Source organism: Leptodactylus fuscus, chromosome 5 (genome assembly GCF_031893055.1).
Source record: "Leptodactylus fuscus isolate aLepFus1 chromosome 5, aLepFus1.hap2, whole genome shotgun sequence".
NCBI lineage: Eukaryota > Metazoa > Chordata > Amphibia > Anura > Leptodactylidae > Leptodactylus > Leptodactylus fuscus.
Genome location: NC_134269.1, coordinates 171,057,589 through 171,181,336, shown reverse-complemented (window position 1 = coordinate 171,181,336; position 123,748 = coordinate 171,057,589). Strand labels below are relative to the sequence as shown.

At 41.6% G+C, this 123,748-nt stretch overlaps 3 protein-coding genes across 6 annotated transcripts in view; 1 reads left to right on the top strand and 2 right to left on the bottom strand.

The window, feature by feature from the left end:
• Nucleotides 1–2,236: 2,236 nt before the first annotated feature.
• TCERG1 (transcription elongation regulator 1) lies at nt 2,237–40,329 on the top strand. Of its 3 annotated transcripts, none has more exons than XM_075274743.1 (21): nt 2,237–2,325; nt 5,962–6,196; nt 7,224–7,412; nt 7,648–7,978; nt 8,383–8,619; nt 10,334–10,396; nt 12,468–12,668; nt 14,071–14,189; nt 17,466–17,554; nt 19,751–19,911; nt 20,368–20,434; nt 22,350–22,476; nt 25,986–26,075; nt 27,253–27,371; nt 29,136–29,286; nt 31,654–31,818; nt 33,470–33,652; nt 34,595–34,774; nt 35,026–35,109; nt 37,949–38,049; nt 39,401–40,329. In XM_075274743.1, exons 1-21 carry the CDS (start codon nt 2,276–2,278, stop codon nt 39,600–39,602), a joined length of 3,144 nt encoding a protein of 1,047 aa, XP_075130844.1. In that variant the 5' UTR covers nt 2,237–2,275; the 3' UTR covers nt 39,603–40,329. The 3 variants fall into 3 exon arrangements, with proteins under 3 accessions (XP_075130844.1, XP_075130845.1, XP_075130846.1); XM_075274745.1 differs by having other exon boundaries at nt 2,274–2,332; nt 5,972–6,196; XM_075274744.1 differs by lacking the exon at nt 10,334–10,396.
• Nucleotides 40,330–44,990: 4,661 nt separating this feature from the next.
• GPR151 (G protein-coupled receptor 151) lies at nt 44,991–46,291 on the bottom strand. Its single transcript, XM_075275888.1, has one exon. The coding sequence runs from the start codon at nt 46,251–46,253 to the stop codon at nt 44,991–44,993; it is 1,263 nt and encodes a 420-aa protein (XP_075131989.1). The 5' UTR covers nt 46,254–46,291.
• A 76,393-nt stretch (nt 46,292–122,684) lies between these two features.
• Nucleotides 122,685–123,748, bottom strand: part of PPP2R2B (protein phosphatase 2 regulatory subunit Bbeta) — a 270,379-nt gene continuing 269,315 nt past the window's right edge. For both annotated transcript variants that reach the window (XM_075274753.1, XM_075274754.1), the window contains exon 9: nt 122,685–123,371. In XM_075274753.1, the coding sequence (XP_075130854.1) occupies nt 123,092–123,371 (280 nt within the window). In that variant the 3' untranslated portion in view covers nt 122,685–123,091. The remainder of the gene's footprint in view (nt 123,372–123,748) is intronic.

The window sequence follows — 123,748 nt, the reverse complement described above, 5'->3', positions numbered from 1 at the left end:
GTGGAATGTATTCTCTAACCTGTTATATACATCAATGTGTAGTTGGCTGATTAGGGTCTAGTGTGTTAGCACATTGTATGCAAATACCTCTAACTAGTGAGGACAATGGGTGGAGATAATCTGATCGGTGTCTCCAAGAAGATGTTGGACTGTGCATTGTTCAAAAGAGACAGGGAGTCTGCTCTCCTTGGCATAGGTGAGGGGGGAAGGATCTGTGACTCAGCCCTTCCCACCCCCAGATATAGGAAGTAACAGTTTAGTATATAGTTGTAGCTTGGAGTTAGTATGTGTTAGCCGGCCTGTGCACAGCTCTGCAGAGAGCCAGAATTTAGTTACAGGACCAAGGAACCAAAGTTATCATTGGATTGTGACTTCTGTGGACTTATTGTTATTACGGTTGATGTGACCGCCGCCGGCTACTAACTTTGTGGATTACAATAAATTGCTGTTGTCTCCCGACCTCTTGCGTCCGTGTTGATTCAAAAGACCTTCCGGAGGAAGACGTATACCTTTGCTCCGTGACAGCTGTTATCTTTGCAAAAGGAGGATCTACTAAATATTAATATCACTTTTCTGTTGAGGTGCCCATACTTTTGCACCGGTCAAATTTTGGTTTCATGCATACTGCACATTTTCTGTTAGTACAATAAACCTCATTTCATTCCTGAAATATTACTGTGTCCATCAGTTATTAGATATATCAAACTGAAATGGCTGTTATAAACACCAAAATATTTAGAACTAAAAATGATTAAGATTAATAGGGGTGCCCAAACTTTTTCATAGGACTGTAGAGACACGCCTGGGAGCCTTCACTAGGCAGTCATGTGAGTGGATAGTGTTCTGAGGGCCGGCGATATACTAGGAGACTCTTTACCATACGTGTAGCACATTGAAGTCTATAAGAATATTGTGGTAAACACAGAGCAGTATCTTGAAGCTCCTGGGCCCCAATACAAAATATGTAACAGAGCCCCCACTTACTATGTGATATCAATAATATTGGTGTCTTTTTATGTTGTAGAGATGCCAGTAGTGAATTCTACCTCTGCTCTGCCCCCTATAGCTACACCCTTGATTAAACATGTGGATACATTCTAGATGCAGGGGCTTAGCATCAGGGCCCTTCAGACGCCTGTACCACATTAGTGGGGAGCTCCGTTACAGTATTTGATTTGGTTCCCGAAGCTTCAAGTTACCCTTCTGTCCAACATGAATAAAGTAACTACAGTCTATAAGATGAAATGATCAAGCCTTGGAGTCCAGAATTCTATGGTAACAGCAGCTAGTGAATATAAATGAGGAAGTTACTGGGAGATCCTTTATCAACGTAAAGAGTAACAATCTTTTTTTTTTTTATTAGGGGTGAGCTGGGATTTGAACCAAAACATGCAAGGCTGTTACCATACTGACTGAGCCACAAGCTCTATTAGTTTCAATAGTTTTTCTTTTTTTTATACGAAGCTGCAATAGTATTGTCCTGTCCCTATATAATGTATTGATATATAGAGAGATATCTATATGACGGTACAAATATATGTTCTAAGCATATACTGTACTGGCATATAGAGAGATTTCTCTACATATCATGCACATGCAGGGAAAAAAAATTTGGTTTGAGAAAAAAAAAACATATCTAACGTAAAAATGAAAGATAAGCCTTTAGCTATTTATTATTGAATGAATATATCTGTATAATAAATAAATATATACGTACTAGCTTATTTTAATGAACCAGTTACAGTCTGGGGTCTGGATAGGTGACTGTGCCCTTTTATAAAGGTCATGCCCCCATTATGGCCACTCCCACGTTTTTGGTGACTCGCTACTCGCCCTCCAGGTTGACATCTCTGCAAAGGCTGTATACCAATGTGCATAAGCCCCCACCTGCAGGAAGCTATAGCTCACACATAAATGATATTATATATACACTATAGCTGTGACGTATATAAAATGTAGCTACTATACAGAGAGCCGCTCCCCTCTCCAATACATCCCCTCACAACACGCAACTACAGAAAGGAAGCCGCAAAACAAATAAACGTGGCTTCTACTCGTGCTTCACACAGCCACCAGCAGATGGCACTACACTGAGTACTCGTCGCTCTCCCACAGCGCGCATCTTGTCCTTCCTCTACCGGAAATCGTCGGCAACTGTAACCCGGAAGCTGTCGTGATTGATGTGTTCGTCAGCCAATGGCAGGCGGAGTTTGCTAGTCAGGTGGTTTGTCTGTATGTGGGTGGAGAACTTGTGAGGTTGTCGGCTGTTCCTGTAATGGCGGAACGCGGGGACTCCGATGCCGAGCGATACAATAACGACATTAGGTAAATAGTTCTGGGCTATTTGTTATGGGATGTGCTTATCTGCGGCTTGCGGTATTTCACATGCGTGTAGTATTCGGCGGGGTGCGGTTTATTGGCCGTGCACATGTGTGTACTGTAGCTGAGGAGTGGGAGACATCTGACCTGGGCTGTGGAGAGAGCGCACAAACCGCCCGCTGCTGAGGCTCTATATGTGATCTGCACAAGTGCCTAGCTGGGTTGCGGTTTTTGTGCATGTGTGTGTTTTGCCTCCTATTACAGATCGCTGCTTATACGGCAGTGACGTGCTGCATGTTCACACCAGTTTCTGTCATGGTTGGATGACTTTTATATTGCCTTGATGTAACATAATGGTAATATTGTCAGACATCATCACATGCCCTGCAGGTCACATCCGGTGCCCTATTGGTAAATCTGCGTACCTTAGGTCTCCAAATGTATCTGGTCACCACAGATGTGCAGATTATCTCGTCATCCTCAGCCAGATCCAAGAGAATTAGTGAAAATTTACGTCCCTTGGAATTTTCCTACTGACAACCATTACATAGATCTCATAGTGTGATGAACATGGTGGCTGTACTGAGATGAACGCTGATCATTGCTTTTTGTAGAAACTCATATACTGCTTTCATAGGAATCTCCGGTGCCAACCTCTGGCTGCCAAGTATTACTTCCCTTTACAGAACCGGATATTTATGAGCTATCCACAGGACCAGTAATAAGGCTAGGGCTAGACTGTGACTGTCGCTATTGCCTTGTGACTCCTTCACTAATGTGACATGTAAATGAATGGAACTACATTGATACCCTTGGGGTGCTGCCACTTCTATTAACAAAAAAGAAAATAAAAAAGAACAGTCTCAATGTGACTCAAAGTCATTTACATTAGTAGCAGGGCGAACAGTTCTCTTTAGTTATATAAGGGGTTTGGGGCAACACCAGCCAATAGTACAGAGCTGCCTGGTAATGAGGAGAATGACTGCGGCAATATTGGCGCCTGTGTGCTCCCCCTCCATTCAATATATATGAGGCTGATGCAGGTGTATATTATAAAGAACAATGTACCCCCAACTGTGACTTGTATAAATACATGGACTCAACCTGTCGCCTCATTCTTTTATGTGGTGTCCCATGTACAGCTGATGTTCTTAAGGCCCGTTCACACGGAGAAAATGCGCACGTATTTTGGCAAAATACACTTGTAAAAATAAGACTGCCATTGACTTCAATGGCATTTTTTTTTACACGTGTATAAAAACTCGTCAAAATACACGTGTAAAATGTCATTGAAGTCAATGGGAGTCTTAATTTTACACGTGTATTTTGCCAAAATACACGCGCGTTTACTCCGTGTGAACAGTAGAGGGCATTATTCCATCTACAAGTACATTGTCAAAATGACTAACGCCAAGTTCGCATCAGTCTGTATCCATTGTCATTTACTGTAATGTGATAACACAGATCGAGAACGATGGTCCAATGAATACCAATCACAACACTGTTCAATGCGTAGGGGCCATGCTTTATAATATAGTCTATTCACATGAATGGGACTGAACTGCAAACAGGCCACGTGACGAATGTAATGCCAGTGGGCTTGTGAAGTGGAAGGAGTATTTATTTGAGCAGCTGATCCATTGGGTTCCTGAGTATTGGACCCCACCTGATCAAGTATTTATCATCTTTCTATATTGTAGGATATCAGTATTTAACTCCCAGTAGCACCTTTAGTTCTAAAAATTGATGATCATAAAAGAAGCCTGTTAAATTCACTCTGGTCCTCTGTTAGCTTCTGTTTACTTGGCTGCAGAGTCTGTCTTTCTGACTCCACAGTCCTGACGCTGTAGTTCTAGAAGCAGGCAGCAGTAACACTAGCAAGGGTGAACCGCACTTAGAGCGTCCAGACGCACAAGCATCAGGTCAGGAAATGAGCAAAACAATAGCAAACAAACTGAACCATTTCTTTCGCTGACCTGATGTCATTGCTCTGGACGTTCTCAGTGCCGTTAACCCTTGCTAGTGTTCCCTCTACCTGCTTCTTCCCAGTCCAATCTCTGCTAGTGTTAATTCTACCTCCTACTTGTATACAGCTCTGGCATGGGGTCTGCCTAGTGACTACATTGTCTGCTGCTTATCCATTCATACCTGACTCAGGACTGCACATTACATAGTTATGGAATGAAGGGGATGAATCAGGGTTGTGTGTGGAATGAAGACCTGCAGGCTGCAGCAGTCCCATCTAAGTAAAGTAGAGGGTCTTGGCTGCAGCAGCCTTGTGTAAAATAGATTTTACACAGGACAGTTGCAGCCAGGGGCCTAGACCCCGGGCCTGCACATTTTAATTCAACACTGCTGCATCCTCTTCATTGCATTCACATGTAAGGGGTAAAGAGGGCACAATAGTCTGCTGCAAGGGATAGAGATGCATGCCATTTTAACAAATTAAAAGATGTAGCATGGTGGTTTTGGGGTTTTTTACCTCCAAAAATGGAGGGTTTTAAAGGGTGCCTGTCACCAGGGTTTAAGCATATTAAACCAGCAACACAAATCGTCCAGGCTTACCTGAATGTAGCGCCTTTTTTGACATGACAATTCATGGCTCCGTTGCTGAGTGATTCCTTTTTTTCACAACATGCAAATGAGCAATCTGGAGCACTGAGGGCGGCTCCATTGCTCCAAGTTGTTACATCACTGTTTTAGTAAACTGAGGAGAACACAAGGCCACATGAAATTTCATCATAACTCACTGGCCCTGTCACTCAAAGAAGGGGGTGTGGGGTAGAAGGGCGTATTAGACCAGCGTGGGGCATAGCAGCTTGGAACAATGGAGCTGCCCTCCGTGGTCCAGATTATTTGCATATTGTGAAGTAAATGAATATCTAAGGCTAGGTTCAAACCTGTGCCTGTTTCAGTTTGGGGACTCTGTTCCCCATTTCGATTGAAAAATGTGGAGAGAAAAGTCCTGCAGCATCTTTCATATATTGCACGGGACACAATGTACTTCATCATTCTTTAACCAAAAAAAAACAAAAAAACATTTGGCATGCTGTACAAAAAAAAAAAAAGGTTGTCTACCCCTGTTCTAGAAGCTAATACTATCAGTGGTAGGGTCTGAAACACTCCACCAATCCAATCTGATATTGATGGCCTATCCTAAAGATAGATTATCTGAATCTTAATTCTGAAAAAAAAAAAAAAAAAATGTTATTGATCTGACATTCTTTCTTTCTTTTTTTTTTTTTTTTTTTTTTTTGGTAAAAATTAATTTGCTGCCCCCCTGTTAAAAATCTGCATTACTACATCAAGAGTGAAGAAATCTTTTACTCCAGACTTTGGTCTTACCGGCGGTGTTGTTTGCACATGTCTCTACACTAGTGCTGTGGGTTAAAAAAAAAACTAACAAAAAAAACACTTATATGCCATGATTGAAAATTTTTGAAAAAAATGGATATGTTGAAAAAAAAAAAACTTTGAATTTTCAAATATGGGTCTTTACCTGCATAATTTTTTTGTGTCCCTTAAAATCAGATAAATATTTAAACGCCTCCTTCTTTCTAAATACCAAAGTTAAAGTGTGAAATTCTGAATTAACAATGTTAATGTTATTCTTATATTTCTTATTATTAATTTTGTCTTCAGGATGGCGCAGCAGCAGCAACAGCCAACACTGCGATTTCGTGGCCCCACGCCACCGCCTGCTGCTGTGTTGAGGGGTCCTCCGCCACTGTTGCGTCCACCACCTCCATTTGGAATGATGCGAGGGCCTCCACCACCTCCACGTCCCCCATTTGGCAGACCTCCCTTTGACCCAAATATGCCACCGATTCCACCACCAAGTGGCATTCCTCCTCCCTTAGGTCCTCCACATCTTCAGGTAAACACAGTTAACCTCTTCCAGTTTTTCCATAGTACGTTCATTTCAAGATAATATTTGTGAACTGATTTCTTAAGTTACTTCCACTTCATTGTCAGCTGCGTTTTGTTACGTAGCCAAGGAGCTTCGCCATTTTCACACAGTAAATTCTGGTGACCGTAGCTTTCTAAATTCTTTTGTCCGGACAGTTGATATTTGAGCATGTTTACTTCACAGTAGATGAAAACACATCAAAATGGATTTATTATATTCATTTATGTGGCACCAACATATTCTACGATGCCCTACACAGGCTAGAACATCAATCCCCGTCACAATCTAAATTTCAAGTTAACTATCCATTTAGTGTTTTTGGAGTCTGACATTAAAGATCTTTTTTTTGGACAAAACACTAGAGTAACTAAACTTTCGGACAACTTTTTTTTAAAGGAAGATTGTGAGCCCCATATAGGAATCACAATGTACTTTTTTTTTTTTTCCCCCCTATCAGTATGTCTTTGTAGAATGGGAGGAAATCCAGGCAAACACGGGAAAACATACAAACTCCTGGTGGGATTCGAACCTGGGACTCCAGCGCTGCAAGGCTGCAGTGCTAACCACTGAGTCACCGTGTTGCCCCCACTTTTGATTTTCTGACAGTTTGTGTCAATAACATTTTGTAATATAATTTTATTAACAAATTTTGTCTCCTTTCTGTGAAATCCTGCATCTCTGTATTCTTTCCCTGGATTCTGTATTTAGAGCTATTTCTGCCTCTCTTTGAGTAACGGTGTATGGAGTATGGGGCTGTGTAACATGCCAATAAAATGAGGGCAGGGTCACTTCAAGCAGTTATCTTAGACGTTATAAAACAAAGACATTTGCTGAAATATAACTTTGAAGTGACCCTCCTCCACCACCATCATTTTCTCAACATTTTACACCACCCCATCCTCTAAGCCCAAGGTCCGTGGGTAACCAGCGCTTGTATGGACCTAGCTTTAATCAAAAGAACTATTTGTAACATTTTCATATTTCATTTACTCAGCGACCTCCCTTCATGCCCCCACATATTGGAAGTATGCCACCTCCTGGAATGCTTTTCCCGCCTGGGATGCCACCTGTGTCTTCACCTGCCACCGTATCTAATCCCAGTCCAAACACTGCTCCTTCACAAGCTCCAACTTTGCCTCCAAATGAGGAAATCTGGGTAGAGAACAAGACTCCGGATGGAAAGGTTAGTTGGCTACTTGTACTTTTTTCTCTACTCTGAGTGGTGAGCACAAGCCTGTTTTCTGTGGTAAAAGGACACGATGTGCAAATAGAATACACCTTACTGCTACATAATCTAGTATTTGTATCAGATGGTGAAGGGTAGGGAAATTTGCAGATAGCCCTAAAATTGCTGTATGTTTCATGCTATATTTTTTACTATAATATATAGTGTGTATTTAATTTTTTTTTTTTCTTAGGCTTATTTCTACAATGCTCGTACCCGGGAATCTGCATGGACTAAGCCTGATGGTGTAAAAGTCATCCAGCAGTCAGAATTGACTTCGCTGATGGCAGCTCAAGTGCAGAATCAAGCTCAAGTAGTCCAGGCCCAGGTGGTTCAGGCTCAAGCAGCGCAAGTTCAGGGACAAGGTCAAGTGCAGACCCAGGCTACTCACGCGCAAGCCGTCTCAGGTGCCTCTCCTACTACAAGTAGTCCGTCATTGATGGTATCTTCACCTTCAGCTTCATCTAGTCAGTCTTCTACAACGAATACTAGCACATCGACTTCTATCTCCCAGGTTGTGCCTAGTAAGTATGACTCTACAGTTCTGGTTTCTTCTTCCAGGTGTTACATTTAATTTTTCCTACTACTTAGGCATTTATTAGTAGATAAACGCTCAGGACTTTAGGTATTTCATAAACTGTGCTCAAGAAAAAAAAGGTGCGCAGTCTGACTTATGCCCAATTCTGAATTATCTTATTAGGCCAGTCATCATGAAAACTAAAAGCATACTTATTGCACACACGTCATCACAATTGAAAACATTACAGTATTCTGCAAAATTGTATGCGACTCAATTGTAAAACTTACAATCCCTGATCTCCTGCTGCAACCACTGGCTGTGAAGGGAGGAGACTGAATTTCTAGCTATATAGATTCTCAATGAGTTTCATTGAATTATGTTTCTAATTCGCTTCTTGTGCCTTTATAGGTTCTTCTCCTGATCAATCCCAAAGTATTACTGTGACAACAACGTCCGCTGTCAGTGTCGCAGCTTCTCTGTCCTCAGTCTCTTCAGTGCAGACTCTTCCTCAGCAACTGTCCCAGACATTGCCACCAACTGTTCCTCATGCGTTGCCACAGCCCACTGCAGCAATTCCTGCTTTTCCTCCAGTTATGGTACCTCCATTTCGTGTTCCCCTTCCTGGCATGCCCATACCACTACCAGGTAACGTGCTGTATTCTCATTTATATTTGACGCGTGAGAAATCTGTAGTGTCCAAAATTAAAATAAAAAAGCTGAATAATACAAATAGAAATAGTGGTGATGTAGCTGATGGGGTTAATAAATATATGTAGAGAAAAGTGGATAGGTCATTATAAATGAGGTGAGTTCTCAACTAATTTGGAAAACTGAAAGGTTTTGTTAGAGTGGCATGAGGAAAACTAAGCAGAGTTCAATGCTGAACGCAGAGTTTAAGTTTCAGAGTGTTTGGTGTCATATGTATTCTATGCCAAGAAGATTATTGGTCACTTCTTTTAGTTTGTCTCAGTATACCATATACACCCTAAAAAGCAGTTGTAACTCGGTCTGTGTGTTGGCTGGATTTACTGTACTGAATATCAGGCCAGTAGAGGGACTCCTAACAGTATAGTTTATCTATACAAGACAGTATGTCCCTTGAGGAAGGGTCACACAAGATCTGGCTGTCTTACCCCTCATTCACATCTGCATTGGTATTCCGTCTGGGGGAGTCCGCATGGGGACCCTCTGAACGGAATACCGAACGCAACTGCAAGCACTGTGCAGTAAAAGCACGCGGACCCCATAGACTATGATGGAATCCGTGTGCTTGTCGTGCGTTGCCCACACGAATCATGCAGATAAGAAAATAGATTGTGAACTACTTTCCTGTCCGCATGATCCCTTCGGAGATCTGGTTGCAAGCACACAGACCCCATTATAGTCTATTGGGATCCGTGTGCTTTCACTGCACAGCGCTTGCAATTACGTTTGGTATTCCATTCGCGGGAAGGGGGGTTTTCCATGCAGACTCCCCCGGACGGAATACCAACACAGATGTGAACGAAGGGTAATACAGCAGAGGTAGTTCAGTAGTTAAAGTATAGCAGACCAATTCAGGGTTTTGTGGATAGCAGTTTGCTAATAGCTTATGAAGACTTTGCTTGGGCTGAGTACAAAGCAGATCAGAGGTAATAGTGAACTGAGTGAAATAATTTCAAGTTAGTTGCCATAAACGTGCCGGTGTCCAACCCATAGCATCTTACAGATATAGCACAATGGACGAAGTTTAGTCCGATTTCCATTCACATGCTGCATAAAAAAACCTGTAGCACAAAGTGACGTGTCGGTGAGCACTGAGGTGCCACAGTAAAAACTACCCGTATTTATGCTGGTTTTTCCAGTTAGCGCTCCGGAATGACCCTTCACACATTCAGTAACATTTTCAGTTCCTTGCAAGGGTAGTTACAAGTTTCTTAAAATACCTGTTTCAAATAGAATATTCTAATACTTTAAAAGGATTTGTACTTGTTCAAGGAATTCATGAATTGAAATACTCCTTTAAATATTTGGAATCCCCTTTCCCAATTGCAGCAGTTTCATGCAAACACGTACATGTTTGGTGTGTGTGCACATTTGTGTTTTGTGTCTTCAATGGTTACTGCTTGTGCGTTTTTTCCAAGGTTACAAATGAGTGGGGGCCTCTGTACAACGCCACTAAAATATGGATGTTGTATTAGACACGTGGCCTATAGCCTTCACTGTATTTGTCTATTGTATAATACGCAATTTCAGAATTGCCAAATATGTTGACTTTTTCCCCTTGAGGTTTTTTTTATGTAAGCTTTGCAGTGTCCAGCCCCAGTGCTAGCAGACAGTGATAGGCATGTTCACATCTGTTTGCATATCCATTTTACAGGTGTAGCAATGATGCAGATAGTAAGCTGCCCGTATGTAAAGACAGTGGCTACTACCAAAACCGGTAACTTTTAATAATGTTTTAGTTTGTTATTGTTTGGCATGGTAGTGAATGCTGATGTTCCTAATCCTGTTCTCTGACCCATGCCGCGTTTCTGCATCCACTCTCCCCACCCTACAGCACATCCGTAGAGTGACGTAGAATCCAGACACGCTTAGATATAGTAAATATGCTTTACCCGACTTGAAGCAGTCTTAAAGGTTTAACACACATTTTTGTTATTCCAGAACTGCTTCATTTATTTTCTAGATTTCGTTGTAAGTGTTGTGGCCTTTTCCTGCATGGTATGCGTGTTTGTGCTTTGTTGACTTAAAGTATAATTCCACTTTCTGAAAAGAATTAAAATCCAATACCATCCAGTGGCTATGTGGTTAAAATGACCCACATGCCCAGGCTATGAAACTTATAAGGTACAGATCTTGATGGGCTATTCTCAATTATTTCATTTAGAAAGTGGGCTTGACCTTAAGACAATGTCTTTTTTTTTATATATATATATATATATATATATATATATATATATATATATATATATATATATATATATATATATATATTGACACCATTGGAACCTTTTCTTTATCTGTACAATGCACTGAGGATTTGTTGTGTACTATAGTCTGTATTTTGTTCTGTCTTAGTGGTGTTTAGTGATGCAATGACATTGCTATAAATAAAAAACCAAAACCCTCAATTTAGCCAAAACGTTTCAGTAGTTTTACTTGAAGGGACACTATCGCTTTAAAGGGGGTTGTACCACTATAGACATTTATTACCTATCCTGCATTGTGTACTCTACACACCACTTTCCTCAGAGGGGGCAGGGTGGGCTGGTTCCATCGGCCCTTTCAGAATTAGTATTGTAAATAATGCCAGAGATCTAAGGAGCCCTCATAGACCCTGGAGAATGCTCCTAATGTCTGCTGAGGTGTGCACCCTGTCATAAGATAGGTGCAGGGAGTATCAAGACGGGTGGCAACGCCACACTTGCTAAATCACCCCCAGTGTGTTTTATTTTCCAATAGTTGTAGATGTATCGAAACCATGAAACTATTTGACAAAGAGGCTAGCCATAGTCTTTAACCCTTTCACTGCCAGGACCGTTTTCGACACTGTCGACAAACACAAACCTAAATTTTAATTAACATTGAAAAAAAAATCCTATCATTCTGTAAGAATGTCACGCAGCAATTTACAGACATTTGCGCCATCATACATAAATATTTTGTTTTTAATACATGAAAATCAGATTTTGGACAAAAAGGGGTGACCTGGGCAGTGCCTTACATACATGAAATGTATTAAAACCTGTGTCTGCGCACATATCTTTACATAATCACTGGACTAAATAGGACTAGATAGGTACCTGCCCATCTCACCCCTTTAGAAGGGGCAAACAGTTCTTCCTGATAGTGTGTCAGGGGGAACATATCTTGCCCTGATCTGCAAGAAAGATAATACGGTGTTCTCCCCTACCACTAACTGCTTTCTTCCTGACATCACTGGCTGCTTTTCCTTCCTTTATAGATCTGCACATCCTGGAAATAACGTTTTTCATGGTTCTTCCTGACTTCACACTCTTCTTGAGCCTGAGAAAGCTGAGTGTTAGTTGGTCTTTAAGATCTAAATTCTAGCCTTAATATTTTATCCTTGGCCAACATTTACAAATGACAGGTATATCCTTGGCAGTGAAGGGTTTAAAGGTGTTTTAAAAAAAATATGACATAGATTATAAAATATAAAAATAAATAGTGACCTGTTTAATCACATTGTGATCCAGTGCTGGTACCCAGCGACCCCCTGCTGGTCTTTGTCTGCATAGCAGTACCAAAGTTCATCCTACAATACACACTAAAGACTGATTTGATGGTGTCCCTTTTAATAGCTGTTTTGCGCTGTTGGGGGAAAAAAAAAGTCCCTTCAAAAATTACCAATGTCTCTGCATACTATATGTTTATTTAGTCATCTAACACCTTCAATAATAATGTCTAAGAAAAGAAGAAATCTATTTTTATCTAAATCTGAAGTCTGCTACACAATATTATCTTGCCTAAACTTTCAAAAATGTTTGTAGGTGTCTTGCCAGGAATTGCTCCTCCAATTGTTCCAATGATTCATCCTCAAGTGGCCCTCGCTGCTTCTCCTGCTACATTAGCAGGAGCAACAATAGTGTCAGAGTGGTCTGAATATAAAACCGCTGACGGCAAAACGTACTACTATAATAACCGCACTTTGGAGTCCACGTGGGACAAACCTCAGGAACTGAAAGAGAAGGGTAAGCGTGTCCATTACATCTCTAATCAGATTTCTTTGCCTATTAAAGGGAGCCTGTCACCAGAACCCATCATATAAACCCAGCCCTGCAGATAGATAGGTTAGGATGGCACAAATGAAATGGTGCCTCTGTTTATGTGATATTGCTGTTTATATCAATTAAAGAGGACCTTTCATGAATTTGGGCACATGCGATGTTACATACCACTGGAAAGCCGACAGTGCGCTGAATTCAGCAGTATATAGAACTGCCTGTGCCCCGAACCATGAAAGGTCCTCTTTAAGAAATGAAATAAAGGTATGGGCATGGACTATATTTCTATATACTCCCAAGTTATGCTCTGGTTCACCTGCCAAAGTTGAGTTTCTTCAATCCTTACCTGCTCTGATAGGTCTATGGGCTTAGTAATAGTATTTGCAGAACCAAACTAAATACGTTTAGAGACACTTCAGGAAAATGAATAGGTTAAGATGGTGGATTTGCTTGCTCAGAAGTTTCTGTGACTGTCCCATGCATTGGAATGGGGCTTGCAGAAATCCATGTGCCTATTGCTAAAAACTTCCTGGGGTCTGAACGCTCTGGTTAGTCAGACTGCCCATGCACATTAGATTTATGTCTGCTATGAAAATACCACAAATGTTCATATAAGGGGGCAGATGTTAGTGTGCAGGAGAGATCAGCCATTTTGGATATTTTTGCTCAGCCCTAAATATCAATGTTTGGCATGATTGGTCGCTTTTAGGCTAAGTTCACACATGAATTACGTGTGGCGAAATTTGGTCCGGAAAAAAAACGCTTCCTAATTAGAAAGCTTGTTTTGGACCTTGAGGCAGTTTTTGGAGCATTTTCTGGAGCGGTTTTTGGCTAAAAAAAAAAAAACGCTTCAGAAAACACCGGGTGGTTTATTTTCTGCCTGGCAGTGAAAAGACCTTAAAAAATTGTTGCGGTTTTTGCCAAAAACTGCACCAAAACCATGACTCGTTTTTTGGCAAAAAACCGTGACGCGGTTTCCACCTCCCATTCACTTTTATTGCCTTCCTGAGGTGGAATCCGCCTCAAGAAAGGTCATGTGGCTTCTTTTTTTCACTACTGGCAACATGCTAGCGGTCTCCATAAACCACCTTTGTGAGGAGATGGATTATGATGTGGATTCCGCGCCATAATCTGCCCCCTCTGTGCCCGTGTGAACGGGCCCTTAGCCAGTCATCAGCCACCTTGCCTTCTTTAGTTTAGTTATGGCTGCCGGTGGGATCTCTTACGTGGTGAATCAGATAGCAGCATCCGAAGTCTGTGTGGTCGGTTTTAGTCTTTGTTAGTTTCTAGTTGTGTATATGATCAATTGTTGCAAAACTATATTAAGAAAATGTCATCCGTTTACTCCATGTCCCAAATCTTCCTGTAGATAAGGAAGTGGAGAAACTTAAAGAGCCTATTAAGACGGAACCAGCTGTGGAAGAGCCCCAGCCAATGGAGGCTGAGGAAGAAGTGCCAAAGGAAGAACCTCCCAAGGAAATAAAGGAGGTAAAGCCTACAACCAAGTCATTTGGTACTGTGCTTTTTTTAATACATTTTTGGTGGGGTTAGGGTGTGTTTCCTGCATGGAGTATATATATTGTAGCGTTCTGTGATCTTTGTGTGCAGTCATCTCTCTACGTTCTTACCACACTTTCACCGCTACTTTACGGTCTAAATATTCTTACATACTTAAAGTTCATAGAACCACAGTCTTGTTTTACTAGGGATGATGTGGACATTGAAAACTTGAATCAACTTTTGTGTAGTTTAGGGGTTTTTGCAACCCAAATCCAGGCTATAAAATACAGAATTTTTGTTGAACCCAAACAACCCGTACAATACAGTGAAAACAGTATTTACATATAGTGATTGTAAGCTAGTTTAAAAGGGTTTTCCCATGACAAACGTTTACGGCATAGCCACAAGATATGCCATAAATGTCTGATAGATGCGGGTCCCACCTCTGGAACCTGCAATATCATGATAACTCTTATGACTCTAAAGTACAAATGGCAACTTCTTTCTCGGAGATCAAGCAAGAGCATGAAGAACTGGTTCTGTCTGTAATGGACGAATTGAATATTGAATGTTGCCAGTAGGGGCTGTGCTCCTGCTCTAAAGTGAACGCCGACACTGCCAGGCTGTCCAAACATCTCTGTGATGTGACAATGGTAACCCCCAGTTGTCAAACTATTCAAAAATGGATAATGGAGTTCTGAGAAATTGTGCGCTTGATTTATTTCGTAATCTTTTAGGATTTACTAACATGGATATAAAATGTAAAGATTGAGAGCCTCAGTAGTCAATACCTTTTTTTAATGGCTAACAAAAAATGATGACAGATTGCAAGCTTTCAAGACTACACTGGTCCCTTCATCAGGCATGATATAACACAATATCTGAAGGCAAGCACATTTATACTGGAATACAGTGTTTGGTGCACAATTGATGGAAAGCAGTACATGCATATAAACAGATAAGTTAAAATGTATATATCAGTTTACAGGAAGGATCTCTGAGTCTATTGTCTCTTTGGTTAGTGATGTGTCTAGTTGTTGTAAAAGAACATAAAACCATGTGACAGGTTTAACTCCCTTCCCCCCCCCCCCCCCCCCCCCCGTTGGAGTGCGTCAAATGTCATCATTAGTTTATATTCTCACACCCTTCTATCTTTTTTGCTTTTGAAGTTTCCTCTTAAAACCGGGATCTTCATGTCATTGATGATATTATGATTTTGATTGCAGAGATACAAAGTACAAAGATAGATATATTTTTTCTTATATAACATGGATATGTCAGGATCAGATTGTCAAGGCTTATTAAGAAGTCTCCATCAGTACATTTACATTTTGCATCTTTTCCTTGTACACCATATGTCATGTGTTTCTTGTGCGTGGAGACTGAATCTCTTTGTAAATGTATATGGACTGGAATTATTGGAGACCATAGACTATAGTCACCATGGGAATTAACTGGACCAACACTCCACAAAATGAAGTTATCTTGAATAAATTTCCCTGGTCACTTTCTTGGAGTGATTGGCCACCTAAATATAGGTCCATCATCCTGTATTGGTTAATGTTTTGATATACCTTGCAAGGGATACCTCTAATTCATTAAAGAGCTACTACTGAATTCACGTGAAAGTCAATCTGTATCAAACTATCTGACTCATTATACAATATTTAAAAATTGTATATCGTAATTAAAAATAATCTTTTTTTTTAAGTGGGAGTGTATTGCTGTGCAAAGGTGAGGTCTCGCTCTGCAGCTCAGATTCATCAGTCTCACTTCCCTGTTCTGCATAAATGCCTCCTCTTTCTCTCACATAATCTACTCCCTATAGCCCCCCCTACTGTCACAGGCAGGTCGCCATGCATTAGTTACCGTCCTCAGGAAGGACCTGTGGTTATATCACCCACGCAGTTGTAAAGACCATGTGTGTCATTTTACCAATCTTTGCACTGCCATGTCCAATGAACTTAAAGTGTACCTAAACTTTTGAACAACTTTTTTTTTAATGTAGATTGTGAGCCCCATCACAATGTACATTTTATTTTCTTTCTCCTATCAGTATGTCTTTGTAGAATGGGAGGAAAATTCACACAAACACAGGGACAACATACAAACTCCTTGCAGATGTTGTTCCTGGTGGTATTCGAACCCAGGACTCCAGCGCTGCAAGGCTGCAGTGCTAACCACTGTCACCGTGTTGTCCCAACTTTTGATTTTTGTGGCAGTATTTGTGACATTACTGTTATAAAATACTTTATTAACAGATTTTGTCTCCTTTGCTATGCTATATTGCTTTTTTTGTACCTACCGTATTCTTTTATTTTTTTGTTTATATCTTGCTAGCTGAAATCTGTACACCATTTCTCACTAGGAGTACGGATGGGTGGGCTCCTGTATATATGTGTGTGTGGTGGTGGGGGGAGCACTTCAGAATTACATATCAGGTATTATAAAATGTAGAACAGTGGTCCTGGTTTCATATGAAAGATTAAATGAATCTTCAGTTCCACCTATATATGCAGCTGCTGCCGATCCTAGCTGGAGCTGTGTTTTCTACTGATGATATCTCTGGAAATCTTACTGGTAGAACTGCAATGCACTAGGAGAAGAGCAACGAAAAAACCTTGGTTTCTGTCACAGTGTCAGTCATTTTCCCAGGTAGAATAGCCCAGTGTGCTGCACTTTATCTAGATATTAATCTCTAGTGTGGGAGGACTGTGTGGTCACAGGTAGTGTATACTACACTTAAAAGAGCGCTCCGACCCCAAATTGAATTTTCATGCTGATGACCTGTTTGTTTCTGACACTTCAACCCAACACAGATTATCTGTTATAGCAGTCACAGGTTTGCGGAAGCTGCTAGTGGACGGGCGGCGCATGTCAGTGTATTGGTCATGTTTAGAGATGAGTGAGTAGTATTCGATCGAATACCTCGCTGCCATAGGAATGCGTGTAAGCGGCCGAACACCAAGGGGTTAAGCACATTGAATATTCACTACGCTTAACCTGTTGGTGATCGGCTGCTTACACGCATTCCTATGGCAGCGAGGTATTCGATAGAATACTACTCGCTCATCTCTAGTCATGTTTATTGTCAGCATTACGGTAAATGCTTCTACCAGCAATTTGTACAGCATTCCTATAATTTTACATGGACATGTGATATCTTTACCACCTTAAGATGTGCAATTATTTCTCTAATAAGTCACCTTGACTCTGATGTATGTTCCTACAACTTTATCAATGCAATATTATCTTATTTATCAGGAGCCAAAAGAAGAAGAAATGACAGAGGAGGAAAAAGCTGCCCAAAAAGCCCGGCCAGTGGCTACAACACCAATTCCTGGCACCCCATGGTACTTATGCCCCAAAGCCTGTTTTCTTGCCAATGTTTGCAGGGACATTTGTGTTAGTCCTGGATTTTACATCTATACAGGCAAGGGCTTTCATTTTGTTACATTATATGCTTGTGTTTGGTAAGAAACTTGTTTTATCTGCTGGGTGATACGTTTCCTCAGACACAGAGATCGGAGTTCTCCTGATATTACTACAAATATTTATTTTTTTTAAAAAAAAAAACAACTTTTTTTCTACTGACGTACTAGTTTTTACAGCATTTTGCTTACAAGGGTTTTTTTTTTTTTTTTTTTTTTTTGTATGAAAGAAGCAGTGGCTGTGCTACCTGCCAGTGGTCCTATCAGTATCATTGTGCACACACTGCCTCCTTTCTATGGTCAGATGAGAAAGATCAGTAGTGTTGTGGAAATCTCTCTGCTCACATTTAGTCCTCTATTAGTCAGGAGTATTGCCCTATGAGGAGATGGGCAGAGATTTAAAGAAGCACTCCAGTGACTCTTTTTTTCCCCCTTTCATTATGTACCCCAAGTCCCCAATATACATATATATAATTCACCTTGTACTAGTATTAGGGCCCCTTCACACGGAGGATACGCTGGCTGATTTTGAACGTATAAACGTTCCGAATCAGTGGCGTTTTAAACAGGTCCCATTGCTTTCTATAGGAGCCGGCATACGTGTGCTCCCCATAGAAATGAATGGGCTTATTTTTTCCATTCATTTCTATGGGGAGCGCGCGTATGTCCTCCCATAGAAAGCAGTGGGACCTGTTTTAAACGCTGCTGATTCGGAACGTTTACACGTTCAAAATCAGCCAGCGTATCCTCCGTGTGAAGGGGCCCTTACTTTATTTAGTTGCTTTCCATCTGAAAATTCTCATGTTTTTCTCATGCTTTTCACGTGATGTGACTTTCTCTGCGCTCGACACAGCATCACACGGGCAGCGACAGGACTGTTCTCTGCTTCTAGCGGACATTGTGATTATGCTTTTCCCTTCACATTCTCCTAAGTCATCTCTAAGTCCGGGAGGCTGAGTTTTTGAGCTTTTTCTTTACAACTACGAGATAGGAGACGTCTTATAATGTTAAACTTCTAAGTTTGTGCCCCCTGTATACAGAGCCTTGGTGTAGTCCATCCAGTTGAATTATACAGGAAGGTCTGGGAGGGCGGACCCCCTTGAAGAACAGAAAGGAATGTTATTGTCAGGGAGCACATCATGAGATCCCATAAACACAGCCCTGCTTCACTGCTCCATATTTTTGCAGTTGGTGAATGGAAAGCTGTCTTGATCTATGCCAGCTGATGCCAATGTGCGGTGCCTATGGAAATGCAGTGCTATAAGCAAGTGGTATATTATAGGGCAGAGGAAGCTGAGCAGATTGGAATATAGATTTAGGGAAAAAGATTTACTATCACTTGAATTGTATTCATTTTTTTTTTGCCATTCTGAGTTCTGTAGCCATTTTGGGAGGTCTGCTCTGTGGTTGTCAGCCTTCCCTATATGTGAAGTCAGAGATGACAGTCAGTCACATGGCTACAACACTGTGGAAATGGCAACTTAGAACATTTTGATAAAAACACTCCATTAGTCTGTTCAGCTTCTCCTGCTCTATATTATGCTATGTGCAGATTGGACTGTATATTCATTGCGACAGGTTCCCTTTTAAGTGCATCACAGTGATCTGTATGAGCTCTTAATATATATGGACATACATAAGCTCTGTTTTTTTTTTTTGTTTTTTTCCTGGTGTCCCCTTCCCATACAAAAATCTGCAGCATATGTTATTAAAAGGAAGGAAAAAGAGCATTTTTTGGCCTCTATCGATGTAATGGGATTTTATGGATCTATGTAAAGTATGTGCCGGAAGCTTTTCCGATGCATATGGTAAACATACATGGACTGTAAAAACCTAAAAGGATTCCCTAATTAAGAGAAAGTATGTAATGGGTGTGGCAGACACCAGCTTGAATCAAACACATGGTTCTTGTACATGTACTCCAGTCAGTCATATGGTTAGTTGTGTAGTGGCGGTATGTATTGCAGTACTTTACCATCAGTCATGCAATTCTGTAATGTATCTGACTGCTGTTATGCTTCCGTGTCCGAGCTATGAGCCACTCCTGGGTGTTAGACTTGACTGTTGATTTTCCATCTTTTATGTGTTATTGTTAATATATTACTTTTCTGTCTTTAGGTGTGTGGTGTGGACAGGCGACGAGCGAGTCTTTTTCTACAATCCCACGACACGTCTCTCTATGTGGGACAGGCCAGAAGATCTCATTGGAAGAGCCGATGTTGACAAAATCATTCAGGAGCCTCCACATAAGAGAGGGTTAGAAGACGACAAAAAATATTGTGAGTTCACAAGTCGGAGAAAATGGATTTCTTTTTAAACGTTGACTTCATCCAGAATAACTATTTCTTACAGTTTACTTTACCCACGATCCTTGTGCATGAATTGTAAAAAGGGATCCAGATTATTTCGTTTTAGAAAATGTATGGCAAAGGAGTATGGGAGAATGTGAAAAACATGCTATATTGCAGAAAATGGCACGAGCTTTAGGAAATGTTCACTATGTTACAGCTATACATTGACCACATTTCAGAAGGAAGCTGTAGCCCACTGTATAGGAAAGTTCCACCTTGAATGGATGTCTATGGCTACAGTAGTCATATGCTTCAGGAGCTTACACACCATATGTTGTGTTTCAGGTTATACTTTGTACCTCAAGTTATACAGAAACAAACACAACAGTTTTTGGTGGGGTTTTTTTTTAGTGCAAAAGTAACCTGTTAATATTTCTTTGGCAGTCAAAGACGACCACGACTCAACAGAAGATGCGAATGATGATGAACCCATAAAGGCAAAAAAGAGAAAGTAAGTTGCATAGATGGAAAGCAACATCTAGTTTATGCCTGGATCTTAATATTCCAAGCAGCTGCTAGATGACATGTGACAATTTGTGTGGTTAGAGTCATGGTTAAGTGTTTCATAGGTTCACGGTCTGTCCATACTATGTAAATGTGTCCTTCTTTATTGGCTCTTGACTAGAGATGTTCCGAAATGAATGGCAGATTTTTTTATTTTTTTTTAAAAGACCATTTTCATTGCTCATAATACCTGACAGAGTAACTCTCAAGATTTTTATTTAGTTTTTATTTTTGGCAGTTGACCTTCTCCTGCAGCTCACCTCAGGATATGTCCAGCTAAGAGCCAACATCAGAATAGACACTTTTGTATGTACACAGTCCAGTTACATTAATGTGACCGCCTGTCAAAATCCAGAATAACCACCTTTGGCAGAGCGGACTGCTGCGAGATGTGCAGGAAGAGAGGGGATGTTGTGATGATGATCACTGGGATGTTGAGCCATGCCGACTCCAGTGCCGTGGCCAGCTACGCTAGGTTACGCGGCTGAGCATCCATGGCGCGAACAACCCAATCAAGGTAGTCCCACAGATTCTTGATTGGGTTCAAGTCCAGGGAATTTGCTGGCCAAGGGAGTACAGTAAGCTCATCCTGGTGCTCCTCGAACTATGCACATACACTGTGAGCTTTATGACACATCGCATTGTCCTGCTGGTAGATGCCATCATCCTGAGGAAAAACAATTTGCATGTAGGGGTGAACATGGGCCGCAAGGATAGATGCATACTTGTGTTGATCCATCATGCCTTCCACCATGATGAGTGCACCCAGATGGCTGATGACACGTGCCTTCTGCGATTGGGTATTTAATGTTGACGTCAAAAGTAGGCGCTGGTCACATTAACATGACTGGACTGTGTATAAAATGACCTGTTGTAGACCGTTGAAAGCGAAATGCAGATCTCTTTTGATTGTAAATAAGTCACCAAAAAGGGTTTGTGCAGTATTCATCATATTGTTATGCATGCTAGAAGCAAAAAGTGAAAGCCATTTCAGATTATCACTTACTGCTGTGTTAATAACTTCTATATAGGGGAAAAATCTCAAAGACCTAGCAGACCTCATATATTTCTATGTTCTTAATGCACATGTGCTAGGTTTTGGAAGTGCACTATATGGGTATTGGGTCCCAACTCCTAATCCTTGATTGCATTTGGGTGTTGCATTCAGCCCTATTGCCTCATGTGTTTTTAATACCTTTTATAAGTAACACATTTCTACTATGCCAGGAAAGAAGAGTCTTTCAACTGAATGGTTCTCGCCATACAGGTGAAATTTATAGTAAGAAGTGCTGGGCATTGCTGTAAATAATAACAACTTACAATTCTTCAGTAAAAAGCACAGTGCAAACCCAACCTTACAAATGTATGTAGAAAACATGGGTCATTCTAAAGAGTTCACTGAATTCCGTCCTTGTACTGGAATAGTATAGTCACTGTAAAAACAATGTCAATACATGAATACTGAAACTGTTAATTTACTTACCTGTCCTGGGTTAGTGGAGCCGATTGTCCTGGGGGTAGTGGCCACATCACGACTCCAGGTTATATGATCTGAGTGCCTCCAGTATTGCTCTGCCCCCTCTCTCACCAATATCACAGGTATTTATGACATGGGGGTCACGATGTGGTCGAAACCCCCATTCCATTGATTGTAATTACCTGGGACAGGTAAGTAAATTAACAGTCACTGAACAACCCCTTTAAGAGTTTTAGCAAATGTAAAATTAGGGCATTAAACAAAGTTCTAAAAGTGGCCGAAGCCAGTGTATGTCTATATTAGATGTCTTTGTTCTGATGGTTTTCTTTACTTGTGTCAGCTCTCTTGTATGAATGTAAACGTGTATACATTTTTCTTTTTTTAGGAAAGAAGAGACAGAGTCTGACAAAGAGACAGCTATGGAGGCTGAAATTAAAGCTGCTCGTGAGCGAGCCATTGTCCCACTGGATGCTCGAATGAAACAGTTTAGAGATATGTTGCTGGAGAGAGGGGTTAGAAAATCATCTTTTGAGATGTATATAAATCTTTTCTGATTTTTGCACAAGAGTCACTAAATCCTCAGTAACAGGGTTTTTTCCCCATGGTAACTAGTTCCTTTCTTATCTTTAAAGTTATAGCATACTGCTAGGATTTGCCCCCCGATCAATGTAGATCTGATCTCTGAGGGTTTAAAGAGGACCTTTCATGTCCTCAGAGATGAATTCAGTGCACTGTAAGCTTTCTGGGTAAGCGCCCTGGTGCTGGAGATATCAGTGCCTGATTTGTTTTGGCACTGATAGCTCTCCACTGTCAGAAAGGTGAGCCTTACAGCCTAGCGTCATCACTGTGAAGAAAGCCCCCTGACAAGTATTCTTCCTTAGACTTGTACTGTCGGGGAGAGTAAGGATGGGGGAGCGTTCCTCACAATCCAGTGATGGCACTAGGCCAAAAGGGCCGCCATTCTGACAGTGGAGAGATATGGGTGCCGAAACGAACAGCATTGATATCTCCAGCACCAGGGCGAATACCAGGAAAGCTGACAGTGCACTGAATTCAGCGCACTGTCCGTTTTTTTTAGTGATATGTAATATTACACATCTGTGAGAACATGAAAGGTCAACTTTTACCTTTGTGAACATGAAGAGGCCATTATGCTGGTTTTGACCTTATTTCCCTGCACAGTTCTGCTCCATGTCAACTGCTATGTAAGGAACTACAGCATAGCTTTGTTCCTACACAGAGGCGGGCTATGAGCAACCACGGTGCAGAGGAAACTTAGAACAGGATACACACTAAATCAGTACCAAGACTTGTCTGTTCTCAAGATTAGTAGCGGTCCTAAATGAATAGTATCCCTCCGATCAGATATTATCCCTCCAATCACTGATAATATACTGATGCGGTCAGAGTCGCGTTTATGACTAAATGATCAATAATCCTGGGTAACTGTCGTCGTCCTAATTAATTAGGCTGAGTGCCAGGCGGTAAAGAAGTCACAGCACTCTGTGTTGGTATTCGTTCTTCTCTCAGCTAAGGAATGTTTGCTGATGTACTTTTTATTAAAAACACGGGGGTTAAATAGTAGCAGAGAAAGGAAGAGAGATAACAACAATATAAGTTTTCATATTCATTACTGATTAGTATGGCACAGTTCAATCAAACAGAAAAAGTTTAAGCAGTTCCATATATAGCCATTTACTCCCGATCCAGCATGGTAACCTTGGGGAGCTGTCTTGTGGCAGCAAGCCAAGCATTTGTTTTTCTTGCAGCCATCCTGGATGCAGGTGCCATCTTATCATATACCATTATACCAGTTTCAAGCATAAGGAACTATATCTAGCATTCAGCTTTTAAGAATAACAATGTTTTTCATACATTACATGATTATAACCTTCACAATACTAGCAGTATGCTTTTACTTTACAAGTTGGGAATAACTCTTTAAATTGGGTATTGTCATCTATTTCAATATTGTTTCTCACAAAGTTATAGTAAGAATTTCTGCATGTGTCTATTATAACAGGTCAATATTTTTTTCATTCGCACTGTTTAAGCCACTGAACTTTGTACATTTTATTGCAAAATCTCTGTAAAGTTTTCCGCTGTTAGGATATGCAGTTGATATGTGCGTTTTTGTAAATGCGGTGGTCCCTAAGGTTTCAGATTTCGCAACTTAAGGTGCCCATTCACCTTCAATAGCTGTCTGCCGAATCTTTGCTTGGGCAACTGCTGTTCTCATTGACTATCCCATATAAGTGTAGGCTCTGTGCGGTTAAAGGAGTTTTCCAAGGCTTTTATTTTATTATTTTATATTGCTGCTAATGGGCCAATAAACATAGCAAACAAGTACTCTCCTCAGGACTCTGTCTCCAGTGGCCGCATATCCATTTGTTTGATTCCCTGGCTGTTTCTGGTCACCACCTCAGGAAATCCTAGACCTGAGTAGTCACATCTTCACAAATGGTCCATCACAACAGCCACGTGCCATTTGTGAAGAGGTCACTGCTGAGGCCTGTGATTGGCTGCACAAATGGGACGTTACTGGTGACGTCAGCTAGGTTTCCTGTATACCGAAGAACAGATAATAAAAATAAAGAAATAAAAGTCTCAGAACACCCCTTTATATCTGGATTTGTTTTCAGTGGGAAGAGTAATATAAGCTTCTACACATTTGGCAATGGCGTATCTTTAGGAACCAAGTAGAATGGAACCTGTTGAAATCAAGAAAGCCAAATCCTTCTTTGCCTGAATTCTGTCATCCAGAGTCAGGACAACCCCATGCACATGAATGAGACTGTTGGCAAATCCTGCTGAATTGGTTCAGAAAACTTTTGTCTATTGTATGACGGCTTTTACAATATTTTTTCCGGGGCCACAGGAAGTGCCCACCTGTGGTGAATGGGATTTGCTAGCAGGTCTGTAGTCATTGATGGAATCAAATGATAGTCAGAAAAATTGGATTTCTTCTTTCTATTTTTGATCTGAAATATTCATGCCCCAAATGTGCTTTATGGGAGCCTAAATGAATGAGAAAGAAATGTCATTTCTGATTGTTATAGTTTCTATATCCGTGTGCACTGCTCAATATATCATATGCTATGAGGAAAGTATTGTATATACTATACACAGAACTGTACACTTGGCTGCCCATGCCTGTATAGTTTATACTGTGATCTTCACATCTATATACATAGAGCATGTGCAATATATTACATGGGTTAAGACTGAGCAATTAGATAATAACAAACCAAAATTCAGTGGCCTATAAATAGAGGGCGTGGCATGTAGAAGGGGAGGGTCCTAAGTCGTTCGTTAGTTGTAATGGGGAAAAATAAGTTCAATCAAACGTGGTTTTGACCTAGCCCTAAGTTACCCCATTTTAGCCCTATGTTGGATCGAATTCCATCGAATAAAAGCCATTGTAATGTTAATATGTTAAGGTTTAGGCCGACTTCTCTAGTTAGACAATACTCTCTGGTTAGGTAAGACATCTAGTTAAAGGAAAACTCTCTAGTTTAAATATTAATGAAAAACGTCATCTAAAATAATTGGTTTTCCATTTAGAAAGCGTTTGACATATGTTTGTAGTGCAAATGTTCTTTTACAACTTCTCGGCAAAAGTGACCTGCAATGAATAGACTGGCATTGCTTGCATTTTGGGCATTGAAAGGGTTATGTGTCTCCAACCTTCACGAGACACATTATACATCTTCAAGGGTTGCTTTTGAAGTGCCTTCTAAATGTCACTCAGTAGTGGCTATTTTAATGAGTTATTAGCTCCGTGCTGCCTCCGTATAATTATGACAAAATGTCTAAAGCCAATTAGTCTTGGAAACGCGCCCTGCTCGCCCCCCACTGGCCATCATTTATTAGTGATGAAACGTGGGCTTCTGCTCTGTCCTCCTTTCAACCTATATACTATAGGCGTACATACAAAACCTTCTTTCTGAGCCCCTAAGATTTTCCCGCTGTAATAAGCAAGCCTAATTCTCTGGTTCTCTTGTGTTCTCTCTTTGTCAAGGTATCAGCATTTTCTACTTGGGAAAAGGAGCTCCACAAGATTGTATTTGACCCACGCTATTTACTCCTCAATCCCAAAGAACGGAAACAGGTAAAAGCAGCACATGGCAGATCCTATACCTAAAGCGCTTCATGTTGTGGTTTGACATAAGTGTCCTGTCAACAGGAATAGTCTCAAAGTTGGGTGACGGAACCTTTTCTCAGGTTATATATGAAAGCAAAGTTTCTGTTTTGACCCTCACTGTGAAATGTGCCAAATGGTCAACACAGTAGCTGTAAGATCTCATTCAAAGGGTTTCTATCATTAGAAACCCTTTTTACAGTAAATACATGTAGGAAAGACTATTCTTCTCTTACCTTTATTATTCTGATCCGCACTGCAGTTCCTTAGAAATATCTTCTTTATGTAAATGAGTTTTCTTGCAGCACTTGGGGTGTCTCCATCGCTCAAACAGCATGAAAACCCTCCAGCAATGGCCTGTCCTCTACACCACCTCCGCCAACTTCTTGCTTGATCCTCTTCTTCATGTTCGTCTGCCATTTTCCTGTGGCCTCTCCTGTTCGGCCCACAGGAAAATGGCCGACGGACATGCACAGTTGGACCCAGAGAAGAGGATCGCGTGAAAAGAAGGCAGAGAAGAAGACAGAGGCGGCGCAGGAGAGTTTTCATGCAGCAATGGGGATGCCCCCAGTGCTGTTTGAGCTCAGGGGAACACCCCCAGTGCTGCGAGAGAACTCATTTACATAAAGAAGAAGAGATATTTCTAAGGAATGGCAGTGCGGATCAGAATAATAAGGTAAGAGAAGAATAGTCTTTCTTAAGGCTATTCGTACATGTATTTACTATAAAAAGGGTTTCTAATGATGGAGCCTCTTTAAAATAAGAATGAAGGGTCACCCAAAACCCGCTCCAAATCCACTTGAAATCAACTTCCATTCATCTCAGTGGGAGGCAGACACTGGATTTTTCAGCTATAGGGCGAAAAAAAAAAACATCAATCTTTAGGCAGAGGACTCCCATTGAAATGGATAGGAAGTGGAACAATACCTGGCTGATGCAAAGTTTGCAAATTCAGCAGTGGATTTTTAGAAATCCTGCCATGTGAACGAACGCTAGAATATTCTTTGCAGAGGACTTGGATGAGTTCTGATTCACAAAGATAAATGAGTATTTTTGTAGCCCCACGCCTTTGCAGTTATTACCGTTTGACATTTATTGACCGTATTAATCTACAGCCTTGCGCTTCCTGCCATTTGTGTCTCTATAGGTGTTTGATCAGTATGTCAAAACCAGGGCAGAGGAGGAAAGGAGGGAAAAGAAAAACAAGATTATGCAATCAAAGGAAGACTTCAAAAAAATGATGGAGGAGGCCAAGATCAATCCAAGGTTTGTCCCCATTTCTAGTCACTTTCGGCACATAAATTAAAAACCACAAATACACGAGGCAAAATTAGTTTTTTAAAAAAAAATTTTTTTTAGTCCCCTTAATTTAAAGCATATTTGCCATTTTTTAACATAAAAGCTCTAAATAGTCAAAATGTGACTGTATACTTTTAGGTGAGGCCTCACTTTGTGGAAATGCAGATTTTTTTGTTGCAGATTTTGCTGTGGTTTTTCTGAGCCAAATCCAAAAATGGCTACAAAAGGAATTTAGAAATCTATAGTAAGTACTTCTACCTTCTGTTAAATCCACTCTGCAAAATCTCCAACAATAAAAGCTGTGTTTCTGCAATGTGGGGCCCTCAGCCTTGCTGAGCTACTTCTGTGAAAATACTAAGAGACTTCAAGTTCACTGGACATTCTGAACATCCTGCACCAATAGTATACTAAGGCTTCATGACCAAGCCTGCATTTTACTGGGTCTCCCCAAATCCTTTCCCCCCTAAATCTGAGACTGAACAATACTGTGGCAAACAGACGCAGAGAAAATAAGTAAGTAAATTGGGTAATGTTGAATTGTTTTTATTCCTCCCCCCTTCCTCATACACAGAGACTTGAATGTTACGCAGCTGCACCATAAAGCTCTACTCTCCCCCAGTATAACCATAGCAGGGAGTGATGAGACTGGGGTTTGCAAATCTGTTAATTGTTGAGGGCTAGATCAGAATTAAGCTATTAGCAAGCAAAGCTAAACTTTAGTTTGGTCCACCAGTCGTATCACAAATTGATTTCTTGATACAGTTTTTGAGCCAAACAGGAGAGTATTAAAAAAAAAAAAATAAAAAAAAAAAAAAAAAAAAATAATGGCCCGCCTTCTCCCCTGTTTTGCATGCATTGTTGTTTTGCATGAATTAAAGGGGTTTTCCCATCTCACTGTTTCAGCTTTGCCTGCTGTCTCTTCTTCTCACTTCCTGTATTTCTACCCCACTCCTAGATTGCTGAACAGGGCACTATGAAGCATCACAATAATATGCGCATGCCTGTAGAGAATGGACTCGGTGTTATCTGTGTGTTTACATAGAGGGATAATAGGCTTTATCAGTAAACTGCAATTAGCTGAACTGATTGTCCCGCCGTGAGTGAGGTCACTTGTCCTATCACACAGGTCTGGTGTCTTGAAAATGGTGTGTAAATAATGGGAGGAATAAGTTCACATAGCAGGAAATCAAAGCAGCACTTCTAAATTAATATATTGAGGAAATGTCTTCAGTTTACATAAGCTACCAGTATAAATAGGATCCTTGAGATGGAAATACCCCTTAAGATATGGATATGGTCTCACTCATCAGAAACCATGAGACTGAGACGTGGCTGATACCTGTTGGTCTTCTAAGGGCATCTATGTGGGACAGTGCCCTTAACAAATGTTAATAGGTGCTTCACTGACACAAAATGCAGACAAATAGACAATCTCCAACTGCATGGGTCAGGTGAATGCAGCAGAATCGGATAGCACGGTTCTATGTGGCAGGTGTTGTGAGCTTACTCTGGCGAGAGAGATGAAGCTGATGCTGTCAGTGACAGCTTAGAGATGCATGTATTCACCACCAGGTGGAAGCACAGAGCTGCTAACACATGAATGATAGTGACCATGACTGAACACCAGGTGACCAGGGTTTGGGTTTTTTTGGCTCTGATTTGAATATACAATAAAAGAATCATCACTTTACTTCCTTTATGAAGACTCACAGACTCTTTCATTGTGTGCAGGACTACATTTAGTGAGTTTGCAGCCAAACATGCCAAAGATCTCCGCTTCAAAGCTATTGAGAAAATGAAAGACCGAGAAACCTTATTTAATGAATATATGATTGCCGCAAGAAAGAAAGAAAAAGAGGACTCTAAAAATAAAGGAGAAAAGGTAACTTGTATTCACATGATATTACTGCTTGCTAGTTTTTAAAGGGTTTATCTTAGGCTAAGTTCACATGTGTGCAAGGCTGTCCGTTGTTTTGGACCATCAGAGGACCAGAATAATGGTCAGTCAGACCGCCAAAATAGTGGTTACGTATGGAGCCCGATGGACTCCTTTGACTATAAAGGGGTTTATCAAGTGTTTTTTATCGTTGTTCTTAAACTGAAAACTGATTGATGAAAAAGCTGTGTGTGAACGCCTCAACAGTCTCTCCTACGAGACTCTGGCGCAGATGTGAACTTAGCCACAGAACGGTAATACAGAAAATATTTTTCATTGGGATGCCTGTAGTTTGCGCAAAGTAAGTGCACTTGCAGTGAAAGTAATCTAAGAATTGGTTCAGAAGCCACCAAAATGTTAACACAAAATAAGAATAAAATGAACATTAAAGGGATCCAATCATTAAAACTCATTATTTTCTGCCTAACAAGTAGGAATAGCCTTAAGAAAGGCTATTCTTCTCCTACCTATAGATGTCTTCTCCGCGCCACCGTTCATTATATAATCTGGTTTTCTTCGGTATGCAAATGAGTTCTTTTACAGCACTGGGGGCGGGCTCTAGCGCTCAAACAGCACTGTGGGTGTCCCCAATGCTGCGAGAGAACTCTCCAGCACCGTTTCCATCTTCTTCAGGAACGGGTCTTCTTCGCGTTTTCTTTCAGCGGTGGCTTCAAGCTTCAACAACTCGCAGACGAAGTCGCGGGCACAAGCTAGTAAATAAATAATAATAACCTATCAGTATGTTTTAGAGCTCACGAGAATACTCATAGGAAACCCACACCCGGATAACATAAGACATCAATGGTATGAAATGGTTAATATTCAAGCAGTACACATCCAAGTCGGATGTAAATGCCTTTAACTGGAGTAGATGACATAACACCACATAGTCTCGTTACGGTATTTTGCTGACGAATTTAGTGTATGAATAAAAAAAATTCTAAGACTTGTAGAGATTCCCGTTTTGTAGAATGTGATTGGTTGCATTCCTCTATTTATCTGAACTTTACTCACTTTTATGTGCAAGTTGCTGCTTATCTGAGCCAAAGGTCACACATGAAAATGAATAGGCTTAAATGTCACTTACATAAGAAGCCAGCAGTGGGAAGCGCAGATCACCACTGGAGATGCCTGGAGATAATCCAATCTGCTACCAGCAAGCGCAACCCCAATCTGACAGCCGTGCTCTCTTTATTTCAGGTCAAGGAGACTTTCTAGGAACACGACACTTGTTTACACCGTGGACGAGTGTGGTTTTTCGGTTTGCCTGAAAGCTGGCTACAGTGTGTTCTTTTTACTGGACTTTACTGTAGCCAGTCATTTGATAGTGTATGCGGCATAGTGTCTGCTTATAAGTCCTTAAAGGAGCCTTTCTTAAAGAGGACCATACATCAGATTTGGCACAGGCAGTGTGTATACTGCTGGAATGCCGACAGAGTGCGCTGAATTCAGAGCAATCGGCTTTCCCGATCTGTGCCCCGGGTAAAGCGCTATTGGTCCCAGTACCGTAGCTCTTTACAGTCAGAAAGGCGTTTCTGACAGTCAGTCAGGTACATCCTTCTCCACAGCAGCGTCTATACCCATAGACAAGTATTATCAGGAGGGGAGGGAGTGTTCCTCCCCGCTCACACTGTACAGCACGATAGGCGCTCCTGTGGAGAAGGACAATCCTGACTGACTGTCAGAAATGCCCTTCTGAATGTAAAGCGCTATGGTACCGGCACCAATAGCGCTTTACCTGGGGCACAGATTGGGAAAGCCGATTTCAAAGCGCTGAATTCAGAGCACTGTTGGCTTTCCAGTAGTATATAAAACTGCATTTGCCCAATCTGATAAAAGGTCCTCTTTAAATGAGGGCAGTGTTGCGGAATACTTGTATGGTTAAAAATGCCAATATGGCACTGTCTGTACATACACACAACTGATATTTATTTATTTGTATCAACTCTTTATAAAGATTTGCACAACAAAAAGAATAATACAAACATGCAATGTATAACTTCCAGGAGGGGAGTCGCACGATGGCGCCCCCCAAGAAAAGAAGGCCAACATTTTTAACATTTTATAAAAGAAAGAGAAAGGAAAGAAAAAAAAAAAGGAGGGAGGGAAGGGGGGGGGGAGAGGTAAAACAGCGTAGACAAAGCATTCGAGTAGCACTAAACACACAACTGACATTTATATAGGTAGGGCTGTATTTGGAGGTTTGTACTTTGATCTCAGACATTATAGGCCATGTCATAAACACATAGAAGGTAGTCCTCATGTTTTATCATCTTTACTCAGCCCGGTTCTTATTTACCGTTTCGCTTTTAGGTGAAGCAGGACTTCTTTGACCTCTTGGCTAGTCACCATTTGGATGCACAGTCTCGCTGGAGCAAAGTCAAAGACAAAATAGAGAGCGATCCTCGGTACAAGGCTGTGGAGAGCTCATCGGCCAGGGAGGAACTCTTCAAGCAGTATATTGAAAAGATTGTAAAAGTAAGAATGCCTCAGAAAGTTCTTGAATTCCATTTTAGACTATCTGCTGTTTTCGAGCTTATATATTTCCACAGATCCAGGTGTGATCATACATTCATTTGTTTCATCATTACATCTATTTTAGTGAGGAAGTAAACGGCCGTTGTGTTGGGATTCATACAGGTGTCTTTCATTTTTGGAAAAATTTAAATTAAGACGGTATTTTTCTACCTTTTACACTACATACCTTACTGTCAAAAATACTGGAACCTAGCCAGACCTTATGAAAGGAACACTAAACCTAGAAATAAGTGGTAAAAGTTAGTAAGGAATATTGCTGTCCTCACTGTCTGTGGCAGGATCATGCGGATGACAAACAAGAAATCCTGCACTGGGTAAAGAAGTATTCCTGTAAAGATGTTCTGTCCCTTCCATTCAGTAATGTTTATTGAAAGACAAATGTGCTGGAGTTCTTCCTTACACTTCTTCTAGTCTATTGATGTTCTGTCTAGTGCAGTCGGAGCTCAGCAAGGAGGCTTCTGCTTTAGCCAGTTGTCTTACAGCAGGGGGTCAGAAACCTGTTTTGTACGGTGTGCTGATAATTTACTAACATAGTCATTGTGCTATCTAGTAAGTGTAAGGATGTCAACCTCTGTGTGAAAATCTTATAACCCAATCTGTATCACCAACCAATTAAATTATCAGTGTGACCCTTTTCTGGTTATAGGATTGTCTTTCTTATGAACAGAAGACTCAGAGGTTGCTGACCCCTGTCTTACAGCCTAGACACAGGACAGTTAGAAGGCTGAGCTCCTGCAACACACAGAATTTTTCTTAATATATTTTTCAGCTTTAAAGAGGACCTTTCATCAGATTGGGCACAGGCAGTTCTATATACTGCTGGAAAGCTGACAGTGCACTGAATTCAGCGCACTATCGGCTTTCCCGATCTGTGCCCTGGGTAAAGCGCTATCGGTCCCGGCACTGTAGCGCTTTACAGTCAGAAGGGCATTCCTGACAGTCAGGTACGTCCTTCTCCACAGCAGCGCCTATCGCGCTGTACAGTGTGAGCGGGGAGGAAATCCCCTCCCTCTGCTCACAGTGTTCGTCCATAGACAAGTATTATCACACTGTACAGCGCGATAGGCGCTGCTGTGAAGAAAGACGTACCTAACAGACTGTCAGAAACGCCCTTCTGACTGTAAAGAGCTATGGTACCGGGACCAATAGCGCTTTACCCGGGGCACAGATCTTGAAAGCCGATAGTGCGCTGAATTCAGCGCACTGTCAGCTTTCCAGCAGTATATAGAACTGCCTGTGCCCAATATGATGAAAGGTCCTCTTTAATTTTAAAATGAGACACGAGATCCAAGGAAAAACATGAGAAACTAAGGAGATGTTGGGAAGCATTCAATTCATTTTTTGTGCATTTTATTTGCTTAGTGTTCCTGGTGTGAACAGACCTTTACACATTTTATACTGTTTAAAATCCAATTTCATTTGTTTCTGACAACAATCTATTGCGTTGCTGATACTTGATGCTCTCACATTAGATTACTTGTAAATTTCCAGGACTAATTGTGTTTATGGGTCTTGAAATAAAACCTTTAATCCTTTGGATTTCCTTAATGTGTTCTGGTTTAAAAATAAATCTGCTCATTTTTAACTCTAGAATTTGGATACTGAAAAAGAAAAGGAACTGGAAAGGCAAGCTCGTATCGAGGCCAGTTTACGTGAGCGAGAGCGGGAAGTTCAGAAGGCACGATCTGAGCAAACCAAGGAGATTGACAGGGAGCGGGAACAACACAAGCGAGAGGAAGCAATCCAGAATTTTAAGGCTCTTCTGTCTGATATGGTAATGATTATTCTTCCATGTCTTAGCAGCCTCTTCCCCTTGAATGATCTTATTTACATGGTAATTTATACTGTGGTTGCTTGTTACTGTGTTGTGTCCCGAGAACAAGCTGAGCTCAAATAATATCTGTAAACATAAAGCAGATCTACCATATTTAATCATCAGGAGAGGAAAACAATTTTACTCATGATAACTGCAGTTTTATCTTAAAGGGGCTCGATCAGCAAAATTATGCTGTATGAGCCCTACATATGCATGAATAGCCTTTAAAAAGGCTATTCAGGCACCGCTAATCTTATTTTAAACCTCCGTTTCGTTTTAAAATAAAACTATAAAAACATATATGTAAATCATGCCTATCGTGCACGGTGGGCGGTCGTGCACGATCCGACATCATCTTCTGGCACGCCTGCCTCTTCTTTCTTCTTCTTTTGGTGACGCCGTCTGGCCCTGGCTCCTCCCCGGCTTCATCGTCATCTTCTTCCGGCAGTTCAAATCCGATTGGTTTAAATCCGGCGAGTGCGCAATAGCGCTCCCTCCAGAGCTACTGCGCACGCTCCGCCGGATTTGATCCAATTGGATTTGAACCGCCGGAAGAAGACAACGATGAAGCCAGGAAAGAGCCAGAACCGGAGTGCATCGCCAATAGAAAAGGAAGGCGTGCCAGAAGATGATGTCGGATCGTGCACGACCGCCCAGCATGCACGCTAAGGTATGATTTACATATATATTTTTTATAGTTTTATTTTAAAACGGGGGAGGAGGATTTAAAATTAGATTAGCAGTGCCTGAATAGCCTTTTTAAAGTCTATTCACGCATTTATGGGGCTCATACAGCATAATTTTGCTGATAGAGCCCCTTTAAGCGCATACAAATTCTCTGATAACTCTGCAGTATCCACATAGAAATGGATTTTGATGTCCTATTATTCTGACTTACAGGTCCGGTCTTCTGATGTTTCATGGTCTGATACCAGGAGAACACTCAGAAAAGATCACCGATGGGAGTCTGGCTCCCTGCTGGAAAGGGAAGAAAAGGAAAAGCTTTTCAATGAGCACATCGATGCCCTCACGAAAAAGAAGCGTGAACATTTCAGACAACTGCTGGACGAAACGTATTCTGTAAGTTGCTTTTCAACTTCCTACCAACTCATCCGGAGTTTATTCTCCCGTCCGTCACCCAAACAAATAGAATGAGGCCTGTGAGTTATTTTTACTTTGCTGGTGAGGATGCCGAGTATCATTTTATCAGCTGGTGTTTGCCCCTTCCCCAGATTGTCAGAATTAAAGAACATGCTAAACAAATAGACTGAGTTTTACCTGAAATGATTTTTAGCCGTTAAATTAACCAAAAAAATTGCCTCTGTTTCCAGATCACTTTAACATCAACGTGGAAGGAAGTAAAGAAGATTATTAAAGATGATCCTCGCTTCATTAAGTTTTCTTCCAGCGACCGGGTAAGAAATGTTGTCTTGATGTGTCAGATTCATGATATTTTCACAGAATAAGTTCCCTTCTTTTCTTCTCCATACACTGCAGATCTTGAATTTAAAAAAAAAAAAAAAAAAAAAAAAAAAAAAAAAACCTTAAAAAAAACTTTACTTATTTGTTTAGGATTCACTCTTGGTTGTGATAAAAAAAAAAGTCAAAAACTACATCATGTAAAAACAGTCTTGTGGCATTTTAGTAGATTACAGACCAGTAAATCTCAAAGCAAACAGGAGGGGAAAAACCCAGCATTGTCTAAAATTTATACATACATATATATATATATGTGTTTTACAAATAACATGTCACTTTTTAAATTAAAGAATTTGTCCAGGATTTAAAAAAAAAAAGTTAATATTGGGCATCATGAGGTGAGAAAAAAACCTCACCTGTCTCTGCTACTTTGGTGTCTCCCCGCACGGTACAATCCTGCTGCTCTGCTGTCTTGTTTTGCCACTAGTCCTTGCCGGCTGTGGTGTTCTGGGTGCCTTTCATTAGGCTGCTGATTGGCCTCATCAGTCACATGATGGGAACTTCTACCGAAAAAAAACATAGGAGCAGCAGGATCACAAAAAAAACATGAGACACTGGAGAATGAGTTGAGTGGGTCTGCGGTTTAAAAAAAAAAAATCTATCTATCTATCTATCTATCTATCTATCTATCTATCTATCTATCTATCTATCATATATATACTAGCATCTGCCCGTGACTTTGTCCGCGGGTCGGTGTTGTCGCTGAGCCCCTGTTATGTAGACCATCACTGGTGCGGATGATACGCCTGCTCACACATGTTGCCTCTGTTCCATGCATCTGTCACTGCGCTGTATACCTAGGTGTGCCCCGGAACCCCCTAAACTCATCTGGGGTGCCACTATGGCTCCCGTGCACGCCCCCACCTGCAACCCCTCTTCCCCACCACCACTTCTGCGCCCCCCCCCCCACCACCACCACCACCAACCAAGGAGATGAGATGACGTCATGTCAGGTCCTCAAACTTACTCCCAACCGAACTTCAGTGCTCGCGGTCATGACGCCCGGCCACACACGGGTATGTTTGTGTGAAATTTGAGGACAATCCATGCTGTGGTGTAGGTGTGATTGAGGAACAAACATCCAAACACAAACTTTTTTATAATATTAGTAGGAGATAGATATAGATATATATATATATATATATATATATATATATATATATATATATATATATATATATATAGATATAGATATAGAGATATATATATATATATATATATATATATATATATATATATAGATATATAGATATATATATATATAGATATATACACTCACCGGCCACTTTATTAGGTACACCTGTCCAACTGCTCGTTAACACTTAATTTCTAATCAGCCAATCACATTGCGGCAACTCAGTGCATTTAGGCATGTAGACATGGTCAAGACAATCTCCTGCAGTTCAAACCGAGCATCAGTATGGGGAAGAAAGGTGATTTGAGTGCCTTTGAACGTGGCATGGTTGTTGGTGCCAGAAGGGCTGGTCTGAGTATTTCAGAAACTGCTGATCTACTGGGATTTTCACGCACAACCATCTCTAGGGTTTACAGAGAATGGTCCGAAAAAGAAAAAACATCCAGTGAGCGGCAGTTCTGTGGGCGGAAATGCGTTGTTGATGCCAGAGGTCAGAGGAGAATGGCCAGACTGGTTCGAGCTGATAGAAAGGCAACAGTGACTCAAATAGCCACCCGTTACAACCAAGGTAGCCAGAAGAACATCTCTGAACGCACAGTACGTCGAACTTTGAGGCAGATGGGCTACAGCAGCAGAAGACCACACCGGGTGCCACTCCTTTCAGCTAAGAACAGGAAACTGAGGCTACAATTTGCGCAAGCTCATCGAAATTGGACAATTGAAGATTGGAAAAACGTTGCCTGGTCTGATGAGTCTCGATTTCTGCTGCGACATTCGGATGGTAGGGTCAGAATTTGGCGTCAACAACATGAAAGCATGGATCCATCCTGCCTTGTATCAACGGTTCAGGCTGGTGGTGGTGGTGTCATGGTGTGGGGAATATTTTCTTGGCACTCTTTGGGCCCCTTGGTACCAATTGAGCATCGTTGCAACGCCAAAGCCTACCTGAGTATTGTTGCTGACCATGTCCATCCCTTTATGACCACAATGTACCCAACATCTGATGGCTACTTTCAGCAGGATAATGCGCCATGTCATAAAGCTGGAATCATCTCAGACTGGTTTCTTGAACATGACAATGAGTTCACTGTACTCCAATGGCCTCCACAGTCACCAGATCTCAATCCAATAGAGCATCTTTGGGATGTGGTGGAACGGGAGATTCGCATCATGGATGTGCAGCCGACAAATCTGCGGCAACTGTGTGATGCCATCATGTCAATATGGACCAAAATCTCTGAGGAATGCTTCCAGCACCTTGTTGTATCTATGCCACGAAGAATTGAGGCAGTTCTGAAGGCAAAAGGGGGTCCAATCCGTTACTAGCATGGTGTACCTAATAAAGTGGCCGGTGAGTGTAGATATATAGATATATATAGAGATATATATATATATATATATATATATATATATATATAGATATATATATATATGTGTGTGTGTATATACACACAAAATCCTGGACAACACCTTTCTACTTTGGTCATCGTATTGTGACTATATGGTCATCGTATTGTGACGACCAAAAGCGACTGAATTAAAATAAATGTGTAGTGAGAGTAAGCATTACTTATTATCATATGCTTTGTGATGATCGTTTTAAGGTACTTTTTTTTATTTAATGTGCTTTTATTTAACAGAAAAGACAACGGGAATTTGAAGAGTATATCAGAGATAAACACATCACTGCCAAAGCAGATTTCAGAACCCTATTGAAGGAGACAAAGTTTATTACATACAGGTTTGTGACATTACACATCTATACTGTGCATTAGTCTTGCTGGGGTATCAGTTTGGCCATATATACAGAGATAAAACAATGTTTGTTATAGGGTGCAGACACATGCTTCAGCTAGCCACATGCAGGTCAAACTCTCGTCTACCTTTATGTAGCCAGTTGGCACATTATTTTGAAGGTAATCTTGGGGTTATTGTGGATGATGGGCTTTGACCTCATGTTGTTAGCATCTGTCTGTATCTCTATGGTGATCAGGCACACATATGTACAGACACAACCTTCATTGTGTGTGTACTCACCTCTGTTTACCTAAAATTCTTGGCATGTTCTCTTCAAACAGTCAATACAATCCTTGCTCTATTACTATATTCACTGCTAAGGGCTCGTTCACATCAGCGTTGTGAACTCCGTTCTGCAGGTTTCCGTTTCCTGCCTAAAACAGAGGCAGGAGACGGAAACCTGCAGGAGTCTCTCTCACCCATTCATTTGAATGGGTGAGAGAGATGTGCGGCGGTGAGCGTTTTATGCTCTCCGCCGCGAAACCGGGTTTTATAATCCGGACACAGAGTCGGACATGCAGTACTCTGTGTCCGGATAAAAAAATCCGGTTTCGCGGCGGAGAGCATAAAACGCTCACCGCCGCTCACGGCCGCAGGTGTGAACCTAGCGTTAGAAACTGACTGACTGTATTAACTCCCTGCAGGACCAAGCACAATGGACATAAATGGGGTTATGCTCAGCATATCTGAACACGTCCTCCTGGTTGGACATGACCAAATATGCATCGGGAGATGATTAACTTTTCAAGACCATATTGGTTTGTTACATTGTGTCACACAGTGACGTTCTGTGCGCGTCTGATTGTGGCCACTCAGTGGTTGTGTTGTAAATTACAGCCTTTCTATATTTTTGTTAACGTGATATTGTATTGGGAAATTTTGAATCCAAATTCAAGTTGCGGCGATGGCGTTTGTATAGATCAGTCTTTTGCGGATGTCCACAAAATGCTACCTACTAGAAGTACATAGTGTCTGCTGTAAAATACGGTGGGTGTGCGGCTGCCTGTGCAGAAAGCAAATAAAGCTAATAAAGAGAATGTTAGTGCGGATGAACGTAAGTAGCCTGCAGAGAGTCCTGACCTAAGCCCTGGAATGAAGTGCAAGCCAGGGCTTCGTCTCTATAGGATGTAACATCACTGATCCCGCAGGTATAGCCCACCGTATTAAACCTCACATAGGTATGATAGTCAGGTGTCCACATACTATGTCATATAGTGTATGTTACTATTGTTGGATATCACAGCGATGAACTTTCTTTATTAGGTGGTAATTATATGTTTGTGGGGTTTTTTTAGATCGAAAAAATTAGTTCAAGAGTCTGACCAGCACTTGAAGGATGTTGAAAAGATTCTGCAAAATGACAAACGCTATCTAGTTCTTGACTGCATTCCTGAAGAACGACGGAAGCTTATTGTATCCTACGTAGACGACCTGGACCGACGTGGCCCCCCTCCCCCACCAACCGCCTCAGAGCCTGCACGACGATCCACGAAATAGTGGGACATTTCAGAGACTGGTATAATGTCCGTTCATACCAACTGCATGAGCCACCCGCAAGGTTTATATCAGATCACAATACTGAATCCAACTGCAAGTCCGCAAAAAGGAAAAGCAAGTCAAGGAGGAGCCGCAGCTGTAGCCTTTCAGCTAACAATGGTTATCTGTGCAACACTCAAGCAATGTAACCTAGCGTCTTTGTATCACCGCTGTCATATTTGCTTGACTAGCATCCCCAAATCTGTCTTGTCATCTACAAAAGGTTCAAATGCATTGAAATTGTGGTGTGAGGACACCCCAGTCACCTGGTATTTTATTGCATCTTGTTTGCATAGTAAGACAAAATGTTTTCTGAATTCTTTTCAGACTTTTCCTCTGTGATAGGAAGCTGGTTATACGTTACTGGAGTCCCAACGAAGGAGCTACTCAGTCTTCATCATTTTTTATTTTTATTTTTTTGTCAGTAAGATCACAATTTAGAATGAGGCCTTTGTGTTACTATCAAACAGATACGATGGTAACGTTCGCTGTAAAAATAATTAAAAGCATTGTTCTATGTCTTTCTTTCTTTTTCCTTAAATTCTTGGTTTGACCTTCATTTCATTTACGGTAGATGATTTACCCATCAAGGTAATTCTTGTAAAAGCTTATGCTCCTGTAAAACTTGTGTTCGGAAGTTTCATTTTGTTGGGTTTGTTCGGTTAATGTATTTCAAGTACAATAAACCTTTTTTTTTATATATATATGTAGATTGTAAATGTGTGCGTAAATCTGTTTGCCTTACTCGAGATGCCAAAAGGAGCCTATTATAATGTTCTAAAATAATAAGGATATATATGATATTACTATATAATATGCTAAGGTTAAAGGGGTCTTCCAGGCTTACGAACTGATGACTTATCCTATCCTAGGGGTCTTGAACCACAAGGGGTCTGATCACTAATTCAATGCACTGCAATGCCAGTGAGTTGTAAAATTGTAGGGACTGGTCTATACGACCGGTTTATTTCTCCGTATTTGCTACTTCAGCATTGCATATATTTTGTTGAGCTTTGGTAGTTGGGGATTCCCCCCTCTTTGTTTTTTCTCTTGCCTATATATGCTGAGTGGGGCCTGCGTGCCCTGTTCTTAGATTTCTTGGTTTGTTTTTGTTTGTTTTTCTTTCCCTTTTGTTATGAAACATTTTCAATAAAACCTGATTATACATAAAATTGCAGGGATTCTATTACAGGCTGCCCAGACCAGCCTATAATTGGAATTTGAAAGTGACAAGCCCGGGAGCCTTCAGTAGGCTGCCATGACAATGGATCACCATCCCTGAATCCTAGGCCCCTTGCATATGACCGTGGGCTAGGTTACTGTGCTATTTGGGTGTTTTGTGGATAGGACACTGACCCTTTCATTTCTGTTTTCCTACGCATATGACTGTATATTACACGAATTGGTGTGCAGGCCAACAGTCCGGGCCACAAAACTCAGGACAGGTCCTAGGTCCTATTCCTGTCCGGTTTTGCGGCAGTTGTTCTGTGTCCCACTATTCATTGAATAAATGGGGACGCAGAAGCATCGTTGGTGTATGGGTGGCGGACAGATGACATCCAAGTGCTGCCTGTGCATCGGCTGTGCCATTCAATTATGGTTGGCAATTCACCCCAAAATGGTGGTGTCCATGTGCTGCTGAAAAGAAGGCAACTTGTTCATGTTTGATCAAGGCATTAAGGGATTTAATGCACTTATTGTGGGTACTGGCAGCTGGTCTCTGTTTTGTAATACTGTGGAGACCCGGTGGCTATGGCAGTCACTTAGCTCCTGAATAGTCACCACACTTGAATAGCCGACATCTGCTGTAATAGTCAGAATATTGGGAAAGGGTTAACTTTGCTAGTAAATAGTTCCTACAATTAGAAGACAACTTTCCATCAGTGAATAGTACAGGTGAATATAATGTCTTAAGAAAATGTTTCCTTCCTCACTATTAGGCTACTCACCTTCTCCTTATCGTCACTTTGTATAGAATTCATCTTCAGACTGAGTCTCACACAGAAGTCTATGGAGAAAGGGGCCACACAGTGGCTCAATGGTTAGCACTGCAGCCTTGCAGCGCTGGAGTCCTGGTGTTCAAATCCTGCCAAGAGCATAAAACCATCTGCAAGGAGTTTGTATGTTCTCCCCGTGTTTGCATGGATTTCCATCCCATATTCCAAAAAAGACATAATGATAGGGAAAAATGTACATTGTGAGCTCTACGTGGGGCTCACAATCTACATTAAAAAAAAAAAGTCGTCTATGGAGAGTGTCGTCACGAGCAGGAGACTCTTAAATGATTTATTGCCTCACTCTGTGCAGTGGTAAACTTGTATCTTGAAAGATACAGAAGTGTCAGAAGAGCTCCTTCTCTGTGTTGCAGGGTTTACCAGCTTCAGCTGTGTGTTTTCCAGCAGCCTCCTCTGCCCTTTCCTCTCTCTATAGACTTCTATATAAAAGTAACTCAATCTGATAAATGGAGAAGGAAACATTCCTCTAGTAAGAGATATTACAAAGTTTCTTATATTGTACCAAAAATGGTTTAAAGGGATTCTACCATTAAAACCTTTTTTTTTTTGTGGATAAGACGTCGGAATAGCCTTTAGAAAGTGGTCTCCGCTGCACCGTTCCTTAGAAATACCGGTTTTTACTGGTATGCAAATGAGTTCTCTAGCAGCGATGGGGGCGTCCTCACCGCTGCCAGAGAAGCGTCTCCAGCGCCGCCTCCTTCTGCGTCCGCAGCGTCATCTTCAATGTCTTCTTCTGGCGCAGGCTCGTAACTTCTAGGCCAAGGGCCTTGGGTAGAGCAGGCGTACAGGCCACGGGAAAATGGCCACTTGCACAGTATTGTTTATCGGCCATTTTCCCATGGCCTGTACGCCTGCGCAATCTGCTCTGCTCAAGGCCCGAGGACTAGAGGTTACGAGCCTGGAAAAAGACATTGAAGATGACGCTGCGGACGAAGGAGGCGGAGCTTGGAGACACTTCTCTGGCAGCAGTGGGGATGCCCCGATCGCTGTTTAAGCGCTGGGGCCCGCCCCCATCGCTGCGACAGAACTCATTTGCATACCGGTAAAAAAAACGGTATTTCTAAGGAATGGCGCAGCGGAGACCACGTCTAAAGGTAAGAGACGAATAGCCTTTCTAAAGGCTATTCCGACGTCTTAGCCACAACAAAAAAAAAAGATTTTAATTGTAGAATCCCTTTAATAATGGCAGATAATAATTGAAGGTACACTTTAAGAATACTTTGTTAAAACTCCACACTAGTTTGTTCTGCCTGGAAATGTATGAATAAATTGCGAACTGGGTGATACAATCCCTCTTGTCAAAGGGGTGTGTCCCTTCTTATTCTGGTATTGCACCTATTCCCATCTGCAACAGCCAGTTGATTTCTATGGAAAATAAGGAACTTTGTAACCGCTTAACATAGTTCTAAGAAAAGATCCCTGTCCTCTTCAAGCATACAAAGAAGTCAATAAAAGCTTCTTTTGCAACCATAGTAGAAACTTAATTTAGTTTTATGTACAGATGTGCCCTTCCTTACCTTTCCTCTTAGTTGGACATATGACAAGCATTTGTGGATGAGATGACTAGCTTTTCTAAACAATATGATTTTATTGCTACATCTGCCCTGCCTTCATCTAGATGGGGTTTGTGTGAATGTACATGGAGTATGCGTATACAGTACAGGTGTGGCTATAAATATGCCTCTGTTTATACTAATATATACCTGTCTTTATGTATGTGTGTATGTGTTTCATATATCTTTATACACACATGTAGTGTGTAGCACTCCCTAGATGGTAAATACACCCTGGTGCATATGGAACAGAAAGTGGGTCTACTCCAGTTCTTAAATTCAATAGAAATTGTCAAAGTCCTCTGTGCTGATGTGCACAAAACTTGTTTATTCAGTCAAATAAAACACATTATATCACAAGCTTCTGGACCCGGCAGGGTCCTTTGTCAAGTATAATAGAACAATCATTCTCAAAAGCAATGCAATATACCATTCAGAACAGACTGCATGACCAGGGTTTGGTACATTGGAATACATCGCAACAATGCAAAAGTTGTAACAAACATCAATATGATATTATAGTATCTATATACATACACACACATTTGTATGTATTATGTGTGTGCATCCCCGTGTATATGTTATGCTTTATGAGATGCAGAACCTTTGTAGAAAAAAACGGAAGTATTTCTTTTTTTTCCCCATTTGTCGCTTTATTTTATGGAGTTCAGATTACTTACTATTATAACTCCCAGGGCCCTGTTTACACTGTCTTCAGTGGTCAGAAAAACAAAATGTTGCTCTGTTATACAGTATAGTAAAAAGTATAGCGACTGTCAGGGCATTAGCTGTCACCTTAGCTATATGGAGTTAACATGGATAGAAATCATTTCTATTATGACTTGTAATTTGTATGCTTTCTATAATAATTGTCCCGTTCAATCATGATTAGGCGCATATGACAGGAAGGGACGGAGATAAAAATAGGAAAGAAGACAAGAATGTGGAAAGATTAAGAATACGGAGCTGCCGAGGTCGGCTGAACTTCCTATAACTGAACGTAAGTATAACAATATTGTGGCGGAGTAGATTGGGCCTGTAGTAAGTGCCTCAGAACTTCTAAACTATCACATAAACTTCTTCCACTTTGGATGGAAGTATACAACACTTGTTCTTTTTTTTCCAAGCCAAATCTAGGAGTGGATCCTGTTGGAAGGAAAAGTCTAAGATCTTCCTTTATATCCAATTCCTTTTGGGTCCACTTCTGGATTAAGACTGACAAATATCCTCCAAATTTTTTGTATCCACTCAAAGCAAATACATAGTATTCTGCAACTGAATATTCCTTAATACCAGTTTGAAGTTATATATATATATATATATATATATATATATATATATATATATATATAAAAGTTAATATAGTCATCCAAAATTGTCTTAAAATTCTATTAAATATATTCATATATATTGAAAGTCTATAGTGTGAAGAACTCGGCCATTCATTCAACCTGGTTAGAGGTTCAGTTGGTTCTGACTGACTTCAGTAAGTATTGGTAGTATGTACAGTAATACTCCTCCCCAAACCCCCCCCCCGCCCCGCCCCAAGTACATTTAGGTAGAAAGATGAAGCAGTATACAAACCAAAAAGGAACTATATCTGTATCTTATGTGGCTAGGTAGTGCCGGCAAGATGAACAGTTATGTAGGAGTTTATCCCAGTACTTTCCAAACCAAGTCCACCATAAACTATGGGTATTTGCCATTGGACACATCCTTGACCAAATCACAAAGTTTAATGAAAGAGCACGCTGAAGAAATGACATCATAGTTCCTTACATCTATGTGTTAGCGTCTTTCTCTTCATGCTCCCATGGGACTGGATCATTGTTCTGATCAGATGGATCGGCTTCCCTTTCATGCCAGAACTGCTCCACATCTGGTAAAACAGGGTTTTCCTTGCTGTCTTGGCTTCCAAGTTTTTGCTGAGAACATGACTGCTCCATCGAGCCATTAGATATAGGATGATCAAGAACAGGATCAGGAGAAGACAGTGAGTGTGGTAGAACCTCTGGGGTCAGGGTTTCCTGGTCTTTAGTATCATTCTCATCTTTATTTTTTGTAACCAAAGGTTTTTTAGAAGTGAAATGTTTCCAGATGTCTTTGAAGCCTTCTCTAAACTCTTCTGACATGATGAGAAAGATGAAAGGATTGATACAAGACAGAGAAAGCATTAAGACTTGGGCTGATATCATGAATGCTTGAGGAGGAGATGGACCATTTAGTGGTTGATGCCAAAACCAGAGCCACGATATCCAATCAGGAAGCCACATAATGCAGAATGTGACCGTAACGCTCAGTAACATTATCGTGAGCTGCCTGGACCTCATCTGATTTCTTAGATTCTGAGTTTTAGTTCCTCTACGTTGGCACTGGCCATAGGCTCTCCAAAAGTAGAACAATGCATAGGTGAAAGGGATGAAATACACAAAGAGTGGATAAAGCTTGACAAAAATGGCCATCATTTCCTGTGCATGGGATGGTATGCTTATGTGGCAAATAACAGAACTGGAATTTGGCTTGGCATCTGTAAAGAAGCACTCAGGTAATGGCAGAACAGAAGCTACCACCCAAGTAGACATCAAGACTGCACAAATGGTCAACTGTGAAATGGTTACTTGCTTGGAGGGATTTCTGGCATATATAAAACAAGATCTGGCAACGATAGCAATGGTGAAGCTCTTTACTGACATGCAGGCATGGGTGAACCAGTCTGCCGTCCTGCACACAAACCAACTTACTGTTAAGGTAGACCTTGAGTAGGCGGCTGCCCTGAAGGGCACAGAGAACATCAACAAGAGGAGATCTGAGATGCTGAGATTCAGGATCAGAGAGTGGATCAAGGAAGGTTTTGCTTTCCGAGAATTGTGAAGGAAGATGGAGATCACACATAGGTTTCCAGTAAGTCCCAGTAAACAGATCAGTACCAGTAAGGTTGGGGTGACAAATGTCCAATCTCCAAGGTCTAAAGGCTGAAGTCCAAATGCATAGAGCATTGGCTTTGTATAGGAGCTGTCCACAGTGCTGGAGTTGGTGGTATTCATCTCCTGTAGAGACGTGTGCAGACTAAAGGAACAGCAGGATATCCTCACCTGGATCTGGTGCCGAGTCTACACACAGGCATTTAAGGAGTCTGCTGTGCACCGCCTTCTCTTATATACAGGCAGCTACTGTGATTGACAGCGACTAGCCCAAGCACATTGGATGCTTCTTATTAGCACATGTAATTACCATCCTATTAGTCTACCCATTTATTATAGGATTTCCATATCAATTATTCATGTTGTATTAGACATTATGCAAAGACAGAACAAACCTGAATAAATAAACCTAACACTGTAGTAGTGGGCAAAGCTTAAAAACGAAGGGCTTGCGCTCCTGACAGTGGAAAAGCTTCTTTAATCTGCTTTTAGATGATTTATTAAATAGGTAAGCATTAACCCCCGTCTCTCCTAATAGGAGAAGCCATAGCATTTCCAGCATTTCACTTTTTATGATGTGGCTGAACATTTTTCCCGTATTTTTATCAAAGTACGTAATGTAACTGCGTAGCAATAATCCTTATTCCGTGAATCAGCTTTTGCATCATACATGATGGATATGAGCTACATTGAATGGATATATAACGGGTACACTGAATTATACAGAAACTAAATGTTTATATACACAATCGTATGGTCCATTACATTAAGGTGCTAAAATTCTTCCTGCTCTCAAGATGAAATTTATGACCCTTAATCTCATTGTGCAAATTGATTTATTACTCGTTAATGTCTCATTTTATTTTTATGATGTGTACAGAACTGTGGAATATGTTGGCGTTATATAAATAAAATGTAGTATTATTATTATGCCACTATTACAGGGCTGGATGTGATGCAGATACTGGTAAAGGATATGGCATGAGAGTTATCCAAGGAATATGAGACATGTTTTTATTAGAAAATTTGTACAACTTCTGAGAAATGTTGAATTATCGGTTAACAAGCCGTAGGAATAAGTGTACATTATAGTAAGAAGAGGGAGGAATTCACACAGGGCTCATGTCAGGTCTTCTTGCTGCTCTGGTTGCTAGAATCACAGTCAGCAGACAATAGGAAAATAGAAATACATTTTGGTCTTAGAGTTGTGGATATTTGGCTTTACCAAAAACTTTTAGAATCCTAATCCTGAACTGTTATGCAGTACAACCTCTTCATCTGTATTAGCAGCCAGGGGTATAACTACTAAGGTAGCAGGGGTAGCGGCTGTCACAGGACCCAAGACATTAGGGAGCCCAGCGGGCAACTGATGGTGTTTTTTGATAGGCTGATACCTGCTGGAGTAATTCCAGCAGGTAACTGGCCCTATTTACTTACCAATCCTCACTCGTGCTCACGGCCGTCGGCCCTTCCCCTTCTGCAGAGACGGCTGTGATCAGGAGAGGGGATCGGTAAGTGAGGCCACGGGCCTGCATACCCCACAAACACTGCTATCATTATACTTGAGGGTCTTTTCAGACCACAAGTATAATGATCGGAGGGTTAGGAGAGATGAGGGAAAAGGAAAAACACTGTTACTTACCTCTCCTTTGCTTTGGAAGGTTTCAGACCTATTTGGTGATGTCCAAATGTAACATGGGCCAAGCCTACGTCATTATGCACCACGATGTAAACGCAGCTCGTGTAACATCTGATCCATCACTGAAGATGTCCGACATCAGTGGAAAGTTCGATGCAGCCAGGGAGAGGTAAGTAAGTGGTTTTTTTTTTATGTTTGTAACCTCTCCTAGGTCTCTGATCATTATATTCTGGGTCTGAAAAGGCATAATACTGTTCAGAGGCCATTATTGCGCATAATACTGTGTGCAGGAATATGGTTTGTATGTATGCGTGCAGGGGCCTTGGAACCCAGCCATTCCTAGTTTCGCCACTGTCAACAGTAGTAACATACAGTACAGACCAAAAGTTTGGACACACCGAACACCAAGGGGTTAAACGCATCGAGTAGTCCATGTGCTTAACCCGTTGATGTTCGGCCGCTTACACGAATACCTATGGCGGGGAGGTATTCCATCGAATACTACTCGCTCATCTCTAGTTAGCATCTGTTGAACTTCTTGGGAGCTGGCCATGTTAAAGGTCTGTTTTTTTTTTTTTTTTTTATGAGCTGGCCCTTTAATAGAAAGAGAAACCTGGGGAGACATGGAGAGAACTTTTTGCCATTTTTTTTTTTTTTTTTTTTTTAACCTTTAGCTCCACTGCTGAAGCTTTCTTTTACTGATGTTACAGGGACTATGGAGCAGGCACTGTTCAGTGATGCTTCTCACATACTAAGGGTAAGTTCACACGATGTAACGGTGAGCGTGATCTGGCACGTATACCCGTGCCGGCAGATGACGCGCTCAAAATGCTCCCATTGATTTCAATGGGAGTTAGGAGCGTATACGCCACGTTATTTTGCGGCTGCAAAATCACGGGCACAAAATAATGCGGCGTATACGCTCCTAACTCCCATTGAAATCAGTGGGAGCATTTTGAGCGCGTCATCTGCCGGCACAGGTATACGTGTCAGATCACGCTCAACGTTACATCATGTGAACTTACCCTAATTTCGAGACTTTGACCCATCTTGGATATCTTGGGGCTGCTGTGTAGAATGGCGCTCTTTTCCTGCCTCCCTCTAGTCATGGTGGGTGCCACTAAGTATAATAAGCTGACATTCACACAAACAAATTTCATCCATGAAACTCAGTCCGTGTGGGATTCAGATTTACCGACCTGATCAGTATGCTGAGACTCTTAGCGTTTTAGCTATCTATGATGTTAGGAATCCTGGTCTCCAAGCGAAATGCTGTCCCATAGTGATTACAGGACAGTAAGTAGCAGAGAGGCAGTGACATCCAACATCATAGATTGCTATAATGCTAGGAATCTGGGTCCTGGCATACTGTTTAGGATAATAAATGTGCCTGAGTTCCACAGATGAAACATGGTTGTACAAATGTCTCCTTAATCTGCCCCTAGAAATATTTTTCCCACTAGAAATATTACGCTTTTTGACGACCTATGGAATGCCTCAAAGGCCGACCCTCAAATCCATTTCTTTGGGCATTCGTAGGGCTGGCCATACACATAACTGTCTGTACTGTTTCCGCATTTCTTTCTACTAAGGCTGGGTTCAGACGGGGGGTTTTGGACCGGATTTTGACGCAGAATCCGCGTCAAAAATCTGGCTCAAAAAAACCACATCCCATTGAAATCGCGGAAAAAAGAAGCGACATGCCCTTTCTTCAGGCGGATTCCGCAGCTGATTCAGCCGCGGACGTCCGCCTTGCAACACTCCCTCCCGTCTAGGCCCATTCAGTTGGGCCTAATTTTGAACGGAATGCCGAGACTGGATGCCTTTGCACTGTATGCACTGCACCAGCATCCAATTGCGGTTAGCCATTTTTTTGGATTCTGAGGTGGCTACCGTGTCAAATTCCAGTCCAGAAAAACTCCCGTGTGAACTTACCCTAAGTATTAATCTTGTTGCACATGACAGTGTGCTAACCGGCAGCTGTGAATGAACGGTACAGGTGCATTTCCGCGGCCTCTTTCATTCAATAAATAGAAGCAACGGAAGCAGGGCTGCGAAATCAGACAAGAATAGGACCTCTTCCATATTTTGCGTCCTGGACTGTCAACCCACACACATAACTGTGTAATTTATACTCATGTGTACGGACCCATAGAAATTAATGGGTCAGTGTGCTATCCAGGATAGTTTCCATATAGGTAAGGTCAAAATACATGCAAAATATTCAAAACATGAATTTAAAAAAAACAAAAAAAACATAGAGAGGGCAACAATTTGGTGGGCTGTCTGTGGGCAAAAAGGGAAGGAATAAATACACTGTGAGCAGCAATCTCAGCAGAAACATGGGAGGAACAGAACCGATAATCCTAAAGCAAGAGGGCAAAATAAATCACCCCCAAATAAACAGTCACAAACATTCACACTGCTAAAAAAAAAAAAAAAAAAGTATACCAGCAGCCCAAGACCCAGAGACCCACCAACATGTGAAATTCAGGGCAGTCATGGCTAGCACATGTGAGGTTGGGTTTAGGGTAAGTTCACACGGAGTTTTATGGTCAGGGTTTTGAGGCCATATCCGCCTCAAAACCCTGACCAAAAAGATGGCTCCCATTTAAATCAATGGGGTCCGCTTAGGTTATTTTTTTCCAGGAGCCGTTTCTTCCAGCTCCTGGAAAAAAGAAGCGAGATTCTCACTCTTCAGAAGACACTCCCTCCTCCGGACTAGGACCATTCATTGGGCCTAATCCGGAGCGGAGTGCGCGGCCGGATGCTGATGCAGTGCCTCTGCCTCAAGTTCCGATCCAAAAAACTCCTTGTGAACTTACCTATACACAGTGCTGTTTTTGATGAAGAGCTGCATGCAGTGTTTGATGGCAGTGATGAGCTGCACTTGTTAATATGCAGGGCACCTGTTAGCTCAGGGCCAGTACACCAGAGGATTTCAGTATAATGGTCATTACTATACAGGTAACATGGATAGTAGTAGCCTGTGTATGTGTGCAGCATTACTGCAATAAAAAACACATACAGCTCTTCAGCAAGCAAGCGCAGTGTGAACACAGTCATAATGATTTTATATACAAGCACCATCTCTCTACAGGCTTTGTAAGTGGTCCCTATTACAGCAAGGACAGAATAATTCTAAACTACAAGAAAGTACCGTAAACCGATGGTGAAAAATGAAGATAATCAGGTAAATTCTACATATTAAAAAATACAACAGCAAATGCCTTAGAAAGTACCGTACCTTGTCAGAAATACACAAGACAAAACCTTTGTGACTGTAAAATGGGCTATGGCTAGTGGGCTTAATATGTGATATATGACACAAATAATAGGACTTGCTAGAATGTTAGAGAAGAAAGTACAAGCGTCTGAAATGTAATAGACTAATACTTAAATATTGTATTGCATAAAGTGGAGACTAATGTTACAATATACTGTAATGTACCCAGAATGACCGGAAAACTAGGGGAAAAACAAAAGCGCATTTATAGATAATGAAGTCTAAGTGAAATTTCTGAACATGAAGAAAAAATACCATAAAAAATGTATGATAAGAAGTCCAAATGCTGTATAATCCAGTATTTAGCGTGCCACGTGGTGTCTCCTTAGATGCCAGTGTTTATAATGTTAAAAAAAATCTAAAACGTCTAATTTATTTTTTTTATTCCATGCTTTGTATTGTAGATATTGGTCTCCTTTCCATATATGCTCTATATATTATTATGTGGTAAAGCATGGATCAATGTGATATACTAAAAGCGTAAAAAGCGTTGGAGTGGAATAGAAGTCAATCACTAGATACAATATAGAACAATTCTGACAGAATGGACCATTCATGTCCTGAAGGTTCTCTGTCTTCCTTTGTTGTCCGATGTCAGCGACCCTTGTGTAGTCCTAATCTGACAGACTGTACACAGACCTAATGAAATCACCATGGACATACACACTTCAGATTTTTTTTTTTTTTTTTTTTATTAAATACTCCATGGATTTATGCATTAGTCATTTGAAATATCCCTTACATTGAGACATGAAGGCCATTGAGCTCATTGTCATGTTCATGGAACTAGCGGTAGATGACTTTTGTAATATGGCACATTATCCTGGTGTAGGTTCCCTATAGAAATCAGGACAATATTCAGGTAACATGATGGATAAGATTGATCTAGTAGACTAATTTGAGCCAAGGAAGCATTCCGCATACCATTACATTCAGGGCCGCCATCAGGACAGTATTAGTGTTGCTGCCTCAGAGGCCCAAACAAAGCAAAGAAAAGGGTCCACTCAGTCACTCACTGGTTAATAAAACTATAGCAATTGGACCCATTTAATTTGACGTAGGGCCCATTCCGCTCTATCACATTGCTGGGGCCTGTTGTGAGGCTGTAATCTGCGGTCCTTAACCTTCTCCCCAGCTGAATTGGCAGAATCGGGGAGGAAAGAACACCCAACCCAGTTTTAAAGTCTCCCTACTTTGTTGGCAAACCTGCAGCATACAATCTGGGGGCAGCTTCATTGTAGATATTTACCTCTACACTTCCTGGATTAAAGGGATCCTATTATTAAAACTCAATTTTCTGCCTATCACATAGGAATAGCCTTAAGAAAGGCTATTCTTCTCCTACCTTTAGAGGTCTTCTCTGCGCCACCGTTCAGTAGAAATCCCGGTTTTCGTGGGTATGCAAATGAGTTCTCTCACAGCATTGGGGGCAGGCCCCAGCACTCAAACAGCACTGGGAGCGTCCTCAATGCAGTGAGAGGACTCTCCAGAGCCGCCTCCATCTTCTACAGGAATGGGCTTTCTTCGCGTCTTCTTCTGGCAGTGGCTTCAAACTACTAGGCCTTGGGCAGCCGACTGCACATGCCCACTGGCCACAAGAAAATGGGGAGGGGTTCTGGAAAGCACATTATATTGTGTGAGGTCACTATAAAGCATTATACGTGGGCACTGTAGGGAGCCAATTACACTGTGTGAGGCTGCTGAGAAGTATATTATACTGTGTGGGGCCACTGGGGAGCCTACCATACTGTGTGGAGCTGCTGGGGAGTATATTATACTGTATGGGGGTTCTGAGAAGCATTATACTGTATGGGGCTGCTATAGAGCATTATATACCATGTGGAGAATTATACAATAGCTGCTTTGTCCATGGCCATGTCCTTTCCCAGCAGACAGAGGAGGAGATTTATCAAGCAAAATGCACCATAATTCTGACGTAATTTGCACCAAAGAAGTGTTTAAGGCTAAAGCCCCACTTTGCGGAAATGCAGCTTTTTTTTGTTGCAGATTTTGTTGCAGTTTTTTGAGCCAAAGCCAAGAATGGGTACAAAAGGAATGGGAAATATATAGAAAGTTCTTATACTTCTCTTTTCTGGGCAATCCACTCCTTGTTTTGGCTCAAAAAAAACGCAGCAAACACAGTCTCACTGGGGCCTCACTGGGGCGGAAACGCAGCACAAAAAAACGCTGCATTTTGCAGTACCTGCATAGTGAATGCAATTTTGTCTAATCCTAGCCCCACATTGCCGAAAAAAAACTCTGCAGAAAAGCGTTTTGAAAAACGGCGCATGTCAATTATAGTTGCGGAAACATTGAGTTTTTCCCCCCCATAGATTTCTATGGAGAGTGTGAAAACTGCAGCATGATAAATGTGTTGCGGAAACTCCGCTGAAACGCTCATAAAAGTATCAAAATCCGCAGACAAAAACTGACTGTTTTGCTTGGTTGAGGCTATGGTCCCATGAGCCAGAAATGCCGCGCTAAAGCACTGCAGGAACAACCACAGCATGAACGCATTGCGGTTCTTCCCGCAGCGCTTTGAACAGAAAGTTCATGGAGTTTTCCTCTGCAGACTTTCCATTACAATTATATCTATGGGAAAGCCGCCGGTGTTTCCGTATATATAATTGACATGCAGCTATTTTCAAGACTGCAATGGCTTTGGAGATCGCAGCATGTCTGCGCTGCAATTTTTTTCTGCAAAGTGGGCACGAGATTCGCATGAATCCCATCCACTTTCCAAGTACTGTAAAATCCCGCGATTTTTCCTGCGGCGTTTCCGGCACGGCCAAATCGCGGCGTTTCCGGCCCATGTGGCCCCGGCCTAAATAGCAGAGGACCATAATTCCTTAGGATTTTCCACATAGCCTTTCAATTACCTTTGTTGCACATGAGAAACTCGAGCAAAAACGCGATGAAAAACAGAAAACTCATGAATTTCTGCAGCACAAAACTGAACAACGCGATGAAAAGAGCATGTACATGCACGTTTTTTTCTGCGATAGAAAATGTGTTTTCTACGTTGCGGTTTTTTTTTTTTTGCTGTGTTTCCGCCCAGTGGGGCCTTAGCCTAACATGATGTGCACCATACTTATCAAGTGTTTTAGACCCTTATCCAACTTTTAGTGAAAAAAGTTGTGCGCTGAGAACTTTTAACTAATAAGTGATGTAATGTTAGACGAGACAGTCTAACAATATGCCAAATTTATCAAACAGCATGAGACATCAGATAAAACTGGCTCAGAACTTATGGAGTGGGGCCTATTGAAGGATGTAGTAGTGGTGAAATGTGGAATGGTTTGATATGTTTTGCTTTCAGAGAGGTACAGTCTTCTGGACAACATTAAAGGGGTTGTCCCATCACAAGGATCCTATCTATATTGCTTAATAATGTGAATGTAAGACTTTTCCTAAATACACTGCTTCAGCAAAACTGCTTTGTTTGTCCACTACTTTATTCATTTTTTTTGTGGCCACAGCCCTGACCTAGCTGCTCCTGAGTCAAGTGATGTGTCAGCCTGCTCTGAGGGGGGAGGGAGGAGGGGCTAAGTGCACAGGAGCGAGCCTGGAGGGGGGGGTAGTTTACCCTTTGGGGGAAGGGGCCGCCAATACAGGGTTAGACGCCGGCACAGGTGAAGTCAGCAACATCGCTATGCTTCTGCCCTGCATGAAGCCAGCAGCGGCAGAAGCGATGCTGTTATTCCGGGGGGGGGGGGGGGCGAAGGAGCGGAATAACAGCATCGCTTCTGCCGCTGCTGGCTTCATGCAGGGCAGAAGCATAGCGATGTTGCTGACTTCACTTGTGCCGGCGTCTAACACTCCCCAGCATCCGCTGTAATAGGCGGGTGCTGGGGACTGTTAGACGCCGGCACAGGCACATCGCTATGCTTCTGCCCTGCATGAAGACAGCAGCGGCAGAAGCGATGTTGTTCCGCTCCGGGGTCACATATGCAAAGCCAAGCGGCGAGATGCCGCCGGCCCTGCGTGCAAGCTCATACACCAGTCTAACCTTCACAATGCGAATACAGACCAGCAGGGTGTCGGGTCTGTATTTGCATTGTGAAGGGTAGACTGGTGTATGAGCGCGCATGCAGGGCCGGCGGCATCTCGCCGCTTGGCTTTGCATATGTGACCCCGCCCACCAATGACGAAACAAAGCCGGAAGACAGAAGATTTTAGAGGAACGAAGACGGGTGAGTATGCGACGTGGGAGTACCCCTTTAAGTGATAAGTTCATTTTGTGGATAAGGCCAGTGCCCTCAACAGATTCTGCATCGTTTACGCCATTTTTCTTATATAAACAACGCTACGCTTTCTCATTGCTCTTAAGCCAGGAATCTTTTCTGCTGGCTCATTTCATGGCGACTAAACCAGGGCTATAGCTATTGTTTCACTTATGGTAGGTCCCTCTGACTGTGCATGTTTCTACAGACGCTCTTCCTGATCCCTTCTTCTGTTATCACTTTTTCCAAGCTCATCCCATAATGGTGCCATAGCTTGGACCTTCCTTCTGGCAGGAAGATAAGAAATATCAGCATAGTGAATGCAATTTTGTTTAATCCTAGCCCCACACTGCGGAAAAAAAAACGCTACAGAAAAGCTGCGTTTTTCAAAAATGCAGCATGTCAATTATACTTGCGGAAACGCTGAGTTTTTCCCTCTATGTGTTGCGGAAACGCCTCAGAAACACTGCAGAAAAGTATCAAAATCTGCAGACAAAAACTCACTGTTTTGCTTGGTTGAGGCCCCACAGGCCGGAACTATCGCGCTAAAGCGATGCGGGAACAACCGCGGTGTGAGCGCATTGCGGTTCTTCCCGCAGCGCTTTTAACAGAAAGTTCACAGAGTTTTCCTCCGCGGACTTTGTTACAATTTTATCTATGGGAAAGCTGCCGGCATTTCCGTAGATATAATTGTCATGGTGCGATTTTCAAAACTGCAACGGTTTTGGAAATCGCAGCGTGTCCGCGCTGCAATTTTCTCCGCAAAGTGGGCATGGGATCCCATTCACTTTGCAAGTACTGTAAAACGCACCAATTTTTCCTGTGGCGTTTCCACTGCGGGCAAATTGCAGCGTTTCCGGCCTGTGGGTCCAGGTCTTAGAGAGGTTTTTCAGGCACAAAGCAGGAACATTTCTAATTACAGTGCATTATATTTTAGTCGAGAATCACATGTTCTATGAAATGAAACTAAGCTGTCTGAAAAGTCGGTGAGCATTTAATGATTCCTTTACTCAGAGTGAGCAACTTTCACGTCCATGTTGTTGTTTCAGTTTTTTCCTTTCTACTGCTTTACTACACTTAAAAGTAAATTATTTGCATATAGAAATATCACTTCTACCATTAACATTGCTTTATCAGGTTAATGATGTTGGACTACTGCTTTTTTTTTTTTAACACAACTGTACCTCTGCACCATACTCAATTTTTTTTGAGTATTGCAAATACCTCAATTTTGGAAAATAGTCTCGCTATTTCAGATTGCAGGTTAGGGACACTTTTTTGGGAATTTCTGTAAATTGTCACTCAGCCAAATTTGTGTTGATGTGACATTTGTTTCCATACACGGATAATCCAGAAGTTCTGTTCTCAGGATCCTTTCCATTTCACATGATCAGGGGCGTAACTACCGTGGTAGCAGCAGTAGCAGCTGCCACAGGGCCCGGGCCATTAGGGGGCCCGGTGACAGCCGCTACCGCTGCGTTTTTTTTTGTTTTTTTTAAAGTCCGTTACGGGCCCCATTCACTTGCCGATCCTGGCTGGGCCGGGATCGGCAAGTGACACCGCGGGGCCCACAGAGGCTATCATTATACTCGGGGGTCTTTGCAGACCCCCGAGTATAATGATCGGCGCACCGGCAGGGGTAAGGTAACATAAAAAACAGTGTTACTTACCTCTCCGCGATCCTGCCAGGCCTCCGTCATTCGTGTCTGACGTCACATGACCCAGGCCAGCTTCCCGGGTCATGTGACGTCTGACGTCATTAAAGCTGGACAAGAGCGGACAGGACAGCCGACAGGAACAGGTAAGCAACTGTCTCTGTTCTTTTAATGGTTTTAATCCCCCGGGTCTCCGATTATTATACTCTGGGGTCTTTTCAGACCCCAGAGTATAATAAATGTTTATAGGTGTCCACAGTGGGACATATGGGGACACTATGGGGGATAATACTGTGTGTGCAGGGGCACTATAGGGGTTAATACTGTGTGTACATTGGACACTATAGGGGTTAATAATACTGTGTGCATTGGACACTATAGGGGTTAATACTGTGTGTGCATTGGACACTATAGGGGTTAATACTGTGTGTGCATTGGACACTATAGGGGTTAATACTGTGTGTGCATTGGACACTATAGGGGTTAATAATACTGTGTGTGCAGGGGACACTATAGGGGTTAATACTGTGTGTGCATTGGACACTATAGGGGTTAATAATACTGTGTGTGCAGGGGACACTAGGGGTAAATACTGTGTGTGCAGGGGACACTATGGGGGATAATACTGTGTGCATTGGACACTATAGGGGTTAATACTGTGTGCATTGGACACTATAGGGGTTAATACTGTGTGTGCATTGGACTATAGGGGTTAATACTGTGTGTGCATTGGACACTATAGGGGTTAATACTGTGTGTGCATTGGACACTATAGGGGTTAATAATACTGTGTGTGCAGGGGACACTATAGGGGTTAATACTGTGTGTGCATTGGACACTATAGGGGTTAATAATACTGTGTGTGCAGGGGACACTATAGGGGTTAATACTGTGTGCATTGGACACTATAGGGGTTAATACTGTGTGTGCAGGGGACACTATTGGGGATAATACTGTGTGCAGGGCTTACTAAGGGACATAATAGAGTGCGGAGGAGGGGGTCAGTCGAGGTCTTCGGCATCGGTTTGGGGAGGGGGGGCCCCATGTCAAAAGTTCGCCACGGGGCCCCGCCATTCCTAGTTACGCCACTGCACATGATGTTCTAGCTTTTTCCGCTGCCAGGCCAGGCCCGCTGTTAGTGTGCCACAAATTTGTCTTCAGATTCTATAGCTGCCAGTGCCACGTGAAACTGCCACTTTGTAACAAGTAAATAAACAGCCTACCATTGTTTCTTCTAAGAATAACAGTGTTATTGTGGCATTCTGCTCATACAAGAATCATTTTAATAGATTTTCCTCTTGAAAAGCCAATTCTTCACCTTTCAACTAGACACACGGACACAAATTATAGCACTTACAACAAATCATCAAAATGGGCTAAATGATATATAAAACCATTGCTTTCTGCAAAATAACTGCAAGTTGGATCGTTTTAAATGTTAAAGTGAGTAAAAGCGAGTGTCAGTGAGTGTCAGTGCATTGTATAGTTAAACTCTGAGCTTGTATCCTCTGCTTACCATCCGTCTTCCATAGACATGTATATTACTTTAAGGGTCCCTTCACACGGACTAAATGCGCGCTCATTTTGGCAAAATACACATGTAAAGAAAACACGTGTAAAATAAGACTCCCATTAACTTCAATGACATTTTTTACATGTGTAAAAAAAGTGTCAAAAAACACGACGTGTATCTTGACATGTTTTTTTTACACGTGTTTACTCTGTGTGAAGGGACCCGTAAAGCAATATACATGTCTATGGAAGACGGACGGTAAGCAGAGGATACAAGCTCAGAGTTTAAAGCGGCTCTATCAGCAAAATTATGCTAATAGAGCCCCACATATGCGTGAGTAGCCTTTAAAAATGCTATTCAGGCACCGTAAATGTTATATTAAACCCCCGTCCCGTTTTTAAATAAAAGCATTAAAACATATATGCAAATCTTACCTGAACGTGCACTATGGGCGGGGATGAACGATGTGACGTCAGCTTCGGACATGCCTGCCTCTTCTGTCTTCTTGTAGTGATGCCCTCTGGTTCCGTGTCTTCTTCCGTCTTCTTGTCTTCAAATCCCGCGCCTGCGTAGTAGTGCTTCCCTCTGGAGCACTACTGCGCAGGCTCACTTGCCAGTCCCCATAGAACTACACGAGCGTACTGCACGCTCGCGAACTGCCATTAAGTAAAATGGCGAGTGACCCTGCGCATGTAGCGCTCTGAAGGGAAGCGCTACTACGCAGGCGCTGGATTTGAAGACAAGAAGACGGAAGAAGACCAATAGGAAGCCGGCAGAAGAGACGGGACCAGAGGGCGTCGCTCCAAGAAGAAAGAAGAGGTAGGCATGCCTGAAGATGACGCGGCATCGTGCATCACCGCCCCCGGTGCATGTTCGGTAAGATTTGCATATATGTTTTTATGCTTTTATTTTAAAACGGGACCGGGATTTAATATAACATTTACGGTGCCTGAATAGCCTTTTTAAAGGCTATTCACGCGTATGTGGGGCTCTATTAGCATAATTTTGCTGATAGAGCCCCTTTAACTATACAATGCACAGACACTCGCTTTTACTCACTTTCATATTTAAAACGATCCAACTTGCAGTTATTTTGCAGAAAGCAATGGTTTTATATATCATTTAGCCCATTTTGATGATTTGTTGTAAGTGCTATAATTTGTGTCCGTGTGAGATAGAAATTGGATAAGTAGGAGCCATAAGAGTTTTCTACACTATTAGGGTGAATTCACACTGAGTAAACGCTAGCTTATTCTGAACGTAAAACACGTTCAGAATAAGCGGCGTCTAAAGCAGCTCCATTCATTTCTATGGGAGCGGGGATACGAGCGCTCCCCATAGAAATGAATGGGCTGCTTCTTTCACTCCGTGCAGTCCCATTGAAGTGAATGGGGAGTGCTGGCGTATACGGCAAGCTCTGCTCATGCCGGAGCGTACACGCCGGCACTCCCCATTCACTTCAATGGGACTGCACGGAGTGAAAGAAGCAGCCCATTCATTTCTATGGGGAGCGCTCGTATCCCCGCTCCCATAGAAATGAATGGAGCTGCTTTAGACGCCGCTTATTCTGAACGTGTTTTACGTTCAGAATAAGCTAGCGTTTACTCAGTGTGAATGCACCCTAAGTGTATGGTTTTAAGCGAATTCAAGGTGTGGATTTGTACCAAACTTCTTTGACTCAAAACTAGTCTTTAGACCGTACCACCAGAACCCAAAACTAAACACATTTTGAGAAATTGCTTAACTGTAATAATTGTTGTGAAAGCGCTGTAAGCATGGTAAATGACCACTAGAGGGAGCAATATCCTCAGATTTTAAATTTAGATGCTGCTCACTTTTTTATATTTCTTTAACAATTCTCTTCCGATTAAAAATACTTTTTTTTTCATGGTGTGTGTGGGTATTTTTGTTTTGTTTTTTTAAATCGCTTTTAAAGTCATATATATACATAAGGGACACAGTTTGTGACAGTAGACTAAATCTAATACAGTAAAACAAATCATACATCAACTATAAAACAGGGATTTACTGGCTGAAAATGGAGATAGCAGGTGCACTGATGTTGAATATGTGAAGCTGACATAAAGGCACTTTAAGATGGAGTTACATGAGGAGTCATTGTAGCGGGTTAGCGGTCACAAACTCGCTGGCACGTAACCCTCAGTAATTTCCACTTGCAACATAACGGATGAGGTTTATACAGATCTCATTCATATGTTGTATCTAAAACCTGCAGCGGTCAAGCCCAACGTGTCATTTATTGCTAGTGGTTTCAGTCAAGTCCAGCATCACAAGGACCTGACTCCCTGAACAAGTAGTGTATTTGGGGCATAATAAAACATACTGCTGCTACAGGAGCGACAAGGAATACTCGCCTCTTCCCAGGTCAATAACTCTAGTGGCGGCGACTCTTTTAGTATCTGCTGCCTGAGACAAACTATAGAGAGGCGCCCCTCCCCCAAAAAAAACCCCTACCCTATCTGCATGTCCGACTTTGTGTTCGGTTAAAAAAAAAACGGTTTTGCCGCGGAGAGGCAGAAGACGCTCACAGGAGGTCACTTCAAGTGAATGGGTTTGAAAACTGACTGCCGGGTTTCCGTCTCCTTTCCAGTTTCTCTCGGCAGAAGACTGAAACCCAAAAGCAGAGACCAGGCGCAGGTCTGGACCCACACTTAAAGTGTTAATGTGCCATTCCATTAGTACTGTGTAATCTTTGGTATCAGTTGTGGCATTTGCCGTAGTGTATCTAGAAGGTGAGAAGAATTGGCTGGTAGCTTTTAGGAGCCAATGAGTTCATGTGAAGTTACCTGAAGTCTTGAATAGACAACTTCTCTAGTTAGTGGCCGTTGGACAAGCTTCACCCTGAGGTGCCCCAAACCATTGGGACCCAGTAGATGGCAGAAGAATGGTGATGCGAGTGTGAACCTAGGGTAAGAAGACACCTTCATTCGTTGCGGTAAAAGTCTTGCCAGCTCAGACTCGTGTCATATGTTATTTATACTTTGCATACTGTAGACAGTGTTTGCTCAAGCTGCACCAATTCTCTGGGATGCGCTATCCCAGAGAATCTGATTAATAGCCAACTTCCATATTTTCAAACGTGCCTAAAAAACGCTTATTTTTCTGATAGGCTTAGCACATTTCCTAACCTAAGTCTTCTATATTTACTCTCCTTAATGTAAAATATCGAATTGGTATTGATGATGTAATTCATACCCACATGTGACCTAAAGGTTATACGTGAGAACGCAGCTTATTATAGAAACATTGGAAATGTATTGAAGTCTTCATGAAATGTAACTGTAGGAAAAACTTGTAGAATAACTATCAGAATTGACTATCAGTCAATATTGTAATTGAAGATGTCCATGCTTAGCTTTGCTTAATAATGGTATAGCATTGAATGGTCTTCATTAAAGGGGTTTTCCCATCTCAGTGTTTCAGCAGCTTTGCCTGCAGTATGTTTTTCTCACTTCCTGTATTTCTTTACCCCCTCCCTCTTGCGGAGCGGGCTTGAGAAGGATCACAATACTTTTATAGATCATATAATATGCAGATGGTTGTAGAGAGGACTCAATGTCATCTGTGTGTTTACATAGAGAGATAACAGACTGGGTTTCATCAGCAAACTAAAATTAGCTGAACGATTGTCTTGCCCCAAGAACAGTGAGTAAATGACATCACTTGTCCTATCACACGGGTCTGGGGATATAGCAACGCTGTATAAACAATGGGAGGAATAAAGTCACATAGCAGGCAAACAAAGCAGAATTTCAAAAGCAATATATTTGGGAAAAGTCTTCAATTTACATATGCTACCAGTATAGATAGGATCCTTGAGATGGGACAACCTTCCTTTAAGCCTCTGTATATCCATCTGTCCTCTTGGTCTTCTTCCTCCTTCCCTCAACATCAAGGCTAGTAGCAAGAATAAGACCAAGAGTGTTTTAGAAGCTTAGATCTAACAGTGACCCCTACAGTCCATACACTTAGGGTATATGTGACTATCCTGTGTGGCTAGCCGCAACGGGATGCCGTTGCAGCGCAGTGGCATCCTGCTCCTGATTAGACCCGAATGAATGGGCCTAATCAGGAGTGGGTCTTGAGCTGCGGACGTCACGGCTGACTCAGCCAAGGGAAGATAGGGCATGTTGCTTCTTTTTACTGCTAACTGAAAAAAATCTCTAGCAGAAATAAATGCGGGGGAAGCCTTTTTGCAGGTGGACTTTTAGGCGGATTCCGCGTCAAAATCTGCCTGCAAAATATTCTGTGTGAACATACCTTTAAATGGACTTTGTATCTGTATATACACTGGCTGGTGACTGGCTCATGCAGCTTTATTTGTAAAAGATAACTGGACCATTGTGCAAACAATTTTACCTCGTGTGCTACCCCTATTTCTCCATAGAGTGTAAGCTCTTATGAGCAGGACTCTCACTACTACAAATGCTTTGTGGTGGTCCTGGGTGTCAGACCCCCGCAAATCTAAAATTGATGGCCTATCTTAGGGATAGGTCACCAATAGTAGAAACCAGATAACCCTTCTAAAGATGTCCTCTCGCCACTTCTGACACATCGGTTTCTATGCGTTTTCACCCTTTTTCTCTTTGGGGCTCTCGGCTCACCCTCACTAATCATATCCTCATCCATCTCTCCTGTTGAGAGGTAAGTTGTTGCTTTGATGTAAACCTAGAACTGATGCTTTGTAATAGAGAGACAAGCAGTCATTTCAATATTCTTTGTTTGGTAACCATGAGATTGACACTTGTGCTTATAAATCCCATAGGTTTCCATATAGGGTATTAACGCACTGACGGACTATCAAAGGATTATCTTATCTTATCTTAATAATCCTTTATTATGGGCTCTAATGGCCTCAAGATATTTATTTGCTTTTATATTCTACTGCTAATGATAAATGTATAAGCTACTGCCAATCTTCATCACATTTAATATGGCGATCTAATAAGTAATTTGACAATATACTTTCCCATTTCGGGGGTCCTCTGGCCTCATATGACACGTATAAAGCCTTGTTCGTATCCTTATAACATTATCCATATGACGCCAATTCTGCTGGAAATGACAAATCTAAATAATCTTAACCTGACGGCCACAATCTCAGCAAATCCCATACAGTAAGCCCCGTATCCCGCTCATCTGGACACGCATGATGCTTATAATGCCATAATAAGGAGCGTTAGCAATATTTGCTAAAGTCATTGATTCTGTCAGCATGTGTACCGTGCGCGCGGATGGAGATTTCTTCCGCTGATTTTACTAATGCAAGCGCATCTCATTACAGCAGTCAATACGGCATACAGCTGTAATGGCTTCCCATTCTCGGGTTGCTATAGGAACAAAGCTAACTTTAGCGAAACAATTTACACATTGCTATATTCTACCTTGGCTTTCATCATCCGGATGTGACAATTTAATAGAAGTTGCTGTGTTTCTGTAATTTTTTGATACATTGTGTTATGCTGTGAATAAAACAGCAGTTATCATTTCTTTGCCCCTATTTCCCTCAAAATTGAGAGCGAACAGGAAATTGGACTGTAAAAAAATAAGCAACGCTTGTGCATTTTTACTGAAATTATACCGGCTGGATGAAAACGGGAACGATGTTAGATTTTAGATGTCTGAAGTGTTGCCACTTATTGTATATTTATATTGGGAAGGGCTGAGTGCTTTGTCTCCTTCTATATATAGCCTTAATGTATTGAGTGCTGATCTATAACCTTTACTGAAGAGCTTTACAAAAGTGAAGTCTCTCTAGAGAAGGGCTGTCAGCTCATCTTGACAGTAAGAGGTTACATATGGTTTGGATGTCATGTAAATATAAAACCCTGCCTACCTACAATGGCCAGGGAATCCAGTGCATTCAGCAGCCAGACCATGTCTATTTTCCCGTCACTTGTAATGTCCAGACAGAAAAGCATTGTAGAGTAATGTCCTCTTAAAGGGGTTTTCCGGGTAAATTATATTATTCATATCTTACAACACCCAGGACACCCACTGATCAGCTGTACCCATTGGCCGCTATATGGAAAATAGAGCCAGAAGCAGATAACTTTGTTCTCCCTGTAGTGGCTGTGATGAGTTGCTGCTAGGGTTGAGCGATCGTGTTTGGAAAAGATCGGATTCCGATCGGCGATCGAGAAAATTTCACGATCGCAATCGGAATTCCAAACACAATGTTTATAGGTGGGATCGAGATCGATGATTATTTCCCACAATGCTTTGCTACTGGTCAAGCATTGTGGGAAAAGCTAACAATGTTAGTCTTCACACTGAGTATATGCTCCGCTCATTCTGAACAAAGTGTATACTCAGTGTGAAGGCTCCGCTGTGGTTCCATAGGAATGAATGGAAGCAGTCGGCACACAGCCTTAACCCCCTGCGCGCCGGCTGCGTCTATTCATTCTAATGGGAGACTAGCTATCATCTCTAGTAGCTACTTATCTGCAGAGATGGCTGGTCCGGTGCCCGGTGTTCTCGTTCTTCTTTGCCTCGCTGCCACCACCTCCCAGGTTAGTGTTAAAGAGCTAGGAAGAAGGCGGGGCTTGTGGTTTAGGAGAGTGTGGGCGGATACTGAGAGGGGAGATGTGACGTCTCCCCTCCCAGAACCCCCCACACTCTCCTAACCCGCCCACACTCTCCTAACCTGGGAGGCAGGGGGCAGCAAGGTGAAGAAGAATGAGAACACCAGGCACCGGACCAGCCATCTCTGCTGGTATGTGGATACCAGGGGGGGACTAAATAGCCAGAGGATTAAAAAAAAAAAATCCTCTGGCTACTTAGTGATTAAAAAAAATCACTACACAGTGTGGATTCTAACAATTAAAGCGTTCAATTGTTAGATTCCATTGCTGTATAGTGAATAGGATTGTTTTTAAAATCCGATCTCTGATTAGTAAAAAAAATCCCATTGACTTGCATTGGGATCGAGATCGGGTTCGAATGAAAAATGATCGGAAATCGGATTTCAAAATCGATCCTGAAAAGTCAAGATCAGCTCAACCCTAGTTTCTGCAGTTTAACTCCCTATCATGTACAAAAGAGTTAAGCTGCAGTAACTCAATATGGCCACTACATGGAGGAGAGCGCTATATGCCTCTGGGTCTGTTTTCTGTATAGCAGCCAGAAAGAACAGTTGATGAGCTGGGGTCGGACCCTCACCAATCTGATAGTGATGACTTATACTCAGGAAAACCATTAAGTATACACTCAGCATGATGTAATAGTACAGCGCAGACCAGTAAGTTTATCAGCAAACCCCAGCATATTAACACAGCCTAATGATAGATAGGATAGAGTCACATGAATCAAACCACATGTGTAAACCAATGTCTCCACTTCCAACATATTGCTGTTTTGGCCAATATGCTAATAAGCTCTTTGGAGCAACAACGTCATTGACACCTTTTCAGAGCAACAGCATCATCCTCATTGCTCTAAAGATCTCATTTGCATATTGACAAAAACAGTGATCTCATCATCAGAGGTACTGAATCACAAGGGGAAAATACCATTTAATTCAGGTTACTCTAACTATCTGTGGGACTGGGTTACTTGACCTAGCCCCACAGGTTCATCCACTTTGCAGGTACTGTAAAACACTGCGGATTGTTCGCCATGTGGTGCCCAGCCTTAAAAACAATCTGTAGAGCACACCAGGACCACCATTAAAGTGAATGCTTTAATGCCCAAAAGTTCAAGGCTTACAAAAGAGACAAGCAAAGGTGACCTAGACAAGCCAAACAGTTGTAAAATAAAAAGGGAGAAAAAAAACCCAGAACCTTATAAGTTACAGCCCTTCGGATTCTAAGGAGCTTGGGAAGAATGATGGCCACTACGCAGCTGTTGGCTAACCCCAAATGTGTGACAAAGGTCTCTCTGATATCCAGGAAGAAATGTCTCTCTCTGACCCCTTATCTGTCTTGTGTTACTTGAAAGAAATTCTGTACACAGACCACAAGGGACAAAATCACCTCCTGTGACCACAGAACGATAATAACCTCTCAATTCATTGATGAATATACACAAATAAGGGTTTCATTACCATGCCATTCCCTATATGTGCTGCTGTATACAATGCTAAGATGGTCGGTAGGAGTTTAGTGTGCTGGACAGCTCCACTGTATTGGGAGCACAATGCACAACCATCAGCATTGCAAGGCACGCTGTCATTTATACATATGTTTCTTACTATGTCTGTGAAAACCATATTTTCTACCATGCAGATGCCATAGCAGCCAAATTTGCACAAAGATGTGTTTGCAGGATGGGGAGGGGGGGGAAATATATTTCCATCATATTTAATAAGCTTCATACAGTGATACACACATATCAGCATGGGCATAAAGTAAAGAGAATTCTACAGCCCATGTTCTATTGCACAGTCTCTTAAACCATATTGCTAAGAACCTGGACTACCCCTTAAGGGACTATTCATAGTACTAGTGTAGTCACCATCATTTATAAAGTCAAGGTGGAAGACCTCAATTTATCAATGTGTTCAGCAGGTGGGATCTGGTTACAATGGCTTATCGGCAAGCAAATTATTAAAGGAAGCAATTAGAGAAAAGCACGTCCGTAAATATAGGTGGAATTGTTCCCAATGAGTAAACCAGTCAATGCTAGTGTATAACCTATTAATATAATTGCCTATATAGTTTGTTCTTCCATCCAAGAACCTTCCCACTAGTCCTCCTATAAAAAGGCTTAATGTGGGCTACATGAAAATAACTACTAGTCCATGGGAAAATCAATTGGTTTATTAGAGAGGCACTGGGGAGTAACTGTGGTGATATGAACGGCTGTAGTGCAATAACCACACAAGAGGCAGACACATGAATGCATTTCAATTTCCCGTGCCCTACAGATAAATCCTGTGGCCTTCATTTTATGAGCTAGTATTGATTCTTCACCCTGGTAGGGTCATTTAAAGCACCGCACAATCCCTTTAGGCTGGTATAAATAGGGATATTTATTAGACATACACTGTATGGCGACCAGACACTTCATGATGATATTCTATGATTTACTGTAGTTATTTTCTCAGCGTTAATATAACAATACAGTGAAACCTCCCTGAGACAACTACCCCAACTGGGACATAGAAAGTGTCTTGTAGGCTAAGGCCCCATATTGCGGAAAAGCAGCGCTTTTTGTTGCAGGTTATGCCGTGTTTGTTTGAGCCAAATGAGGAGTGGGTTTAACAGAAGGGAAATATCTAAGGGTGTGGTCACACTGAGTTTTTTGAAGGCAGATTTTGACACGGAAACTGCCTCAAAACCCAATTATCCTTTTTATTTATGGGTTCATGTAGCTAACTCCCATCTACCCTCAAATATAACTAGGGATATACCTCTGGGTCTATTTTTACCTTGAACATGAATATTCTGCATTCGGGTTTATTATAGGGTATAGATTTTGATTAGATGGAGTTATCGATTAGTCCACTGCAACACTGTGGTTGAGTCTGAGGCTGGCTTGTGTGGCATCTATATTAATCCAAAGAGCTCACATCAGTGCTTTCACAGTGTTAGTTCTGGAGTTATTTTGATTGTCTTATTACTTATCTGACTGTGTATATGCCTAGGTGTTTTTATAGTGGTCTGCACTGGTTTTTACAATATTTAATAAAAGTTATGTTTTATGGTGCTACATTTCTGTTCAGTAGTGATTTGTGAGCACCTTAAGTGTATGGCATTTTGATTTATTTTTACTTGGTGTGGGGAATCGCTTAAGTAGATGCTCGGTAACAGTGCAGGAAACAGGGACACAGACACTGGGTTGCACTTAAGTTCAGTATTTATTCACTTCTTGTGCATAAACTGCCTGTGCAGAGGCACAAACAAACTAAACAAAAACCTACTCGGCTGAGAACTAACTAAACATAAGAAACTTTTCCCCTGACTATACAGGAGCCTGGCTACCAGACTCCCACCTTGGCAACAACAACGGGTGGCACAGTACCTGCTTTGTAAGTTCAGTATGGACAGGTCAGCTCTGTCAGTGTGGTGCCACACTCCTAGACTTCACACACAGACTATATCAGGCCTTGATTACACAGCTGACCTCCCTGGTGTGGGTCTTTACCAAACACCCTTTAGCTACCTGGCTGGAACATAGGAAATGTGCATCTGCAGCTTCATGGCATGAGTTTCCATGCTAAAGTGTCTGCATGCAAGCCTTACATCACCAAACACAATGTCAAACATTGCATGTTGTGGTGTAAGGTATATGGATCCTGAAGCGGTAGAATATTGTTTTGTGGAATGACAAATCACTGTTCTCTACCTGGCAATCTAATGGGAGAGTCTGAGTTTGGTGAATGCCAGGCGACTGATACCTGCCTGACTATATTGTGCCAACTATAAAGGTTGTGGAGGAGAAATAATGCCATACAGTTGTTTTTTCAGGGGTTGGCCAAGGCTTCTTACTTCAAGTGAAGGGGAAATCTTAATTCTTCAGCATACCAAGTTATTTTGGACAATTGTATTCTTGTGGGAAGATTTTGAGGAGGATCCTTTTTATTCCAGTATGACTGTGCCCCATTGGACACACCGTGACTAGATAAGTTTGGTGTGGAAGAACTTGACTGACCCAAACAGAACCTTGACCTCAACCCCATGGAATATTTTGATGAACTAGAATGGATATAAGTCTGACCTCATAAATACTGTTCTAAATAAATGAGCAAAAATTCCCATAGACATACTCCAAAATCTTGCAGAATGCCTTCCCTGCTTTATATCCCAATACTTTTGCCCACATAGTGTAACTCAATCTTACCAAGTATTTCCATAAGTATCTGTTCCACATAATTCCTGGCAGTTCCTGATCTGTCTGTTTCATTGTGAGACCGCCAGTACAGATTGACATTATATATTAACTACTAGAGATGACTGTGTCTGAAAATTTGCCTTATCAACCTTTTAAAGCTGGGTGCATTTCCTATTATGGAGCTGTATTTCCTGCATACTGATCATATATCGTGGAAATATGGCTCTGTTAGTAATGCAAATTTTTGCTGATTCACTCATCTCTATTAGTTAGCGGCTCTGGTGTAGAATCCGTAACTGGGGGATATACTGTCATAAATGGCAGAAAGCTCTGTTTTCATTTTATACATGAAAAGTGATGCTGAGCTCTTCAGGGCAGAGATTAATGTCCTTGTATAATTCAGCGCCTGGAAGATGTCAACCCTCAGTAAGTATAAGAAGTCTCTGCGCTAGATTTTGCATTGTGTGCATACTCTTGTAATTAGGATTGCATAAAAGGCAGGAATATTTACGTGAAAAGGTTTCTCTTTAGCACTCTTGATGGATGACAGCCATTCCTACTGTCCGGGGGTTTACTCTATGGCAAACTGTCTGTCATTTTTCTTCATTCATGTCAGTAGAGTCATCCTTTGTGATCCCTTTAACGGTTTTGCAATAGACAAAAAAAAACAAAAAACACCCATTGCCTACAGCTATGCTGTGATTGAGTCCCCCTGGAGAATCCCTTTAGTGTGTCTACGGCATAGATAGATTCAACAATAGTCTATATATCTACTTTTATTATGTTCCAGTTCCATACTTTTTTACCAAATAATTTGCAAATAAATAAGAACTTGATAATTGTGGATAAATTGCCAGAAGAAACCCCAAAAACAGATCCAGGCCCCAAATCGATCAATTGTACTGGCAACCTCCAGGCGCTGGTTGTTACGGCAGTAAATGGGTAGCATGTGTAAATGGCTGCTATTTGAGTGGCACTCCAGTCCTGTCCACTATATAGTGGTGGTTCTGGGGAAGTGCAGTGTTGCTACTATTACGTAAATGGGCGCAGCTGCAAATGCTCCCCGTCCCCTGTTGTAACTTCTGGAGGTGTCCAGGACAGCTGATCTGTGCAGGGTCTGAGTGTTGGATTCCTACAGACCAAAGATCCTTAATATGAAAAAACATGGGGTTGAACAATCCCTTTTAAGGGAAGTAGAACAAGGAATTTGAGACCACTGTTCTAGTGCCCGAAAGAGGACTCCACAGTCCTGCTGGTAGGTGAAAGGTGTGATATATTGGTAAACTCAAGACCCTTGAAAGCTCTTTTTGTTGTTTTTGGTTTCTGTACCATATATATATATATTTATATACAGTCATATAATAGGGAATCTGATGCCAAAAAAATTAACAATATTATGAGATCACTTCTTCCTAAAGAGACAGATTACATTAGGTTCACACATTACTTGCAGGACTTCTCTCTGCATTTTAAAGTAGAATAGGAAATGGAATCCCCGAGCGCTTACCGAGCACTCGGATGTGAGCCTGAGATGTAGCTTGAAATACCAGCATTAGAGAGCTTGACCAGGATTAAGATCCACTACAAAGTCAAGTGATTAGTCCTTTATAGAGTAAACAGAGAGTTCCAGTTTTAAAGATCTGTCCATCTCTATCCAGGATACATAGCAAGTGATGAGGGTAGATACGTCGTTATGTTTTGCAATATATATAGTATTAATGGATTAGGAAAGTCATTTCTTAGTAGGATGCTTCAGCAGGATTCTCACTGTCTGGTGTTTATTAACAGAATTTATCAAAATCATCCAAAGTAATTCTCACCAGACTGCTGGCCGCAGTGCACCCCAGGTACAGGCATGTGAGAAATGGCTTGGTCCTAAACACAAAGGGAAGTTCTATCCATTATAAGTCTTTATATAGTGTTAGAATACATAACAAATACTCAGAGACTGGAAGAGGACTAAGAGAAACCCTTAGTGACATATTACCATAAGCGCTCTTAAAGGGGTTTCAAACAGGACCTTTGTTTAGATCATATTTTCCAATATACTTTCTATATCAGTTCCTCACAGTTTCCTACATCTCTGCTTGCTGTCATTCATTCTGTTACTGTGGATAAATGCCAGTCCATGGTCATGTGATGGACAGTCCATGGTCATGTGATGGACAGTCCATGGTCATGTGATGGACACACCTGCTCAGCTCGTTACCAGGCAGAAGTTTTATTACTGCACTGTGACTCTAATGAGTTGTACACCTGTGTGTTCATCACATGACCATGGACGGTATATCACATGACCATGTACAAACCATCACATGACCCTGGGCTGATTTTATCCACTGGAAGTAAGCAGAATGAATGACAACAAGCAAATAGAAAACTCCGAAGAATCGATACAGAAAGTATATTGTAAAACTGTAACTTTTCATCATGCAAACAATAACAAGTATTTGTATGCATCTGGACAATCCCTTTAAATGTGGATTAATTCTTTGAGAGCATATGACTGTTAAGGCCTTTTCTGAAATCACTGAATTGTCCACAGTAACCAATGGAATGACTTCTTCATAGTAGCTGACCATATAATTGTTTGCTTGTGCAATCTGTTTTTCTTCGAAGCTTGCAAGATGACTTTCAGTAGTCAGCTGTGATCTGAAATCCTGCAGCAAGTGTTCAATAACCCTGGAGTCCATAGGGGACATAAAGCAATACACAGTTTCCATTTATATTACTGGGCTGTGTGTGACATGCTGGGTCATCCAAAGAGAGAGATGTTCTGTATAGTCCCTTTCTGCCCTGGCTATGAGATGAGGGTGTAGAACCGACACCCCCCCCCCCCCCCTGATTAAATCAGAACTTCCTAACAGAGTATTAAAATGTGTCTTCCAAACTGGAGGTAGTACTTAATGTCTAAAATTGTGCAAATTTTGTGATGGTATAACAGTTATGGTTGCCATATTTGTTTCGGGGCCAAGTCTAATGCGCACTGTAACTATACCTCTCCATTTTTCAGTTAAACGCCGAGTGGGAGATGTATAAAGACTGGCACATGATAATAAATGTAGTGCACTGCCTACGTAAATTTTTGCACAAAATCTTGCACAAAAATTTACTTTTTTCAATTCCGTCTGCTATGTATACAAGGCATAATAAATCTGTCCCATAGAGAGGAAAAAAACGAAGATGAAAAAAATGTAAACAATAAGTAGCACAAAGGATTTGCAAAGTGTGTGCAGAAGAAGACATGTTAACAATGTGTGTCTAATCTCTTCTCCTCCTCTTTAATAAATAATTTTGTTCATAGGCCCAGTCATTGATCTTGTCATTATTCATCATGATCCAATCAAATGTGAGCGCTACGCATGAAGCAGTATCCCAAATAATTCATTAGAGCCCCTCAATACAATTAAAAGAGGGGAAGATGAGCCTTGATCCCTGCGGAGTAATCCATGCATGATCTGCGAGTGATTAGTAGAATGGAAATGCTGAATGTCATTTGATTTCTAAGCATTTGCAAGTGTTGAGCGGAGAACAGCTCATCCATCTGTTCCCCACGCCTGTCTGCTATGAGGAATGGAAGACACCAGGAGGCAATTGATCAAAATGTATCTGGAGTCTACAAAGTCATGCCTATGGTTTGATAAACTGAGTGAATTGACCCTTCTCCAGCACCTAGCAAACTACAAAAATATATGTGATTGTTTCTTGAATTTATCACTCATAATATGGAGCAGAAATCTTTAAGACTATGCTAGGGGAGGTTAAGACTATAGGGGAACACATCACGTAGGTAAACCTGTGATATGATGGGAAATATTATCTATATTGACAAAATATGTGACTTGGTGATTTGATACATCTAGATATTTGGTCTCTGGACAACAGTAGGAGGTTTATTTTTTTACTTGCCTGCGTACTCTCCAGTTGATGTATGGTATGGCAACGTACGTGTGTCATACTGCGCCATTTATAAAGGGAGAACGGCTCCCCTTCTCAGCATCATCAAGGTATCAGAACTCAGATTCCCATCAATAAGCAAATGATCAGCTTTCCTATGGTTAGGTGAAAGACCATTAATTTAGGAATATAGGGGGCCTAATGTACACCATGTGGCTGTAGCCTAAATCCACTATCAGTTCCTTCTTTGACAACAGAACTCATTTGGTTAAAACACAACGTATTCACTGTACTGGATATGCTTTATTAGATATAAGCATGTCCCCCTTCCCGAGTCCCAAAGTTTACCTTTGCAGCATGGTGCCAGAACTCTGTGAGCGCGGCCTCCCCTGCAACCAATTTGGCTCCGCCCTTACCTCAGAATGATAAATTCACGGTTTTATCTTTTTTGATAAAAGGACCCAGTTGTAAAAAACATATTAAAATGAACCTCATAGGACAAAAATATGACTGCCATTTGGTACATCCTCCCATATTCCTGACTTCTGCGTGAAATTGCCATTGCTCACGTTCCAATTGTTTGTAGACTTTTTATTGTTAGTCGTTTACTGACGGTTTTTAATTAATCTGCAAATTTTATATGCACCGAATGCCCAACAAACGGCATAAAACTTCATAGTCACAGATCCACAGCAAAGATCCCTAAAATAATAAAAACCAAATTGATGTCACACTTCCGGCCTGGTATAATTGAAGGCATTTATCAGTAAATGAAGCGGAATATGCAAATAGGTATGTCAGTACTACACATGGCTTCACCCTGTTCTGGGGAGAGCTCAATTCATTAAACCAAATGTGAGCAATGGCTCTCAGGTGATCGTGGAATAAATAAAATAGCTAAACACAACACATGTCCCAGATTACCGCGCTGTGTAATTCATTTATCTTGTGAGGCAGCTGCCATGCCTTCTGCCCTCACTTACCCTAGTCGGCGGTTACCATTAACCCATTACTGTAGTTTTACAGGTCCCAGGCACAGAATGGACTCTACAATATAGTTAGTTGCAGTGATCTTAATAGCTCAAGTTAAACTACACATGAAATTGAATTTATATATATATATATATATATATATATATATATATATATATATATATATATATATATATATATATATCCTATTAATATTATAAATGTGAAAGTTTGTGAGTTTGGATGTTTGTGGGTTTGTGTGTTTTGATGTTTGTTAGTCAATCACGCAAAACCCGCTTGACCGATTTGGCTGAAATTTTCCACAAACATAGTTAATACACCCCATTGCGCAATAGGCCACTTTTCATCACAATAGCGCACATACGTTTTTCCCAGGACCCCCACAAACCCCAAACTCACATCACTATCTCTGCAATCTCACACACTTTGGACCCCGATTTGGCTGAAATTTTCCACATAGTCCCTACACTCGATTGCGCAATAGGCTACTTTTCGTCACAATAGCGCACATACGTTTTTCCCAGGACCCTTTGGATGTTTGGCGGTCAATCACGCAAAAACCGCTCCACCGATTTGGCTGAAATTTTCCACAAACATAGTCCCTACACTCGATTGCGCAATAGGCTACTTTTCGTCACAATAGCGCACATAGGTTTTTCCCAAGACCCTTTGGATTTTCGGATCTTTGGCGGTCAATCACGCAAAAACCGCTCCACCGATTTGGCTGAAATTTTCCACAAACATAGTCCCTACACTCGATTGCGCAATAGGCTACTTTTTGTCACAATAGCGCACATACGTGTTTCCCAGGACCCCCACAAAACCCAAACTCACATCACTATCTCTGCAATCTCACACACTTTGGACCATAGCAAGCCACAAAATTCATATTACCCCCTACAGCAGAGGTCAGCAACCCCTGGCACACATGCCAAGAGTGGCACTCCTGCCATATTTCACTGGCATGCCAGCAGCACAGGACCTGCAAGAGTTAAATAAAGTCTCTGCTAGAGCTGCGGCATAAGGACATTCCCCTTTGCTAGGGGTGCAGGAAACCCAGGGGGGTGGAGCTTAATCGCTCAAGTCTCTGCCTGCTATAGTGATAGCTCCTGCTGAAGCTGCTAGCAAACTGAAAGTAAGAAACACACAGCTCCCTTCCTTTACTTCCTATTCTCATTAATGTCAGGCATGGGGTTATTAGTTTAGTGTTAGTAACTCCATGTACCTCACATTAATAGGAATAAACCCCATCATGTCCCTCATATTAACCCCTGTGTGCCCCATATAAAGGTTACTAATATGTGAGACATATGGAGGGACTAATAAAAGACCTCAGTAATGAAGATACTTAATTATTACCTCCAAGTCTCTCACATATCCGTAACTAGAGATGAGCGAGTACTGTTGGGATCAGCCGATCTGAACAGCACGCTCCATAGAAATGAATGGATTCACCTGGTACTTCCGCTTGGACGTAGCCAGCGCGCTTAACCCCCCGCATGCCGGCTACGTCCATTCATTTCTATGCGAGCGTGCTGTTCGGATCGGCTGATCCCAACAGTACTCGCTCATCTCTATCAGTAACTCTTACACTGGGGTTAATGTGAGGGACATGATGGGGTTAATTGCTATTAATAAGAGGCACATGGAGTTACTAAACTGTCATGCACAGGGCCAGACTTTATGTTGCTTACTCAAGAGTATCCTGTGCCCAAACCTTACATGTACTGGCGGAAAATAACAAATCATACAATGTCATATATCGAAGTATATTAACCAGAAATCCCTCTGTCCCAAAGACACTATGTACAGTTTATACCAACACCGTATAGCGGCTGAAATACAAATTACATTCAACACAAAAGTCTCATGTGCTCTCAGAATTACAGCAACAACAAGATACACAGTTACATTTCATATCCCATACCTTATACACAGTACGAAAACCTTACCCGCGCCTGTATATACCCACTTCTACAATCACCGCAGACGAAGTCGCGGGTACCAGCTAATATATATATATATATATATATATATATATATATATATATATATATATATATATATATATATACCTATCCAGGATGTCTAAGTAAAACCAGAAAATTTTATAGCACAGGCACTTTCAGTCGCATCTTCTTATTAAATCTGGTCAGACTTTATTATGTGAGCATTCTATAGTGCGGAAATAAAAGCTCTTGTATATCACTACCTGGTTTTTAGAGCAGAATGGACTCGGGAATGTAGAATGTCTCAGACGTAACATCAAACTGCATTACCTAAAATTAGAAAACACAACAGTTCCCCTAGGTCCTATTCTACCATCATGTTGCACATGCATTAGAATTCACCCAAATACTAACAAGTTTTATTTGGTAACAGAAGAATATGCCAGTAACCCTTTCATAACTTACAGGTGCCTGCGCTCGATACCTCTAGTAACAGAGCCTGGTGCTAGACCGTGCTTCAATGACTAGTTTGGTTAGCTTCCAATATGGACATCATAGAAGAAGATTCTGTCCTTGAGACAGGCTTGAAACTAGAGATCGGCAAACCTTTCAAGATTAATTTAGCTTCAGGTATCTCAGGTCCCAGACTAGTCTTAGGTCAAACAAGTTCACTACAAACCACAACTTAAAGAGGACCTTTCATCAGATTGGGCACAGGCAGTTCTACACTCACCGGCCACTTTATTAGGTACACCTGTCCAACTGCTCGTTAACACTTAATTTCTAATCAGCCAATCACATGGCAGCAACTCAGTGCATTTAGGCATGTAGACATGGTCAAGACAATCTCCTGCAGTTCAAACTGAGCATCAGTATGGGGAAGAAAGGTGATTTGAGTGCCTTTGAACGTGGCATGGTTGTTGGTGCCAGAAGGGCTGGTCTGAGTATTTCAGAAACTGCTGATCTACTGGGATTTTCATGCACAACCATCTCTAGGGTTTACAGAGAATGGTCCGAAAAAGAAAAAACATCCAGTGAGCGGCAGTTCTGTGGGCGGAAATGCGTTGTTGATGCCAGAGGTCAGAGGAGAATGGCCAGACTGGTTCGAGCTGATAGAAAGGCAAGAGTGACTCAAATAGCCACCCGTTACAACCAAGGTAGCCAGAAGAGCATCTCTGAATGCACAGTACGTCGAACTTTGAGGCAGATGGGCTACAGCAGCAGAAGACCACACCGGGTGCCACTCCTTTCAGCTAAGAACAGAAAACTGAGGCTACAATTTGCACAAGCTCATCGAAATTGGACAATTGAAGATTGGAAAAACGTTGCCTGGTCTGATGAGTCTCGATGTCTGCTGCGACATTCGGATGGTAGGGTCAGAATTTGGCGTCAACAACATGAAAGCATGGATCCATCCTGCCTTGTATCAACGGTTCAGGCTGGTGGTGGTGGTGTCATGGTGTGGGGAATATTTTCTTGGCACTGTTTGGGCACCTTGGTACCAATTGAGCATCGTTGCAACGCCAAAGCCTACCTGAGTATTGTTGCTGACCATGTCCATCCCTTTATGACCACAATGTACCCAACATCTGATGGCTACTTTCAGCAGGATAATGCGCCTTGTCATAAAGCTGGAATCATCTCAGACTGGTTTCTTGAACATGACAATGAGTTCACTGTACTCCAATGGCCTCCACAGTCACCAGATCTCAATCCAATAGAGCATCTTTGGGATGTGGTGGAACGGGAGATTCGCATCATGGATGTGCAGCCGACAAATCTGCGGCAACTGTGTGATGCCATCATGTCAATATGGACCAAAATCTCTGAGGAATGCTTCCAGCACCTTGTTGAATCTATGCCACGAAGAATTGAGGCAGTTCTGAAGGCAAAAGGGGGTCCAACCCGTTACTAGCATGGTGTACCTAATAAAGTGACCGGTGAGTGTATATACTGCTGGAAAGCTGACAGTGCGCTGAATTCAGCGCACTGTCGGCTTTCCTGATCCGTGCCCGGTGTAAAGCGCTATCGGTCCCGGGACCGTAGCGCTTTAGTGTCAGAAGGATGTTTCTGACAGTTAGCCAGGAATGTCCTTCTGCCTCTCGGCGCCTATCGCGCTGTGCTGTGGAGCGGGGAGGAACGCCCCCTCCCTCTCCTTATAATACTCGTCTATGGACGAGCACTGTGAGCAGAGGGAGGGGGTGTTCCTCCCCGCTCCACAGTACAGCGTGATAGGCGCCGCGAGGCAGAAGGACATTCCTGGCTAACTGTCAGAAACGCCCTTCTGACACTAAAGCGCTACGGTCCTGGGACCGATAGTGCTTTACACCGGGCACGGATCGGAAAAGCCGACAGTGCGCTAAATTCAGCACACTGTCAGCTTTCCAGCAGTATATAGAACTGCATGTGCCCGATCTGATGAAAGGTCCTCTTTAAATAGTATAAAACAGTGTTTAACACCGTCAGGGCTCTTAGGACTCTGTCTATCCAAATCCTAACTCTCTAATGCAAACACATCTGAAATTATGTGAAAGTGACTTGTATGCAAATCTGTCTCCTAAGATGTAAATAGGGAGACAGTGCCTCTGTTATGCTGCCCTCTAAAGGAAGCACCCTGAACATCATGCCCGACTTTCCCAGAAGCCTTTACTGCATAATGTGGGATTTTTACCAGTCAGTTTCTCAGCTACGGACGGCCTTTTCAGTCTGGTTGGACCTCGTCAGCGCAGCATAGAGAGAACTGACTTTGTAGAAGTGAGAGGCTGAGAGACCAGATTATGGGGATAATGTCACTCCTTAAAGAGAGTCCACCTATTAGGTGTGTGGAGACTTATACAGCCATAGTCGCTCCACTGTAAGGGATCATGGGAGGAATATGCAAATCTGTCTCCCAAGATGTAAATATGGAGACAGAGGATAACAGAGGCACTGTCTCCCTGTTTACATATTGGGAGACAGATTGGCATATTCCTCCCATGACCCCTTACAGTGACATTATCCCCATAATTTTGTATGTTTGTGTGTAAGTCTTACCATACACTGCTCTGACACTTGCTTTTATGCATTTTAATATTTAAACATTTTTTTGCCATCAATTTGTCATTTGGTAATGTACAAAAATTCCTCTATCAGAGATGACCATGTATAGTTACTGCCACCAAAAACCAGCAGCAGTGGAAATGTGTCTGCCAGAGCCACCACCACCACCACCACCAGAGCTTGCCTTAGATCTACCCCAGGCAGGTCTTTTGGATGTTGGGGCTGCTCATCAGGTGGGTTTCTTGCTATTACAGCTACCACCATCCTCTTCCTCTGATGTCACCCTTTCATCCTGGCTTGGTTGCCACGTCTTAACTGTAATATAATCATTATTGAATTCCATAATGTCATCCTCTTCTATACTTTTTTGTTACTCATCGTGGCAATGAGATTCCTCTACACCCTTACAATTTCTAACAGGTTTTCCCCTAGGACCCCAAAAAGCACAACCACCAGTAGCACACTCCCTGCCACTTTGCCTCCACCAGCAATCATGTCTACCACTTCTACCTCCTTTTGCGCTTCTCTTGCCCGGATTCTCTCCAGTCATTTCACTCCACTCTGCTTAATTTTAATAGTTATTACCAACAATTCTGACACTGAATTTTCTGATTTTCGCTTTTTTTTTTTTTAATATTCTTTTTTTGAAAACCACTAAAAGTGTGACTTGATCAATGACTCAGCAACAAGAACAGCATTAGTCAGCTTGCAATTTTTTTGCCACTAAAATAATGGCAGTTTGTATGTATATTGGTAACCATAAAAACCCTTAATAGAAAGAGATTTTATTCAGATTAGCAGACTTCACTACTCTGTTTATTGGGTGAGCAACAAAAAAGATGCTCAAATTGCCCCCAACCGACACCGAAGACCTCGACCAGCCCCCTCCTCCGCACTCTATTATGTCCCTTAGTGGTAGTTACGCCCCTGGTGATGCCATGAAAATATAGTGTATCATGGAAGCCTTTATGGAGAATGGCTGTCTATATAGAACATGGCTATCTACTATGGATCATAGAGGACCCCAATCTGACTAACATGTATCCTAACAGGGCATATGGACAAGGATGGATTTTATGAGTCAACCCCTACAATCAATATGAATGTTTTGGTTGTTTTTTGTCTATGATTACTTATTTTTACAGATTTTGTGCTTTATCTTTCTTTTGGAATATCTGTCTGTTTAACCTGGCAACACATCTCAAGAAATATCCGGTCCCTTAATGTGAGACTTAGCCATGATGATTAACTATAAATGGAGCAATTCCATGTGTAATTCCATTATGCCCCATATTTCGGAGTGCTCACTTGTGGTTGCTAGGAGACAGGACCAGGAAATCCCCGATTATTCCCAATCTGTGCCATCAGTGCTACATTGTGTCACTCACTGGTGAGCAGTTCTTTGTGCAAAACAGATCAATGGTGTTTATATTGTCAGGAGAAGAAACATTCTAGAAAAGCCTTTAATAAAATCTTTTAGAAACTGCCCTACTTATGGCTACACCTTATTGGTTTATTGATTCTGAAAAGCTCTAATGCACCATTCTGGTCAAATTTATTGACAACGCACACGTCCAGATCCAAATGTGTGTGAGCCATTCTATGTTACTTAGAATGGACACTTTAGCATAGTAAAATCTGGTTGTAGTGACAAATATGGAATCAAGTCTGTTCTGTTTATACCAATAAGACTCAATATTAAAGATAAGAGCCTCCATTGGTAGTTCCATCACTTTTGATGATGATGATGATCCTTGAATGAGCATCAACTCAGACCCTTATCTCACATTTACACATTTAATGGCTGGTAATATGAAAATTGGGCAGGTTTTCATAGGCAAAGGGGGCATAGTTACATAGTAGATGAGGCTGGATGAAGACATCAGTCCATCAAGTCCAACCTATAACCCAGGGGCGTAACTACCGTAGAGGCAGTGGAGGCGGCTGCCACAGGGCCCGGGCCATTAGGGGGCCTGGTGAAAGCCGCTACCGCTGTGTTTTTTTTTTTTTTTTTTTAATAGGCCGTTACGGGCCCTATTTACTCACCGATCCTGGCTGGGCCGGGATCGGCAAGTGACACAGCGGGCCCCACAAATACTATCATTATACTCGGGGGTCTTTGCAGACCCCTGAGTATAATGAACAGCGGACCGGGAGAGGTAAGGGAACGTAAAAAATACTGTTACTTACCTCTCCATGATCCTGCCAGGCCTCCTTCATACTTGTCTGACGTCACACGAACCCGGCCTGCTTCCCGTGTCATGTGACGTCCAACGTCATTAAAGAAGGACGAGAGCGGCGGCCGACAACATAGGAGCCGGGGAACAGGTAAGCAACTGTTTTTTTTTTAATGTTTTTATTCCCCCCGGGTCTCCGATTATTATACTCTGGGGTCTGAAAATGGGTTCCTAGTTACGCCACTGCCTATAACCTATACAATCCCCAATAGTGTTGATCCAGCGGAAGGCTCATGTAAATTGCACCATTTCAAGGAAAAAATTCCTTCCTGACTCCAATCTGGCAGTCAGCATAAAATCCTGGATCAACGTGTCCTTAAAATCTAGAATCCATAACCTATTATATTTTTCTCTTCGTGAAAGGCATCCAGGCCCTCTTTGAACTTGTTTAATGAATCCGCCATCACCACTTCCCGGGGCAGAGACTTCCATAGCCTCGCTGTTCTTACTGTGAAGAATCCCCTTCTATGTTTCTGGTGAAACCTTCGCTCCTCCAGACGTAGAGGATGTCCTCCTGTCACTGTCACTGGCCTAGGAGTAAAAAGATCCTTAGAAAGTTCTTTGTATTGTCCCTTCATGTATTTGTACATTGTTATTAGATCTCCCCATAGACGTCTTTTCTCTAAACTGAATAACCCCAAATTTGTTAATCTATCGTCGTACTCCAGTCCACCCATTCCCCTAATCATTTTGGTTGCCTGTCTTTGGACTTATTCAAGTTCACTTATGTCTTTCTTGTATATTGAGGCCCAAAATTTCGCACAATATTCAAAATGTGGCCGTACCAGTGATTTGTATAGAGGCATATCTATGTTCTTGTTATGATCTACATCTCTTTTGATGCATCCCATAATTTTATTTGCCTTGGCAGCAGCTGCCTGACACTGGTCACTAAAGGTAAACTTGCTGTCCACCAAAATCCCAAAGTCTTTCTCATTGGCAGTCTTAACCAGTAAGTTACTATTTAGTACATAGTCATACATTTTATTACGTCGACCAAAGTGCATTACTTTACATTTGTCAACATTAAACTTCATTTGCCAAGTCTCCGCCCATGCTTCCAGCTTCCTTAGATCCCCTTGTAATATTCTATTATTCTCCTCATTATTGATTACCTTACAGAGTTTTTTATCATCTGCAAATATGGACACCCTGCTTTGTAAACCCTCTACCAGGTCATTAATAAAGATATTTAACAAGAGAGGACCTAATACTGACCCCTGCGGCACCCCACTGGTGACTGTGACCCAGTCTGAATATTTACCATTAACAAGTACCCTCTGTTTCCTATCAGTGAGCCAAATGCATATGTTTTCCCCCAGTCCCAACATTCTCATTTTGCATACCACTCTTATGTGGGACAGTATCAAAAGCCTTTGAAAAGTTCAGATACACCACGTCCACTGCATTACCCATGTCCAGTTCAGATACACCACGTCCACTGCATTACCCATGTCCAGTTCAGATACACCACGTCCACTGCATTACCCATGTCCAGTTCAGATACACCACGTCCACTGCATTACCCATGTCCAGTTCAGATACACCACGTCCACTGCATTACCCATGTCCAGATACACCACGTCCACTGCATTACCCATGTCCAGTTCAGATACACCACGTCCACTGCATTACCCATGTCCAGTTCAGATACACCACGTCCACTGCATTACCCATGTCCAGATACACCACGTCCACTGCATTACCCATGTCCAGATACACCACGTCCACTGCATTACCCATGTCCAGATACACCACGTCCACTGCATTACCCATGTCCAGATACACCACGTCCACTGCATTACCCATGTCCAGATACACCACGTCCACTGCATTACCCATGTCCAGATACACCACGTCCACTGCATTACCCATGTCCAGAAACACCACGTCCACTGCATTACCCATGTCCAGATACACCACGTCCACTGCATTACCCATGTCCAGATACACCACGTCCACTGCATTACCCATGTCCAGATACACCACGTCCACTGCATTACCCATGTCCAGAAACACCACGTCCACTGCATTACCCATGTCCAGATACACTACGTCCACTGCATTACCCATGTCCAGATACACCACGTCCACTGCATTACCCATGTCCAGATACACCACGTCCACTGCATTACCCATGTCCAGATACACCACGTCCACTGCATTACCCATGTCCAGATACACCACGTCCACTGCATTACCCATGTCCAGATAGACCACGTCCACTGCATTACCCATGTCCAGATAGACCACGTCCACTGCATTACCCATGTCCAGATACACCACGTCCACTGCATTACCCATGTCCAGATACACCACGTCCACTGCATTACCCATGTCCAGATACACCACGTCCACTGCATTACCCATGTCCAGATACACCACGTCCACTGCATTATCCATGTCCAGTCTACAACTGACCTCTTCATAGAAGCTGATCAGATTAGTCTGACAGGACTGATTCCTCATAAACCCATACTGATTGGGTTTTATAAGCATAGCTTAAATGGGACAAAATTTAGACCAAAATTTTGGCCTAAAGTAAGTCTAGTAATAGGTTGTATAAACTTTAGAGGAGATAGTCCAACATGCACCAGATGTACAGGTATATCACAGCCTCAGCCACTGTGAGAAAATTTGGCCCCCATTAATTTGCCCCCTCTCTCTATTATGCTCAAGACTCTGTTTGTACTTTCCAAGTGTGTAAGGTAAGACAGCTCAGAAATTATTCCTTATACCCTGTGTAAAGTCAAATAAAATATTCAACTCCGCCATGTGCTGTGTTGATATTCTGAAAACCTAATTCTACATTTCAGGTAACCGTATGTGTCGGTAGGTGATTCTTGTACTGCAATGTCCCAAGACTCCTTATAATCAGTTAAAATAGATGCTTTGCTTTATGATACTCTTAAGAATGTAGTAATTTCTACAAATATGTGTCCGTAGTATAATAATGCTGGCTGCATTGCAGTGATGGTGGTCTCTGGACCACCATGTATTGTATCATTAGTATAGAAGGTTGTCAATTCCTCTCTTTCAGGAATAATTTATTAGTGAATAATCCGGTGTAGCGCATTGATTACTCATTGATTATAGATTAAGAAGCTGCAAGATATCAATAGGCCCAGAGAGCCACCTGCCATTGCTTTCCATGTCACAGCAGTATTGGGACATTTCAAAGTAAACCTTGATCTAAAGCCTGGCATAAAATATAGGAGGCTGAATTCCACTTATTGTCTAAAATTGTATGATGGAGCCAGAAAGACTAACATGTTACAATATGCATATGTTGCATATTTTTTGTCAATATGCAGTTCAGCTCTTTTGAGCAACACCAGCATTGCCATTGCACCAAAAAGTAAGCAGTAACCTTCTCATTGCGTCAAGAGCTCATTTACATATTGAAAAATGATAATCTGCAATAAATAAAATACATTGAATGCTCTGATTCACAAGGTTTAGGTTGATATGCTGGGTTCCGGTGAAAGACTCCCTTTTAATGGGCAGCCTTATTCTAGCTGTACAAAGATATATAGCTGATAGATAAGTGGTAAGTGTTAAATGCATGACGCTAAATGATTCATTTAACCAATAATCTAATAACTGATATCCATAGGCTATCACGAAATGTCTTCATATATTATATATATTCTCAGATCAATATATTTTACTATTGTTAGCTGGTAGTTGATATTCTTTAGGCTGTAATGGTGATCCCTGGCTCTATAATCTCATTCCATTAAGTTTTGACCTCAAGCAAGATTAATATCTTTACACATTATATTGTGTACATTAGATTGTTATTCTGACTCTGTGGTCATGAATGTTTAATAAGCTGGCTGGATTTCCTTCTTTAAATGTCTCAGATAGGATCCCCGTGTGAACCACAATGAACAAATAAGAATGACGTATCGCCGCGGAGGAGCAGAGCACATTCTTCCACCTTCAGCATTACAGCATAAGGAGTGCCATTGGCTGTCGGGCTCAATCGTTATACTTGGCCAATGCAATTAGAGCCTATAGTTTTATGAGCCCCCCCTAACTATTACCTGCCACTTTCCTGAGGGAAATAACATTAGCTGACCCTAACCACATGAACCATTAGCTTTGTGAATCCTTCCTTTATAAATGGCCTTCATTTGGGGAAACCTCTCTTGCTTTTTCATCTTTTAGATGCTATTTTTAAAGTAAATTGCTTACATTGCTTTTATGGTCCCTCTAGGCTAGTAACACAGTGGTTGGACTAAACCCGATGCAAAGCTCACATTAAAATTAAGTATCATTTCTTATAGCTGCCAATAGACAGTCATAAAAATGGGCCCAACATAAAGGAGTCTTAGGTCTGAACCTTACATAACACTGGTCCCGACCTTTATTACAAAAGTCAAAACTCTATCAATCTCCAAAGAGACTTTAATATCCCAGTGTTAAGTTCCAGTGTCTGGTCACTTTACTTTTAAGACAATTAGAGATGATTGAATTTTTCAAAAATTCGATTCGTCCGATTCACCAAATTTTCTGTAACGATTCGATCCAAATTAATTTGCGGTGAATCGTGTTAACCTCTTCCCGACAGCCACCCTAATAGTATGGCGCTGCCGGGAAGGACTTCCCACAAACCACAATAACTGTGTGCGCAACCTGCTTTGCAGGTGTCAGCCATATGTAATGGCTGACACTGTCCTCTAACACCAGAGCTGAGCTGCGATTGCAATTGTTAACCCCTGACATGCAATGGTCAAACATGAATGCGGCATCTCAAGGGTTTTATTATATACTGGAGTCCCAATTGCCCCCCTCCTCACCCTCCCACCTGCGATGTTTCTGGGGGGTGTCGCTATTCCTATTCAACAGCCCAGTGTCTTAAAGGTGATTAAAAGTAAAAAAGCAACCCCCAAAACATCAGGGAACCTCAGCCATGTTTGACTGTAGGGTCCGTGTTCTTTTCTTTGAAGGCCATGGGCTTTAAACTTCTTGATGACACTGCGCACGGTAGACACAGGAACATTCGGGTCTTTGGAGATGGACCTGAGATTGCTCATGCTTCCTCACAATTTTGCTTCTCAAGTCCTCAGACAGTTCTTTGGTCTTCTTTCTTTTCTACATGCTCAATGTGATACACACAAGGACACAGGACAGAGGTTGAGTCAACTTTAATCCATTTCAACTGGCTGTAAGAGTGATTTAGTTATTGCCACCACCTGTTAGGTGCCTCAGGTAAGTAACAGGTGCTGTTAATTACACAAATTAGAGAAGCATCACATGATTTTTCAAACAGTGCCAATACTTTTGTCCACCCCCTTTTTTATGTTTGCTGAGGAATTATATCCAATTTGGCTTTTTGACAATTCTTTTTGTGGTTTTCCATTGAAAATTAAATGAAGATAATAATACCAAAGAATTTGTGATTGCAATCATTTTCTGGAAGAAAATGAGTATTATCTGACAGAATTGCAGGGGTGCCAATGCTTTTGGCCAACACTGTATCTAACTTATTAGCTCACAGTCAAAAAGCCCGCATTTCTATCATATCAGAAGGTGAAAGTGACACGACAGAACAGAAAACCCATAACTGTAGGTGAAAGTTACATAATAGAACACATATCAATAGGTGAAAGTGACACGACAGAACATGGAACACATCCTTTTCACCTTCTGATATGTGTTTTCTGTTCTATTGTGTCACTTTCACCTTCTGATATCTGTTCTATGCTGTATTGTGAATAAAATATGATTGTAACAGATTTCCAAATCATAATTTTTCTATACACTTTACACAGCATCTCTACTTTTGGAATTGGGATTGTATTTTTGTACATATTTATTATATACTAGCCTCTGCCCATGACTTCGTCTGCGTGTTGTTGGCGTCGATTGCCTGCTCCGGCGTTATGGCAGCTCTTAAGCTGTCCTGCTGCTGAACTCGTTCCTCATGCCATGCCTGTGATTGTTCTGGCATTTCAGCAGCTCACTGGGATGCTATATTATGAGTGTATTGTAAGCATTGATAACCTCCTGGTCCAGAGTTTCGGCTGCTGTCAACCTGGTCTGCTGCTAAACTTGTTCCTTTAGATGTGCCCGTGATTGTTCCGGCATCTCAGCAGCTCACTGGGATGCCATATAATGAGCGTGTCGTTGGCGCCAATGATCTACCTTAGCTCCACTTGAGGAGAACTCTGTGACTTCTGTCTACCTTCATAGCTGTTGTTGTTTTAGAATTTTGCAACAAATTAGATTTTCTTTTTCCCAGTATGTTTAAAAATAGCAAACTGCCAATTTGGATTATAGATGTTTTCCCATCCAGTGTGTCAGCACTGCCTGGAGTAGATCAGATAATATGCAAATTCAGGTACAGAATGGACTGAGGGTTAGCATATGACCTGGAGTGTGACCTGGCTTTATCTGTTACTAGCTGGTACCCGCGACTTCGTCTGCGGTGATTGTAGAAGTGGGTATATACAGGCGCGGGTAAGGTTTTCGTACTGTGTATAAGGTATGGGATATGAAATGTAACTGTGTATCTTGTTGTTGCTGTAATTCTGAGAGCACATGAGACTTTTGTGTTGAATGTAATTTGTATTTCAGCCGCTATACGGTGTTGGTATAAACTGTACATAGTGTCTTTGGGACAGAGGGATTTCAGGTTAATATACTTCGATATATGACATTGTATGATTTGTTATTTTCCGCCAGTACATGTAAGGTTTGGGCACAAGATACTCTTGAGTAAGCAACATAAAGTCTGGCCCTGTGCATGACAGTTTAGTAACTCCATGTGCCTCTTATTAATAGCAATTAACCCCATCATGTCCCTCACATTAACCCCAGTGTAAGAGTTACTGATAGAGATGAGCGAGTACTGTTGGGATCAGCCGATCCGAACAGCACGCTCGCATAGAAATGAATGGACGTAGCCGGCATGCGGGGGGTTAAGCGCGCTGGCTACGTCCAAGCGGAAGTACCAGGTGAATCCATTCATTTCTATGGAGCGTGCTGTTCAGATCGGCTGATCCCAACAGTACTCGCTCATCTCTAATTACTGATATGTGAGAGACTTGGAGGTAATAATTAAGTATCTTCATTACTGAGGTCTTTTATTAGTCCCTCCATATGTCTCACATATTAGTAACCTTTATATGGGGCACACAGGGGTTAATATGAGGGACATGATGGGGTTTATTCCTATTAATGTGAGGTACATGGAGTTACTAACACTAAACTAATAACCCCATGCCTGACATTAATGAGAATAGGAAGAAAAGGAAGGGAGCTGTGTGTTTCTTACTTTCAGTTTGCTAGCAGCTTCGGCAGGAGCTATCACTATAGCAGGCAGGCAGAGACTTGAGCGATTAAGCTCCACCCCCCTGGGTTTCCTGCACCCCTCGCAAAGGGGAGTGTCCTTATGCCGCAGCTCTAGCAGAGACTTTATTTAACTCTTGCAGGTCCTGTGCTGCTGGTGTGCCAGTGAAATATGGCAGGAGTGCCACTCTTGGCATGTGTGCCAGGGGTTGCTGACCTCTGCTGTAGGGGGTAATATGAATTTTGTGGCTTGCTATGGTCCAAAGTGTGTGAGATTGCAGAGATAGTGATGTGAGTTTGGGTTTTGTGGGGGTCCTGGGAAAAACGTATGTGCGCTATTGTGACAAAAAGTAGCCTATTGCGCAATCGAGTGTAGAGACTATGTTTGTGGAAAATTTCAGCCAAATCGGTGGAGCGGTTTTTGCGTGATTGACCGCCAAAGATCCGAAAATCCAAAGGGTCTTGGGAAAAACCTATGTGCGCTATTGTGACGAAAAGTAGCCTATTGCGCAATCGAGTGTAGGGACTATGTTTGTGGAAAATTTCAGCCAAATCGGTGGAGCGGTTTTTGCGTGATTGACCGCCAAACATCCAAACATCCAAAGGGTCTTGGGAAAAACCTATGTGCGCTATTGTGACGAAAAGTAGCCTATTGCGCAATCGAGTGTAGGGACTATGTTTGTGGAAAATTTCAGCCAAATCGGTGGAGCGGTTTTTGCGTGATTGACCGCCAAACATCCAGACATCCAAAGGGTCCTGGGAAAAACGTATGTGCGCTATTGTGACGAAAAGTAGCCTATTGCGCAATCGAGTGTAGGGACTATGTTTGTGGAAAATTTCAGCCAAATCGGGGTCCAAAGTGTGTGAGATTGCAGAGATAGTGATGTGAGTTTGGGGTTTGTGGGGGTCCTGGGAAAAACGTATGTGCGCTATTGTGACGAAAAGTAGCCTATTGCGCAATGGGGTGTATTAACTATGTTTGTGGAAAATTTCAGCCAAATCGGTCAAGCGGGTTTTGCGTGATTGACTAACAAACATCCGAACACACAAACCCACAAACATCCAAACTCACAAACTTTCACATTTATAATATTAATAGGATTTATAAGTTAATAAAGTATGTGAACATAAATTTATAACAGTCGTAAATAAAAGTAGGCTATGTTTTAATCAAGCTTACAAACTATGTGCCAAAGTTCATTCAAATCCGTTCAGGTGTTTTTGCGTGATTGAGTAACAAAGTAATATTAGTACTTTCACACTGATAATATTAGTAGGATTAATATGTAGTGTATATTGTATTTATATATTTACAGTTTTTGTATCATTTTATTAACTTTAGAGTTTTGTTTTTATTAGTATTGTGGATATATAAAATATATATAGTTTAGATTTTAAATATTTCATTTTTCCCACTTCGTGCTGTCCAAAATTAAGTCTAGAAACCAAATCCATTACTCAGTGGTTCCGCATACAAAAACTATAGTTCAGTTGGCTCACCCACAACCTGAGAAGGGATTATCAAACATGTTTCATGTCTTAATAAGAGAATAGTGTAGAATAAATTGTGATATATATATAATATATATGTGCACTAAATCCATTGCAGCTTCTTCACATTCTCCCAGTATTTCGCCCTACCTTCTCCAGAGTCTAGACTTCCTTGTGCTCTGGATGGAAGCTGTCATGAGCGGGGATTTAAGTCTCTGATCTTCCGCTCAGAGGAATCCTGATTGTTGTGGAGTGGCAATAATCAGGAATGGAGAAATGTTATCAGTCTTTAGCGTGGCTGCCTGTACAAGATAAGAGGAGCAAGTAGGTGGCACCAAAGTGTCAGTAAAATGCCATTACACAGTTTTTTAAAGGACAGCCTCACACAGGGGAGAGAAGTCTGATCTGAGATGCATATTAATGTTCCATCTCAGATTAACATATGCTGTTATTGTGACATTTGAATGGATTGTAGAATAACTCCATTAGTTTCCAGTGATTTCTACATTGATGCTTGTTTGCAGTATTCCAAGTTTAAGATGCATTATAATACACTTTCTGAATAACCATATGTTCTTATTTCTTCTGTGTTCATCTCCACTTTAAGTCTTAAAGAGACACTAAGCCAAAAGTCAATGTCCCTTTGCCGTGCAATCTATTGCGATCTGTTAGCATCTATTTCTGGCATAAACAGACAAACTGTATCGTTCTGCAATAGAATTACTGATGGGGAGCCCAGAAACAAAGGTCTCAAATCTATGAAGGTCCAGAAATTATTTATGGTTTTAGCCATATAATAGCAGCTGTCCAAGCTGTCGCTTCTGTTACAATTGTCTGATCAGATTGATCTGTTATGTACATACCTACTACACGAGGCCAGATTACTTTGCTCTATGATCATTGATGTCTTTTTATAGTTATCATTGCAGCTTACAGATGGTTATATGTTTATTTTATGCAACGAGACTTACTCTGCAGTCACACAAGGCAATGTTACCGTCAATGCAACCAAGCGCATACGACCATAACTTCTTACCAGATCTGATCATTACTCTACTGACCTAAAAAGGATCCAGGCTGTACGTGTACAAGTCCACAGACCCAGTTCTGTTAAGACTGAAAGGTTATGCTAGTCACACTTTCAGATGATGTCACATGCCATCCATGGATTACCTGCTGAGCAACTTAATGTGAATGAGCCATGTGGGAATTTGTTGCCAGAATCAATAAGATAAACTAAAGAGGTTAAATTAATCATGTTGAAGAGTAGCACAGATGAGCTCATACCCCGACTCTGCCCGCCGCAGCGACCAGGGCAGCAGGGTGCATGCTAATTACTATATTTAATTTATACATGTCTGCGCTTCATACCAGGCGGTCTGTCCGGCAGCTGAATAATCCATAATAGTTGTGCCAGTGCTATGCCAGTCTCAAAGGTTAGCATCTGAAATAATCAAACCTTTACATAAAACAACATTCTACATAGTCATTTAGTATTCACAAAGGCACTTCATTATCATTGTGAACAAATAGAATATCCTTTATAGTTTTAGTAACATTACCTTATTTTATGAACATAATCGGGGCTATTTACTAACCCATCTATGGCAGTTTTCTGGCGTAGAAGGTTATGAATGTAGTGCTTGGGTTACATGGTCTGTTCTTGTGCCAAAGATGTGCCACCTAGTTCCCTCTATGCTCCGCTTGTGCCTTTTTATGGAAGGAGGTGGAATGGGGACAAGACTAAGGTACGTTGGCTCAGGGATGCTTCGACCTGACGCATTTACTATAAGGGTCAGTTCACACGTGAAAACCGCCTAGCTTATTTGTGCGAGGTAAAAAACCTCGAGGAGTTTTTTTGACGCTGTTTTTTGCATTCCACGAGGTTTTTGACGCGGTTTTCGCTAGGTTTTTTTTTTCCTATATGTGCTATAGAAACTGCAGGCGAAATCCGCGCGGTTTTTTGCAAAAAACCGCGCGGTTTTTTACCGCGCGGTTTTCGCCTCCCATTCACTTCTATGCAATTCTTCAGGCGTTTTCCGCCTGAAGAAAGGTCATGTCGCTTCTTCAGGCGGAAAACGCTAGGAGGAAAAAAAAAGCTAGTGGTCTACATAGACCACCATGTTAAAGGAGAGGTTTTTGAAGCGAATTCCGCTGTCAAAAACCTCCCCTTTGCCCACGTGTGAACTAGCCCTTAGTCACTTGCCAGAAAGCTGGCGTTGTACCGCACATCTCTGCCAGTCCCGGACCGGCATACATTTCAGTTATGGTACAAGGGAGTGTACCTGAATTATTAACAGTCTAGAGCCGCTTAATAATTCAGGCCCATCCTCATGCAAGCTGGGGACTTCATTAAGACTGGCACACAATGCCAGTCCTAATAACCCCCCCAATTTTATCACATAACCCAAAATACAGATCTCTTACCTTTCCTCTTGGCTTAACTTATTAACCCAAGAAATATGGTGTGAGGTAAACCGCTTTTTAGGAAAAAAAAATAATTCCATAATAGTCTGTCATAAGTAGTCCATCCAATGTATATTTGTGTGCAGACGCCTAGTGGTTGTGTTATGCCTTTGTATAGAATTTGTTGTGTGAGAACTTGGAGCCCTTCACCAAATTCATATTAAGGTAAATGTGGACGACACTCTGTACGGCAACAGCAGCAATACAGAGAATTTGACAAATAAAGTTGTGTAGTGTCCCACAAGAACACTACTAGCAGTAATACACTGCTGCTATTGTGGACCATGTATTATTTAAGCAATTTTCTTCCAAGATTTACAAAGCTTGCACTCTTTTATATAATATTACTTCGTACCATTTAGGAAGAAACTTTTTGCTTTATCCAGAGCCTTAAGTTGAAGTTTCTAGGCCCCACTGCAAAATATGTAATGGGGTCTACCACTCATCTACCACTCATCATGTGCTTTCTATAATACCGGTGTTGTCTTGTGTTGTAGAGAGCCCTCTAGCACCTGTTAGTGACCAACTTGGCTCTCTAGTTTAATAGCAGACCAGAAATCCTGAGCCAGACTGTTCCATTTTCCTGAACCCAGAAGCTTGCAGAAATAACATTTGATGCCATTAGAATATCTATACTACATCGTGAAGAAACTGGCATCCATGGCTGAATTGAGCCTTGCATTTCTCCAGTACTGGCTGAAAGTAAGGACCAAGTTAGTGCCCAGTAGAGGACTTGGAGCTATGGATGCCCCATATTCGCCACAGTGGAAAGGGACTAGAGAAGGGAGAGAAGAGCAGATGCCATTCCCATCCATGATTGTAGAAAGCCCTGTAAGTGGATACTGTATACCTAAGGAATTGTTCCTCCATGTACATATGACTGAGTCGCAAGCAATGTCTGTTCAACTGGCACCGTGTCTCCTGTATATTTAAATACACCTAAAATTGCCACCAGCCAGGACACTGGAGTGTTACCTGGGGGAGGACTTCTAGCAATTGTCCCATGGTACATCACCCTCTAAATTCTGCCAACGAGAAGTCATCATGGGCCTGGTTCACCACACAGCTCTGCAATAACATAAGATTTCTTACTCATCTTTGAGCTCCAAAAATGGGACACAAAGATTTAACTTCACTTACCATGTGCTATCTATAATACTAGTGTCATCTTACAATGCCGTCACCAGTCGTGTCCTCTAACATGGCCCCCTCAGCCTTCAAGGCCTGGTAGCAATTGCAACCTCTGCACCCCCTATAGCTACTCCCCCTGCTCTCCTGTTCATCCATCCCATATAAGATCTGCTGATGACATCCATGATCTACAATCTTATTGTACCTCTGTGTGCTTCCAATATTATAGGGAATCCTACAAACGTTTTCTTCTATGTCTATTCTATATTCCACTCTAGACCCAACAAAAGAAAACCTCTGTAGGGTTCCGAAAGAGTGTCATCTGAAACTGCATTTACAGATGTATTCTCATCTTGCAGTATTACTTAGAGGAGAATATCTGCAGTGCTATATAAAGGCGTGCGGAGTACCTATATTTTCCTAGTATATAGCGGCAGAGACTCTCTGGGTCTCTTTACAGGCTTCTTATAGACAGCTCTGTTCTGTGCATAAGACCTTAAGCTAAAGCACACGAGGGATATAAATTATCATAAAGCTAGCATCAAAGGACACAAGCAGCTGAGACCACAACATCACAGACTTCATTCTCAAGTCAATGTAAAAGGCTTCTATAGAAGTATAAAAAATGGTTAAATTACATACTATTGGGACAATATCTTACAAAAATCGAATTGACACTAAATTCTTCACACCAGCCAGGATTATATCTGTGACACCAGCTGAATTGACCATATTGAACTACCAGGTGGGAGAGATACCGAGGCCGATGCCCTGGAGTCTTTAACGTATGGACAGTTATTGCTACATTGCACAAATTGGCTATTTCACTTGAGCTAGTACCATGCAAAGGTGATCCTTATTAAAAATCACAGAAGGAAAGTCAATGTGTGGCTAGGGATAAGGTCACTATTAACTGTACCCGATATGGAAATATTAGAAACAACATCAGAATGAAAAGTTAAATGTCAGTAATTACCTCTATGGTGTATAAAGGTTTAAGGAACTGTATTATGAAGAATATGAGGTAGTGCACTTGCAATAGAGTATTGTCTTCTACAACATACTCATGTTAAATGTAACCCACAGTAGTAGCAACTACCAACATACAGGCTAATTCTACATGTACACATGTCCTTACCCGCCACAGACCCATTCATTTCCTGCAATGCCCCTACACAGACCCATGATAATATATGTATTTGGAGCCATGGAAAATAAAGGGTTTTGGTTAAGCTGTTACACATAACTAGCATACTGACAAAGCACAGGTTCATGTTCAGATGTGTGGCAATAGCGGGGGGGAGAGGTTGTGGTTGCTACCGGGCCCTGGTCCCTGAGCGGGCCCTAAAAGTTCCTTTACTACATAAAATAATATGTAATAAATATTACATTATTATAATATGTAATTCTAAATTGTACAAGGTGTGTAGGGGTCCCATTACAGATTCTGCGCTGGAGCCCAGGGGTTGGCAATTACACCTCTGCTTATACACTTCTTATACTATGAGATCTACTTTTGGTGGTTACTTTAGTAGGTATGCCTGTATACATGCGGCTACACAAAATATCTAACAAATTCAGGCTGTTCATGTCATAAGGGCATAGACATGAAGACAAAGTCAAGAAGTGTAGATGTTATTCAGACCCATGTGTGGAAAAATCCCAAGAAGCTGGAACTTCTAGACCAAGAGAATTTAGACTGCTGCACCAAAAAAAAACCCCAGCAGTCACTATGAGCAAAATGCCTTGTTGTTGCTATTGAGTGATCAATGGAGAATTCCAGGTTGGTTAAAGCTGGCATAAAGCAAAATAACCCTTTCTTACACCAGTATAATGTATAGGAGAATGTTGGCACTTTAGGCTAAGCCTATGCATGGCAGATTTTTGTCCTTTTGAAAATCCTGCCACGTGTATTGTACTATAAATTGGCTCATCAGGCTTCTATTATTGCTCCTGGTTCCATTGGTGGCTGGTTGGTGGTGGTGGTAGAATGTGTAGATGCCTGGCACTTTTCTCTTCATTGTTGGTTGGTTGGTTCCTACAAGTACTTACAACCCTACGCTTCTTAGCAGTGGTTATTCTCCAGCTGGCTGTCCATGACAGGGTGTCATAGAAATTGGCACCTTCTGATGATATATGATTTGGTGGCCTACTTAAAGTGGCTTTTTGCAACAGAACAGCAATTTTTGCAGTTTTATTGCTACCGATCAGGAACTTGCCATTGCTCCTGGCTTACACGTTTTACTTGTATTTCTACTCCATCTTTCTGACTACTAGGACTTATTTCATCGTGTCTACTCTCAAGCGTTAAGCACCTCAGCTCTGCTCCTGACCATGTCGCTGCTCAAACAGATGCAATAATCTGAGACTATTCTGGATCTTCTGCAGCATACTGTATATTGCCTTGTGTGGGCTAAAGAGTGAAAACTAGCATATCCCTTGGACTCTTCAGACACCAGTCCCGCCTGAGCCAAGTGAGATTACATTTTCCAGAATACGTAATCTACTACGTGACTTGCAATAACAGATGGACAACTTAACAACTTTGCCTTGTCTGACTGGCTATAAATAAATTGTTGTGTACAGACGGCCATATTATTCGGATCCATGGTGCATCCTGCTTTTTATAAATGATTCAGGATGGTGCTGATCTAAGGGGTTAAGAATTTATTTTTCCACACATTAGGCTTCGTATACCAAATGAGTATCCATTGAGTGTCTCGGCTTGCTCGTACAGGGTTGCTGTCCATGTGCATCCATCATGACCACAGACCTCTAATAAGAAAATGCAAAACCAGCTCTCCCTGCTTGATGAAGCGATTTCAGTGCGCACGGAAGACTCGGAGGAATCCAAAGACATATGGAAATAGAATCCAGTGACTGGCGGAATCAATAAAACACAACTTTATTCAAGTAGCATTTAAAACATTCCTGTGTAAAATCCACAAGCTGAACACTATGGTAAATGTCGACCACTGTGACTGTGTCTATAGGGAGGGGGTTTTATAAGTTTTTTTTTTGTGATAATAGTCATAAGGAAGAACATGAAGTCTAGAAAGCATTGGTGTTCACTAGGGAGTTCCATGTGTGGATCTTATACTGGACTGTTTTTAATGCTACTTACATAAAGCTGTGGTTTATTGATTCTTCCAATGACTGGTTTCTACTTCTTCCCCAGTCTTCTAATGGTTATATTGGATAATTCATCATGTCACAAAACACAGATTCTTTCAAGTTGAATCTACACATAGCAATGAGATCAGTGTTGTAATCCAATAACCCATATAGTGATTATTCAATTTCATAGAGAACCTTCATGTTCTAGGAGCAAAGGAAATGGCCTTGCCCTGTACTAGAGAGGTTAACCCAAGGAAGTAAGAACTATACATGGTCAATCTAAGATTTTCTGTCGGGTGTTGTTGTTTTGCTACAGTAAGCTCATGCAACTAAGAATGTGAAATCTTCCACCATATATAGCTTTAGGATACTACTATGGGCTACTGTTGAGTCTGTCAATGTGTTATTGCTACCCACGGTAACTTGCAACTTTGTAATTATTGTCTATCATGTTGGTAGTATTGCCCAGTGCTAGGTAACAGTCCAGTCATATTAATGTGACCACCACCTACTTTTGACGTCAACGTTAAAGAGGACCTTTCATCAGATCGGGCACATGCAGTTTTATATACTGCTGGAAAGCTGACAGTGTGCTGAATTCAGCGCACTATCGGCTTTCCCGATCTGTGCCCGGTGTAAAGCGCTATCGGTCCCGGTACCGTAGGGCTTTACAGTCAGAAGGGCGTTTCTGACACTTAGCCAGGGACGTCCTTCTCCACAGCAGCGCCTATCGCGCTGTACTGTGGAGCGGGGAGTAACTCTCGCCTCCCGCTCCTGATAATACTCGTCTATGGACAAGCACAGTGAGCAGAGGGAGGGGGCGTTCCTCTCCGCTCACACTCTACAGCGCGATTGGTGCCGCGGGGCAGAAGGACGTTCCTGGCTAACTGTCAGAAACGCCTTTCTGACACTAAAGTGCTAGGTCCCGGGACCAATAGCGCTTTACACCAGGCACTGATCGGGAAAGCCGATGGATCAACACCAGTATGCATCTATCCTTGCGGACCATGTTCACCCCTACATGTGAAATGTAGGATGATGGTATCTACCAGCAGGACAATGCGATGTATCATAAAGCTCTCAGTGTACGTGCATGGTTCGAGGAGCACCAGGATGAGTTTACCATACTTCCTTGGCCAGCAAATTCTCCGGACTTGAACCCAATGGAGAATCTATGGGACCACCTCGATCAGGTTGTTTGCACCATGAATGCTCAACCACATAACCTAGCGCAGCTGTTCATGGCACTGGAGTTGGCATGGCTCAACATCCCAGTGAACATCATCACAACATCCCCTCTCTTCTTGCACGTCTCGCAGCGGTTCGCTCTGCCAAAGGTGGTTATTCTGGATTTGTCAGGTGGTCACATTAATGTGACTAGACTGTGTATGTATATATATATAATATATATTAAATTGAGTCTTACCGATTTTTTTTTTTTTATATACCCTTGTCCAGAATATTGGGGGCTGTGTAGAATGCACATGCTGATTTAAAGGGAGTCTACCAAAACCCCCAAGCATATTCATCTGTTACAGAGTGCATTACTGAGATAAACAATATAATTTTTTTTTTTTTTTTATTGTATATCATATTTCTAGATTTGGAGGAAAACAACTTTGAAGCCTTATGCAAATGAGGCAGTTGAGTTGATCCTCCCACAGCTATGACATTACCCATCCTACTAGAGCAGGGTGTAATGCCCGCCCCCAGTGCACTAACTGCATAATTTGCATAACAGACCTCTGTTAAGTTTATTGCTGTAATAGTAGTAGTAGTAGTAGTAGTAGACTACATCTGGGAGATGTGGTAAGACAATGTAGCTTTAAAGAAGCCTTCTGACTCCATGCAGAAATATAATCATGTCTGGAGATTGTCAGAATTAGAAACAAACAAAACATAACTCGCCTTCTGTGGCGACCATGGTAGATAATCAATGGGAGTTCATCGTCTTGGATTCCCACTGATCTAATGCTGATAACCTTTATAAGCGTATAGATCATCAGTATGTAAGTCTCAGAAACCCCTTTAAGAAGTGAAATTTTTTTTCTGCCACTTATAAATAGGGCACGGATTTCCCATTGAAACAATAGGAGGTGGTTTGAGGGCACTTTCTAGTAATTTATTTGCCACCAGGCTTTTATCGTACTAAGGTCACACAAGTAATAGGAAAGCGACACCGCTGTAAGTTTCAATAAGATATTACTGACAGCTTAAAGCCTAGACTTTAGAAAATCTACATGATGCTTTCCAGAAGCGCCAAGTGTGACATGTCCAAAGAAGCAGATAATGCGATGCCCAGTGTGATTTACCACCCTGCTGTCTTTAGCACATCCAGGATCTCCAATGACCTTGACATCAATTGCCTGATGGGTTAAATCCTGCAACAAAAAGAGAAAATGTTCAATAAAGGTATAGGATAGGAGACATGATAGATGTATAAACACGCTATATACTCCATGCACAATACAGCATACGTTCATTTACCCCAGCCGGTATATTTATTCTCCTATTTTATATGCCTTGGCATAATTGACACTAATGAAATGAACTAAGCTGTATGAAATAAGAAAGTCTTCAATATGCCGGGTCTATTCAATTACCACATTATCTAGAATAGCTCATTCAGCTTGACTAAATTACAAAGCCCACTGCAGAAACATGTGTGAATATGGCGAACGCTTTGTGAGAATTCGCTATCGATAAGAAGCTGCCTCTGGTTAATGAGGCCATGTTTGTCACTACGGGATACAGTGTGATTCGGGGGGTTGTTGACAGCAGCAGCAGAGATTTCTCAAGCCGGAAGCTAAAATTGCACATACTATATTCAGCGTGCCCAATCCCATGCAGTCATTGTCAGGTCTTATTGTTCCTTTCTGATGAGGAACGATTCAGCCACTGATACCAAGAACATTCTCCGAAATCCTTAATGCAGGAAGATTGCAGGGATTAGGAAAGCAAGGATTTCAGAATAATAGAGACCAAAGCAATAGCTTAAAAAGCAAAAGTATATAGCACATAAAAAAGAAATTAAAGCTTCTCCTCTATCAGATAACGCAAACGTTATTCTAAAAATAGGAGGAGATGAGCTGATCATTACTGCGGGCACCCCGAGGCAAAGTGACACACTTTCTCATAAGAGCTACAAGATATAGGTGGCTTCATGGATATTATATGCTGGGTCTGCACTGCTTATCCAGGCCCTATGGGGACCTAGTGACTTGTGTTCTCCTTGTTATTATTTTCTTGGATCTCCACAGGATATTGTTATATATAATCCTTTGGGGTCAGAAGAAGTACAATTCAGTGTCTTTCATAAAGGCGGCCGCGGAGATTCCCTAGCCACATGGCAGTTGATAGTAGTTTTCAATGACAGGATGTGAAGGTGACTGCTAACAAGCATAGAACTGAATTTGTCACTTAAAGCGTAACTAAACTTTGACAAATTTTAATTTTTCAGTTTAATAAATTTTGTAATATACTTTAACAACACATTTTGTCTCCTTTCTGTGAAATCCTGCATCTTTTTATTACTTCCCTTGCTTCTGTATTGAGAGCTGTTTCTCAGTATGGTGACAATAGAATGACGGCGCATTGTACATGTCATATTGTGCCAGTTCTTTCAGCTTCGTCATATTGTAAGGGCTAATTTAGTGCATCTTTTGTGTCATTTTTTGAGGTTTACAGCTTCCCCTACCGAAGCGCGGCAAAATGTCTTGGTGCTGTATATTGTATATTGGAATGTTAGAATTTCTTGAAAACGCACCCCTGTGTCTGGGGGAAAACCAGTGGGAAATGATGGTCTCGCTACAGCGACATCTTCATAAGGTCTTTACACGGTATGCGCAATGAATGTAGCAATGCATAGCTACATATGAGCTGTATGCGCCAAACACTACAAGTGCATGCGCAAGATTTAATCAAGTTGGCGATGACACCAGAGTAGTGGGACAATCATTTCCCACTGGCCAGGGACTGGCACAAAACTGTATAGTATGCACTTGTAGTGTTTGGCATTTACAAGCATACAGCTCATATGTAGCCATGCATTACGAGATTCATGGCGCATACTGCGCATGTGCGACGCTTCACAGACCAGATGATGACATTGCTGCAGTGGGACTATTGTTTCCCACTGGCCTGGGGGGTGGAACAAGGTATACAGGGGTGATTTCTCAATGGAGAGAGCTGTGCTTTGCGTACGCCCCCTGTGCTCCGAGCATCTAATTTGCTTAAAGGGGTTTTCATCTTTGCCTGCAGTCTTTTTTCACCTTCCTGTATTTCTCCTCCACTCCCATCTTGCTGAATGAGGTATCACAATACTTATTCAGATCAGAAAATATGCACATGCTTGTAGAGAAGGGCCCAGTGTTATCTGTGTGTTTACATAGTGAGATAACAGACCTTATCAGCAAAATGCAGTTAGCTGAGCTGATTGTCGTGTAGGCAGAGCAGTGAGTGATGTCACTTGTCCTATCTCCCAGGTCCATGGTTATAGCAAAGCTGTATAAACAATAGGAGAAAGTTCACATAGCAGGAAAACAAAGCAGAATTTCTAAAGCAATATATTTAGAAAAAGTCTTCAATTTACATAAGCTACCAGTATAGATAGGATCCTTGAAATGGGACAACCATTTTAATGAAGGAAACTTCTTTTTCTTGGCATCCCGCGATTTTAAAACATAATGAAGATATGATATAGAAGCATGTCACACCGCCTAAAGCACTACAATGGCAGCTTGAAGGGGTTAAGGAAGGTGATAGAGTATTAGATAAGTCTGTATATTGTGATGGTACTATACTTTTCAAATACATGAGTTTATTCCTAATCAAATTACCAAATTACTAGTTCTTTCTATTGAAATTCCCACTAATAAAATTATATTACCAGCGATCCAGAGCAGTAATACAGGCAGCAGACCTTTTCTTTTGGGAATCAGAGAGGCCTTATGCACCATAAATTAAAGGCTGTTAACAAGAATCCTAATAGCTGGGTCAGTTAGTGCATGTGTGTGGCAATAAATGGGGCATCATACTATTGGAATACGTTGCAGGATATGGGATGGCTTATGGATGACCATCAATACTCTGGCCGATGATGCGGCACTGAACATCATCACATCTGAGGCACTTACAGACGCAGTTTTAAAGATCGCCAATAACAGGGTCACTGGAAGTGACAAGGATTATTATTCTAAGTGGTGACCTGCATTTGTAGTATGCTCTACATTACACTCGATGCTATTAGAGCAATGACTACGCATATTTTAGATAATAATTAAATATTGATTTTGACGCTTCCTCGGTTGATTTAACCCATTCATATGGTAATAACCTGCAGAAGATGTAGCAAGTGAAGTGGAAGTATTTTCTTCCTATAGCTTCTATATTATTTGCTTTATTAGTTTTTTTTTTATGTCTCCCTTTATTCCCAGTCTCTGCTTGTATATTTATTTCCGCAGGTATTCGTATACTTAGTGGCCTAAACAAAATCTAGGAAATTAGGAAGAGAAATTTAATGATCACAATTCATTTTTTTTTGAGTTGTATGACCATAGTAATAGTAAATGCGCAGATAGTAGGGTTTCCCCATAATTGATGTAGGTAGTTTTGAGCTGTCATGTACAGTTATGTATATGCGGGATATACCATAATCATATTTCTTCCCAAATTGACGTAGAGCCCGTCCACTGCCAAGTGGAGAATTGTGTTTGACTATTTTTTTTAAAATAATTTAAATTTAATTTTTTTTGTTTTTTTCTCCGAGGTAAAGGGGTTATCCAGCGTCTATCGTTCATGTCCAATCCTTAGGATAGGTCACCAATATTAAATATGGGAGGGACTGTTATACAGGACAGAACGGCTCCTGATAATGTTTATGTACTGGGACCTGCACTGTTCACTTATTGTAGAAAGCCTAGTGGAAGCTTTAAGTACTGCAACACTGACTAAAGCAGTCACTACTATATGGCGAGTGAGTAGCACAGATCCTGGCACGTAAACATTACTGGGAGTCATGCTGTTCCAAAGCAGCTGATCCGTGGAGTCCTGGGCAGGGCAGCTTTAATGATAGGGCTAACAATGCACATGGTAGCGGGGGCTCCCTTTGGACGCCAATGAATTGAAGCCAATGATGAAGTAGGGAGCCTGCTTCACCACCTTCACTCTCTGCTTCACCACCCAGCTGCTGTCTTTGCTCCTGGTGTCCTGGGAGCAGGAGGCACGATGTAGTGACATCACTGACATTGCGCCTGTTATGCCTTTTAGACTCCGGGACCAGAGAGGTGGGAATGGAGAAAGGTGAGTATTAATTTTTTTGTTTGTCTCTTTGATATATTCAGTGGGAAATATGAAACTACGGAAGGAACCGGAGGGGGCAAACGACATGAAGCTGTGGGGGCAATCGGTGAAGGGGGGGGGGGGTAATGACACTATGCGGGGTTGACCTGTGCTGAGGACGTGCTACTATGGGGACAACCTGAGGGAGCATGTCAGTGTGGGGAGACATGATACTGTGGGGGCATGATATTGGGGGGCATGATATGACACTATGGGGGCAACCTGAGGGTTGCGGGACATGATACTCTGGGGGAAACCTGAAGTGAGCACATGATACTGTGAGGGCAACCTGAAGAGGGCATGACACAGTGGGCGCAACTTGGAAGGGGGTTGACACATTGGGGGTAACCAGAAGGGTGGGGGGACATGATACTTTGAGGGCAACATGAAGACGGCATGACATGGTGGGGGCAACTTGGGGGGGAGTGACACATTGGGGGTAGCCAGAGGGGAGGGGGGGGACATGAATCTGTTGGGGTGCAACCTGATGGGGGGCATTATAAGGGGAATATTGAATGGGGGCATTATAAGGGTAAATTGAATGGGGCCATTATACTGTGTGAAAGCCAATAAGGGGTGTTATACTATGTGGGGGCTATTAAGGGAGCATTATAATTTGTGCAGGTCAGGTATTTGTAGGTGGTGGTGGTGGGTTGGGGCTCACTTATGAAATCTTTGCACAGGGCCAATGTGTTAAAATAGCCCTGGTCCCGAGTGAATAACCCCTTTAAATATAGCAACAATTAAGTTATTTATGTTGCCCTTAAATTCATTTTTATACTGATGATGATATTATTCATATAAAAAGATGTGAAAGATGACCGAACCTTCATGGCACTCCCCACATGCACAGAAACTGTTCCCAACTATCGCTCAGCACAAAGTTCACTACTCCATGCTTTATAGGGCAGTTTTGGTTACTGGAGACCAGTCAATATAGAAATCCCCAATGATTATAATAATGGGGACAGATATAAGGGGAAGCATTGAACCTGGGTTATTTCTCTAACTCCTCTAGACCTGTATGGAGGGGCTACACAATCTCACCCTACAATTTCTCTACACCTCAGCCATACAGCAGATCCCCACTAATCTACCAGTGACACCAGTGAAAGCCATTATAACATGAATCCTAAAGTATTATTGAAGCCATTAAGTTTCAAGCTGTTCAGAATAATCCATTTTGAGATCACTACTTTTCAATTTATTTTTCTTCGTTGCTTTAACTTTAACATGGGGCAATAAATTCTCCTGTCCCCTGAATGGGTTACTTGTCAAATGTAGGTCGGCAACTGCTGGTCTGCTGCATCAATTCATCTTACTGAGATATAGGAGACCTTTAACCTTTCTATATTCTTTGTATGGACAGACAGAGCTAGAAATCAACCCACAAATCCGATTGTCCAAAACCCCTTTTTGAAAAGCATAAGAACATGTGGATCTCTCGGGACTCACAAAACTGACAAGAAAATCTTATGATTTGAAGACTTCACCCTCAAAGACAATTATTGGTTTTCACATTCAGGGGATCCACACAAAGACATTGTAGGGAACAGTTAAAATTGTAGGTACACATTAAGTATTACATATTACAATTATGAATATTATATTTTGAGCAAAATTTGGTGATTTGAAAGATACATAATATAGTCCTTACATTCGGTCACACATTTTTCCATGCTTGTTTTTTTTCCTGGCATCTTTTACTCCAGACAGCCATCATAAAATATTTGACAGGGCCAGTAGCCCTGTGAGGAAAGTGGCATGTGGGTCACAGAATTTAAGAGGTCACAATTGTTGCGCCAAAAATCTGACTTGCATAAAAAATTTGCAACTATTTTCATGGCTTGTGTGCCATTTCATAGGTGTGCAAGCCATGATAAATTAGCTCCGTTGTACGTCTGTATGGTTTTGCATATTTTGGTGTACGGAGATGATTCCCTTTTACTGTATGGCAACAATTTGGAAAAAAAAATTGTTTTATTATAGGGCAGCCAGCCTTCATTCACTGCTAATGGAAACTATAAGTCCCAGCACCAGATAAGACATAGCGTAGCAGATTTACTAATCCATTTAGTCTAGTGATATATTATATTTTTATGGTATCATTTTATTTACAATTCACATATTAAAAACTGGAAAAAAAATCTTTGGTACCTTTTCAACTAAAAAAAGAAAAAAAGAAAAAGAAGAATATGCTTTGCAAAATTATTTTTTTTTCCATGCTACTATTTGGGCACAGATGAGGTTTGTTGTCCCATTTTTGAATATTTAGATTTTTTTTCCCCCGTTACCACATTATAGTTTGGGTATTTCTGAACAAGGCAATAACATTTGTTTTTTTTAATTGCGTATTTAATTCTAGATGTCCAATAGTGAAAAAGGGTGATAAGAATTTTAAATGATATATATTTTTTCTTTTTACTTTTATTTTTAGTCCCCCCTCAGGGATTTTTCAACATACAATCTTTTGATTGCTTATACCAAGATCACAATGGCAGGCCTGGGAGCCTTCACATGCCATGAAGATCTGTTGTCATCCTGTGACTTCCCTTGGGCAGGGGGTGATTAGAGGTCAAACTGACTTTTAAGGGGTTAAATATCCAAGACCGGAGGTATTTCCAATCACGGACACCGTCAGTGCGTGTCTACTGTGCAACACCATATCGAAACTCCCGACATCAACCATACATGTATAATTTGGAAAGAATGGAATATTTAATGATTGAAGATTTTTTTAAAAGTTGACAATTTTTCCCAGTTTGGAGACAGACTTTTTTCCTTTTAGTTGACAAATTAGGCAAAAATTATGAACAGGCAAAATTCAGGGACCGGTTGGCTCAGATAGGAGTATGATAACACATTCCATTGGATATTTACAGTCCTGTTGTAAAAGGTCACAATATTGGATCAGAGTCTAGACGTACCCAGAAGATCCTCTGATAGGACATTCAATAAGGCCTTGCACACTAAGACCCTTTGTAGACGACTGTGGCATAGTTCAATGTGCTATCTGGGTTTTCCCCGATATCATACTGCCCAGTCTATGAATTACACAGTCCAGTGTGCGGGCCGAGCAGCCCAGGCTGCAAAACTTAGGACAGGTCTGGTTTTGCAGCTGTGCTTCTGCAGCTCCTATCCATTGAATGAATGGGACCATGGAAGCATGACCGATGCATGGGTGGCACACAGATGACATCCATGCGCTGGTCATGCCATTCAATCACACCAACCTACTATAAAAGGTTGGCAGCATAGAATACTTGCAAGGAAAAGTGTTTTATCATATGAATGTAGCCTTACAAAGTCATGACACATTAGGGTGGGTTCACACCTGTGCCCAGTCTCCACTTTGCAGGTTTCTCTCTTCTGCCCCGAGAAACTGGACAGGAGATGGAAATTGGCAGTCAGTTTTCAAACCCATTCACTTGGAAGTGACCGCCTGTGAGAGTCCTGTGCCTCTCCGCGGTGAAACCGTTTTTTTTTTAACTGGACACAAAGTTTGACATGCAGGATTTTGTGTCTGGTTAAAAAAATGGTTTCGCTGCGAAGAGGCACAGGACTCTCACGGGCGGACACTGATTGCCGGGTTTCCGTCTCCTGTCCAGTTTCTCAGGCAGAAGACGGAAACCTACAAAGCAGAGACCGGGCACAGGTGTGAACTAGGATCCTTACTAGGATATTCCATCATTATATAATTGGGATCCAGTTTCTGGTATGCTCTTCAATTCCAAGGAAGAAGGGGATAAAACTTTGCTTCAGTCCTTTGTCCCATCTAAAATCTTTTTGTAGTCTGCAATTATCAAGTGCGGGATGAATATATCCACTGTATGTGTGTTCATAGACAGCACTTAGGCCTCATGCACACAACAGAGTGTGCAGTCCGAGGGAGGTTCCGATGCGCCATTCCGTCAAGATTATGAAACATGTTCTATCTATGAAAACGATCCTTGACGTCGTCAGAATGCCTTCAATTAAAAAATCAGAACTCCCTCATATTGTTTGCTCCAGACCTGGAACATCTTCATCATGCACTCTCGGTCATGTGCATGAAGCCTTAATAAGGTAGCACAGTTCTTCAGTGACCTTTGTCAACCAATGTATGCCACACCAAGAGGGGTTAAGATGTTTTGCTGAGTGAACCATCAGTTATTCTTATAAAAAATAAAAAATTGGTATCCATTAACAGGTGGAAGAGACAATACTGGATTCACTTGAGCATATAATAGCTTCATGTAGGAGCCATATATTTAGAAGGAAGCCAGAAAACCTCTCAATGTCTGCCATTAATGGTCCTGTTTCTTCTGGACAGTAATTCATTAGGAGGCCTTCTCCCCCTACCCTTATTGCAATGCGATATAGAGTTTGTAATAAAAAGAAATAACTTCCAGAAGTCAGAACGCTCCAGGCTGATTTGTATTTCACTTCTGTAGACTGAAGAACAAAGACTGAAATCTATGTTTCTTTCATAACACAGTTGAAATCTTAGAAGCATCTGACATCTTTATGGGAGTACACGTGTGATTGATTTCTAGATGACTAATGTATGTCTTTATCTTAAGCTCTAAAACCTCGGCTTTGAGTGTCCTTATTTTACGAGATTGACAGCTGGCTTCTTCATATACTCAAAGAAAATTGCTATCTTCATGGAGAAGAATTTATCACAGCCCATGTGGAATATCTTATCTTGGCTTTTCTAGATGGTCCTCTTCAGCTTAGAATGAATAAACTTAACTAGGTGGTTTATATTGTCCTCTAGGTTGACCATTAAGATGTTGGCTGAAGGTCTGTCATGGAACCAGAGGAATGTTTTGCTATATCCAAACAAAACAGAGTTAAAAAATGGATATGCTCTATCTTCGTCGGTTTTGATGGACACACAAATCTATAGAAATTAATGGATCTGATTTTAATGGATTCATTTCCAAGTTACATCCATTAAAAATGGTTCAGTGGGCTGAGTTAAAAAAATAAATACCAATGAAATTCATCCATAATGGCCATTGGTAACCGTTGCAAAACAGATGACGCTTGGCCATCAAAAACAGAAGCAAAATGGCCGTCAAATGGATGTCACAGCAGTTTTTAGTAACTATAGGACAAGGTGTATGGAGGGCTTACTGTGAGACAATGTAGCCTTTGTTGGGCTTAAAGGGCTTTTCTGGGCAAAAAAATGTTTTGTGTTTTTGGTTTTTTTTTTAAAAAGTGGGAGCTCCTTGTATCTTCTGCATTTGTTTGAATGATTCCTACTATGTAACTTCCACACTAACCCCTCTCACCTTAGTTCCCCCTCCCTCCCATACACCCCCTCCCTGTCTCTCTAGCCCTTTCCTATCTACTCAGGATAACCCCTTTAAGTAGATCTAACCATAGGTTGTTTGCATTATAATGTAGATGTTAAAATGTGACCCTAGGTCAGGGGTCAGAAACCCCTGGTAACAGTGTCTGAGTGAACACCTGAGGAATATCTACCAGGCATGCAACTTCAAACACAGGCAGCAATCTCTCTCATTAGCCATAAAAACAGAATTTCAGGGGAAGAGGCACTAGGGGAAAAGCTTGAGGCATTATGTCCTAATCACCAGATTGTGAGCTAGCCTAGTCAGAGGGCAGCAATATCTTGTACAATGTTTCTGTGCCTTGAAATTAGAGGAAAAGTACAATATGACAGTGTATAATCAGGTTTAGGGTTAGTTCACATCTGTGCTTGGTGACCGTTTGGGGATTTTGTTCGCCATTCTGCTTTACAAATGTGGAGACAAAAGTCTTACAAGTGGGACTTTTCTCTCTGCATTTTTCAGGTGAAACCCACGGGACCCCCATTATAATGTATGAGGTCTGAGGGTAACCACTTTTAAAGCGGATAGGGTTTCCGTTTTTCAGCAGACCTGAAGAAGGGTAACCTAAGCGTAGATGTGGACCTAGCCTTACTGCAGACTAGCCTATGTTCAGCTGAAAGTTGTATCTGCCAGAGACAAATCAGATTTACGAAACAAAGTCAATTACCAGGATCACATTGAAATGTAAATGTAATCAACTAATTAATTGGTTGCTATTATAGTTTGATTTGTATGACGTCCGTGCAGGGTCAATATCCTTACAATTATTGCATGGCTCACTGAGAACTTCATCTCTCGACTTTTTTTTTTTTTTTTTTTTTTTTAATAGTCATGCCATATGGAATTGGACCTGGTGGGGGTCTGGCGGCTCAGGCCTTTATTGGTCAGTGGACAGGGTATAATTTGCCCAAAGGGGGGGAGAAAATCCTTAAACTCAGCTACACAGTTACAATTTTATTTAATCTCATCACTGCAGAAAATGCAACGGTTGAAAAAAAAAAAACAAAACGCAGCATGTTAACGTTATCAGTGAAAACATGATATTTGTCCCGTAGACTTACAGCGGGCTTGGAGGGGATTAATCTATCTGACTTGAAGCCAAGAATGTGCTACAAAAAGTTGTGCATATCGGACAGATGGCGAAGTTTACGTACCATCATGATTTGCATCCAGGGCAGAAAAATTCCTTCAGGTTCAGGAGATAGTTCTCAAGACCCTAATGTTTGGGAACCAGGAAACAGCTGTGGGATCAAAATGCTCACTAAACCCTTTGATTAATTTCTTGAGGGGTCTCGTTTCCAAAATGGGGTCACGTGTTGGGTTTCCTCAAGCCTCTGAAAATGAGAAATGGTACTTGAAAACTGTTACAGAAAATTTTGCCTTCCAAAAAGTGTTCTGATCCCTCTGAATCTCATGGTGTGGCCATCCACATGGGGAACATTTTTGTACTCAGGAGAAATTGCTCAGAGGGGTTGGTCATATTCAGACCAATGTTGAGAGATGAAGGTTATTGTAGTACAATAGTTTTATGATTTTCCAATATACTTTGTGTCAATTCTGATATAAAAAGTATAATGAAAAATTGTACATCTGTTTATTACACAAACAATAACATTTGTCTCAATATTGGTCATTGGTTTCTTGGTAGCGTTTGATGGTTTGTGCAACTGCACTTGGGGACACTTTCAAAGTTTTCCCAATTTTTTGGACTGACTGACCTTCATTTCTTAAAGTAATGATGGCCACTCGCTTTTCTTTACTTAGGATTTGTATTATGGCAAGAAAAAAGCAGCTAACAGTCTATTCAGTAGGACCATCAGCTGTATATCCACCTGACTTCTGCACAACACAACTAATGGACCCAACCCCATTTATAAGGCAAGAAATCCCACTTATTAAACCTGACATGGCACACCTGTGAAGTGAAAACCATTTCTGGTGACTACCTCTTGAAGCTCATCAAGAGAATGCCAAGAGTGTGCAAAGCAGGTATCAAAGCAAAAGGTGACTACTTTGAAGAACCTAGAATATAAGACATATTTTCAGTTGTTTCACACTTTTATGTTAAGTATATAATTCCACATGTGTTAATTCATAGAGATGAGCGAACACTAAAATGTTTGGGGTTTGAAATCCGATTCAAACAGCCGCACACTGTTCGACTGGGTTTCGAACCCCATTATAGTCTATGGAGGGAAATGCTCGTTTCAGGGGTATGCAACATTTGATTAAATTCTACTTACCAAGTCCACGAGTGAGGGTCGGGCTGGATTCTTCTCCCTGCGCAGCATCCCCATGTCCTCTTCCGGCCTTGAATTCACTCTGCTAGGCAGCGGGCCTGGGCAGAGCCGACTGCGCATGCCTGCACTACAAGCGGACATGCGCAGTCGGCTCTGCCCAGGCCTGATGCCTGGCAGAGTGAATTCAGAGCCGGAAGACGCTGTGGGGACGCTGCGCAGGGAGAAGACTTTTTAAAGGTAAGAGAAGAACCCGCGTTGATTGGCAATGTATAGCATTCTGCCAATCAACGCTGGTTCTGCATCGAATCTTAACTTCGAACAGCTAGTAGTACTCGATCGAGTACGAGTATTTCGAATACCGTAGTATTCGATCACTCATCTCTATTAATTCATAGTTTTGATGCCTTCAGTGTGAATCTACAAGTTTCATAGTCATGAAAATACAGAAAACTCTTTGAATGAGAAGGTGTGCCCAAACTTTTGGTCTGTACTGTATATATAAAATATTGTACATATTATATTGCCTTAGCCTACGAGAATCTTTGAAGACTGTTAAAAATGATTACTTCTATATTTACCTTACAAAGATATCAAAAGTGACCATTTCTATCAATGAAAATAATGGGGTATTATATGGGGAGGACATTTATTAATAGACTTGAGTCTTCCATATTGCGAGACCTTCTGCCTGGCTTAGAACAGTCTCTAATATTAGTCGCATCTATCTTAAGCAGCGCAACATTTTAGAGAACACGTTGCAGACACTGAAATGAATTGCTGAAATGAATTCATTTTATAAACCACTTCCCGGCAACATTATTGATACTGTGTCGTATTCTTCCCAGATATTCATATATAAGAAGCATAAAATGTATTTAATAGCTGCAAGTACGGTTGAACAGAGCGAGTATATTGTGTCCTGACTGCTTTAGCATCCAGGCAAGTATTGTTCCTGGTTTATGGCTGTGTACAACATACACGATGTACAAAATTCAGGCCATAAATTGCGGGCACAGCGGTCTGCCTTCATCGGAGAAATAAAAAGGGGGAGCAAGCTTGCCTGGCAGAGTTCTTATACGGATCTGTGAATACAATTTCATCAAAGTGGCAATAAATTCTGTTTATTGACCAGTTTGTTTTTATCTGCAATGGATGCAGCTGAACAATAAACCCTCCAGAACAAAAGAATACACTGAGCGGTTGTTATACATTTCATAGCACTACTTCTTCCTATAGGATACACCATTAGATTGCTTTTAGAATAGATTAAATGGCGTTTTTCAATGATTTCTCTCTCTCTCTCTCTCTCTCTCTCTCTCTCTCTCTCTCTATATATATATATTTATTTCAATGTATCAAGTAGTAGAATATAGAAACCTTCAAGCGTACTCTAGTAATAGCTCATGAATTATTACATAGGCTTTCAAGATAAATGAATATAAAAAAAAAAAATAGATAAATCAAATCATTCATAAATCAGTATGAAAAAATTGCCCAGAATATGGGCTCTTAGGCTAGGTTCACACAGCGGAAAATGAGAAATACCTCTTCATTTTCCGCCGCCGTATGCAACCGCGGGATGGCTGAAGCAGTTCCACTGCTGATTAGGCTTGGATGAAAGGGGACTTCTGAGACATGAAATCTGTGGCAAGATGGAACAGGACGCTTATTTTTTCAGCGTCCTGATATTATCTGTACCTCTTTGGGGAAAACAATGGGGTTCAGATATGGGGCAAAACCGGCTATGGATCCAGGGATGCAAATCTCTGGCAGATTCTCCTCAGTGTTAACCTAGCCTAAGGGTATATTCACATGGAGAAGAATCCAACATTGATTTGGGAGCGGGTTCCAGTGTACGGCTCCATCGTGCCCTGGATTTTGCAGCTCAGGAGTCTCTGACCATTAGGTCCATTCATCTTGACTAGAGATGAGCGAGTAGTACTCGATCGAGTAGGTATTCGATCGAATACTACGGTATTCGAAATACTCGTACTCGATCGAGTACCACTCGCTATTCCAATGTAAAAGTTCGATGCAGAACCAACATTAATTGGTCGAATGCTATACAGTCGGCCAATCAACACTGGTTCTTCTCCTACCTTTAGAAGTCTTCGTGCAGCTTCCCCATGGTGTCTTCCGGCTCTTCATTCACTCTGTCAGGCATCGGACCCTCACTTGTGGACTTGGTAAGTATAATTTGATTGAACGTTGCCTACCCCTGAAACGAGCATTTCCCCCCATAGACTATAATAGGGTTCGATATTCGATTTGAGTAGTTGAATATTGAGGGGCTACTCGAAACGAATATCGAACCTCGAACATTTTACTGTTCGCTCATCTCTAATCTTGACCCATTCAGCAGAGGAAAGCTGATGCACTACATTGCCAATCCACCGTGGTAATCCCATGGCCAAATACAGCAGCACAAATGATGAGGAATTTCTCTTCATTTTCCACCTTGTGAACTCAGACTTAGACAAATTTCTAATAATGTTAACCAACTAAGGAGGATGGGGAGAATGAATTACTGTATAAGTGTCTAGGTTATGGACCACCAGTTGGAAAATCCATAATGTGAGGTGTTGATGGATCAGGCATATGCAAAACAGCAGCATTCTTAGGTTGAAAGCATATACAGTAAAGCAGATACCCATCCTACTAATATTATAAATGTGAAAGTTTGTGTGTTTGGATGTTTGTGAGTTTGGATGTTTGTTCCTCAATCACGCTAAAACGCCTGGACGGATTTGCGTGCAATTTTCCACAAACATAGTTTTCCCTCAGGATTGAGTCACAGGCTACTTTTGGTGCCACTAAACAACATGGCTTCCTAGCAGGAGACTCACAAAAGCAGGACTCCTAGCCCCAGCTATAGACTCACACACACTGCCTGGCATTTCCTGCCTCAACCTGCCTGCACACTCCTTACTGTCACCTCAGGAGTAGCCCTCACTCTACTCACTCACATTTACATATAGCTTTCCACTATACATACACAATACAACACATCACATTGTAATTACATGTATCTCCTATCACTGCTATATACAGTACCTGCTACATATATACTCCTGTACACAGGCTGTATATACTATATATTACATGTATTACCTATCACTGCTATATACAGTACCTGATACATATATACTCCTGTACACAAACTGTATATACTATATATTACATGTATCTCCTATCACTGCTATATACAGTGCCTGATACATATATACTCCTGTACACAGGCTGTATATACTATATAATTACATGTATCTCCTATCACTGCTATATACAGTACCTGATACATAAATACTCCTGTACACAGGCTGTATATACTATATAATTACATGTATCTCCTATCACTGCTATATACAGTACCTGATACATATATACTCCTGTACACAGGCTGTATAACACATCACATTGTCTGTATCACAACATACACAATATAACACATCAAATCACATTTGCTAGCCCACCAAACTTTTTAAAGCACTTTTACAGTTTCACACGTCTGCGTCCGCCCAATACTCAACTCACCGCAGACGAAGTCGCGGGTAAAAGCTAGTTTCCCATATAGCTGGGTACTCACCTCTTGAATAACGGAAAGAAAATAAAATTGCAACCAATAATTCCTTATATTGTTGGTTGAAGCCAGGTGCAATTCCACCCGATACATAGCCCTTATGTCCAGGTGATGCAAAAGTGAGGGTAAATAGAACCATTCCCAAAACTTGTCGCAGAAGGTACAAAACCAACATGATGAATGATCAATGTATTTGTCCTCTGTTGGTCTGATAAAGGGCTTACATAAGCCAAAACGTGTTCCTATTGAGATTTTTCTAATAAATTTGTATTAATTTTATACATCAGCATTATCTACTGTTAATGTGAGGTGTGAATTTTTTTTCTTCTTAAAGCAGCCAACCACTTCCACATTTTGACTGGATACTACTACAACCACTAGTAACCTAATACATTAGGGCATTTTATAGGCTATGTTACTTATGTCTTAGACTCTTAACCTTTTCCCTGCCACCCATGTATTAATACATCATTCCAGGGTGGCACTTTTGTAGCAACGAACATATCCAATACATCCTTACTACCAATGCCAATTTCTCAGGATTAGAGATGAGCGAACACTAAAATGTTCGAGGTTCGAAATTCGATTCGAACAGCCGCTCACTGTTCGAGTGTTCGAATGGGTTTCGAACCCCATTATAGTCTATGGGGAACATAAACTCGTTAAGGGGGAAACCCAAATTCGTGTCTGGAGGGTCACCAAGTCCACTATGACACCCCAGGAAATGATACCAACACCCTGGAATGACACTGGGACAGCAGGGGAAGCATGTCTGGGGGCATAAAAGTCACTTTATTTCATGGAAATCCCTGTCAGTTTGCGATTTTCGCAAGCTAACTTTTCCCCATAGAAATGCATTGGCCAGTGCTGATTGGCCAGAGTACGGAACTCGACCAATCAGCGCTGGCTCTGCTGGAGGAGGCGGAGTCTAAGATCGCTCCACACCAGTCTCCATTCAGGTCCGACCTTAGACTCCGCCTCCTCCGGCAGAGCCAGAGCTGATTGGCCGAAGGCTGGCCAATGCATTCCTATGCGAATGCAGAGACTTAGCAGTGCTGAGTCAGTTTTGCTCAACTACACATCTGATGCACACTCGGCACTGCTACATCAGATGTAGCAATCTGATGTAGCAGAGCCGAGGGTGCACTAGAACCCCTGTGCAAACTCAGTTCACGCTAATAGAATGCATTGGCCAGCGCTGATTGGCCAGAGTACGGAACTCGACCAATCAGCGCTGGCTCTGCTGGAGGAGGCGGAGTCTAAGATCGCTCCACACCAGTCTCCATTCAGGTCCGACCTTAGACTCCGCCTCCTCCAGCAGAGCCAGCGCTGATTGGCCGAATTCCGTACTCTGGCCAATCAGCACTGGCTAATGCATTGTATTGGCGTGATGAAGCAGTGCTGAATGTGTGTGCTTAGCACACACATTCAGCTCTACTTCATCGGGCTAATAGAATGCATTGGCCAATCAGCGCTGGCCAATGCATTCTATTAGCTTGATGAAGCAGAGTGTGCACAAGGGTTCAAGCGCACCCTCGGCTCTGATGTAGCAGAGCAGAGGGTGCACAAGGGTTCAAGCGCACCCTCGGCTCTGATGTAGCAGAGCCGAGGGTGCACAAGGGTTCAAGTGCACCCTCGGCTCTGCTACATCAGAGCCGAGGGTGCGCTTGAACCCTTGTGCAGCCTCGGCTCTGCTACATCAGAGCCGAGGGTGCGCTTGAACCCTTGTGCACACTCTGCTTCATCAAGCTAATAGAATGCATTGGCCAGCGCTGATTGGCCAATGCATTCTATTAGCCCGATGAAGTAGAGCTGAATGTGTGTGCTAAGCACACACATTCAGCACTGCTTCATCACGCCAATACAATGCATTAGCCAGTGCTGATTGGCCAGAGTACGGAATTCGGCCAATCAGCGCTGGCTCTGCTGGAGGAGGCGGAGTCTAAGGTCGGACCTGAATGGAGACTGGTGTGGAGCGATCTTAGACTCCGCCTCCTCCAGCAGAGCCAGCGCTGATTGGTCGAGTTCCGTACTCTGGCCAATCAGCGCTGGCCAATGCATCCCTATGGGAAAAAGTTTCTCACAAAAATCACAATTACACACCCGATAGAGCCCCAAAAAGTTATTTTTAATAACATTCCCCCCTAAATAAAGGTTATCCCTAGCTATCCCTGCCTGTACATCTATCCCTGTCTCATAGTCACAAAGTTCACACTCTCATATGACCCGGATTTGAAATCCACTATTCGTCTAAAATGGAGGTCACCTGATTTCGGCAGCCAATGACTTTTTCCAATTTTTTTCAATGCCCCCGGTGTCGTAGTTCCTGTCCCACCTCCCCTGCGCTGTTATTGGTGCAAAAAAGGCGCCAGGGAAGGTGGGAGGGGAATCGAATTTTGGCGCACTTTACCACGCGGTGTTCGATTCGAACATGGCGAACACCCTGATATCCGATCGAACATGTGTTCGATAGAACACTGTTCGCTCATCTCTACTCAGGATCAATTAGAGCTATGAAGACGATTTTAGAAAATTTAAAAGAGAATCTAATTTTTAACATGATACCAAGAACACCATGATAGCGCTTACAGGTCCAGAGTGATTCGCTGGTGAAAACGATATTGGGCATTGAAATTCCAAAACAGATCTCAATTCTCTGCAGCGTTTTTAATAGCAGATCACTCCAAATCTGTAAGAACTATCAAGAGATTCTCATCTTTAAAGTGAATCCAAGCTCATCTTCATAGTCCTAGCAGATCCTGAGATATGGAGATCTGAAGTGTCCCCCCCCCCCTTCCAGCCTCAGGTAGCATCTCAGAGCTGCATGTAAAAGGAGGAAAGAGGGGGAAGGATCAGAACTTCAGACTCTAGAGACAATGTTAAATCATCATAGTCTGGGCATAACCTGTATGTGACCCAGGAGGGGGTAGCAGGGACTTCTGTCCATGTTGTCCCCTCCTTTATCAATCAGAGAGCCTACTGCACTTTGCATACTGCTCTCTGATTGTCACATAGAGTGATAATGTAATACCCCTCTGAGTCTAAACACAGGGTTATCTGTATGTAATACCCCTCTGAACATAACCAGAAAGTATATTGGTGCTGTGACCCAGACGTTTACCATTGTCCAGATTGCAGCACCAAAACAGTTGCACCAAACACTTACACAACACATTCACAAAGTCATCAATGTTTACTTAAATTTAACCATGTCTGTACCTTATTCTAAGTAAACATCCATAGCGATATCTAGTACGTTTCTTTAACACCCGCAACTGTAAATATATATATTTGTGGTATGCATGAATTCCTCACATCTTGCAGTTTTTCGGTACATTTTCTTTGCAGAAAGGGATTGATTGAGCATGTGGCAAATTTGAATTTTGTGCAATTTTTGCTTGTAATCTCTGCTGCAAAGTTGCATGAAGGTGGTTGTATATATGAAATATTAAGTTGTGTGCAATCTCAAAAAGTTAGATTTTGATATCAAAGTTTGCTAGGTGCAGTATAAATTTTTAAGATACTAGTGAATAATAGCAAAATATTGCTTGACTTCAGTGTTTTTGGAAGTACGAGCTCTTGTTATAGTTGTTGACTGAAAAAAAATAAATAAATATATATATTACATACATCTTGATCTACTTTATGTGTCTTGTGTGTGAATTTACGATTGAATGAGTTTTAGGTGCATATATGCTTTAGTGCTTTTTTATTTTTGTTTGTCACAAAATTACACGAAGGTGGACATGGCCATTGATAACCTATTAAGACATGTAATATTCAGGTTGTCTACTTTCATGAAATGTATAGGGTTAAGCGGTGCACTTTCTTCTGACGGTGTGTAATTGCTGCATTTTATAACATTTCCAGCTTCAAAGCAGATTTTTGTTCCTTCCAGTTCTAGTGATTTTCTGAAGACACGTGCATGCGGATGTAGGCCCTAGTGATATAAATGAACTCTGCACATGTTGAACTTTAAGAAAATTTAGTTTTTGTATGTCCAGATCAAAACTGTGAAAATTGCTCAGGCTACCAGAAGTGCAAAATGTCCAGACACCCCTGGCAAAAGGGTTAAATTGTATGTGAATGTGGGCTATTGACATGACCAATTTTGCCGTGGGTTCCACAGCTCAGGACTCCCTGCTGACAAGGTCCATTCATCTGGGCCCAATCAGCAGTGGAAATACCTTTGCAGGGGCATTGGCATTCTGTTGCAGGTATCCTGCAGATGAATAGGGCAGCAGAAAATGAAGATAAATTTCTCTTGAATTTTTCACTGTGTGATCTTACTCCAACACTATTTAGGGGATGGTCCTACAAAAAATACAATGAGTCAAAAATAAAAATCATGAAACCCTGCTCTTGATAATTTGTCTACAAACTGCAGAATTGTATCAAGTATTCCCTGTCATTTGCTAATATTTTTGAAACTACTCAACCAACCACTAGTTTTTTCATTGTAATTATGCATATAATAATCCTTCATATGTTATTACCCCATATGTGGCCTACCCATGCATTTGCCTTAACATATGATTCATTTAAGTAAATAAAATGCATCACATATTAAGAATTCTTATTGAGAACTGTGTATTAAAGGTGTTGTCTGGGATAAACTGATATTGCTAATCTCAGTGAGACACCCCCTCTCGCCTACCTTCTAAATTACTTACTGTACCAAAAATCTATTTTCACCTAGATCACCGGTCAGGTGACTGCCCCAGACACATGTTCCAGAAACAGAACGTCACCTATACCAACCCACCCCATCATACTTACCAGTATTCCAATCTGAACCTTCTGGGCATGGGTTGTCGCTTCTTCTGGACGGTTGGCACCTACTCTTCTTGATATCTGTTGGCAACCCACAGCTGTAAGACAGGCAAGTTTGATGGGATGGGAATTGGGGTTGAGTTAGTTGGGAAGGGCTAGTAGTAGGCAGACTAGCTAGGGAAACAGGGAAAGGGTCTGAGTGAGAAAGGGAGGAGGAGGGAGGGGGTGTGAGTAAGCTCTGACTGAATCCCAAAACATCATGATAGTTATAGGAAAAAGTAGAACAGGAGGCTCACAGAGGAACCCAGAAATCATTCAAAACACCGTTAATGCCAGGTTCACACCTCTGTTCTGCAGGTTTCCTTTTCCTGCCTGAAACTGGGCAGGAGACTGAAACCTGCAGGCACTTTTCAAACCCATTCATTTGAAAAGTTTGAAAAGTGTCCAGCTGCGAAACAATTTTTTTTTTTAACCGGACACAAAGTTGGACATGCAGGACTTTGTGTCCGGTTTAAAAAAATCTGGTTTCACCGTGGAGAGCCCAGGACGCTCATGGGCTCTCACGGCCGGACACTGTCTGTCGGGTTTCCGTCTTCTGCATGCAAACCCGACCGACGGAGACTGGGCGCAGATGTAAATGAGCTGTAACAGGTATTTAGGTGCACTTATTAACCTATTAATACCACTAAACAGAATTTAAGAATTTTTTTTTTCCCCAGAAAATCACTTTAACCCCTTCCCGACATCCGCCGTAATATTACGGCGCTGCCAGAAAGGACTTCCCGCAAACCATGCATGGTGCGCACACAGAACCTGTGCGCGCACCATGCCCTGCTAGTGTCAGCCGTATGTTACGGCTGACAATGCCCTGTAACACCCGTGGTCAGAACTGGGTCCGATCGTGGGTGTTAACCCCTGAGATGCCGGTGGTCAAACAGAAATCATTCAAAACACTGCTAATGCCAGGTTCACACCTCTGTTCTGTAGGTTTCCTTTTCTTACCTGAAACTGACTGCTGGCATCTAAGGGGTTTCGGTATATAATGGTGCGCAATGGTTTCGGGGAGTGCCGGTGTTGGTAGTGGGCAGCCCTGGTCTGCCCCATGCTGTCCCCTCCACGTACCTGGTTGATCCTGCCAAAATGGAAGCTGTCAGCCCCATGCGGGCGTACAGGGATGAGAGCTTCCTGTACACTGCAACACACGTGTATTGCAGCATACATGTAGTTAAGCAGTGATCAGCAGATCACTGCTTCAATCCCCATGGGGACAGAAAAAAAAGTTATAAAAAAGTAAAAACAAAAAAAGTTTAAGTTTAAAATAAATTAGAAATAAAGCCTCAAAAATCCCATTTTCCCATATAAAATGTTTTATTATGTAAAATAAAGAATAGAAAAAAACATTACATATTTAGTATCACCGTGTCCGTAATAACCTGAACAATAAAATTAAAACATTTAACCCGAACGACGAACATTATAAAAAAAAAAAAAAAAAAAAAAAAAAAAAAGTATAAAACCGCACAAAAATAATCATTATTCACCACCTTTGCCTTACAAAATGTTCAGTAAAAAGTCATCAAATGGTCAGATGAAAACCAAAATGGTACCAATAAAAAGCAGAGGTCATCCCGCAAAAAATAAGCCCCAACCAGCTCTGTCTACCAAAAAATCAAAATGTTATGCAGAAGATGGCGATGCAAAAATTTATTTTTTCCCCTGAATTGAATTTTATTCTGCAGAAATAGCAACGCATTAAAAATATAAATGAGGTATCGCGGTAAACATACCGACCCGCAGAATAAAGGTAATGTGTTACTTATGCTGTACGCTGCACAGGAAAAAAAAAAAATACTAAAAAGCAATGCCAGAACTGATGTTTCCATTTACATCCCACCCAGAAAGCGTTAATAAAATGTAGTCAATAAGTTACAGGCACCCCAAAATGGTGGCATTGAAAAGTACATCTAATACCGCAAACACCAAGCCCTCATATGGCCACATTGCCAGAAAATAAAAATCTAGCTTGTACAATGTGAAGACAAAAACCCCAAAAGTCGCCAAATCATTAGGACATAAGTGGCTGCGACTAGAAGGAAATGTATAAGGTGTGCGAGCGGTTTCAGGGGACACCCCATATTTAGAGCTTATGAGAGAGAATACACCAGCGCTGATCCCCCAGAATGCCCCTCTTCCCCGTCCGTGTCATAGGAGCTAATGAGACAATAGAATGGGATTTGGTGTACCCAATTTACTCCGCACAGCTTACATATTCACTTCTGGGTTACTAATGCTCACTACATCACTTGATAAATTCTTTGAGGGGTGCGGTTTTCAAAACGGGGTCACTTTCTAGAGGTTTCCACTGTTTTGACTCCTCAAGGGCTCCTGAAACTGATCACAGCCAGATCTGCCCTCTAAAAGCTCCTTGGCGCACCTTCCCTTCTGCGTCTCGCGGTGTGTCCATATATTAGTTTACACCCACAAGTGGGGTACTATGGTAGTCGGGAGAACTTGCATAACAAATTGTGGGATGCGATTTCTCCTTTAACCCCTTGTGAATGTGCAAATTTTAGGGCTAAACGAAGATATTAGTAAAATACAAAATGTAGGTGAAATTTTCAAATTTGATTTTAAATTCCTTTTAAGCACTTATAGGGTTAAAATACTAGGTATATGTTGTTTTGGCTTATTTAAGGGGTGCAGTTTTGAGAATGGGGTGTTTTATGGGGGGTTTTAATACAAGGGTCTTTCAAAACCCCTTCATAACTTGATTAGTCCCTTAAAAAATGGGTTTTGGAAATTTCTTGAAAATTTTGAATATTGTTGTTTCACTTGTAAACCTTCTAATGTCCGTAAAAAATAAAAGGGCGACTAAAGTTTGATGCCGACAAAGTAGAGATCTGGGACATGAGATTTATGATATAATTTTGGCGGTCTGACTATCTGTATGCAATGCACATCATTTCAAACTTTATAAAATGCATATTTTCCAAATTTCCACCAAATTTCCTATTTTTTTATAATTAAACATATCAAACAAAATTTACTACTAACATGAAGTACAATGTGTTACGAAAAAACAATATCAAAATCACTTCGGTAAGTTAAAGCATTCCAAAGTTATTGCCACATAAAGTGACACGTCAGTTTTGAAAAATCGAGCTTGGTCAGGAAATCAAAAAGTGCCATCGGCAAGAAGGGGTTAAAGGGGCTCTATCATTGGGAAAAGTCATTTTTAGCTAAGCACATACTTGCATAGCCTTTAGAAAGACTATTCCACACCTACCTTTTGTATGTAAATTGCTTCAGTAGTTTTTGAATGAACCCGTTCTTATACATATGCTAAATAGCCAAATCAAAAGAAAAGCAAGGGGAAGGAAAATATGAAAAAAGCTGCCGAGTATTAATGTACAGACTACCCAGCGTCCTTTAAAAAAAAAAAAAAAAAAGTTAAGTTAAAGGAGGATAACCCACAACGGATACTTTATAGAATTTTATTCCTGTTCATAGTAAAGAACGTCCATCAGTATTTAGAAATAAGGACATACAAGTACTTGTAATGATCGTCTTTTATTAAAAATTGAATTATCAATTAAAAAGAAGAATTATATATGCCCAACGTTTGTTTTGTCCAAAGGTTCTTGCTTATACCGTTCATGCTGCACAAGAGGCCAAAAATACACTCCGGTAGGTAGAGTATGTTTGAGAACCGCGCTGCAAGAAAGGTTGCAAACACAAAAAAAACAAAAAAAAAAATGAGACAAAAAATCTGAATACCAGCTGTCTGAAATGGTGTCATGGGGATTTGGGAAGCCTGTTTATTTCATCTATATTTCAGCAGAGGAAGAACTTGATAAATGAAATAAAGGTAAACAAAAAATATATATTAGAAAACGGGAAGAGAAAAATCATATTAAAAAGCCTTAGAACACATGGTACCTAGTATATATTTAATAATGTTCTAGTTAACCTTGTCCTGAAATATATACAGGTTATTTGTGGCTGCCACTGCTATGATGTTTTCTGAAGGGTGCCAAGCAGTGTGAAGAATTTTTTTGCTAAAGTCCAGGCTGTCCACGCTAATTTCGTCTTTTCTGCGTTTGCCTCCTACACAGACTTTGCGTGGCTTTAGAATTGCTCTAGGCTTGCTGTTTTCTCTGGAGGCTTCCAATGTGACATCACGTTTGGTGTTGCGGTCAAACATTCTGAAGAAGTTATTGTACGAGCCAGTCATTATGACACTGGAAGACAAAAGGTTACCATGTTTGCTGAATTATATGGAATAAACTGAAATCTAAAAAAAGCACAACTATAAAAAGGTGAGAAGGACATTTTACTTCAGGGTGGATTCCCCTCTGCGCCTGGTCTCCGGTTTGGCCAATCCGGACGGTTTTCATCTTCTGCCTCGTGAAACTAGACAGGAGACGGAAACCCAGCAGTCTGCTTTCAAACTCATTCACTTGAACAGTTTGCAGAGGTGACCGCCAGTGTGTGTCTTCTGCCTGTCCGCAGAGAGTTTTTTTTCTAATCACACACAAAGTCCTATATGTCCAACTAGAAAAAAAAAACAAAAAACTGTTTCCCCGTGGCCAGGCAGAAGACTCACACGGGTGGTCAC

Coding starts and splice junctions, on each gene's coding strand:
- TCERG1 (XM_075274743.1), top strand. CDS start 2,276: ATGGCGGAACGCGGGGACTCCGATGCCGAGCGATACAATAACGACATT. Junction 2,326..5,961: donor CGATACAATAACGACATTAG/GTAAATAGTTCT, acceptor TTTTGTCTTCAG/GATGGCGCAGCAGCAGCAAC. Junction 14,190..17,465: donor CTCCCAAGGAAATAAAGGAG/GTAAAGCCTACA, acceptor CTTATTTATCAG/GAGCCAAAAGAAGAAGAAAT.
- GPR151 (XM_075275888.1), bottom strand. CDS start 46,253: ATGAATACCACCAACTCCAGCACTGTGGACAGCTCCTATACAAAGCCA.